The sequence below is a fragment of the Micromys minutus genome (assembly GCF_963924665.1).
Source record: "Micromys minutus genome assembly, chromosome: 10".
In the NCBI taxonomy this organism is placed as follows: Eukaryota; Metazoa; Chordata; class Mammalia; order Rodentia; family Muridae; genus Micromys; species Micromys minutus.
This window is the reverse complement of record NC_137979.1, coordinates 13298464-13415875: the sequence shown is the minus strand read 5'-3', so window position 1 is coordinate 13415875 and position 117412 is coordinate 13298464. Positions and strand designations below refer to the sequence as shown.

Below are 117412 nucleotides of genomic sequence, written 5' to 3'. Positions count from 1 at the left end.
GGTAAGGGACACTTGTTCTGGTGTCAAGGAAAGGCATCAGCAGGGCACCATATGCATGCTTGGTGGCAGGTGTGGGCAGGCCACACACTACAGAGGAAAAGCGGCTGAGCAGCTGTAGGAATGTCACAAGGTGCACACACCCCACTGGCCTCCCCTGGTCCTCTACAGGAACGCTGATGTGTGGCGGAGAGAAAGGTGTCATCGAAGAGACTGAGGGAGACAGACCAGAGTCTGTCTGCGTGCACTGGTGATATTCCTCGGCCCACAACCAGCGCATGTCGGTAGCAGGACCAGGGTCTTTCTGTCAACCCTGTGATAGAAAGTTGATCATGGAGACGATGGAGGCTGGCCCAGCGCATCCTGGACAAGAAAGTGTTAGGTGCCAATTTTTCAACAAAGATAAAACAGTGATGGTCTCACAAGGCCTCTGTTGTGAGTTGAATTTGTCCCCAAAAACTTATACTGAAATTCCCAACCCTTAGTGTTTCAAATGTGGCCTTATTCAGAGATGGACTCTTTATGGGGAAATCAAAATGAAGCTGTCAGATTATAACATGAACTATAGGAGGGCGAATGGTCTCAGAGACAGAAGAGCAGAAGGGGACAGGGACAAGGACTACCAGTGTAAGGAGAAGCCAAGGACAGATCTTGCATGTGTGGCCTCAGGAAGAGCCAATTCTGCAGACACCTGAGCTGCAGGCTTCCAAACTGCGCACAGCCACTTTTGTGCTATCAAAGCTGCTGCCAGTTATTCTGTGCAGACAGTCTTCTCCCTGTGTAGCCTTCCAGCTGTGAATGGTGGGAACGGGGGCAACTGTTGCGTGGTTTTGGGGTCCGTAAGCCTGCCTGGGTAGTAAGGATGGTTTAAATGTGACTAAAAAGATAATCATAGGTGTTCATAAAAAGTGAATGCAAATTGAACATACTCTTGCTGAGGTCCAGGTAACCGCCATTTTTTTTTTTTTTTTTTTTTTACATGTTTGGCCTTCACCTAGAGGGGACCTCGCCTTCCTGGCTACATCACAGCAACCAGACACATATGCACATACATCTGCACACATGTATGTGCACATATACACACAACTCAAACACACAACTCATGTACACACGCACACATGACACAACCCAGCATTTGAACATACACATTACTTAAATCACAAATACATCCACACTGCACTCAGCTATCTGCCTAAGACCCTATGAAAGACCACTTGTTTGTAAGAATCTAAGGGTAATAATGCTCTAGGTGCCGGCCATTCTCCATCTTTCTTGACCAAAGAGAAAAAGCACACACAGGTCGACTGCTCTTGAAATATAGGACATAGCAGCACAGGTGGCGCTGTGGACGTGGGCGCTGCGGGTGGTTGCTTTATTGCTCTGCGTGGGTGCACCAGGGCTGCCTCTTTCGTGTCTTCTTCATCTGTCTCTTCTCCATCTCTTTCCCCCTCTGTCACTCCATCCTCTAAACTGTCTTTATTTTTCTGACTGTCAAGTTCCCAGACGCACGTCCCCGGTGGGCGCGCGCATGACACCCAGGCCGCCGACAGATGCACGCACACAGGGCTGCGGGGCGGCGGTGCCCGCGAAGTCGTGAATCCTGTGAATCCCAAGCGAGCGCGGTGCGCTCTCCTGAGTGGGCGAACTGCGCTCCGGGAAGCAAAAGCTACACGTTTCAACAGGCTGGGGTGTCACCACCACCTCGTTGCAAGCCTCGGTCACGGTCACGGGGCCTGCAGGGACAAAGGAGGGCGCTGTGAGCACCGAGGACTGTACCACGATGCCTGGTCAGGAGCCCAGCACATCTACAGCCACCCCAGGACTCGCTCTTCTGAGCACCCCTGAACAGGTTTTCAAGGCCGGGCTCACTTCTCCCTGCGCCCCCAAACCATCCAACCCCCACCCATGGGATCTCTTCCCAAAGCCGAAGCAAGAAGCTGGCCCTACTGCTTAAACCTGATTTCACAACAGTGCTTCAGGATATGTCTCTGGCCACAAGGGTGGGCTCAGAGAGTGCCCAGCCTGGATGCAGGGGTAGTGGTGGGAAAAGGACTGCTGGTAATTATCAGGGAAGAAAGCCTGGCTTTCAGTACTTACGGTGGGTAGAGTTTGCTTGTGACCCATGTTGCCCGGCAGGCTGGCTGGGAAGTGGCCCTCCTCTTCGCCTGAGGAAGGAGGCCAAGGCCACCAAGAAACAACAGAAGATGGCGCAGAGGCAGACCCCCAGTGTGCAGTAGAGAGTCAGCTGGTCGCTGTTTAGCCTCAATCCTGTGAGTGTTTCAGGACAGACAAGAACACGGAGTTCAAGGAGGGTACCTACTCCCCAGAGTCCCCTTCTCCAAAGGTGCCTTATTTAGGCCTGTTGGCTACATATCCCTGCCCCACTTCAGGACTAAGTGCCCATGGGCTTTCTTTTTACCCCATTAGGCCCAAGCAATTCACACAGCCATCCCCAGGCCTGCCTCCCTGGTCAGGACATGGGATTCCTTGTCTGGCCCCTAGACACTGCTATGCTGAGTCCTGAGGAAACCCCAAAGGTTAAAGCTTTGGGGTAATTGGCTCATTCTGTTTTCTCCACATGCTTTGGGGGCAGACAAACCCAGGGATGGATGCATGCACACTTGTTTGCAAGGATGGTGGTCCCAGGAAGATGACTCCACCAAGCATCAGGTCTCCTGGGTGAGCTTAGACTTTGAAACCAGGACCAGGGAGATGATGGATGTCTGGACCCAGGCATGAACCGGAATGGCCCGGTAGGTGGGGCCATAGTTCACTTGACAGTTTGAGACTTGAACGGAGCTCGGGTTTTGACGACTAAGACCTTGTCTCTCTCAGTCCAAAGTTCGCTGCTCCTAACAGCTCTCCTCCCGAACTATCTGATGGGTCTTGCAATGCAGACAGTAAGGCAGACTTTGTGCTAGTGAAGTGGGGGGAGTGGAAGTAATAAACTTTAAATGAATATAAGTTCTCATAAAACACTGTTACACAGAAGTGAAGTAGCTAGAGAGGACAACCCTGGCTGGCAGTGTTAATTCATCCCTCTTCTCGGGGAGAGCCGAGATCTGCCGGCATCCACTACTGGAGTCTGAGGTAACAGACAGCTCATGCAGAGACGCCTTATCCCTCTCAGGGCTCTGGGACATGCCCCAGCTGTATGATTACTGAGCAAAATGTATGTTAATCATGAGGCTGGGACATTCTCCTCCTTAACCTTGCCTCTCAACATTCCCCCATGAAGTTGTAATACAAGAGAGCCGATGGCCAGCCTCAAACATGGTCTCCTGCTCATGCTGACACACACCTTCAATCCCAGTACTTGAAAAGCAGAAGCAGGTGCCCGTCTACACAGCAAGTTCTAGGACAACCAGGTCTACACACAAGAACCCTGTCTCAAAACAAAACTAACCAACTCACCCTAAATTAGGAGGGAAAGACTCTTCAAAGACTTGAAAACCTAAAGCCAAGCCTTGAGGAGAGACTGGGTTTTCTGAGACTCCCAAGACCCCACTCTACTTGGTGGAGGGTTTTTCTTTCCATTCCTCTTCTGGGCGTGTCTTCTAATCAAGCATTCCCTGCCGCACTTCCAGTCTGGGGGGGGGGCCGCCTTGAAACAGCCAGGAGGGAATTCCTAAATGGGTTGTACCCCTAATTTTTTAGCAAGACATTTAAAACTGGCTCCTCAACACCTGCCCAGGACGCCTTATCAGTCAGAAGTGGCCAACTTCGAAAGGCCCCCGTATGCATGCTTAGATTCCATTCCTGTCACCCTCCAACCTCACCATCTTTGCCCCACAGGACTCTGAACCACTTCCTTACAGACAGCCCTCCTGATACTTAACCACCTCACTGGCCTCTCCGCTATCATTTCATCTGAATCTTCTTCTGGTCCCCAATATTGCTGGGGACAAGAAGAAGGACCTATCTTCCCTAGTCTAGGGAAATCCTTTCAAATCTTTATCACCCCTCCCAATCAAACCTAACCCTGCTGCAGCCTGTGGGCTCCTAGAACCCACTCCCCACACATACACCTTACCTGTGTTCCCTCAACATCAATACCTTTTAAGTAGCTCAAAATGAACTAATTGATTAAAATAAGCCCATATCTCCTAGACAACCTAAAGCCTTTCACTGCCATGTCCTTGGGACGTTCTTCCATGTGGCAATGTTTGTTAAACCTCAAAGTACCCAACTACACCAGATAAGCATTTTCAACATCACTTCCTGTCTTCAGAGTTTTCGGGGGTTGTGGGACGAACATCTCTGTATGCTTGTCCAACAGCTGGACTGGACCTATATTTTACTTTTCTGTCTCCACCATTCTCCTTGTCCCCCGAAAAGCCCCAATCCCTGACTACACCTACACCAGTAAGAGCAAAATGGGGTATCAGACCCTCCCCTCTTCCTGCCACTCTGGGCATTCTTTCAGGACTACAAAGGAGAACGGCAGGAATGGGTCCTTTACATCAGTCTCTGTCTCAGCAGCTCTCAGAGATCCTCAATTCAGAACAGCTGTACACCTTCAGGCCCACCTCCGGGAACTTCCATACCAACAGACCCAAACTGGTTCGAGACCAGCCACAGAGAATTCAGCAACAAGCCTCTTCTGGGTGGGCTCCCAGTTGCCGCCTATCCTGGCTTTTCCCCTTACCCACCCCCTTCCTCCGTATCATTCTCATGGACAGTTTACCCATAACTCTTTACAGAGGTTCCTCCTGGACCGTGTCATGGCCTTACCCCGGTCCACCAACCAAGATAAAGTAAAGACAATGCTTCTTCTAGAATCACTACAGACTTGAGAACCCCAAAGCAAAGTCTCCCTCACTCCCAGCAGAAAGTAGCCAGATAGGAAATGGCATCCTCTTGCCTCATATATAAAGGGTCTTGGATTAAAGGAAATCTACCTCCAACACAAAACCAACAACAAAAACAAGCTCAAGGTCTCAAGAAATCTTCCACCCATGGAATTCCCAGAAACGGCTCATCTCCTGGAAGGCCAGAGTAAAGCAACTGACCTATCTTCCATCCTGCCGTCCTGAGAATCGGGTCGCAGAGAAAAGCAGCTCACTTCCTCACCCCTGCCCCTGACAAGACCCTCCCCTCTTCCTTCTCTATTCTTAGCTGTACCAGTCCCCAGAACATCTGATTTGCATTGCTCTGTGAATTCAAATGCTGTGCCCCTGGGTCTTGGGGCCCTTTCTCTCAGACCAATAGATGTGAGCTTTTACCATGGAGGTTGGTCTGAGTTTTCTCTTCTCTTGTTTTCTCTTGTCTTCTCTTTCCTTCTCTTCTCCTTCCCTCCCTCGTCCTCTCTCTCTCTCTTTCATTTCCCTCTTATTGTTTGATTTTTACATGTACCACAAAGTTTACCACCTACACCAAGCCTTGTGAAATCACTCTCTCCAACTCTGTTCTGGGCTGGGCTCTGTTTTATCCCATAGAGTGAGACGCTCAGAGAGGTTACGTAAAAAGGGACAGCCCTGAGAGGCTGGCTAGGCCATGACCCTGCATTGCGTATCTCAGAAGCTAAAGGAGTGTGTGTGTGGCTCATCAGTCAACCCCTTAACTAACACCAGGAGGATCCGGGTCCAGTCCCAGCACTGCAGAATATCACAGGGAATTTTAAACAGATTTTTGAATATTTTCACTACAAAGAAATGGTTAAGCGTTGGAGGTAACAAATTTGGGCAGTGTACACCACATGGATGTGACAAACTGTCCCATAGACTTCTGAAATTTTCATCTGAACAATTTTTTCAACCCTGGAGTGACCTCCCTGGCTTCTAGACATTTGCCTAGAGTCTGGGTCTCTTGAACTAAAGACACATGTTACTGCAGCCCGATGCTTGGTTTCCTACCCATCCTGACCTTCAGATGCCTTAGGCTGGCCTGGGGTCACTCACCTGGATCATACTCTGATCCCTGCTGCCTTCCTGAGTTATCTGGCCTGGCTTCCACCTCCCCGGCCTGTGGTCGCCTGAGCTCGGGCTGCAGGTTCACCTGGCTTCTGGGTCTTTTCTCACAGAAGTGTGCACACTGCTGAGGATGCTGTGTGCAGGTAGAGTGACAGCTGACACAGGCCCCCAGGAGATGGTCGTAGTACTTGTCTTGCTCTTTTCCGCAGCTGATGAATTCTGTGGGACAGAGAGATAAGTGCTGCCGGGTGTTCTGGGCTCACAGGGGCTTGGGGTCTGACCCCAAACTACGTCAAAGCAAAGAAACAAAAACAAGCCAACCCTGTCGTTCAGCGTGAAGATGGCAATCCCAGAGTGGTCGTGCCCTCTGCGTACCCTCTGGCATATCACATTCTGATATCTATATCTATCTATATCTGATCTACACCTATCTATAGATAGATATGTATCTTCCTGTACCTAGTTTAAGATGTTTCTGGGAGTGTTGTTGTTTTATTTCCTCTTTGACTCATAAACTCTCCACACTTCTTACTTTCCAAATGGGGTCATTTTCTACATCTATTTAAATTTGTAAGGGTTTATTTCTTGTATTTTATGTGCACGAGTGCTTTGCCTGCATATATGCATGTGCACCACATCCGTGCCTGGCATCTGTGGGGTTCAGTTGACGGCATAAAGTTGTCATATAAAAATCTTTGTCTGCCTTTTCAAATCTCCTGAAGGAGAAACATACAAGTTAGTTGAAGGAGTAGAAGAGGAAATGCCAGAGCCTTCCTTGGAGAGTTGGGGAGATCTGGGAAAGGCCGTGGTGATGTGGGAGAACCACAGCACCTACACAGGCAGTGATGCTGAGCAGAAGCTGTGCCCGCCAGGGTCCCAGCTGGTGACTAGTGGTGACAAGGGAAGCTAATCTCCTGGCTGAGTTAATCCATCTACAGCTTCACAGCCAGAAAGGCAACAAGGACATAGTCTGACCCGGAGGAAGTCCACTGGGGAAGGGAGGCACTACCCACTCAGCCTCCAATAAGCTACCATCACCACATGCCAAGATAGAGAGCCATGTGATTGATGCCCATGCCCCCAAACCATGAGCTTTCCTGCTTTAAGACCAATGGATTTTTTTTCATGCAGTATATATATATATATATTACATTCTCATCCACAAACCCTCTATACAATAAGATTACATCCACTGGACAAAGTACAAACTGGCCTTCTATATGAGATAAAATGGCCTACAGAAACCCTTAAAATATTCATATCTACCTATAACCAATTAAGTCCACCTGGATCTAAGTCTGCTTTCTCCAGCTCCATCTTGCTCTCTCCTTCAATCTCTGCTCCTCTTCTGTTTTCCTTTTCTCTGCCCACCTGTCCACTGTCCAATCATGTGTCTCCTTAACATAATCTACATATCACCCTTTTTGTTTATTTAAAAAAAAAACTTTACCTCTAAATGTAAGTTGTGCACAACTATTACCACTTGAAAATATTTTAAATGACTATGTTTTTTCAAAGTTAATTATCTTGAGTAGGCTATAAAACCGAATTAGTCTTCAACTCCATCAGAAATCTGAGAATGGCCAAATATCTAAAAACCTAGGAAGCCTAACTCGGTTTCCAGAGCTAAGAGAGGTTGTAGAGACAAATCTCCACTAGCAGTGTGCTGTTAGAAGACTAATAGAATCTTAAATGTATCTAAAATGTACAAGGGCAGAAGCGATGGCTTCGTGGGTAAAAATATTTATTTGCTACCAAGACTGATAATCCCCCAAGTTTGGTTCCCAGGACCACAAGCTGGAAGGAGTATCTTCTGACTTACATAGGTACACACACACACACACACACACACACACACACACACACACACGTGCATAAGCATACATAAAAATACATTTTAAAACTGAGAGATAATAGATGTTTGAAAAATAGATAAGTGAAAAATTGGAGTGGAAATGAAAAGGCAGAGTTTTTAACAACTTCTAAAGACATGCGTGAAGACATGCGTGGGCGTGTGCTGCGCTCTCCTGTGGCCGTGGGAGTGCAACGAGAGAGCTGAGGAGCTGGCACATGCCTGTAACCCCAGTCCTCGGGATGCGGATGCTGGAGAAACTCAAGTTCAAAGCTAACCTGAGTTACACTGTAAGCCCTGTTTGGGGGGGGGAGGGTAAAAATATCGTATTTATGTATCGAATTAACAAGGAATAAATTTAAAACAAAATTTTCAGGATGAGATAGTGTTGAAGGTCACATGGTGAGGCCTAACTCCCGCTTTGCAGTCAGAGAAGCCCTTCAGGACAGTGATGAGAGGCACCGGAGGCTGAAAAGGAGCTGAGAGAAGATTAGGGAGAGGCACCTCAGGCAGGAAAGATCCGTCAACGTCAACGTACAGACAGCTGAAAGGCCGAGGGAAAGAGACCACTTGCATATGTCATTGCTTCCCCTGGCTTCAGGAAGGCTGGGGGGGGGGTACTTCTGGGGAATGTGAGGGACCAGCTCAGCTGTCCCCTGGCCTTAGACAACAGAACTCACTGCAGAAGTCTGTACAAGTGTGCTGACTCCTCTGGCTGCAAGTCAATGCACAAGAGACACAGGCTTTCCTTGCGGAGTCCCAATACTGTTCTTTGGGGCAGAATGCCATACCCACGCCTGGCCACCAATCCTGTGGAAGGAGGGACGGAGAATTAGGACAGCAGATGGGCAAACACTATCCCGCCCCATTCTGAGATGTTCTCTGTCTCGGCGGGCAGAGCTGGTGTCCAACCACCGCTGAGGTTAGCAGTGGCTTCTTCACACTTTAAGCCTCAGTTTCCCATTTGTAAAATAGTTTCTTTTGCGGCCCCTCCCTAATATTGTTGCACCTTGTCTGTCCCCACATTGTCCTCCATGTGGGCCAGGTCTCCCCAGGGTCTCTGCTTATTCCTCCCTCATCCTTGGCGCCTGTCTAAACCTCATTACCCAGGGAGGATTGTGGGAAACAGAGGGCTGTCAAGCAGGATTTGTGTTTAGACAACCTGGCATGGATATAGATGGCCAGCATAAACCGAGGTGGCTGATGTTAGACAGCAGAGGGTTATAAGTCAGCACACAATGGCTAACACTAGATGTCCGAGGAACCCAAAAGCAGACAGTGACATCATCCTTAACAGAGTGACATTTTTGTGTGACGTTGTATCAATAGGGCCTGGAGGTTGGAGGGAAGGGCTTTAGCCTTCACCTTCGTCAGCTTGGCCGGTTATGTCTGCCTATAGACCTAGATTCCTTTGAGGTCTGTGTGCTGTCTGCATGTGTGTAGGCATGTGCCTTGGTACCTACGATGTGTACCTGACAGTCTGTGTGGAGGCCTTCATTCAGAGTGAATAAAGTATCTTTTTAAAAAAAGCTTTTATTTGTTTTAATTGTATGTGTATTTGTGTATGCATATGTATATATACCACACGTATGCCTGGTGTCTGTGTTGGGTCTGCTAGAACTGGAGTTATAGGTAATTGTATGCTGCCTGATGCTTGAAAGTTGAGTCCTCTGTAAAAGCAGCAAGTGCGCTTAGCCACGGGGGCATTCCTCTAGCCCCAGTCTAGTATTATGCCTCATCTGTCCAAGGCTCCTTCACCTCTTCAATCTCCTTGCCCCATGTGACCCTCCTCTTTTCATCATATCAGAACAGGGAGCTCAAATGAACCCTACTGTCCCCCAAGCCCAGGCACGTCTTCTGCACACAGAGCCCTTGCTCCTCGCTGTGGCCTTGGCATTCATGAGTATAGCTGCCTCCCATAATTGTTTAAATTCACCATGTGAAAGTTTGTATATGTGTGGCCCAGGGAGTGGCACTTGTAGGAGGTGTGGCCGTGTTGAAGTAGATGTGTCACTGTGGGCATGGGCTTTAATATCCTCATCTTAGCTGACTGGAAGCTTGTTTTCCACTAGCAGCCTTCAGATGAAGATGTAGAACTCTCAGCTCCTCCTGCACCATGCCTGCCTGGATGCTGTCATGTTCCCACTTTGATGATAATGGACTGAACCTCTGAACCTGTAAGCCAGCCCCAACTAAATGTTGTCCTTTGTAAGACTTGCCTTGGTCATGGTGTCTGTTCACAGCAGTAAAAGTCTAACTAAGATATACCATATCATTTGGCAAGGCCTGGTCATAACTTTCTGTCCAGTGCTGGGTCCTCAGGACTTAGCAGGCGCCCACTAAAAAGTCAACATTTCAAAAGCAGACCTGGCCATTGCCAAGCCTACAGCAGGCAGGTGCTCAGTGTAAAATTCTTCCCTTTCTTGTTCACTGATACATAAAACATTACAACAGTGTTTTGGATAAAGCCCACACCAAGACTGAGCTTACTTCCTGTACCAAGTGACTTCCTGGGGCTCCCTCCCATCAGGAACATGAATATTCTGACTGGTCACTATGGGTTGGAAGACCATGTCTGGCATGTTACAGGTAGGATCCAAATCTCCTCAGAGCTACCATGCGGCAGTCCATTTTGCTGCTAGGATGCTGTCACTCTGACCCTGTGTTGTTTGTTATGGCCATGGCTTCTCCTGAGGTACTTTACAAGGTGTTTGTTTACTCTTCAGTGAGAGCAAACTGAGCTGAACCTGTGCTTTCTATCTGACCCCAGCGGAAGTCGTCAGAAGCAGAGGGCAGTGACAGCAGCGGCAGCATTCTGGAAGTTGGCAGAGCTCCCGGGGCAGCACTAGGTATTTCCTGGCATTGGGAGTGAGGAGAATCTATCTGCCCTGACTCCCTTTAGCCTGCATCTAAGCAGAACATGTCAGGTCTGTAAAATTTATTCCCTCCACCCTGTGTGGGGAGGTGGACTGTGGGGGGGGATGCTGAGGGCACCCTCTGTGGAAAATGCTCCCCAACAGTAGCCAGGATCATGACCAATCACACAGGAACAAAGCAACCCTGGGGTCACAGTGAGCCAGAGGGATGCCCGGCCAGAATGGAGCAGAACAATGCCAGCTCACAGTGTCCCACTGGAGCAAAGTGACCTCCAGTCACAGCGCTGGTATCACAGAGGCAGGCAAGCACAGAGACAGTTTAGCAGCATAGACTATACTTTTAGTTATGCAAGCCCAGCTCCTGGCTGCTCAGCTCCCTTCCCTGTACATGCCACACACCCACCCCTCTTCCAACAATGCGCCTGCCAACCTCAGATTCCCATCTTTGTGGAGCTACACCTCTTTCTGAAGGAGGTAAGTTGTTCTGCCCCCAACAACCATCAAAGTTGTTTTAATTTGAACATATTCCTTTCTTTTCTTTTTTTAGATTTATTTATTGTGTGTATGTGAATACATTGTCAGTCTTCAGACACACCAGATCCCATTACAGATGGTTGTGAGCCACTATGTGCTTGCTGGGAATTGAACTCAGAACCTCTGGAAGTGCAGTCAGTGTTCTTAGTCAATTAGCCATCTCTCCTGCCCTCGAACATATTCCTAATTTACCAATGGGAAGACTAGAAAGGCCAATTCAACTTGAACTGGTTTGGGGTGCCTACGTGGTAGGACAAAATTGTGTCCCCAGGCAAGGAACTTTTAGGGAGGATTCACTATTTACCAGTATATGCGTCATCAGGCATGCATATGACTAAAATCAGATGCACTGTGGGAAAAGGCATGTGCAATAGAAAAAAATGGCTTTATGACATGGTCTATCAATCAAAACAGGGACCCACTCCCTAAGATACCAAAGTCTCCTTCTCTTGAATCCCATACAGCAAACACCAAAATGGTAGCAGACCTTAGTACCTTCTTTACTTTGGTGGCCACTGCTCCTTTGCAGTATCCTCTGATCATCTCTGTTGCATTTTGTAACCCTGTCTTGCTACTTTGTCGCCTGTATGAGCTTTTGTTTCATTGTTGAATAAAATACCAAGAGTCTGCACACAATCAGTGCAGTCAACCCAATCCCCGGCTAGAAAACCAGAGCAACAGGGGCCAGTAAGAGCTAATATCCAGACTGCTATGAACTGAAATGTCTCACTATTAAAACAAAGCAAAACAATGAACAAAAAGCAAAAGAACATAACAATAAAACCCCTCATTCTTATTAAAAGTATGCAAACGGTTCTAGCCCACAATTCTCAAAAGAAGACACAGAAATTGCTCACAGGCATTGAAGAAGATATCATGTTTCGATAGCCATGGCTCATCAGAAAGCCACAACTGGAGCAAGGAAGCTACAGTTAACAGTACTCTATCTTAAAATCGCTGGAAGAGGTGTTGTTAGGTCTCAACACACATACACACACACACACACACACACACACACACACACACACATACACACACACACACACACACACACACACACACACACACACACACACACCAAGGAGCAGATAGTGGATAAGCTGATTGCTCTGGTTTCATTATCACCTGATGTAGACCCATGTTGAAAAGTCACCACACCCATAAATATGTACAACTGTCAGGCATTGATTTAAAATTTTTAAAAAGAAACAAAGACCCAAAGCTTTCTAGAGCTGAAGAAAGATAGGAATACACACATGAGAAACTCAACAAGTCCCAAGCAGGAAAATCTCAAATATGCCAGGCCTGGTACCTCATGCCTGTGATTCCAGCTATTTGGGAGCCTGGGGCAGGTGATCCAAATTAGCAAGACTACCTCAAAACTGAAAGTAGTAAATAAAATAAAATAAAATAAGAAACATTTAAAAGGCAGAAATACAGCTCAGTGCTAGAGTGTTTGCTTACTATCTCTGAGATCCCAGGATCGATCTCTAGTGTAAAGAGAGAGAAAGCAGGGAAAGGCAGGAAGGGGGCGGGGAGAGGAGGGAAGAGAAAGGAGATGACATAGTGAAGGAGGGAGAAAGGAAGAAAAACATCCTCAAACTTGTGCCATAATACATTACAGTCAAATTATAGAACCTGAGGGTAAAGAAAATTGTTAAAGTAGCAAGACAAAAGCAGTTCGTGGGCGGGGTAGGTGGACCAGTAGGCAAGGCCCTGGTGGGTCCCCACAGAGGTTAAAGAAGAGATCTGAACCCGCCAAATTGTCCTCTGACCTCCACATGTCTGCTATGACACATGGTTCCCTCAACACACACACACACACACACACACACACACACACAGCACGCACGCACGCACGCACGCACGCACGCACGCACGCACGCACGCACACAGTCATTATAAAGAGGAGGAGGAGAAAACTTGTTATGTACAAGGAGAACCTTCTGGAAAGTTAATGAAGAGAGATAAAATGAGAAGACAGATCTAAAGGTTTGGGAGAAACCCGTCAGCCACAAGTTATGTCCTGGGCAAAGCTGCCTGTCAATAATGAAGGAGAAATGAAGACATTTCCGAAAGAAAAGAATGAAGGAGCACAATGCTGGTACCAAAGGCTACCAAGAGTCCTTTGTGTGGAAATGGAAGTCACTAGACAGAGCCCAGAAAGGAAAACAAACACTAATAAAGGTCCCTTCACAGGAAAACGTTAGGTTTTATTTTGTTTTCTTTTTATGTATATAGCATTTTGCCTACATGTATGTCTATATACCATGACATGCTTGGTGTCTGCGGAGCCCCTGGAACTGTAGTTACCAAAGGCTGTTGAGTTCTGGAAATCCAACCCAGGTCTTCTGGAAGGGCAGCTAGTGTTCTTAACTGCAAAGCTGTAGGCCTCTGTTTTATTTTACTTTTTGAGACAAGTTATCTTTATGTAGGTCTAGCTGGCCTGGAACTCTCTATGTAGGCAAGATTGACCTCAAACTCAAGGTCTCTACCTCAGGAGTACTGGGATTAAAGACATGCATCACCCACCATATGTGGGTAGTTAATCAATCAGTCAATTAATGTGTGCATATGTGTGTATGTGTATGTATATATGTATATATGTGTGTGTGTATAAGTGTTATATATATATGTGTGTACATCTGTGTGTATGTGTGTGTGTGTGTGTATATATATGTATATGTGGGTATGTGCCTGTGTATATGTGTGTATATATGTATGTGTATATGTATGTATGTGTGTGTACATATCTGTATGTGTGTGTGTGTGTATATGCCCTTGTGCATGCACTTGGGTGCATGTGATACTGGGTACTGAACAAGTCAGCTAAGCACTCTTCCAGTGAGTGCTGTTTGCTTTGTTATATTTTGAGACAAGTACTTGTTAAATTGGCCAAGGTTGTCCTTGAACCCCCTTTCCAGCATCTTGCACTTGTGATCTTCCTGCCTCAGCCTCTTGGGTCCCTGAGATCATGAGCTTCCACCACCAGGCCAGCCAAGATAGACTTGAACTATTGTATACTTGTTATGAGTAGAAACTCCTATTTCACCACATAATTTAATAAACACTATATGAAACAATTATCAAAAATCCTACATTAATCATCATTCATGGTTAAAGAGAAAACATGGAAGGGTGTTTTCATAAACAACATAAAAGTAAAGGGGCAAAGATTTTTACAAACTGTGTGTTTGCAAATTAATGAAACTAAGTAGATATTCAAATTAAGATATTATAAGATCAAGTTGTTAATTGCAAGTTTTAAGATAATCACTAAGAATCTGCAGAAAAGAGGGAGGAGGCAGTGACCTGCCTCATTCTGTTCAGGTGCCCACTGCCCATCCTGCCAACCTGACTTCAGTAGCCTGAACCAATTCAGTAAAAGGAGAAAATCGAGTTGTCTTCTGATCTCCACTCGCTCACTGTGGCCCCCAAGCCCAACACATACACGCATTAGTGCACAAAATATATAAAATGGAAGCACGATATAAACAGCAGAAATAAATCTTTATCACAAAATATTAAATATAAGTGATCTGAAGTCTCTGTTTAAAGGAAGAAGTGGGCAGATAGATATACAAAACCACAAGATTCATCTCTATGCTATTTATAGAAGATTTGTTTTTGTTTGTGGTGTTACAGGTGGAGCCCAGGCCTGCTAGACAGTTTCCACCTCTTAGCCATGCCTCAACCCCAACACAGATCAAAGGACACGGAAGATTTAAAAATAAGATTAAGGAGCAAGATATTTCATGCATTGCTAGGCCATGGTGGACCACGCCTTTAATCCCAGGAGGCAGACACAGCAGATCTTTGTGAGTTCAAGGACAGCCTGGGCTACAGAGTGAGTTCCAGGACATCCAGGGTTATGCAGAGAAACCCTGTCTTGAAAAGCAAAAACAAAGAGAAAAATGCAAATCGGGTGCAGAGAGCAGATGCAAATTTCCAGCTACTGTCAGACAAAATACATCTTATGTCAAAGCCCCAAAGAGACATTAAGAGAAATAAAATCACAGACCAACATGATTTATGAATGCAGGGACAAGCTCCTCAACAAAATGTCAGCATATGAACTTTGCATAATGTTATCCGCCATGACCAAAGGAGGATGGTTCCTAGGCTGCTTCAGTTCTACAGAGAGCCATTGCTCCTGTGTACAACATTAAAAGAATTAAGAAGGAAACCACATAGTTATGCCAACGGATACGGAAGCCATTTGACAAAATTTAACACCTTTTCATGGTAAAATAAACCAACACAAAACTTCTGGATGATTCTTGACTCCCAGTCCCAGGTCCTATGGCATTTCCTTTTGGGGCAAATGGCCTCTCGTCAATGCCTCATCCAATCCTCTGACAAACTGTGTTTTTGCATCCTTGTGAACAAGTATCTGTGAAATGGTTGCTTCATACACATGAAATCAGAGTAAAGGTCTGGCCCAACCCTGTCACTAGTCGGTAAAATGATAATGATAGTGATCATAGTGATAGATACATAGATACATAGATAGATGATAAATAGATACACATGTAGGTAGGTAGGTAGATAGATAGATAGATAGATAGATAGGTAGAGATACATAGATACATAGGTAGATACATAGATAGATGATAAATAGATACACGGGTAGCTAGCTAGGTAGGTAGATATATATAGATGGATGGATATATAGATAGATATAGATATAGATAGATAGATAGATAGATAGATAGATAGATCGATAGATAGATGGATGGATGGATCTAAACTGGAATGAAGAATGCTAAGTCCACATCTGTCCGCAGATGACATGAGCTTATACTAAAAAGGACCACAAAACTATTAGAGATCATAAAAACATAGTTACAGGGTAAAAATATTAGCAATCAAAAGTCATTGAAACAAAGAAAAATCCTTAAGAAAATTAAGGAACAATTCAACTTATAGTGACATAAAAAGAAATAAAATAGTAAAGTTAGCCAATGAGGTAAAAGAAGTGCATGCCAAAACAAAACAAAAACAAACAAAAAATGTATAGAATATTGTGGAAAGAAATCACCTAAATAAATGAAAAGATACACTGTGTCCGTGTTTATAGGATAGACAACTTAACAAGTCAATATGACCCAAAGCAATCTGCCAATCATACAACTTATAACAGAATCTTAATGACTTTTTAAAAACATAAATAGAGGGTCTGAAGAGATGGCTCAGCAGTTAAGAGCATTGACTGCTCTTCCAGAGGTCCTCAGTTCAAATCCCAGCCACTACATGGTGGCTCACAACCATCTACGATGTGATCTGATGTCTTCTTCTGGTGTGTCTGAAGACAGCTACAGTGTACTCGTGTAAAATAAATCTTAAAATAGAAAAGAAAAAAAAGCATAAATAGGAAAGGCTATTCTAAAAGTTCAAATTGAACTAATTGCAGGGAACACTTCCTAGTTCTGAGACAGGCAGAGCCACTGCAGTGTGGAGCCAGCACAGACCTGGGTCCTACCAGGGATAAGGAATGCAAGCCTTTGCCTGTATGAGCAGATGGTGTCGTCACAGGCGTACCGTGAGCATTCAGTGGGGGCAAAACCCAGACTTTTTAATGGATAGCCGATACCGCTTAAATCAGGATGCTATACATTTAAGATGTGATATCAGTGTTAAAGGGAATGCTGGATAGACATGTGCAAAAGAATTGGGTTAAGTCCCTACAGGCTACCATTAAAAACAATAACTCACCTATCCCTCTAATCCCAGTGCTCAGACGCAGAGGCAGGTGAAACTCTGTGAGTTCGAGGTCAGCCTGGTCTACAAAGGGAGTTCCAAAACAGGCAGAACTGTTACACAGAGAAACTCTGTTTCAAAAACACAATAAGCACACAAACAAACAAAATCAAATGATCAAGGATTTAAAAGCCTTTAAAACTAAAAATGGGGCTAAAGAGTTGAATAGACATTTCCCCCTAAATATGCACGAATGAACAACAGGCAGAAGGACTGGTGCCCAGCTCAGCACTGGGCAAAGGCAAACACAAACCAGCAAGAGGCCACATTGCCTGCTAGGACTGCTACAGTGCTTAGATAGGGGACAGGGACAGACAGTGAGAACCCTGTGCGTCAGATGGGATTTGGCAATGCCATGACCACTTTGTCAAGTGGCTTGGCAATTATTTAAAAATTCAACCAAGTCACCATGGGAGCCAGCAATTTCATGCCTAGGTGGCTGTCTAGACCAAAGGATGAAAACATACTCCCCAAAATATAAACCCACTCTCACAAAAGCACTGTTCTCAGTCCTCAGAGAGTGGCAAACCACCCAAATGTCGGTCATGGGACGAATGGATAAAAAATACAGTCTACCCCTAACATGTGATATTACTTAGCTATGAACATACAGTACTGGTCCTGCCACAACATGGGTGACCTGTGGAAACATGTGAAGCAATGGGGAACACGGAATCACAGCGCACACCGAGAGCGATGCTGCTGATACAAAAATATTTTGTTTTTAAAAAGCCTCTAGAGATGGGAGATCCATACGCTGTAGTCTGAGGCTAGAGGTGGGAGAAAGAAAGATTAATAAGGTTTCTTAGGGGATATTGGAAACTCCTAAAGTCGGGTTGTGGTGATCGCTACACAATTGCGATTACACTGAAAACGGAAACTCCTTTATGAGATGAGATACTGCCATCCCTGCGGAGCGAGTGAGGTGGGCGGACCAGTTGGCCAGAGCCACAGACTGGAAGAAGCTGTGTCCACTCTTCTTCCTCACCTGGCAGATAGATCCACGTAACGTCCAGAATCACTGCCCAGCCCCTAGGATGGGCAGGAGACCCTGGAGGTTGACAGCAACTGAGGAGACAGCTCCCGTTGGTGATCAGACAGCAGGGAAGGAGAAATTCCTCTTGTAACCTAGGCCTGGGCCCTGGGTTCAGATCAACAGAGACTCCCTCGAACCCTGACACCCAAGAGTCAGAGGGACCTCCAGTTTCTAGAGGTGCTATGGAAGACTGACGAGGCCGATTAATTTGAACCCCCATTTAAAAAGTCAAGACAGCAGCTTGCACGACACAGAAAGACCTGGCGTATCTGAAGGTGGTTCTGCAGGCACCTTAACAGAACCGGAAGGTCACTCTTTACCGCGCGCAAAGCAGGGGCGCATCAGCCAGTCTTTCTCTTCCACGCCCCAAACTGATGGGTTCCCCACCCTTTAGCCCCAAACTGATGGAGTTCCTCACCCTTTAGTCGAGGTGTTGAGGACAGCAACTTTGAATTCTTGTACCTTTAAAAAACTAGACACAGGTTGGGGGGTCGGGGGGTGGTAGCCCACGGGGGGTGGTCATCCCAACACTTGGAAGGCTGAAGCAAGAGGATCTCAAGTTCAAGGCCAGCCTGGTCTACAGAGAGTTACAGAACAGCCAAGGCTACACAGAGATACCTTGTCTTTTTGAAAAACCAAAACAAACAAACAAAAAATAAAAGCTGAACCCAGGACATGTTTGGCTGCTATTGTGAGTACTTTGAAAGAGGAAGGAAAGACCCGGCTTTCAATACCAGTCAGGTGCCCGTGCGAGCAGGCGGTCCTGCACTGCCATAGAACGAAACACTCAGTTCGGAGAACACAAGGCCCAAGCTACAAGTTTTTCCTACTAGTCCAAATACTTGTGGCTTTTTTTTCTTTTTTATATAAGGCATTTTTCTATTTGAGTAAAACAAAATTGTTGTGTGAAGTATATTAAGGTGGTTACTTTCATTTTAATGGCTTGTCCTCATCATCATGATGTTTTTTTTTTTTTTTTTTGAGGCAGGGTCTCACTATGTAGTCCTGGCTATACTAAAACTCGCTATATAGACCAAGCTGGCCTCAGCTCACAGAGATCTGCTTGCCTCTGCCTCCCTAAGTGCTAGAATTAAAGGTATGTACCACTACATCTGGCCAGTGGCTTTCCATTTTTAATTTCACATGTAACTGCTTTATCTTTCACTGTTAACGAGAAACTATGAACAGAAAGAATATACACCTATCTCATGATAGTACGAGTATAATAAATATTAAAATAATTATTTTAAATTATCTGAAGTATTAAAAATAAGTTGGAGGATTCTTTTGTTGTTTTTGTTTGTTTGTTTAACTCCTCAGAACCTTTTGCCTGTGACTCTTCAAGAGGGTCTGAAGGGTTGAAAGCAGGTTTGTGGTTTTGAGGTTCGTTTTGTAGAAGAGATTTATCCGAGGCCAAGGGCCAGTGTACAAACTAGGAGCAAACAGTACCTTGAACTCAGCACCAGGAAGCTGCTATGGATTCCAGCACATTCTGCCTGAATCCTAATTCTTGGTCCCAGAGCCTTTGACGTTTCCTTTTGGGTCATGGTGGCTCCTGATCACAGCCTCACACGCTTTTCTGTGAAACGTATTTGCATCCTTGGTGGACAGAGATGAAAATCCTCACTAAGGCCTGCCTGAGCCCAACTGGGTATGGGACTAGGTGGAGCCGCTGTGCGCAGTGGGTCCTGATGAGGAATCTCTTGGAGGAAACTCTTTAAACTACCCCAGTAACTCTATAGGATAAACGGCCCCGATTTATAAACAAGGATCAGCAAGAAAAATAAGAAGGCAGATGGGGACAGGTAGAGATTGAAACACAGGACCCATTGTCTCCTGTGGGCCATGAAGGACTGATCTGAATCTGTCCACTGAGGACACACACCATCTGCGCTTCTTGCTCAACACCTGTGCTCGCAGGCGCTTTGCAATGGTACTGCGTGTTCTTAGAAACCCACGCAGGTAAGTGAGGGCAGAGCTCTGAATGCTGAATCCTGGGGCATCTAAAATCTACCTGAGTCCCTTCAAAATAATCCAGAGGCACAAGGGAGAAAATCTGGATCACACGGATAGAAAAAGAAGGTTTCTGCCTATTTGGCTGACTCCGCTGACCCCGGCAGGCAAGGCCTGACCCCCCGGAGGCCTCTCATGTGTGCAGGACTGAGGCTGTCCCAAACCTGAGTGCCCTTAGCTTGTGTCTGTTGTGGCACTGCCAGATCCCCAGCCCCCAGAGCACCTTCTTGGCCCTCACCCACCACGGCTGGCTACTCACCACGCTCCTGCGCCAACGGCTCCAGCCTTTCGCCGGCTCTGGCCCACGCCACTCATTACTCAGGGCGTTTATTATTAGCCTGAGATTTTGTTAGGCCTAGGCCACACTTCCTGGGTTTTCCCCTTCGACCTGGGGATGTAAATAAGCCACCCTGCTGGCCTGCGCCTGCGCCTTAGTCCAGGGAGTACAGGTGAGCGACCTGTCCCTGTTGGGCTAGCAGTGGGGGCTTAGGCTGGCTGTGTTATGACAGGGCATGGACACTTCTAGATCTTTCCTCATCCAGCTCCTGGGTCTGGTTCCTGTCCACTGCACACTCTCCAGGCTAGGATGCCCAAACAACTCTTGTCCTCCTTCCATAGTCTTCCCTCCTCTTGGACCATCACCTCCTGTGTTGCTGCCTGGTCAGTCCTTGCTGTCCCATTGAAATGTCACCTCTCCCAGGAAGCCATCTGTGACTGCCCCCCAGGACATTGGGTACCGGCTTTCTGTGCAGTCCCTGAAGATCTGGATTTTACTTCAGGGTCCGATGCCTTGGTAAGGACTTATGTATAACGTGACTTGTATACCTTCATGCCCTCATCTGGAAAGTGGGTCTGTGAATCATTGTGAGGATGACATGAGTTCACACAGTCACTCGATTGTCCTTCATCTGGCTTTTAGTTCTTTCAATACAGGTGTCACTAAGTTGTCCAAGGCTGGCTTGAACTCAAGACCCTCCTGTCTCAGACTCCAGAGTGTTGGGCGTTCAGGTGTGCTCCACACCACCTGACCACCACAGGCCCATTCTTACAGCAAGTTCTCAGCACACAGTGACTCCTCCAGTAAGCAGACACGACTCTGTGCTTCATTTCTATATACTCCCAGGTCTTCAGAATCCTGCAGGGATAAGAAAGTCCCACAACTGCCCTCCCAAGTTCATTGTAGTTCTGTTCACAGTAACCCAGATACGGACTCAGTCTGCATGTCTTCAGTGGCTGTGGAAGGGAGGGGGGAACAAATTGGTCAGCAGGTCCCGGCTTCAGCTGGGTAGTTCTGTGGGTCTGTTGTACATCACGGTGACTATAGTTCACGGTCATATACCATGAAGCTCAGAACAGCTCCATAACCACAGAGCAGCTCGGCCGTCAAGCATGGGTAGGGTCCTGGTTCAAACCCTTAATCCCAGTGCTCAGGAGCCTAAAGAAGAGGGATCATGAGCTCCAGGCCAGCCTGGGCTACAGAGTGGAGAGTATGGGTTGGGGGAGAGAGAGCTGGGGATAGGAGATATGGCGTATCAGTATCCAACACAGAAGAAAGGAGGAAGAGAGGGAAAGAGTAAAGAAGGGAGAAAAGAGAGGGGGGAACAAAGGGAGAGAAAGTGTGGGAAAGATAGAGAGGGTGGGAGGAAGGAAGGGAGGGAGGGAGGGAAGGTTGGGGAAAGAAAGGAAGGAAGAAAAAAGAAAGGAAGGAAGAGATGGTGGGAGGAAAGAAGGAAGGAAGGGAAGGTGGGAAGAAATGTGGGGGAAAGAAAGAGAGGGAGGGTGGGAGGAAGGGAGGAAGGAAGGGAGGGAAGGTGGGGGAAAGAAAGGAAGGAAGGGAAAAAAGAAAGGAAGGAAGAGATGGTGGGAGGAAAGAAGGAAGGAAGGGAAGGTGGGAAGAAATGTGGGGGAAAGAAAGAGAGGGAGGGTGGGAGGAAGGGAGGAAGGAAGGGAGGGAAGGTGGGGGAAAGAAAGGGAGGAAGGGTGGGAGGAAGGGAGGAAGGAAAAAAGAAAGAAAGGAAGAACGAAAAGAAGAAAAGGAAAAAGAAAGAAAGGGAGAAAATAAGAGATGAAACGAAGGAAAAATAAAGGAAAGAAGGAGGGAGAGGAAGGAATAAAGGAAGAAATAAAGGAAGGGAGGGAGGAAGAGAGGGACAAAGGGAAGGAGGAAGGAAAGAAACTAAACTGTGACAACCCAGTGTCATTCACCAGGTTCTAATTCTCTGAAGGATGGTCCTGAGACTGGCTGCAGGTGAGCTAAGGAACCTCTGGCTCTACAGAACCATTTTAGGGGACTCTACCCTGTGCTGACCCCTGAAACCTAGAAAGTCCATCACTGGAAGCTCATTAGTGACAACAGGAGGCTGACAGCAGTGTGGCTGTCATCCACTGGATGGTGGCTGCCTAGCCAGGGTGAAGAGGTCAAAGGCAGCGCCAGCATTGTGGAGGTGTGCAATAGGCTGGGCTCAGTGGGACAGGCCACTGAGAGGAAAAACACTACAGCAGGATGCTGACAGTAGGAAGCACACACACACATGCAAATATATGCATACATACATACACATGTATACATACATAAGCATATACACATACATACACACGCACACATATACATAGATATACATGTACACATACATACTCATATACACATACTCACATACAGACACATTTGCACATACATACATAGACATAGACATATGTGTACACATACAAACACATACACAGCATGTGCACATACATACATGCACACATATGCACACATACATATACATGTACACATACATGCACATATACACATAGAGACACATTTACACATACATATATACATGTACACAAACACATACACATGCATATACACATATATGCATATATTTACACAGATAAACACACACATATACACATGTACACACATGTACACATACATATGCATACATATAAGCATATACACATGTACACATGTGCACGTACACACACATACACACACACTGGTGTTATTTTTCCCAAAACTGTGTGCCTGGGAATGTGACATATGACAAGATGGGACAAAAGGGTGATATTTGAAGGAACCTCAGTCCTACATGGGAGGTTTTCATAACTAGTGCTAATGAACTACAACCAGTAAAACCACAACTGGGCCAAGGGAGTGACAGGTAGAGCCCATCGCCAGGAACGGTCTGCCTATGGGAGCAGGAAAAGCTCAGAGCTGGAGGAGGCCTGGTTGTGTCCCCTCCTTGCCCGTCTGGCCTTACTGGAGTTAGTCTCTGCTGTTTCACTGAGTGCTGCATGGGCCTCAGGCCAGAGTGAGAAAGCTTCTGGAGCTGCTAAGGACCCTTGACCTCCCACAACTGGAGCTGGGATGTGTTAGACTGGAGAACACATGCTATCTTCGCCAGTACTTAATGTTCTGTGCATAAACGTGACACCAACAGCACCCTGGCTGCTCTGGGGAGGCAGCCAGGAATAAGAGGGGAGGGTCCCTTTAGTCATGTCCAGTCAGCACAGGCTGATGCTCCAGTGCACGTGTGCTCTCTCAGAATAGTGCTGGCAGTTTCCAAACCTCATTCTGAAACCAGACCTTTCTGTGCTGTCTCCAGGAGCACTACCGGCTTCTCACTGCGAGTCACATGGCCGGCGTTTTAGAACCCGGAGTGGAGACACATTGTACTGCCCTCCGTGGCTTGAGAGCTGGTTCGTTTACACTAGTGGGGTCCAACAACTAGAATGCACAGGGGATTAGGGCAACTCCAGAGAGCGAACCCCAGGCCCTCTGGGGTATGTGACCACTCTTGTGGCCCCCATTGCTTACATCATGCTGGCTGGGACAGCTCAGACTTGGTGTTTCCCATGTGACTCAGTCATCCTCCAGCTGCTCTCATGGGGACCACGGGGCTCGCTGTGGCCCCAGCTCTGCTTCAGTGCCCCAGTCTGTGGTTTTGTACTGTGTCACTGAAGGCCTTGGGTTGCCTCCGTGGAATTATCTCATCGAGGGGATGACGCTGGTCATTGCTGTCCGGCATCGCTTGTGCACATGTGGTGTTTCCACCCACAGACCCTTGGCAGCAGCCAGCTCTGACTTGCCTCCCCTCTAGTGCCCGTATTGAGGCACACTACTTGACAATATCCTCTGGGTAGGTTCTGGGATAAAGAAATGTCCAGAAAGGGACATTTTTGGAATTGTAGCTGATCCCTTGTCACAACAGCAATTTATACCCGAGGTATCGACGACTGTTTCTTAAAGGCGCTAGACACTACCAAACTCCGTTTGATGAAGCAGACAGTAGCATCTTTATAATAGGTGTCCCCGGCTTCTTATGGAAGGGGCTGGGTGCTTTTTTTTTTAACTTAATAGTATTGTGAAAATTTTAAAACGAAGAGCAAAGTGGAGAGGAGAGGACAGTCGGTCACAACTGATCTGCGCCGGCTCAGAATCCTCTCTGCTGTGCACATCTCTGTCTGCCTTCCTGCTGAATGCCACTACCATCCCCCAAGCCTGCCATTTCTCCATTTTTGTCTGTCTAGAGCACTGGTTCGCAACCTGTGGATTGCAATCCCCGCCTTTTCCGGCAGGGGACAAATGACCCTTTCATGGGAGTCACATAATCAGATATCCCGCATGTCAGATATTTACATTATGATTCATAAAAGTATTCAAAGCCACAGTTATGAAGTAGTAACAAAAATAATTTTATGGTTCAGGGTCACCACATGAGGAACCGTATTAAAGGGTGGCAGCCTTGGGAATATTGAGAACCAGTAGGGTTTTTTTTATTGTTTTTAATCTTCCATTTCTTCTTTGATCTATACTGTAGTTTATCGCAATGTCCCCTAAAGTTCCAAATGCAGAAAGCTTGGTCTATGGCCTGAGGAGCTGTTGGGAGGTGGTGGAGTCTGTAGGAGACGGGGCCTGTGGCAGGAAGATGGGCCTGTGGGAGCATGGCCTTCTCTGTCTCTGCGCCTCACTCTGCCTACCCCACCCCAGGTTCTGAAACAGCAGAGCCAGGACCAGGAGCTCTGGGAAAACACCAGTTAAATAAATCCCACCATCTCCTCCAAGTTGCTTCTGCCTGGTACTTCCACAATGATGAGAAAAGAAACCAACCAACCAGGCATCTTCATGGGAGGTAACAGCCCCTTTGTAAGCACTCCCCTCCATGGGCTATGCTTTGGACGTTCCTCCCATCCCCGCCCTTGTTTGCACGACACTGGCTTGTCAACCTCAGACACAGCACAGCAAGGACGACCTTTCTGTTGACAACTAAGTTGGTGATCCTTGGCCAAAAACGAATGTCACCCCCGTAGGCTGGTGGCTTTCGAAACCTGCCACTGTTTCTACATCTGTAGCGTGTGTCTGTGAGGAAGACCTCTCGTCTCTGCTGCCCTGTAGATAAGTGTCCTGCAAAGGGTCAGTTTTAAAAGCCTGTGCTTGGCCTGTGGTGCTAAAGGAAGCTGCTGGATCATGGAAGACTCAGAGCATGCATTGGAGGAATCGGTTCTCCCCTTCCACTACACATGAGTTCTGGGGCATCATTTAGGTTGAAGTCAGCCCCCTCATTGAGACTCTAGAAACTCTGAGACCATAAGATGGGAGAGAATCCATTTCTCTGCCCATTGGTCCCTTGTCTTACCAGTTGAAGTCCTCTGTTGTGCATACAAGCTTGAGAAAGCTGCATCTTCCATTGTCACCAGGGCTCTAGAAGAGAAGGGACTTCCAAGTGATGGCTCTTCAGGAAACCACCTATTTTACAGACAGAAAAGTTGAGGCCATGAAACTTCTATCCTCTGGGCTACTTGACTATACCAGAATGTCTGACTTGACCTCAGACTCCAGGAAAAGACCCAGCACACTCCAGACACCCATCCAGTAGTTTTTGAATCACTAAGTGAATGGAAATTAAAAGCAAGTGAACAAAACCCCATGTTCTGGTTCCTAGTAGAGGTGACCAATTCACGGAAGGAGAAGCAATGACCCAGATCCTTCGTGAAGAGAAAGGACCAGGTCCAAAGGGAAGGCGGGGTGGGGGTGGGGAGTGGCTCACAGAGCCCTCTCTGCATAGCCTGTGACTCATAGATGAGCTAGGCAAAAACACACAAACCAAGAGTGCCCTGGATCCATAGCCAGTTCTCCTCTCCTACCTTACCATGTCTGCTCCACCACACATCCCTGGGATGGGCCAGGGGCATCCCTGGGAACTCCCAGAGCCTTTACCCCACTTCCCTGCCTAAGCAACACAGGCTTCCTGTGCTCGGTACCACAAAGCCTTGGCTCCAGCATCTCCCTCTCTGATGGTCAGATCAGAGCCCCCATCTGCAGTAGCTAGGGTTACTACTGCTGTGATGAAACACCATGACCAAAAGCAAGTTGGGGAGAAAGGGGTCTATTTCTTTCACAGTTTCGTATGACAGGTCATCATTAAAAGCACCAAGGTCAGGAACTCAAGCAGGGCAGGGACCTGTGAGGTAGGAGCTGCTGCAGAGACCATGGAAGGGTGCTGCTTACTGGCTTGCTCCTTGTAGCTTGCTCAGTCTGCTTTCTTATAGAACCCAGGACCATGAGGCCAGGAGTGGCCCCACTCACATTTTCCTGACATCAATTACTAATTAAGAGAACGCCCTAGGGGCTGCCAATAGTCAGATCTTATGAAGGCATTTTCTCAACTGAGGCTCCCTCCTCTTCAGTGACTCTAGCTTGTGTCAAGCTATTGTAACAACTCACCCCCTGCCAACTTGGCACAAACACATCACTGTTAAGCCGCAGATTTTCCTTTTCATCTCTAAAATCTCATGAATTATTCCAAATTTTCAAAGTCCCGTGGTCTTTAAAAATTCAAACACTTAAAAGTTCAAAGTCTCTTTAAAAAAAAAAAATCCAAACTTTCTCTTAAAATCCAAAGTCTTTGTAAAACTCCAAAACATCTTTCAAAGTTTAGTCTTTCAACTGTGGGTTCCTATAAAAAATTTTTAAAAAATTAAATACTTCCTTACTTCAAGAAGGAAGAATCAGGGCACAGTCACAACGTGACAAAGCAAAACCAAATTCCAGTAACTCAGTGTCCAATATCTGGGATTTACTCAGGAACTTCTGGGTTACTCCAAGGGATTTGGGTCAGTCTGAAGCTCTGCCCTCGGCAGCCCACACAGCTTGTCTTCCAGGCTCTGGCTGCCTCCTCTCCACTGCCGCTGCTGTGCTAGGTGGTCATCCTACGGCACTAGCATCTCCTAAATGCAGGACTCTCTTGCTGCTACGGCACTAACATCTCCTAAATGCCGGGCTCTCTTGCTGCAGCTGGAATGTGTTTTCTCAGTAGCTTCCTCTGGGTTCCCTTCAGGGACCCCAACTCTTTCACACAGTCTCAGCTGTTCTCTGTGACCCTTCTTGCCTTCAAAACCAGCACCAACACCGGCGACTCATAGACTAGTTCAGGCACCAGCACAAGGTACGCTTCTGGAACATGTCTTCTGTGGGCTGACCCTGAGGAAACACTTCTCAGAAGATTTCATCTCAGTGATACTGGTTTCTTCTCAATCACCACTAATTTCTCTGCTCCAGCTGAGCCGCATCCATTGTCCCAGAAAAGCAACAGTTTCACTTTAGTGTTCCCGGTTTCTTGTCAATCACAGCGGATTCCTCAGCCCCAGCTGACCAGATACCACAGATCCTTCACACAGACGGCACAGTAGAATCTTTGCTTCCCTCTGAAACTTCACAAGCCAGGCCCCAACCTTCTAATTTTCCAAACTCATCAAGCTTTGAACACTCAATCGATCTTCTAGCCTAAAGTTCCAAAATCCTTCCACAATCTTCCCCAAAATAACATGGTCAGGTCAGTAACAGCAATGCCCTATTCTGGGTACCAACTTGTCTCAGTTAGGGTTAGTATTGCTGTGATTAAATACCATGAGAAAAGGCAAACTGAGGAGCAAAAGGTTTATTTTACTCACAGTTCCATAGAACAGATCATCATCAAAGGCCGTGAGGGCAGGAACTCAGGCAGGGCAGGAACCTGGAGACAGGACCTAATGTAGAGGTACTGCTTACTGACTTGCTTCCCAGGTCCTGTTCAGTTGCTTTCTTATAGAACCCAGGACCACCAGCCCAGGGATGGCACCACCCACAATGGATAGAGTCCCTCCACCCCCCCATCAATCATCAATTAATACCCTATAGGCTTGCCTATTACCAGAACTTATGGAGGCATTTTGTCAGTTGAGTCTCCCTCCCCTCCAGTGACTCCTGCTTGAATCGATGTGACATAAAACTAGCCGGCACACCTGAGACATCTGTTCATTTTTCTTGCTAGTGTTCCATTCTGTGAACATCCACGGTCCTTTTGATCATCATTCTTTTCATGGATTTTTGGAGTATTTGCTGTTTGGGACTTACAAGTAGGGTTGGCATGAGCAGTTTTTTTTTCTCTAAAATATGAATTATAGTGAAAATGTTAGCAGATCTGAGTTTAGCGCAGAGCTGAGATTAAGGTGCCTCCTGAGAGGAGGTGTATATTTGGCTCGAGGGATGACAGCCACATCATTTGACTACTTTCTACAGCCCTTGCACCTTCTACCCTGTCACATCCTGAGGCCCTTCACAAAGACCAGTCTTCATGTCTCTTTCTGCTACTTGTGATTTCAGATAATTGGGCAAACCACATGACTTACCTAAGCTTTGGTGTCCCCCTGTGAGTGTGTGAGCCACGGTGTCCCCATGTGAGTGGGTGAGCCACGGTGTGCCCCTGTGAGTAGGTGAGCCACGGTGTCCCCATGTGAGTGGGTGAGCCACGGTGTCCCCCTGTGAGTGGGTGAGCCACGGTGTCCCCCTGTGAGTGGGTGAGTCACGGTGTCCCCCTGTGAGTGGGTGAACCACGGTGTGCCCCTGTGAGTGGGTGAGCCACGGTGTCCCCCTGTGAGTGGGTGAGTCACGGTGTCCCCCTGTGAGTGGGTGAGCCACGGTGTCCCCATGTGAGTGGGTGAGCCACGGTGTCCCCCTGTGAGTGGGTGAATCACGGTGTCCCCCTGTGAGTGGGTGAACCACGGTGTCCCCCTGTGAGTGTGTGAGCCATGGTGTCCCCCTGTGAGTGGGTGAACCACGGTGTCCCCCTGTGAGTAGGTGAACCACGGTGTGCCCCTGTGAGTAGGTGAGCCATGGTGTCCCCCTATGAGTGGGGTGAGTCACAGCATCTCCTTGTGAGGGTGACCATCCTGCCTCTTAGGACTGAAGTAAGGAGGACGAGGGGTGAGGATTGCCTGGATGACTTCTCTGCCATTTCTTAGTGGAAGAAACCTCCACTGACCCACATGGAAGCCTGGGAAAGTCACTAGACTCGGGCTTTTACCTAATGGAGAAGGAAAGGCTGTGCTGTGCTTTGTTGTGCTGTGAGTGCTGCCCCACCCTCAAAGGTCCGTGTGCTTGAAGCATTACTCTCAAACTATATAGTAAGTATGAATGATGACAACATTTGAAAATTGGGTCCTTGGGGTTGATTAAGATTGGTGTTGGTTTTTGGTTTGTTTGTTTTGTTTCGACAACCCTGGCTGTCATGGAACTCTCAATAGACCAGGCTGGCCTCAGACTCACAGAGATCTACCTGCCTCTGCCCCAAGCCCTAGGATTAAAGGCATGTGCCACCACTGCCCAGATTTGGGGTTTTTTTTGTTTGTTTGTTTGTTTTGTTTGGTTTGATTTGGTTGGAATGGGGGGTGATTAAGATTTGGTGAGGTCCTGAGGGTGGGGCTCTGCTATGGCACTGGTTTATTTAATTTATGTTTATTTACTTACTGGTTTATGCTTATTTATTTGCTTGTCTGTTTGTTGACAGAGTCTTGCTGTGTAGCCCACCTGGCCTGCAATTCGTGATTCCCAAGTCACCTTCCCGCGTGTCGGGGTGACAGGCCTGTGTCACCACCCTCTTTCTGTGAAGAGCCAGAATGCCCGCCACGCCACGCCTGGTCTGATGCCTGTTGCCTCGATGCAGTAGAAGCCGCGAACCAGCTGCTTGCATGACTTTGATGGCATTCACTCGGACTTCTCCATTCTTCATAAGTTCCTCGGTCTTGGGTTATACTGGCAGCAGACAGAGCAGCACATCCTCCACGCAGCCTAAGCCATCATTTTCAGGAGCATTCGCCCGAGATCAAGATGGCTCTTAACGCTCCAAATTTTGTGTGCTACCACCCAGGGGACTTTTCCAACGGTGGGGGAGGTCCTCATCTGCTCACCTGGATGACAGCCTCGCTGGCCCCCCACCCCGTGCGGGGCACTGGCCTTGGCCCTACGACCTGTACCCATCCCCTGGTCACTTACCACATCCATCTCAATAGACACCAGTAGCTCAGAGCTAAGGGGCTGAGGACAGCATGCGGCTCCCCCCTCTTCCCAGGAACTGGCACCCCATTGTAAATCACTGTAGACACAAGGTATGCACATTGTTCACCGTGTTTGGTGCCACACACCCTCTTCTGCAGCTGCCAGTCACTATTTCTATACACCAGGAAGTGGCCAGTCGGTCAGAACCACCCCATATCTTCTACTTCTCTACCTGCCATCCCCTCCAAGGCTTCTTCTGATACCCACAGGGCCCTTCCATCATCCCTCACGGGCCCAGCACCTATCACAGGAGCCCTCTTGTCAGAAGCTCCCCCCCTTTTATCTTCCTCCCTCCCATCTGGGACATGACACTTCTGGAGCACTCTTTCCTCTGCATTAACGAGAACCCCCAGTCTGACTCCATCCCTTAGACCCCGTCTGTCTCCTTTGCAGCTTACACTGACTTATTTTAGCCACTGGCTTGTGGCTCATCTGTCTCCAGGGAGAAGAGAGTTGAAGCTGTGCTTGTGTCCCTGGCATGACAGATCCAGGGGCCACGTGCACTTTTCAAGACAAGAAGACAAGTTTGGAGGTGATAGATGACCTGCTGAGGTCACACAAGTGATGACTATTGTCCTCACAGGAACCTGTACCAGAATTCCTCAAACCCTCACAGAGTGTCAGTGCTGAGCTGACCCGGGACACAGGATTTGATATGGTGAGCCATCAGTCCTCCAAAGAGGGGAACCAGAGTCTCAGCCATGGCCAGGCACACATAAATATTGATCCCCCCTGACAAGTCTCCACAGCCCACTCCCACCCAGCCCATGTGCAAATCATGTAGGAGTGATTCTGGGACAGTTGCTTCTCCCTGCCTGCCTGCCTTAATAGCTCCATTCCCACCCAAATCAGTCTCAAGGCTGCTTTTCCCTGTAGCCCTCACTGGGATTCCTATGCAGATACACGCGACCTTTTAACATGAAACAGCTCAGCCCTCCTTTGCAGGATTCTCTATTGGCTCTCCAGCTGCTCTGAAAGCCCAGTTCCAAGCTGATGTCTGCTATCTCCTCCCTCCTACACACACACACACACACACACACACACACATACGAGCACACACACCCCTGCAGATGCAGGACTTCCCTCCTGTACCTCAAGCATGTCTACCACACTTCTGCCTCGGGTCTTTACACTTGCTGTTCCCTAGGCCTGGACTGCTCTGCCTAGATATCTACTGGGGTAACCTATCATTTTCTACAGATATTCAAATCTCACCTAACTGTGCACTGTATGGTGCAACAACTACATAGAAAAGGAAGGGTAGAAGAAGGAAAAGAGTGTATGCCACATTTTATTCCAGGGAAATCAGTCTCTGTGAGTACCTAGAAGCAAGTCAAATGGAAGTGGAGTTCAGGGGAGGGTTCTGTTCACCCACGGTCCCCGAGGCAGGTGCTCCTGATGTATAAACATCATTTCTGGGAAACCTTTTGCCAGCCCCTCTCTAACAGACTCTTTCCACCCCTAAGCCCTGCCTTCCTACCTTGCCTCTGGGACAAGGACCTGGGAGTAACCAGGGTAAGGTAAGGCAGTCCTCCAAATGCCCCACAGTGATTACCTCTGCTCCACACAGGGCCCTGAGGAGAGGAGAGGCCCAGGCAGTGTGTCCTCAGGCTCTCTGAGCCTCTCGGCCTTGCTTCCCATCAGAATCAGGGGCATTGCATGTTGTCACCTGATGGGATGCCCTGTGTCTCCTGCCTCCTGGGTGTTTCACTGAGATGCTGCTACTCTGCACCTGGGGTGACCACCAACCTAGGGCAGTGTCACCTGGTGTCCCGTCTCTCCCACCCTTCTTTTCGAATGGGGTCTGGGTTTTACACACAGCAGCTAGGGCCCCAAAATAGCATGTGGTCATTTTCTGGTATCAAAAAAGGAAGTGAGAGAGGTGCACTTCTTCCCCTCTGGTGGAAAGAGCCTCTTTTGTATTCCGGTCGCTCCCCAGGGCCTTGCTGAACTTGTTCCTGCTTCATCCTCCTGTGGGAGACAAAGGTTTCGCTGAACAGGGAGTTTCTTTCAATACTACATGATTCCTGTGGACCACACAGGGGACATGCTATGTAAAGAAAGTCCCTGCAACCTGAGTGACCTGTACCAGTCTAGTATATCTGGCCAGCTTGAAACACCATATTGCTAAGGGACAGAGTGGTTCACATCTGAGGATTGAAAATAGGTAGAAATATTTCTTTATCATACATTATGAGTTGTTTTAAGTCCCCTGTAACCCCTAATGTGGAGGATGAGATTCTCAGAAACTGGTATTATTTAGTTGATTTCATGGGTCCTTTAAAAATCTCATGTGGTTCAATTAAAATTGCAGACCATCCAGTTCTCCTATGGAAAACTGAGGTCCGGCCGCTCATCCCCTGAGGCTACTGTAGAATTAGCTGCTACTTTTAGCAGGATGTTCAGCTTGAAGGAAAAGTTACAAGGATCTGTTCTGTCTTCACATATATCTGGAACATAACAGGATAAAGCTGGAAAAGTAAGAGTGGCAAGCCGCTGAAAGGAAGCAATTTATGCCTGATTACATCTTACGGAATCCCATCCAGGGAGGCAGTCTTGAGTTGATGATCTGCTCTTCACTGAGTCCAGCCCCCCTTAGGAACACTGTCCTCCCCATAGGCTTTCTGCTTAGACTGACATATCTGGGAAGAAGGAACAAGTTTTTAATTGTTCTTGAGTTCTCACCTCTGCTTCTTGAATGAGCCCAAGACCGCAGGCCTTCTCAAAAGATGTTGTAGTTTAACTCCGGGTCAAGGCCCAATTGTATCTTCCATTCTTGCTCTGATACAGCACAAAGCAACCAAAAGCAGGAAGAAAGCCTGACATCACTGCCTTCATTTTGAGTTCTTTTCTTTCATCTCCCATCAGATTTCTGCTTGACTCTACACCGGCATTACAAAATTACAAAGGTTACAAAAAAGTTACAAAGTTACAAAGGTGTGTCTGCCCATCTACCAGTCTTAGCTGCCTTCCAGGCGAAAGGTACAAAGAGAACTTTGTTCTAAACCAGTGTCTCCTTAGATCCCAGGAACCACAAAGCCTACAGAGGCAGACACCCACCTCCAAGATGAAGGGAATTATCCACTGTGGTGAAGCTGCAGCCTGGAGCAATATCTCAAAGGAACAGGCTTGCTTTCCTCAAGTGACAGGGGTTAAAACTCCTTCAGAACTACCTTTTAGGACCAAGACTAAGATAAATAATCAACCAAACCACATCCGACCAAGACTATTGAATTATGCATAACTTTTTAATGTATACTATCATTTCCTGTATGTATGTATGTATGGGTGTACACCTATGTATTTGGTGCCCATAGAGGCCAGAAGATGGCATTGCCATCAGATTCCTTGGAACTAGAGTAGAGAGTTATGAACCACCATGTGGATGCTGGAACTGAATTCAAGTCCTCAGGAGAGCAGAAAGTGCTCTTAACCACTGAGCCGTCTCTCCACCCCTGATTATTTGTAACTTTTAACCCTATTTCAATTTCTCCTCTGATTAAGCCCAAATCTCATGTCAGTACTTGGGAGACAACTGTGGGGTGATCGACCCATTTATCTGCTCCTTTCCCAGCGTATGAATTGAGTTTTTCTCTGCTTTACACTCTTGCTCATCTCTTTGGTGTTTTGAGATGGATGACTAAGCTGAGCCAAAATGTGCTTTTGCCCCCAAACTCCAGGTGCATCAGAAACACTTCTGGTAGCAATGCCAGCCACAGGCAGCATTATAAATGGTGCAACTAGTTTTAGACACTATCAAAATGTATTCTTCCCAAAGCCTGCAGGGAGCACTTAGTGAACACAGAAACTCAAAATCACTGTATTCTATAGGCTTCGACCTTGTGCTATTATGAAGAGTATCTTCTGTCTGTGGAAAAAGATTATCTCCATGCACGTGGAGGCAGAATCACCAGTAAGAATGTACCACACGTAAGAATGCCGGGTACTGAGACCCCATGGGACCCAGCAACTGCACCTTCCATGTTATAAGGCATTTCCGTGAACCAGGTCTACCAGTGAGTCATGAAAAGCACACGTGACTCATAAATACTGAGTACTGGGTTAACTCCAAAGTAGACCATTTTCATAGGTGACAGGACCTCTCAGTGCCATTTACAGCCACTGTTCTGTCAGCTCTCTGAGGACTGGATTCCATTTCATGGAATCTGAGACAAGCACTCAGCCATTTGATTTTTTTTCTTCATTCTCTTTTCTAGAGATCAAGCCCACACCTGCAGTCTACATTTTGTAAATGCCATCCTTTCACCCGAACTACCACGGCTACTCTTTGGCTAAGATTTCTGTAGGAACCGAAAGGTCAAAAATTAAAGTAGAAATTAACCCACTGTAACAATCAGACTGTGGCTGCCCAGATTCTGACCTCCCTAGCTTATATTTTTATTGTTGTTTTAAATTTTCTTCATTGTCTGAGGGTTTTATATAGGCATACAATATGTTTTAATCAAACCCATGCCTGCCCCTCTAATTCTCTCCACGACTTTCCCCTTCTATCTCATGTTTTCCTTTGTCTGTTAAGTCAGTGGGTCAACATCAGTGATTCCTGTGTGTGTCTGAGTGCAGTAGCATCTGCTGGACCATGGTAAGCCTCTCAGGAGCCCCCTCCTAGAAGAAAAATCACCCTCCCTTCCCAGAAGCTATTAGGTCAGTAGATCCTGAGATAGGAGTGGGGTGGGTTGGCTTCATCTTGTGCAGGTCTTCTACAAGGAGTCCTGGCCTCTGGGTGTTCATGTGTGTACTGTTATGTCCAGAAAATAATACAAACACCCACTCCATCTGGCTCTTCTAGTATTTATACATTGCACTCGAGATGATCCCTAGGCTTTTCAGAGCTGTGTGTGTGTGTGTGTGTGTGTGTGTGTGTGTGTGTGTGATGTATGTTTCAGAACAGTCATGTAATCATCCTGTGATTAAACCCTTTTGTGGATAACGTAGGAAGGACTCTGAGATGTCTTGGGGGTCTATATGCTTCATGGCTTTTCCATAAAGTTTTCAGCTGTGACTGGAAAGTCATATGTGGCTCAGATGACACCCTTGGTGACCTTTCCTCTGTGTGCACCCAGCCTTTACTCTGGGTAAACTTTAACACTGGCTTCTCTGGCATCAGTGATGCCTCCTCCTGACAGTTCTGCTCTTGGCTTTTCCCGCCCCCTCTTTACTGCTCCACCTGCGAGGCTCTCTCCCACCGCCCTCCCTCCCTCTCTCAGAGCTGCATTATCTCAGACACTCACTCAGGAACCTCACATAGGGAACCTGGAATAATGCATACACCGTTGCCCGCAGAGAACAACCTTTGCCTTCATGGGTGGCTAATGGAGACCTTGGCACCACCAAGTGCATGTCCCTTCCCGTGTCTGACCTGTCTCAAATACAACCCACAGTAGGTTGTTTGCTCAGTATTTTCCACCTTTATGAAGGATGTGAAAAGACCCATTGTGGCTTTTGACCTGACATGGAAAATATCTATATAACCATAACCATCTGCCACACACATGAGAAGTTTCAATCTGGTCTTTAGCACACGGCTTGGCTGATAAAAATAAATACTCCTAAGTTTATTAACAGCCTGTTGGGCTCCATTGGGATACCAGTACAGAGCCTGGATCATGGCAGGGGACTGATATAGGAACAAGGGGACGTTCCACCAAGACCGTATGATTGTTCAAGGGGACGAAAGAAGGTTGCAGCCAAACCCATTAACTGGTGATAGGAGATAGCGTGGAGCATCTGAGAACCCTACCGACTTGGGTAGCTAAAAGCTCGAGCAAGGTCTAATGGAAACCTGGGAGTCAGGAATGCCAAGCCATTCTGACTGTATTACAGACTGCCCTTCCCAGCACTGACAGGAAGCAAAAGCTTTGAAACTAGACAGAGGTTCCCAGAATCCTTTGCCAACTTTATTATAGAGAGGCTTCACGGTCTTCAGAACATGAGAGGCAGAGGTGTCAGTTGGAACAAAGTTGATAACCGGGTAAGCTCAATGCACCCTTGTAACAATTGCCCAGTCCCTGCCTAGCCCCAGGCAATCCTCTAGTGCCATCTAGTGGCACTCTGGTTCAGTCTTTATGTAGGAAAGAGCTCCACGGAGGCTGTCCACTGAATGTGGCCCAGGAATGTGGCCCAGTTCAAAATCTCAAATTTACTTGACAGATTATGAGATTGGCTTTGTGTTTGCTTGGGTAGGTTTGAAAGGAAATATCATGGCACAACTGCATGGTTCTCATGTGCAAATATTGTAGATGGCAATTTCCTGTTGTAATGTCAAAGGTTAGACAGGATTAGAGGAAACAAACCCAGCCTCCGGATGAAGGGCTTTGCCATTGTTGCACAAGACAACAGCCAGGTGTGGCCCAAACGACCCTGGAGCAAATTTCCAATCATCAAAATGGTTCCCAGTAGAGGGGAAATGCCCTTCTCTTGTTCCTATGTGAAGGCCAACGTTTTACCCAACAGCACATTGTTAGAATAAACTTTGAACAAACTCTGCCAGACCCTGACCAAGTCCTTATGTTGAAACTGCAGCCATTTCTGCCTGCAAAAGTCTGGAGCCCCCAGGATGTTGGAGGTGCCAAAGCTGTCAAGGAAAACTGCCTACAGGAAGTAGAAGTGTGTTTTGGGCAGTAAAGTTGGATGGGCAGAGCCATCTAAGCCTTTTTACATTGAACATGGGGCTATAGGATCTGGTGTTTGCTGTGCCGGCTTCAGTCTGGCTCTAGTCTAGGATTCCCTCACTGTGGCCCCACCTCTCCCTCTTAGAATGGCGATGTACATTCAGTGCAATTTTAAGTTGGAAGTGTGAGATTTGATTTGGGAGTTTACAGAGGGTTACAAATAAAAGAGATTGCCTGACATCTCAGAAATACGCTTTGGACGTTTAAACAGTGTTCAGACTGTGAGAGACTGTAAAGTTTAGATAAATAAATTTTGCATTACACAAAGGAACATTCTTATGCATCTGAATACTTCATCCTTCGTTGGTGACACAGATGGGCAATGTGGCCTCACAGGAGGAAGTATGCCACTGGAGTTACAGTTTGCTAGTTGCTCTCTGCTTCATGTTTTGGTTCAAGCAGTGAGGTCTCAGCTTTGCTGTTCCAGCCACTGAGTCTGCCTGCTGACCTGCCTCCCCACAGTGATAAAGATGGACAGATGCTGATCCCTCCGGAAGTGTAAGCCCACATTAACCCTTTCTTCTCAAAGTCACTTTGGCCACCGTGTTTTACCACAGTCACAGGAGAGTAACTAATACAGGACATGGAGGTACCTGCATTCACTCTTAACCTCAGCCCTTGGGAGGCAGAGACAGGCAGATCTCTGAGAGTTCAAGGCCAGCCTGGATTACTTAGTAAGTTCCAGTCCAAGCAGAACTACACAGTGAGACCCTGTCTCAGGAAGAGAGAGACTGAGAGACGGGGAGGGGAGGGGAGGAAGAGGAGAGGAGAGGTGATGGGGGAGGAAAAGGGAGAAGGAAAAGGAAAGGAAAGGGAAGGGAAGCGAAGGACGTATTTGGCTAACAGGTACAGTATAAAGAAAAGTCAAGGCAGAAGCCAATGGAGAAATGCTGCTCACTGGCTTATTTCCAGACACACAATCCACTCTCTTTCTTGTATAGTCCAGGCCCACTGCCCAAGTATGGCACCACCAGTGTGCTGGAGCTTGCTAGTCAATTAGCAATATTAAAGAATCCCTCACAGATATTGCCATGGGCCAATGTGACCTAGTAATTGTCTAAGTTGAGGCTCCTATTTCCCAGGTGTCTCCTATGTTTGTATCTTGTTGACAGCTGAAGTCATGACGTTGGGTTACCCAAAACTAAGGATGTATGAAAATGTCTTATAGAAATCCTCTGGTTAGCAAGCTCATTTTGAAATAACTTTGAAAAAGTTTGAAGGAAATTACCCTCCCAGGCAGACAGTGCTGCTCCCAGAAGATGTGGTTTATTAACAAAAAGCACAGTGCCAGGCATGGGGTACTTCCTTAGAAGTCACTGGCCATGAAGAACCCCAGGGGTCTCTACAACCACATTGGCTGTTGGCATTTTCCTTAGTTTCCCACCACAACTGTAGGGCAGAGCCTTTTTGCCGAAGATGCCACGCAGTCTTTGGCTGTGGGACATGAAGAAATTAATCTCAAACTAACCAGGAAAGTTTTTTGACACAAGCTAGAGATGTTAGTGAAGAGAAGAAACCTCAACTGAGAAAATGTCTTCCTACTGCACTGTTCTTTTTTAATTTTTTTAAAAACAAGACGGTGTAGCATTTCCTTGACAATGATTGATGGGTGAAGGACCAGCCCACTGTGAGCTGTATCACCCCGGGGCTCGTGGTCCAGGGCGTGTAGGAAATCAGGCTGAGCAAGACAGTAAGCAGAGCTCTCCCTGTGGCCTCTGCTTTGGTTTCTGCCTCCAGGTCCCCACCTTGAGTTCCTGCCTGGCTTCTTTGGATGATGTAAGATGTGGAAGCCAAATAAACCCTTTCCTCCCAAAGTTGCCTTTGGTCATGGCATTTCGACACATCAGTAGAGAACCAAACTAACATACACACACACACACACACACACACACACACACACACACACACACACACACACCCGCGTGACTCACACAGCAGCGGCCAGCCTGTGCTTGTGGGTGCACACTGCTAACAAGCCACTGTCAGACACATTCTGTCGGCTTTCGGTCTAAAAGAAGTGCCTTGGAGTATGACATCAAGGTGGGTTTTGTGCATGCTCTAACAGGTATGAAGCCATGACCTCTTCTTCCATCTCTTATGGTCCCTTTCTAGTTCCTAATCTCTACAGACACTCTGAATTAAAGCTAATGTCTTCAGCTCCCTGTAGCCTCTTCCTGTTTCCTTCTTTCATCTCTAGCTTCTCAATTAATGAGAAGAAGAAAAAAAAAACAATCACCAGAAAAGGTTAGCCACCAGGCAGGTGTGTCTAAGAACAAGTTTCTGTATGCGTGGAGATGAGGTGCCTGCTCTTTCTATTTGGAATATCTTTTATTTATTCTTTAATAATTGATGACCATAAACAATATATCTGAAGTGCATTCACCTCAAATCCTCCCTCAGACACCTCCCAACAGGTCTTCTTTCCATCTTTGTGACTGCCCCTCCCCTTTTGTTGAAACCCACAGTGTTCAGTTGATGCTGCCTGCTGGAATATTGGCTGATCATGTTGGCTTGATCTTGACCAGGTCTTAAGTAGATACAAGTTCATGAGCACAAAGGCCATGTCATGTCCAGAAGACAGTGCTTCACAGCTCTTGTCTTCTATCTGCTCCCTTTTCTGCAATATTTCTTTAGTCACGTGGGTGATGATGTAGGTGTCCCATTTAAAGCATAGCACCCACAGTCACTTATCCGCAGGACCTTGACAGTCACAGGTCTCTGCATCAACGGCTGCCCGCTACAGAAGAAGGCTTCTCTGATCACAGAGCAGCCCCAACCCATGAGTGCAAACCTAAATATTTAGAAGGCAGTTTGACGTGTCCAGTTAGCAGAATCACAGTAATAGTTTCTCCCCTGTGGCCTATGAGCCCCCAAAGTGTGGGGTTTCATCACATTTACAATACTAGGCAGGAATTCCTTTCTGCGAAACAGGTCTCAAGGCCAATGAGCAGTGGTTGGTGGCCCCTGTAACTTTCATGCTGTCAGCGCAGCACTGGGCAGTTTGCCTGGCAGGACAGTACTGTGACATTCAAGGTTCACAGTCAGTCAGCACTTCTGACTTTTTTCCACCAGAACCCTACATAACTCCCTCTAGCCGTATGAAAACCATCCGGGAAGGAGAAAGCTTGACTTCTCTATGTTCTGCAACTGAAGTCTGTTGTGTCTTCAGCTATAGTTCTACCATCCCCCTATTTTGGGAAGCCAAGAGCATTGGTGGCAGCTTGTATTGTTTTTTTTGGGGGGGGGTGTCCCTAAAGTGTTTCCATACCTGATATGAGATTTTACTTAATAATCTCCACCCACTCGGGTTGCCTTTGTTCAAGCTCCCACTAAAAAGTATCTATTAAAATGAGATTATAAAGTAGTGAGTTCCCATAAAGGTTTACACTCTCCCAGTTTGAGTTAGCCCACTGTTCTGCTGCATCATGTCCACTGACTGTCTACCCAAATCCCCACTTAAAATTTAACCCCCTAGAATCCCACACCTCCAATTTCCTAGCATATGTGGTCTACTGCCCCCTCGCTCCATAAGACCTCTTCTTCCATCTCTCTTATGGCCCCTTTCTAGTTTCTAATCTCTACAGACACTCTAAAGTAAAGGCAATGCCAACATATGAGAAGGAACACAGGGAATTTGCCTTTCTGTGCCTGGCTTTCCCCACCTTCTTTGCAGTTTCGTTCATTTGCCTGCAAATTACTCAGATTTCATGTTTCTTCACAGCTGAACAAAATTCTGTTGTATGTATTCATGTATCACATTTTCATAATCGTTCATCTGTCGGTAGGTTTCTAGGCTGAATGTATTCCCTTGCTTCTCTGAAGAAAGCACTGACAAGCTTGGATGCTTGTGTGTCTCTGTGGGAAGATATGAAGTCTGAGCCCAGGAAGGGTGTAACTAAGGTATATAATAGTCCCACTTTTAACTTTTGGAGGAGCTTTCACACTGACTTCCATAGCTGTACCAGTCTACACTGACACCAGGAGTGGATGCGCACCCACCCTCTCCGCACATCCTCACCAGCATCTGTGTTCTTTGTTCTGGGGTGGGACGGAATTTCAAAGTAGTTTTAATTTGCATTTCTCTAATGGCTAATGACGTTGAACACATTAAAAAAATATTAGCCACTCGAATTTCTTCTTGTGAGAACTCTCTATTCTGTTTCATGGTCTATATTTTTAATTGGATCGTTTTCTTTTATTGAATTGTTTATATATTCTAGATATCCGTCTGCTGTGAGGTGTATAGCTAGCAGAGTGTTAACCCACTTTGTTGGCTGCCTCTTTATTCAGCAGAGTTTTCTTGTTGTGAGGTCCCGTTGGTTGATTACTTACTGGCTGGTTTTCTGAAGGGTCAGAGTCTATTTGCAAAGACCCTTCCTGAGCCTGTATCTTGAAGCGCTCTCTCCACGCTACCTCTAGCATTTTCAGAGGTCCAGGTTTTATGTTGAGATTTTGTATTTGGTCCGTTTATAGTTTATTTTTAGGTTGGGTGGAAGATATAGAAAGATTTAGGTTCTGTTGCTCTGATTGTATTTATCTAGTTCTCCCAGCATCCTTCATTGAAGATGCTAGCTTCACTCTACACGGTGTTTCAGCATCTTTATCCAAAGCAATGTGGCTACACTTGTGTGGGTTTGTATTTGAGTCCTCTATTCTATTCCACTGACCTGTGAGTTTGTTTTTGTACCAATACCGTGCTGTGTGTTTCATGATGGCTCTGTAGTATAATGTGAAATCAGATATGTTGACATCTCCAGCAGTGTTTCTTTTGCTCGGGATCCTCATTATCTTGCGCTTCCATATGAATTAAATTTTTTTTTCTCTGAAGTGGAAATTTCTGGGGTTTTTTGGAAACTCAGTTATGTCATAGGATGTTTCACCAAAGCAGACACATGAGAGAATTGTGATGTTTAGAAAGAATATAAGTATCACCACAGACGGTGGGGAGACTCAAGTGTGGGCTCACCTTGCTCTATCTCGCTGGTTTTTGCTGACAACCCACCTGTGCTGGTTCACCTTACATCATGTTGCTGATCTTCCCTTGTGGTGACTTTGAAGAGAGTAACTCATCAAAGAACTTCCTGTGATATTCCGGCAGCTTTTTGCCACTTCCACAGTCTAGCACCAATCCTGCAGAGCCTCGTGTTTCATCCTGGATCAGCTTGGAGCTGCTGGTTCATATTTGGTGTCTGCTGAGTGGACTGGACTGAGAACAATAAAGACTGGTATTCCCCCAAAGATCTATTTCTAAACAGATCCATATACTCTGTATCGTAATAACCTTTCTTCTCACTACCTCTGGGGGTGGGTTAAAAGGGAGGTTGAAGCATTTAAGAACCCTTATTAAAGTAGGTTGTGAAAAATGTAAGCCTACATTTTTCTATTTCTGTGAGGAATGTTACTGGCATTTTTATTGAAATTGCATTTAATGAAGCATATACTTTCAAACTGTTGGTTTCTTTAATTCATGTCCACAGAAGAGCTTTCATCTTTTGATGTACTGCTCTATTTCATTCTTCAGTGTTTCACAGCTTTCATTTTTCATTTCATGTAATTTTCATTACAGAGGTCTTTCACATCCTTGGTTATGTTGTTCCAAAGTGTTGTTGAAGTTATTGTGAATACGATTATTTCTCTGGTTCTTTTTTTCAGTACATTTATTATTAATATGTTTACATTTTCTGTTAACTTTATATCCTGGCACTTTGATGAAAATGTTTATCAGCTCTATAGAGAAATTTTGATCCAGCAACATGGCTGCTCTGGCAAGGGATTATACCCAAAGACCTTCTAGGTCTGTGTGATCCTGCTGGAATGATACTTTAGTCTCTCTGGCTGGAATATAGACATGCCCTTAGTACATGCCTTAAATTCCATACAATAAAGGTAAAGTTAGTTTGTAGAAGGAGGCAGTCATGCTTTAAAATGACATCTAATTGAGGGGCAGACAAAGTTGTGGATCAGAGAAAGATTTGACAGAATGAGTCAGAGATAGGATAGGCCCAACTCTCAGAGGACAGAAAAGAGAAATGACTTAAGAGATTAGGAGAGCAGGAAAAGAGAGGAGAGATGAGAGAGAGGGGGAAGAGGAGAGAGAGAGGGGGGAGAGGGGAAAGGGGAGAGGAGAGAGACAGCGAGAGACAGAGAGGCAGTTTTACTGGGACAGTTTTATAGAGACAGGTTGCTGGTGAAGCTTGCCAAAAGATTAGAACAGATTAACAGAGTTAGTTTGAGGCCAAGATCTAAATCCAGTGAGAAGCTAAGAGAAGCCAGTTTGAATCAGTCAACTTGGAGAGGAGTTTGGGCTAGAGCAGCTGAGTTGAACCAGACAGACAAACTTCAGAAAGAACAAGAAAGGGTGAGCTTATTTAGCCGTAAGTCTCTGAGCTGACAATCCTCACTTCTGGCAAATTAAAAGTTGCTTTTACACAGCTCTAAGAGTTTTTTCTTCCAGTCTTCAGGGTCTCTGTTATCACCTGCAAATAGAGTTAGTTTGACTCCTTTTCCAGTTTTTCTTGTTTCGTTTACTCTGTTTGTCTTACTGCTCTAGCTAAGACTAGAACTTTAAGTTCTGTATTGATTAAGAATAGAGATAATAGACACCCATGTTTTGCTCCTGATTTTAGTGGAAGTGTTTTGTGGGGTTTTTTCCCCATTTAGTATAATGTAGACTGTGGGTTTGTCACATATAGCTTTATTATGTTAAAATATATTACTCCTATTCTGTATTTTGTCAAGCCCTTCACCATGAAGGGATGTTGGATTTTGTGAGAAAGCCTTTTTGAATCTGTTGGCATGGCCATGTGATATGATTTATGTCCTTGAAATCATCTGTGTATAACATCTACTCAGTTACACATATTAGACCATTCCTGAACCTCTCATACAAAGCCAACTTTATCCTGGGAATCCCTTTTATGTATTATTGGATTCAGTTTGCAAACATTTTGCTTAGACTTTTTTTTTAGTGAAACTGATCTGGAACTTTTTTTTGTTTTATTTTTATCTGCTTTTGGTATTAGGGTATACTAGCTTCGTGAGGAATTTGTCAATATTTCATTTTTTTATTTTATGGACTAGTTTGAGAAGCACTGGTTTAGTTCTTTGAATTACTAGTAAAAATTACCACTGAGTCTCTTAGAGCCTGCACTTTTTTAGTTAGATTTTTTTAATTGCTGCATCAATCACACTGTTTGTTATAGTTCTGTATAAATTGTTTATGCCCTCTTAATTTAATGTGTAGCATTCATGTCTAGAAATTTATCAATTTCTTTTCGATTTTTTTTTTCAATCTAGTGGCATGTGGTTTTCCAGGTAATACCCAATGGTTTTCTAAATTCCATTGGTATCTGTTGTAATGGCTCCTTCCCATCTCTTATTTTCTTAATTTGGGTCTTCTCTCTCTTTATTTTGGTTAGTTTTGTTAATGTTGTTCATCTTTCTGAAGAGCCAGCTTTTTATTTCCTTGATTTTCTTTGTATTGTTTTGGTTCCACTTCATTAATTTATTTCCTCTCTTAAGGATTTTTTTCCCATTTACTGATTTGGTTTTTCTTGTTGTTTTTCTACAGGGCCTTTAGGTATATTAATAAGTTATTTATTTAAGATCTCTCTGTTTTCCTTCCTTTCTTCTTTTGTTTCTTTATGTTTGTTTCTCTGTTTATCCCTGTCTGTCCTGGAACTCACTCTGTAGACCAGACTGGCCTTGAACTTAGAGCTCCACCTGCTTATGTCTCCCCAGTGTGTGCCACCACCACCTGGCTTTCATTAGCATGGTTTTAAGTATTGTAGATATGTGCTTGACTGTGTGTGCAGCATGCGTGTGCAGGCACTCTTAGAAGTCACGTCATCAGATCTCCTGGAGCTGGAGTTACAGGCAGTTGTGAGCCACCATGTGGGTGCTGGGAACAGAGCCTGGGTCCTCTACAAAAGCAGCTACTACTGATTCATTTTTCCAGCTCCATTAGCATGACATTTAGATAAAATAGTTTATTATATGCTAGCATGTCAGTAATAATATTCTTCTATTGAAATTTAAATCTCCGCTTAACGTTTATAACATTTATCCTAGCAAGATAAAACTTGTATATTATAACAATTATTTCATAGCTTAGTATTAATGAAGTAACCAGAAATGATGCAACTAAGTCTGTGAGATTTTAATTTCATGTACACACACCAGTGGCCCCTTAATTACCATTATAATTCTGTGTTATCATTTAGCGTTATAGTTTCTTAAATTATTTTATTATTATTTTATTTTGCATGTGTGTCTATGCACCACATTCGTGCCTGGTACCCACGGAGGTCAGAAGAGGGCGTTGAATGTCCTAGAACTGGAGTATCCGGTGGCTGTGGGCTGCCATGTGACTGCCGAGTATTAAAGCCATGTCCCCTACAAGAGCAACACAGGCTCTAAGCGCTAAACCAAAGTTCAAAATCACACTTGTGTTTTAATATTACATGATTTTAGCACCTGTCAGTTTTGCCAAAATCACCTCCATGCTGTTCTGAATTTTAGGCATAATCAGTCTCTCACTGAGTCTAAGCCCTGAGTATTCTTCTAAACTGCCACGAGAAGACACATAATGTGATTTTTTTTTTTTTTTACCTTTGGTTATATTTTATTTAAAATGCTTTAGTTAAAAGATTCTTTTAAAAAAGTTTTGTTATTGTTGTTTTGTTTTTGATGCTGGATATGGTGGTGCCCACCTTTAATCCTAGCACTCAAGAGGTAGAGACAAGCAGATCTCTGAGTTTGAGGCTGGCCTGGTCTACGGAGCAGTTCTAGACCAGCCAGAGACCCTAACCCAAAACGAAACAACAATAGAGCCTCACTATGTTACCCAGGCTGATCTCAAACTCTTGGGTTCAATTCACCCTATTTCGTTCTTTGGGAAAATGAGACATTTTTAAGATATAAAATCTCTAACCTACTAATTCCTTTAAACACAGTGGAACAGATGCGGCTTCAGAACAGTCTCCTCTTCCAACTCAAGAGTTTCTCAGAGCTGGTCTGGAAACTTCACCCCAGTCATGGTGCCACACTAGGCGTGGGCTATGGCACCATGGAAGAACTTCATGAATGGGTCTGAGATCGGGACCTGGACAGCTAAACCTCCACAGCAGGATCCCAGCAGCCTTCAGTCTGCCCATCCTTCCCGGCCTGGCCTGGCAGACACCTTATCCACATTTCACACTGTTCCCACAGACTTCTATAGCTCTCGCCTGCTCCTGGGGAGAGAAAGAGAGTCAATCACACGAAATAACTTACTAACGAATAAAATCTCTGGAGGAAGAAAAATGAGGATTTAACATTATTTTCTAATCCCTCTTCCAAACCAGGTCTTTGAAGGGAATGAATGCCGCCAGCAGGTGGCAAGATACACAAAGCAGTCTGGATTTCCTGCAGCCAGAAGGCAAGAGTCTGAACTGTGTTTCAGCTGCAAGAGCAAATGCTAATTTTAATGAATTATCAAACTTCAAAACATTTTTATAGAATAGCAAAATCCCTTGTTTATCAGTAGTATTGGCTGTGTTCATCTCACCAGAACACTGCCTCACTTCCAGAAATCTTACATTTTCCAACTTGAACATAAGACAGATAGTCTGTCCGATTTATTAAACTGCATAAAACAAAGTATCTCCTTTTGTCTTGCTGTGCCTCTTCCCCCATCATCTACTCTAAGTGTGTTGATGCCCTGCAGTGGGGCATGCTGAGACAGAGTGCTAGCATCTGTGATTGGTGCCCTGCAGTGGGGCATGCTGGGACAGAGTGCTAGCATCTGTGATTGGTGCCCTGCAGTGGGGCATACTGGGAAAGAGTGCTAGCATCTGTGATTGGTGCCCTTCAGTGGGGCATGCTGGGACAGAGTGCTAGTCTCTGTGATTGTGATGCCCTGCAGTGAGGCATGCTGGGACAGATTGCTAGCATCTGTGAGACTCACATTCCAAGTTTTATATTGAGATGATGCAGGTTTATTTTGTGTTACAAATAGTGTCACTGAGTCGTGCAGAGCATTTGTCAGATTGTCACAAATGAGCATTCAGGAGGTTGTCTGCCAAGGTGCAGTTTTCCCCATGTCCTGAGACATACCCAGTTTGAACTTACACAGTATGAAAAGTCCATAAATAAAAACTCAGTGCTGTTGCACTGGGGACCAAGTTCCCAGTCCACCCAAACTCAGCTAAGGGCACCAAATACAAAAGAGACTGAAGCTGCCCAAGAGTTGCAGCCACAGCAGGGGAACCTGGAGCAGCACCTCCACTTGAGCCAAAATCTGTATCCCTCCTTAGGACACCCTAAAGTGTCCCTTAAGTTGAAAGTGGGCATCTCACGTTTGCCCTCCCTTGTTAGTAAAAGGAGCAGAGGCACAGTAGGTGCTGGATGTCCGACCCCAGAGCTGCAGTACTGCAGCTGCAGGTCCAGCCAGGTCTAGTCGTATAGATCTAGTCATGCAAGAAATCACAGTTTCCCCCCATGGCCTAAGAGTCTCCAGGAGGAAAAAAAGTGACAAATGGAACAATATCAGGAGAGGTGATATGACACACATTTCATTGCTCCAAAATACATTTGGATCATACATGGGACAGAGGACTGGAACACAAAAAGATCAAACCATCTCTAAGTCTGTGGTAATTTGCTTCTGATTTTTGCTGATGATGACTTTGATAACAGGAATAAAGGAGCTGTCATCTCAGCTGGGTTCTGGGGAGAAGTGTGCTGTGCTGAGCAGTTGGCTCTATGATGCTCAGCAGGCTAGGAGACGTGTGCTGTGTTGAGCAGTTGACTTTCCAATTAGCAAATGGCCATGTCTGCCAACTCAGTGGCTTTCTGAGCCCTCACTTTTGTGAGTCATTCGTGAGTTGCATCTCATATGTGGCTGGAATGAATTCTAAAGCCACTAGTGATCAGTAGGATTAACTGACTCATCTTCCTTAGGATTGTCCCTTGTCGCATCCTAATAAATTGAGATATTTACCCATGAATCGTCACATGTCATCTGCATCCTATGTGACTGGCACATTTGAGCGTGAGATTCATACAGGAAGCACAAACAAAAGTACCAAGCCACCATGAGCCTGATGATCAGGACTGGTCAGGACATCGGGACATCTACTCACAAGGTGCCGTGCCATCCAATAGAGGCAGGCAAGAGAGCTGATGGGATTGCGTGAAATTACCAATCTACAAAAGAAGCAGTCACAGAGTGAAGAGACCCCATGGGCCAACAGAGATCTTTCTCTGCCTTCAGCACATGTGACAGGAGTTTAATAGCTAGAATCTATAAAGAACTAAAAAAAAAAATTAAAGCTGAAAATGCCGTAAATCGCCCAATGAATAGATGGCCAAGTTAATTGGACAGTTCTAAGAAGAAACAAAAATGGCTAATAGATAAAAGATGTTCATTTAATCCCTGAATCCATCAAGACTACACTGAGATGTCACTATCCCAATCAGAACGGCTAACACTGGAAAACAAACAGCAGACCTTAGGAAGGACGGAAGGGGGAGGAGTGCCTACACACTGTTGGGAGGATGGGAGCACAGTGCTCAGTCACTGTGGAAGAAACTAAGGCTAGAACTTCCAGAGCAGCACTGCCCCTGGGTGTACAGCTGGAGGTTAATGCCTATGCGTCTCTCTGTAGACCTGAGGGGCTTGCTCTCTATAGACCATGGGTACTCTGGGAATCCCAAGTTCCTCTTGCCCTACAAGGGACTCAAAGTGGCCTCTGGGGTTTGGCTGGTTTCACAGGACCCAGGTGGCTTGGGAAGGCTGTGATCAGAATCCATGTTACCTGGCAGCCTCAGGGTGGTCAGACTTCTCACAGACATGTACATGCCTTTTCTAAGAGAATTTATTATGTGGCCTTCATGGTAGGGGCTGGGTACCCCAGCCATGGCTATCTGCATGCAGGAGAGCCTGAGAACCCATAGATGATCAGTCATGATGCTCGCAAAGAAGGCCTAGAGAATCCCAAATGTCCATCAGTCCACATAGGAAGGTCAAAGAAGCAGAGCTCTTTGCTGGTGGTATCAATAATGAGATAGATTACTACCATAGGTACACCAGCCCCTGCCTCTCAAGTGCTGGGACTAAAAGAGTGCCCCACCATATCCAGTGTGGCACAGATTTTTAACCCCTGCTACTTAAGAAGCTGAGGCAAGAGTCTATGGATCTGAGGCCAACCTGAGCCATGGAAAGCTCAAGGCTAGCCTGGGCTACTTACTGAGACCCTATCTCAAAATAAAAGGTGGAATGCTCGGAATCGGTTCTAATGCTTTGTCTTACTTAATTCAGCTCTCAAAATCACATGGGAATCTATGTGTCTAGACGCTGAGGGATCCTGTCCTCAATTGGTTTTTGACTGATCAATAAAAAGCCAGTAGCTAATGGATAGACAGAGTGAAAGAGGCAGGACTTTTATGATTCCCTGGCAAGAAATGCAGTGGGGAAGAAGGGAGTCAGCCATGAGAGGGCATAGGATGGACCACACCATGTCAGGGAAGCAGAGATCAGAGTTAGGAGCATGCAGACATGTGAGGGTCAGGGAAGAGGCCCAGGGACAACTCCCCAGCACGGGTCTAAGACAGCAAAGATAAAATATAGATTTAGAAAGTGTGCTAGCCTCGGGAAAGATTGGAAGTGCTCAGCCATTGAGCTAGTCACGGCATATCAAAATTAAGATGATGTGTGCATACGTGTGTGTGTGTGCATGTTGGGAACCACAGAGCAGATTAACTATTCACCACTACAGTGGAAAGAAACTGACAGACAATATTTGTAATACAGAAGTAGAGGGTAACCCATTTTTAAAGTTTCTATAGCAGACAGTAAAGTACATACACTGGTCATCAGGATATCCTTGAATAGGAACAGCCTAGGTGCAGGGTGGTTAGGGTAAAGGTGGCTCTGAGATTCAGGGAGAAGTCTAAGGCAGCATGCTTCAGGGGAAGTGATGTGTTTATTGCCAGTCTTCCCGACAGCAAGTTATAAAATCAGGCAAGTGGCCATGAGAGAATACAGTGTGCATTTTGATAGGGGTTGTATCCATGGAGGGTTGGGGGACATTCAGGAAAAGAGGACTGAACTGGACAGCATCATAGTGAGTAAAACAGAAAAACAAATATGGTGTATCTTCTCTCCCACATGGGCAGAGCAGTAAGACAGGATAAGATAATGTACCTGAGTGAAAGTACCGTCAGAAAATTCATCATGTTGCATGAGGAAAGGATGCTAATTTAAAAAAAAAAAAAAGTGAGACTGAGTCTTGCTCTGAAGCCCAGGCTGGCTTGAAACTAGGTAGCCCAAGCTAGTCTTGAACTCATGACAATCCTCTTGTCCCAATCTCAGCCTCCCAAGTGCTAATATTATAGGCAAGACTCATCTAGCTTACCATCATTTTTTAAAACACACACACACACACACACACACACACACACACACACACACACACACACTGTGATAGGCATGGTACAGGCAGAGCTGAGAGTTCTACATCTTCATCTGAAGGCTGCTAGAAGACTGGCTTCCAGGCAGCTAGGAAGAGGATCTTAAAGCCCACACCCACAGTGACACACCTATTCCCATAAGGCCACACCTACTCCAGCAAGGCCACACCTCCTAATACTGCCACTCCCAGGGTCAAGTATATGCAAACTATCACAGTGTGTGTGTGTGTGTGTGTGTGTGTGTGTGTGTGCCATGTTCCATTCTTGATGATAATGAACTTGAACCTCTAAACCTGTAAGCCAGCCTAATTAAATGTTGTCCTTATAAGAGTTGTCTTGGTCATGATGTCTGTTCACAGCAGTAAAATCCTAACTAAGACATACACACACACACACACACACACACACATACACACATGTGTTGTCTTGAAGTACCAGAGGCTAACCACCCAAAGTCTGCTGGTTAAAACCAGCCTGTTAGAACCATGTCTTTCAGGAGGGTCTGCAGAGTATAGGCCTTGTTTTCTGTGTTGTTGTTTGCTTTCTTTCCTTGGCTTGAGGCTGTAGAACTTTTCTCGCCTCCTTCTCTGTTCATAGTAAACCTTCCTCTGCTTCCATCTTAGAAAAACACCTCTGATTATGATTAGCTGACCCAAGAACTCACTTAGTCACCCCATCTGAAGACCAGTAGCATTTGGTCACAGCTGCAAAGTCCTTAGTCCATGACGGGACACCCACAGGGAGGAGGGCCTGTACACTTTGGTGGTGGTTTTGCAGCTGACCCAATGTCTCTTTGCTGATCTTATTTGATTCTGATGATGAGGACTGTTTGCTTATCACACAGGTGTTAATGCTCAAGTGCCAATGTGGTGTTCCTGAGAAAGTCACAATCAAGAAAGGGTGCATGGTTTCTGGTCTGTTTGTTTGCTTGTTTTTGTAAATAAACTCTCCACCCCCTTCTCCCAGGCCAGCTTCTCTAAGAACATGGGACTTAGCACATCTCTGTTGGTCCTTCCCACCCTCGTGCCCTAGAAAATGGCTCAAGGTCAGCTTCGTGGAGAGGGATATTCTGAGGTTCCTCTGTGGGTCACAGCTGGTAGCTCACAGACACATTATGAGCAGGGAATTTTGATATAAAGTGGTGTTTCTCCCAGTGGGAACATTTTCCCCCTCTAACCGGGAAGTGGTAAGAACATGATTAACATCCCCCCAGCAACCATGGCTGAGCCTCTAGGAAATGACATTTCCTTAGCATCTGCGGTATCCTCCATCTGACCTCGGTCATCCCTCCATTCCTGTATCCTAATTTCCTCAGCTGATCTCACTCCACCTTGACCACCTCTTTAGATACTCCAAACAGTGAGTTAACATTCCGAGATAACAGGAGGCTGTGAACTTGGAAGACAGCCTATATATATCCTGTATCTCTGAAGAGCCAGCCCAGGAGAAGCCGGCTGGAAGAGTCCTTTGTTACATAGGTGGTAATTTGGATGAGGAGAACGGAAAATAGTTCCAGGGGTCAGGTTCAGGCACAGCCCTGAGAAACCACAGCCTGACAGCCAGCTCTGTGACTTCAACCTCTGTCCTTTTTCCTCCAGTCCTCCGAGCGGCAATCTCTGGTCGCCAACTCCTGCTCCTCACACTCCCTCTTTGTCAGCACCTCTGGTCTCTGTATCTTCTGCTCCTGGGTAGACTCTCAGCCCTGTTATTCACCACCATCATTCGAACCTGGAGCCATTCTTCCTCCACTGGCCTCTCCTGATGAAATCTCCAGTTTCTGTCTGATGAACCTGCCTCTTAGTAGGAGGATGGGACTTTTTGGGTAAACTCCCCAAGAATGGAAGCTGCTGTCCGTCCCCATCCCACACATCAATCATTCATTCATGCACTCATCTGGCCATCTGTCCACCCACCCACTCTCACCCCATCCATCCATTTAGCCATTTAGCCATAGATGGCCACTCATTAATTACATATAAGCTTAGTAAGTGCCTTCCACATTAGTCAGAACCCACCAGCATACAAAATAGACGAAGCCGGCTGCTTCTCGGAGCTCACATCAAAGGCTATGTAAATGTTTTCTGTAAACAGTGAGATATTAAATATTTCAGGGCTTGCAGCCCATATGGTCTCCCACAAATACTAAACTCTGCCATTGCTGTACGGAGGCAGCCATCTATCCATGGACGAGTAAAGGGGACACGAGCACTGAGACTTAGCATCACGTTGTACAGCATGGCCATGTTTTATTAAAACAGCAGGGGAAAAGACTGTTCACCCCCAGAACCATGTTATCCGCACACCACAAATGCTTTGATCCATTTGTTTGTGCCTGAGCTCCCTGCCTTCAGCACACCGAATAAGGGACTGATTGCCTCCTCTCCCACCACAGTGTAAACCCGCTTAGTGTTTCCCCTCGTTTAGAAAAAAATATACGGTGGCTCTGATTCCTCAGCTATCAGTCTATTCCAGCTGAATTTGGATTCTTTTTTGTCTTTTGCTGTTTGAAACAGGGGTTCTCTGTGTAGCCCTGACTGTCCAAGAACTTGATCTATAGACCAGGCTGGCCTTGAACTCAGAGATCTGCTTGCCTCTGACTCCCGAGTGCTGGGATTTATACAACTAAGATGGTATATTAGACATACATATAATTGTATATGTCTATCTATATGTATGTGTACAGTCTGAGGTAGCAATTGCAATTTTCCACATTGGATGCTAATTGGCTGACACCAGCAGTTGAAGAACCCTGTCGGTGGTGGCATTGCCAATGGTCATAACCAGTTGAGACATCTTTATTTCTTACATTCCAGCATGCCCTTCTCTTTGGTCAGCAAGTATTTTCTTGTGAACTCTACACTAGTAGATAATGCAGATAAAGGAGGAAAAAGCAAACTTAACACTGACAATCCTGATAGAATATTCCATTTCTATTGGGTTCTTCTCCAGAAATAATTTAAAGTTAGGTGGGGTTTGTTTTGTTTTGTTTTGTTTTTGGTATTTTTTTTTTCCTCTGTACTTTGAGTGATGTTCTGTTTCCTTTGTCACCTCATTGCAGAGAAGCTGTTTGGACATCTGCTTGCTGATTAAGTCAGGAGATTTAGCTGTTCTCTTTCAGGGTGTCTATTGGTCCAGATGCTGAGAACCAAAAACACCAGAATATGACTTGTCAGTAGTCTGAGCAACACATTCCAATGACAAGAGCTTTCTGCCCTCCACTGGTTCCAAATAAAATATTTGTTTATTTATTTATTTATTTATTTACTTATTTATTTATTTGGTGTGTGTGTCTGTCTGTCTGTCTGTCTGTCTGTTCTTGTGGAAGGGGTGTTGAATACACACATACACTAGGCCAGAGGTCACTACTGGAAGTTTTCCTCAATTGATCTTCACCTCTTTAGACACAGGGTCTGTCAGTGAACCTGAAACTCACTAAGTCAGCTAAGCTGCTTGCAAGCCCCAGGGGTCTTCAACTCTGGGATCTCAAGGTTTTATGTGGGTTTTGGGGATCCAAACTCAGGTCTTCATGCTTGCGTGGCAACACTTCCTTGACTGGGCCATCTCTTCTGCCCATCAACTGTATCTCTGGTGGGTAGAATTCTCACAGGTTTACTCTTTTGCAAAAATAAAACAAGTACTATATGAGAAGCTGATGTGGGTGCTTAGCCAATAATCCAAAAAATCCTCTTACCATGGAAGACACCATCGAAGGTCATCAAAACCTGTAACAGTGCCCACAATTTTAGATTCACCGTAGGGGTCAATACTGATGACACTTGGGGAACAGTATCCCCACCAGGTCATTTTTTCTTTCCCAACAGAAGGCTTTGTTTGAGGACCCGCACAGAAAATGTTCTGTGAAGGCTGAGAACACTGCGCACCGCCATCCAAACCTAAGTCAACTCCACAACTTTAGACTCCTGGTGCCTTTTATTTGCTGTGTGATCCTAGCAGGTTCCAGGATTTTCCCTGCTGAGGATAGGAAGCTTTCAAACTGGAAAACACAGACAAATAAACATCCAAAGAAATAAACACACAGTGAGAAAGAGAGAGACAGAGAGAGACAGAGACAGAGAGAATAACACCACCCAGCTTTAGCTTCTGATGTCAACTGTTAACCTTGAGTGATAAAGTGCAGTTAGCCTCCAGCCCTGACTTCTCCATCCACTTCTGCTGAAATGATGCTACCCTTTCGGGTGAGCATGCCACAGTCAGATGTGCAGCTAGTGCCTTCTCCAGCCAGGCTCACACATGCCACCTGGGTGATATGACCTGCCCAGGACAGTGATTAAAGTAGGGGGAGGCTCAGGATCTAAGTGTTTCTATTCTAAAGGCTTCTTGTACGTGCCTGATACCCAGCCCCTCACTGGTTAATCTCCCTACACAGCAACACAATGTAGAGCCTTCCATCCATCTGTGCCAGCCAAGGGCATTTCCACAGATGCTGAGGTGTCAGTTTCTACCCCCATGGCAAAGTTCAACACTTAGAAATCAACTGTCTTTAAGAGAAATGACTGTAAAGGGGGAGGAGGGAATCGCTTTGCTCTTCATCTTCACGGGAACACACAAAGCATCACTGGTGAGTTCAGAGCCCTTGTGAGTCCTCACACCATGTGGCGCTGCCACACTTATTTCTCACTCCAGACAAGTGCACGAATACTTCAGATGCTCTGCTGACTGGGCTTGCACGCAGACCACCTGACAGGGTGTTGTGTCTAGCCTTGGAGGAACCAGAGGATACTTGCCCACTGCTCTCCAGGGTCCACTCTGGGACAGGTACCAGTGAAGGGAATGGTAAAGATGGGAGTTTGATCCAGGAAGCACTGCAGCTCTGGAGAGGAAATTCAGGCAACATAAATCCAAGGACACTGATCAAACCATCAGGACATGGGTTTTACTTTCTCAAAGATGCCCGTCTACCTGTCCTGTCTGGCGATCTCTATCTCTCTCCGTCTAATTAATAACCATCCCCACAACCATGACACCATCCTACCCAGCTTCCAGACACTGTAAGGTTTTCACACTTCTGGTAAATGTATCTGAAAGGTGGGGATGGGGTGAAGGCTCCAGACAGGTAGCCGCTATGAGCTCAGACCATCCCCCCGAAATGCTTCAGTGCCCCCCCCCGCTACTGAGCAGCAGAGCCTCACACACTCTGCTTTCTGCTCCCTCATCAGCCTCTTTATTGAACCCCACTGTACTTTCTTTTATTTCTTTTTTTTTATATACAGGACTTTACTATTTGGCCCAGGTCGTCTAAAACTCACAGCAAAATCTCCCTGCCTCAGCCTTCTAAGTGCTGATACCACAGTTTTTTTAACACCCCTCATTCAGTCCACATCTTTGTCTCAGACTCTGCCTTCACACCTGCTCCTCCTTCACACCTGCTCCTCCTTCACACCTGCTCCTCCTTCACACCTGTTCCTCCTTCACACCTGCTCCTCCTTCACACCTGCTCCTCCTTCACACCTGCTCCTCCTTCACACCTGTTCCTCCTTCACACCTGTTCCTCCTTCACACCTGCTCCTCCTTCACACCTGCTCCTCCTTCACACCTGCTCCACTGTCTTAAATCCACAGGTGTCTCTATGCACAAATTCTGTTGGTTACTTTTTTCTTTCCCCATTTAAAAAAAAAATCAGACGTCATGTGCAAATACTCCGTGTTGTGAGCTTTGAAGCATACAGACACAGCACTTTCTGCCCACCTCCATGCCCCCTCCTGCACACAAACCCAGTCCTACATCCTCCAGCCCAATCCCTGAGCATGTGCTCTGGGCCTACGGCTGTGTATTCTTCAGAATGTCACCTGATGGGCATATAATGGAATATGGCAGGACACACACTAGGTCTGGCTTTTTTCATTTCACTCCATTATTTCAATAGCATCCTATCCTACCTTTGTGTGTGTGTGTGTGTGTGTGTGTGTGTGTGTGTGTGTGTGTGTTACTCATAAGATTCCATCATGGAGTGGGCTAAGGGCTGGTTAGCCAGGAAGAAATTAATGATGTGTCAATGTAAAAATACATACATCAACCCGACACACTGATACTCCAAGCTGCAAACACTGAGAAGCTGTAATCATGGAGGACAATACTGTGCCTTGCCTGTCCCTATACTCACAGGCCACAGACTCCTTTAACATGAAGCAAGATGGTCTTTCCTCATACCAGGAGAGAGAAGCATCCCTAGCCCCAAAGTCTGAGCCCCAGGACTCTGATGGACCTATAGAAATACCCTCTGCATCCACTGCCTTCACAGACCCACACAACTCCAGGGAATACCTGTCCTGGAATTCACGTACCCACACCTGCAGTACAAGTTCTGTCGTTTTAGATAATTTGTCATTGTTTGTCTAAAAAGCAAGTATCAGTCGGGTTTCATCCCTGGCTCTACCCAAATAGATTTTCCCTTGGATACCTGTTGTTTGTGCGTTTGGGTTCTGGATCCAGAGATGCCGTCTTGGGTCAAGGATGGGTAAGGGTCATTATTTATATGTTCAGTGCTTACTCATTAGGCGAGGGGCTCACCTCCAGAATTAGTCACAACAAAGCAGCCCTAAACACGCACTCAAGCTTTCTCGTGTGCACCCGACCGCCACTCTCAAAAGTCCATGGCTGAGTTGATCTGAGAAGACAGCCTACGTCTGAGTTTATTAAGAAACTGCCAGATCTCGGGCATCTTTGCCACATTCGCTCTCTGCTGAGCCGGCAGAGGTTCTGTTGTGGCTACTGCCATCCTGTGTTGCTGAGAGAGCCACAGGGAGGATGCTGAGTGCCCCTGAAGCTGGAAATGGGGTCAGTATCATTTGAGGACACAGCTGTGGGCCTCACCTGTCAAGACTGGCAGGACCTGGATGTTGCGCAGAGGAGCCTCTGCAGGAATGTGATGCTGGATGCAGAACTAGGGCAGCCTGCTGCTCTCCGCGTGCTGTGGTCTTCAGGTGGAAGCATGGCTTTGATCCACAGAGTGTAACAGAAGGCTAAGTGTGAAGCCTCTGACGTCAGTGAGACTTCAGAGATTGAAAGCCAGCCTGAGAAACTCAGCACGGTATCATATATATAATCTACATATCAGATATATTTTATATAGATGAGCAAGCATTTTGCTTGAAGTGTGCCCTACGTGACATCTGAATCTATATCAGCATAAAACCTTTGGAACCTGAAGACAGCCACCTCCTAGCTGAGCTCGAAATGGCATAAAAAACCCGATAAAGGTCATCAGGCTGAGGCGTGCTCTGTAGTAAAACACACTGCCACAGTTCCCCTGACTCTGGGCCAAGATGCGCTAAGAAATCCCACAGACCCACATTAGCAGGCATCAAATAACCTACACCAGTGAGAGCTCGGTTGAAATTTAAAAATAAATCGGACTCAGGATGTGGCTCAGTGTGCTTTCAATACTGGTGTCGTATGTCTCCATTTATAAATTCTTCGTGTTATCTTTATCTTGAGGGTATATGCTCATGGATGGTTGTTTGTAAATATAATCAGTCGGTGGGGGAAATTGCAGCCAATTTAGAGTTGTCCTTGGACAAGGGCATTTGTTTGATCAAGATGAATTTAAAACAAACAAACAAACCCTCTTTCCTGAGAGACAAGGTATTGTGACACACAGTCTTTGAACTCACTCTGTTGCCCGACTGTGGGCCATTCCTTACTTCATACTCCTGACGGATATCACCACATCCAGCTTCACAACGCCTCTTGGCTCTCCAAGGGTTTCACCCTCCCTGTCCCCATCTGGGATGCTCACCTCCCATCCGGCTAGGAACAGCTCTTGTCTCCTGTGCTTCTTTTGTATCTCTTACTGGGCTCCTTCGAGGAAAAGGGAGCTTGTTCTTCAGAGTGCCGAGGCCCAGCAAAAATTGGGAGAGCATAAAATCCTGCTCAAGGGCAATGACATGCTAGAGTGGACAAAACAACTGTGGTATACAGAGGGCTGAGACTGGTGGTGATGAAGGCTGGGCCAGGCATGGTCCTCACGGCATCTCTTGTCCCACATCGTATTGATGGAGGCTCATACCATGCCCTCGGGAACCTGAGCTGTATATTTGGAGTCTTGTGTAGTATCCTCAGGGTCCTTTGGAGACCCTCTGGGCTCTGTGACCTGCCCAAACCCAGCCCAAACAATCTCTCTTCCCTTTACTCTCTCCTATAGGTTTTGTTTGTGCAGTGTTTGTCTGAGAAACCCCCTTCCCATGCATCTTGCAAACGTCAGCTTAGCCCTCAGACCTCAGAGGAACTGTCACTTTCCTGAAGAGGCTTACCTTGGTTCCTCTAGCTAGCTGGGCCTCCCATTTTGTGTCCCACTACTCTAACCTTGGACCACAGTACTGTACTGCTCTGGGCTGTGCTCTGACCCATGGCTCCTTCTCAAAGCACCTGCCCCCAGTTACTCTTCTCTGGAGACTTGCCTTAAGTGGAACCACCATGCTCAGAAACAGTACTCGTGGGGTAGCTTTAGCCAAAGGCTGTCCCTGAAAATTATAAACCCCAGTGCCCTTGTAGGTGGGACTGCTCCTTTATACTCTAGGGAGGAGCCGTCTGGTCTGCTGCTGGCTGCTGCTGACACACACTTCTCTCCTAGTACCTAGTACCTATGCTATGTTGCACTTGCCCTTCCTTGGACAGTACTCCATTAATTAGAATCCTCACTTCTAGGGGACTTGGACCAGGACCCTAACTCAGCATCTCTCTCCTCAATCTCATGAGTGGAAATCTCTGGCCAGACAGAAAGGACTGAGCCTGGTTGGTATCCCGAGAGTGGCATCTTACAAACACTTGGAGAAAGGATGGTCAGGGGAAGGATGCTCAGGGCTCTTCTCTCCTTATATGAAGAGAATGACACCTGGAGTGACAGGTAGACCATGGGACAGAGACACAACCTGGGCTTCTGAGTTCTGGACAGCCTAGTACGAGCCCCTTCTGCATTTCCTAAGGAGGAGAGTAGGTCAAGAAAGAGCACAGGGGCCTCCTAAGCCCGAATTCCACCTAGCACAAAAGCCTGCCCACCCCATGCCAGCTCTGCCCTCTTTTCCTGCCTCCAGATTTAGTCACCCTGACCTGAAGCAAGGCCTTTTCCTTCTCTAGGTGGCTGGTGGCTAGGCTCTGTCTAGGTTGGGTCACAAGAGGGACTGCAGAGCCCTCTCTGTAGATAGGAAACCAGCCTATGCTCCTCCTATCCACTGCACATAGAGGTACACTGTACCCATTTCTGATCCTAGGGACTCAAGGAGACCAAGAATCCCCGTCCTGATCAGCTTAATAGCCCTAGGGCAGACAGCGAACAAGCCCAGGTATTATAGGGCTTAACAGCCTGGAAGCCATTGAGGATGAACCCCACTTCCTGGTCTCTACTTTAGGATCTATGTTTCCAGTAGCTCTAGAAAGAGAAACATCAGCTTTGCCACCTTTTAGGAAATCTGATTCACCTGAAGACACCTAAGGGAACAACTAATTATCCCTTTAATGAGATCATGTACTTGTCCCTCCCCTAAGTTCCTCCCTTAGAGCAAACTCTCGGAGCTCTTCCACCCTGAAGTTCTGTGGGGACTGCTAACCTTTTAGAGCTATTCAAAAAGGTGTAACTTTTATTCTTCCTTTGGTGTGTTTTTTCTGACACTCTGAGCTTTCTCTGGGAAGCTCTTCCCCAGCCTCTTTCCCAGCATGCATCTGCTTACGCACTGTGCCACTGCTGATTCTGTCCACTTGTTGGACGTGCTACCTTCAAGCTAACTCACACAGCATGGTTTTTGGTCTCACCCTCCTCCATCTCCCTTCTCCTGGAAACTTCTGGAATTTACAGCTTTCCAGCTCTGCTGGTATTCTCTCTGAGTCACTCTCTAGATGAAGAAAACCCTAAGGAGGGGAGTCCCAGTCTCCCCCAGTAACACAGGTAAAGATGACGTGGCTAGAGAGGAGAGACCCAGATGCCCATCGTATCTGCTCAGGAACAGAAGGAGGAACTTCATCCATTTGCCAAGATGAGAGAAGGGGGCCAGCCAAGGCACTGACCGCCAACCCTGACAACCTGAACTGTCTTGACGAAAGGAGAGAATGGACTCTCAAGTTGTTCTTTGACCTACACACACACACACACACACACACACACACACTAAATTAATTATGTAATTTTAAAATACTTTAAAAAGAAATCATAAAGGGGAGCTGTTCATGCAAAGGTCTATCTAAAATTCTAAAGCGTCATGGGAAGTCTGGGGCACATGGGGGTGGGGGGTTCTGAACAGGGGGCCCGCACAGAACAGGGTGGCAAGTGCCAATCTGAGATTTAAATTCAGTTGGGCAGGAAGCTGGGAGGAGGCCATATTGGGACTGGATGGAGGGTGTGTTACAGTGGAATGGGGTGTGTCCTTGGAGTTCTCCTTGTTGCTAAGATCTTCTGGTCAGTACTGTAGGGGAGGCTTATGTACAAAGAATAAGGTCACAACATTCTGGCTCGGACTGACTGAGATCATGGTGGAAGAATCCCAGTAGAACTCCAAGACTCTGGGCCTTACCAGACCAAGTCAGCAGCTCCAGAGCCCTGTCCAACCTCACCCCAAGCCTGCTCCTGTGGATCTGCTATAGGGAATCACAGCTGGAATTCCCCTAGACCACTATCCCGGGGGCTAAAGAACACATCTGGAATCATGTACGTCTGCAGGACACAGGGCCCCCGGGTCCTGTGCTGAAGCAGAGGATTAGAGATCTACCCACTCATTGAAGCAGTCTGGACAAAGGAAGGAGTTCCCTCTGTATGGCCTTGGTCACGGAGATCCCAGAGTCTGAGCCTTTGGCATAATAAAAGCAATTTCCAGAAAACAAACAGATATGGGTCCTACCAACAGCCTTTGTCTGCGTTCTGTTCTCAGCTCCAACCCCACCCTGCCTCATGTGTCCTCAGTTAGACCTGTGCTGGGAAAGGGCTTCTTCTAGTCCCCAGCCCTCCTTTCCCTTCTTGTAGAAGAAACAAGGTTGCCCATCTCAGGACCAGGCTTCCTGTATCTGAAGGTGAAAGAGCCAAAGAATGAGGCGGAGGCAGTGTGTGGAGCGGTGGGGAGTATCTGTTGAAAAGACTGAAAGCCTTGGGGGGGGGTAAGGGGGATGCGGGAGAGGGGGAGGAGGGTGGCAATGGCCCCAGGGAGCCCTATGTGTGGTCCAGCTGCTGGGGGCCCCGTGGGAATGCTCGGCACGTGGGAGAGGCGGGCAGAGGGCAGTGAGACACACATCTCAACACAGTAGCATTCAAAGAGATCAAAATGCATTTAATGTGGTCTAGTCTCATTGCCTACATCTTTAGATACCACTATGTATTGAAAATAACATGAAAATTCTCCAGTTTCACCGTTTAAAATAGATTTAACATTCTATGACCTCGCACAGGGCAGACACCCAGACAAGGGCCTCCCTATGGTGTGTCCTTCTGCCCCCAGGCCCTCGGCTGGACAAGGACCAGGTGCACAGCACCAGATGGGCTCAGGCAGCTGCTCCATCCTGTGCAGCTCTCCTCCCCCTTCCCGTCACATGCTGCACACAACAACCACGCCATTGACATTCACATACACACACCCTGGGACCTCCACACACTCACACACGTTCATACACACACACAGATGCATCCGTGGCCTCCGACAGGATCTGCTGCAGAGGCTTACTTACCATCAGTCTGAGACACACTGTGTACAGCCTGCATAACCAGGGCAGGGCAGGGGCTCAAGTTGGACCGTGATCATGTCTGCAGCCAGCATCCAGCCTGAACAGTTCAGGTTGGTGGGCACTAAACCCACCTTACCTGAATTAAAAAAAAAAAAAAAACAAGCACACACATACCTGTGGGCGAACATAGACTACCTGTACACAAACACCTGTGTATGCCATATACCTGTATCACGCACAGGAAGACGATCATGTGAACACGGCTGTACATGTGTACGTACACACACACCCTGGTTTTCCTTTTCACACACTCCCCAGGGCCAAGCCTTCCTGCTTGGCACAGGCACATGGCTCCCCTCTCAGTAGCCTTCCCCATTAGGTGCACTAAAGGGGGGAGGGGCTAGTTTGGTCTTTAGCACAAGCAATAAATAAATACAGGGGAAGAGGAAAAAAGAGGGCAGAAGAATTTGAAAATACAGCATCTGCCTGCCTTTGGCAGAGATGAAAGGCAGCTTTAGCTGCTCCCCAGCAGGGCCCAGGGACTGGACCATTCTGGCAGGCCCCGGCCTGGAGGAGGATGGGCTGGCTAGAGTTCTGGATGCTTCAAGCCACTGAGATGAGCCAGGAACAGGTCTTGGGGGACCAGGAGCCCCTAGACCCCGTTCTGGATACAGGCCCACCTACTCAGAAAAAGCAACAGGTGCCCAGGCTCCTACAGTAGCACCCAGTGGTCAGACCCACCCTCCGCCCTCTCCCCACCCCCAGCCCTGACAACTGGATAGAGAGGTGATAGGCAAGTACTCCCAGGCTAAATGCACCCTTAGGCCCCAGGGCCAAGACTAGAAAAGTCAGTAAGATTTGGGGGCAAAGATCTGGTCAAGAACAAAGAAGCTCATGCCTCTGCAGCAGGTCCTAGGGAAATCTCCTAGGTTAGAAATTAGCATGGAATCTTAAACTAGATGCCTGGGAGCAAGCCCACCTCAGGTCTCCCTGATTGGGCACTATGGGAAGACTCCATGGCTTGGGCCTCAGGAAGGAAAGGTTCCACCACAGCTTCTTAAAAGCTGAACAGAAATTCTTGGTTTGATGGCATTTCTCTGGTCATCTCTATGGTGGCAGGGAGCTGGTGCGAGAAGGGGTAGGGGTTGTCTCTCTCCTCTCCTAGACTCTGCCTTCCAGTAGGAGATGACAGGCTAGGGCCAGCAGGGCTTCCTCTTCCTGCCCCAGGAGTGTGGGACAAAGGCAGGCAGAGACCGTGGTTGTGAGAGAGCAACTCCTGCAGCCTCGGAGGGGCCTGTGGGAGCTTCATGAATGGAGTCAGGGGCAGTAGGGAAAGATCAAACGAGTCTAAGAAAACCAGAAATGACGGAAGCCAGAGTCTCTAAGGCACAACTCAAGCTGAGTGTCCAGCGACGGGCTGGGGCTGACCCACTTCCTGGGAATGTGGGACCCGCGCCCCATGCTAATTTCCTGAGTGTTCTTTTCTAAGAAGCACCCACTCTGGTGTTTCCTATGCCCCTCACTGCAAGGGGTGGAGCCCTGGGGCAGACAAGGGAGTGAAGCACAGGGGAGCACAGAATTGGGGGAGGGGTCTAAACCCAGCCCTGAGGCAGCTGAGGTACAACATCAAACAGAAGAGCCAGCCAGATTCACCCTAGTGGGCCCCACCCCCAGAGACATTCAAACACTTTATTAGGATCGTTAACATGGTCACAGCAGCCCGATTCGTCCTTAAGAATGACAACTTGCAGGGCCCTGGCCCACGTGAATGAGAAACCTGACCTCTGAGAACTTTCAGGGGTCTCCAACCAGCCACTTGCCTGGCAGCGCGCTGAGTAGAACGTCAACTGTCCCCACACCGTGAATTTTAAAAATTGAACCACCTGTGAGTGTTTTCTTGTGTTTTGTTTTGTTTTTGTTTTTTGTTTTTGTTTGTAAACAGTCTTACTTAAATTAAAAACCAATGAAGTGTACATACACAGCCTTCTACCACCAGGGCTGGGACCTGCTCCTGAGGCCTCCAGCAGAGTCCCCAACCCCTGTGCAACCCTGCCCCAAGAAGTCACCTCCTTGCCCATGCGTCTACATCAGCCTCTGAGGCCATGAGCTGGTCATTCTGGCCATCCACTCTCCCGACAACTTTCCCAAGCTATTGTGAAAAAACATGAAAGAGACTAAGATGCTACTGAGTCTGTGACCCAAGGCATTTAGCCTGCTCTGCTCAAACACAGGTCCCCAAGGGACATGGGACCTGTTGTGGTCAGCGTGGTGCTGCATCTAAGCCAAGGGCACTCAAATCTCTGACTCCCGTCTGTAGGGCCGCTCAAGGGCACTGCTGCTGGCCTGTAGTCTGTCAAAGTCATGCTCAGGCTGAGGGCTGCGGCCATCCCGGTCCGGAACCACCTCATCCTCCTCATCTCTGCTCAGGAAGGCCAGTTCATTCTCATAGCAAAAAGAGTTGGCACTGGGCAGGAGGAACTTGTTCTCCACCAGGTCCTTGGCGCTGCAGCGGGGTGTAGATGGCACCTCGTAGGTCTTGTGGAAGTGGGAGTAGTCGATCTTGTACTGGTTCTTCTCTTCGAAGAGCACTGGCTCAAAGCGGTGGCCCCATAGGATCTCATTAGCCAGGTAGGAGCTGCGAGCCTGTGTGGTCATGGCTGTGGCCTCTACCATGCCTTCTAGGATGACCACAATCTCAAAGTCGTCTGTCTCGAGGTCCTGACGGCTAATGCCAAACAGCGGGCTGGCCTCATCGATCTCGTGTAAGATGGTGATGGGTGATACCAGGAAGATACGGTCCAGGCCCTTGTCAAAGCCAACATCAATGTCAATCTGGTCCAGTGGGATGTACTCACCCTCCTCTGTGACCCTGGGCTTGATGAGCTGGGCTCGCACATGGGCCTCTACGATGTGGCTCTTGCGCAGGTTGCCCACGCGCCACATGAGGCAGAGCTTGCCGTCACGCAAAGCCACCACGGCATTATGGCTGAAAAGCAGAGTCTGTGCCCGCTTCTTGGGCCGTGCCATCTTGGCCATGATGGCACCGATCATGAAGGAGTCGATGATGCAGCCCACAATGGACTGAGCCACCACCATGAAGACAGCCACCGGGCACTCTTCAGTCACGCAGCGTAGCCCGTAGCCAATGGTGGTCTGTGTCTCAATAGAGAAGAGAAAAGCTGCCATAAAGCCATGGACCTGCAGCACACAGGGCGTACGGCCACGGCCCTCGGCTGGCTCCAGGTCTCCATGGGCGACAGCAATGACCCAGAAGATGATGCCAAACAGCAACCAGGAGGCAAGAAAGGCCAGAGAGAAGATGAGCAGCATGTAGCGCCAGCGGATATCCACACACGTGGTGAACATGTCAGCCAGGTAGCGCTGTGACTTCTCATCCATGTTGGCGAATTCGATGTTACACTGACCGTTCTTCTTGACAAAGCGGTTGCGGCACCGGCGCCGTGTATGCACCTTGCCATTGCCAAAACCGTTGGCCCCTGACATGGTAACCAGGTGCAGCCCGTCCTCCTCCGATGACACGATGCTGTAGGGGTTGGCCCGACTGGCTGCGGTCATCCCGGGGTCTGGTGGACCCTGGCCTGCCCCCAGGCTGACTCCAGGCAGGGGCACTTCTGCAAAAGAGAGGACAGTAGGTCTGTCTGGGCAGATATCCAGGGCGGTGACAGTAACTGACAGACACGGCCTCCGTTTTAGTCACCACAGATTCCCCCGTCTTCCCTCCCACTTGAAGCCTGCCCCTCAGTCCACCTTCACAGCTTGGAAAACAGTCTCTCTTGGCTCCCAGAAGCTCCAGCCAGTAACCTTGGCTTCCTCTCATCTCTTCTTGCTCCTATACCAAGGGCCTTGCTTTCACTATGTATTCATATTTCTCTTACCCTCATAGACCAAATCCTGGTCACCTCTACGCTGGACCAAGGCAAGGGCTGTCTCACCAGCCTCGCTTCATCTGTCTTCCTCCCAGTCCCCAATGGCACCAGAAGTTGAATGCCATCCTTCCTCTACCGACAGCCAGCTGACCCCGGGAGCCACAGGGTCCACACAGGCAGCCCCACGACCCTGTTGCCCAGCCGAACACACTCCCTGAACACACACATGCTCTCCCCTCTATACCCCCTCATATTCCTCTACCCCACACCTGCCATCTACATATATACCCTCACACTTCCTCACCCCCATACCTGCTCCCCTACACACACACACACTCCACCTCCCATTCTCCCACACATATGCTCCTCATGCTCCCCCCACAGCCCCTCCCGAAGCCACGCTGCTGTACATCAGACCCTGTTCTCATGATGTCATGACAGGCCTCTTCATGTCCTAGAAGTAATGCACACATGATCCTGACCCCCACACTGCACACTCCAGCAGATCCTCATGTAGAATATCAGTAACAACCATCATAACAACTGTGACACTGGCCAGCTCCCTCACATTAGGCCATTTATGTCACCCAGGTCTTAACAAGTCTGCCAAGCCCCTGGCCTCATTATGTCTGATATTTCATGCTCACTCTGTTTGTCCCCCCAGAAGCCCAGAGCAACCACTAAGCACCTGCTCGCTACACCCATATCTTTTCTCTCATGGGTTCATATGATACAAAGGGTAACCCAAGAGTAGACACCCATATTGAATCTCTTACGGTTGCCCTAACTTCAGAACAGACATCTTTCCCCATCTCTGCTGTGGACCACAACACCACAGCTCTCACCAGTGTCACTTGCTTCCATGACCACCTTTGGCCTCCTACAGGGAATTCCATAACTCCAGACCAGCCTAGCACACAGTCCTCCCAGAGAAGACCCAAAGAATGGTAAGATGGCTGGAACAAACCCATTTCTCAGGCCCAGGCTTTACATACTCCCCATTGCTCCACAAGGACCGGTGCTAGGCTAAGCCAGGGATCACAGCATGCCTAGTCCTGTAGACTCTAGCCTGTCTCAGCTGAGCTGAGCTGAAAGTGAGTGTCCACTGATGTAGCAGAGTACTGGTGAGCTGAACATGCTGTATCTCCCCATCAAAGGGATGCCATACACCACAAGACCTAACCAATTACATGTCAATTTAGAGCCCAATAAAACCTAGAAACTCTCAATCACCTGACATCAAGAGGAAGACAGAGATCCCAGAAGAAGATCCCAGGGTAGTAGAGCACCTGGGGAAGGCTGAATGCTATCAAAACTTCCTGCCCTTGGACCCTGGAGGGTGGCTTTGCCCTATTTTTCAGAGCTCAGAATAGGAAGACACTTGCTCAACATCTGTAAGCAGAGATAGCAATGCTGGAATTCAAGCACATCTGGACAGTACGATCCCTGGCCACATCTCTACCAGAGGCTCAGAGGGACATGGCCTGCAGACTCTGCCACCAACACAGAGGAGTGGGTGGAGACCAGTAGATCAGACAGCTCAGGAAGGACTCTCGGGGTCTATGTCATGAGCCACAGTGCTACTGAATCCTGCAGCCTGGCAGACACAGACGCAGCCATGAAGCTTGAGAGCCACAGGAAGAGCTTGTCAGGCACAGGGAAAAACACAGCCAAGAGCCTCAGGTCATCCTCTAATGGCATGGAGGGTTTCTAAAGGGTAAAGGTACTCCCAACCAAGACATATAAGTTCCACCAGGAGAACTGATCTCCGAGCCTCATGTCTGTCTAATGCAAGGTGTCCTACCATGTGACCTCAAGCCCTACAGGGCCACCTGTGCTCACTCTGACATCCTCCCGTACAGCTGTTTCAGTTGACCACCTCACCATGGGCCTGTGCAGCTGAGGCTCGGGGCCGTAATGGTGGATGCTGTTTCTGTCTAGGCCAGGAGGCAGAGGGTTGGTGGGGCTGAGGAACCCGGGGACCATTTTGGGGAGACATCTCAGCCCCGGGTTCCTGAGCCTTCCAGGGGAAGGTGGCCAAGGTTGGGGTACTCAGACGCCGGGAGGAGGCTGCCAGATCCCAGGAGCCAGGTTTGTGTGGCCTAGAGGCCTTGAGGGACGTCCAGCGGGTCATGGTGGCTCTGGCTTGAGCTATGAGCAGCAGCTGGCCTGCAGGGAACAGAATCACAAGAATCAAAGAATGGGGATCCAAGTCTAGAACCCTGCTCCAGGAAAGCAGCCTCGCTTCTGGCCAACCCCCATGCTGCAGCCATTCCTAGAACCACCTAGGCATTGTCCCAGACCTGAGAACGCCCACTTTTGTGGCTATTCCACCCACACCAAAGAGAAAACCAACTTAAAGTTTATGCCTGTTCCACACCTTGAGCCAGAAACTGATCCTGAGTGAATTCATTTGTCCCCAAACACCAAGAGAGTATACGTGAGCATCAGAAGCAGACAGGGCCCTAGGGTGTGGAAGCCCCTCACTTGGGGCTTGATGAAGACAGAACCCAAAGGATGACCCAGAAGCAGAAACCAGCATCACAGACAGACCAAGTGTCAGAAGGAGACCTCCACAAGAAGGTTTGTGCAAGAAGGTGCTAAGGATCTCTTAAGAACCAGAGGGCAGAGTCTCAGCCAGGGACACACGGGGTGTCAGGCTGTTGCTCAATGGGCTGTGCGGAGACTAGGGAAGAAGAGGAATGAGAATTTGTTTCCCTTGAAGAGGTCTAAGTAAGAAAAGAGCCCAGCACCCCTTTTCATAGGTGGGGAAATTGAGGCTAAAGGAGAAAAAAACAGTGCTCAAGCCAACAGTGAGAACCATATTAGCAAGGCTGAGGCTGGCCGGTGGGGGATGAGGAAGACCCAATGGCGTACAGTACCTGAACTAGACAGGGAGAGCCGACACTGGATGGCACACAAGACAAAAAGCAGGCAGAGTGGGCACAGACTCCACAGGAGGAAATGGCCTGTTCTGGACCTACAGGCTTAAGACCAGCTTCTTGTCCTGGCATCTGCAGGCACAGCCTCTCAGCATCCCAGTAAGAGCACTAGCTGGGGCCAGGACTGGAGCTTTGAGCAAAAAGAGCTACCACCTAACCCAGGGTGGAGCCTGGGAGTCATTGGGAGGTACCTCCGGATGGAGCAGGACATCCCATGCCAGTCTCCAAGGCTCTGGGCACCTCAGGTTTCGTTAGTATCCGGGAGGAACTGGGACAAGGCTTGGGCCCATATTTCTAAATGTCAGTAAGATGCTGACTGCAAAGACGTGGGCCCTGAAAGACGAACGCCAGGTGAGCTCTCTTCCTTAGGCTCCTCCAGAACAAGGAGCAAAGGGTCAAATTTTATCAAGTGCAGCTTCCTGACCATCATTTAATCCCTGTAATGACCATGACGGTTAACCCCTTTTCCAGGGAGGAAACTGAAGCTCAGGGAGATTGAGTCACTTGTCAAGGGCCACACAACCACAAGGGAGTGGAGTTTCTGCTCTGGAGAGCCAAGATGAAAGCAACACCAATTCCCTCAGATCCTGAGGGCAGAGTCGGTAACAACATATTTCAGGACCAGCTCTCCAGACCCTCACAATCCCATTTGGTAATGACATATACAATACAAACTGCCCCCACCCCCAAGTTGGCAGGCAGCAGCAGAATTTTAAGGGACAGGGTAGGTCTAATTAAGCTCCTACATCAAAAGACTCCTTGGAGGTCACATGTGCAGGGAAGGCAAGCATGTGACATGCTGGGGTCTTTTCCTTCCACCTGTGCCCGTGGCCATTTTCAGTCATCAACCACAGAGCTTTGGCCCACTGCACCCAGGATTGGCTAAGGCAGTCACTACCTATCTTAGCATGAGAAGCTCCCTGTCTCCTCCATCACAAAGGAAATGCGAGACCAGGCAAGCAAGAGCCCCAGAGTTCTCCCTTGTGCCAGGTCCTGCCCAAAAGGTAAACCTGTGGTAGCAGGCAACAGAGAACGGCACTTGCAGAGATGGCCTGGCCAGAGCTGGGGGCACATAGACCAGTAAGGAATAATGATCTGGTCTGGTTGGTAAGAGCTCAGTAGGGGGTGTTCCAGGGATAAGAAGTTGTTGAGGCAGCTGACATCTCCTTCTTTAGATCTAAGAAGGTGATTCCTTGGCTATTTTTCCAAGTCAGATGTCCTGGTCAAATCCTCAGACAACCTTTCAAGATCAGTGCATACTTGGGACTCCTGCATCAAGCCTATGCTAGGTTCAAGGGAGATAACTCAAGGGGTGGGTACATGAGTGCCACTCTCCTTCCCCCAGCTTCACAGCTCCAGAGTCCCTGCCCTGATTCTAGCAGCCACATCAATGTCTCTTGACCTTAAAAGCTCTCTGGTCATTAGACTGCACTCTGCCCAGGCACGGGGCAGGCTGGGACCCAAAACCACCAAGAGTACATGGGTAAATGGCTCCTCTTCCCCGCCCCAGACACGATAAGTGCCTGTTCTATGTGTCACCTTGGCTGGACCCTCAGCTGGGAGTCCTCAACCATTTAGACCCCCAGCTTGTTCTAGCTCCAGTCACTTACCCACCCCAGCAGAAACCCTAACAATAACATGTCCTCTCCCACCCTCTCTATCTGTTTCTTCTCTGCCTCGCCTTAGTGCCCACTCCTCTCTGGGGTTTCCTCAGCCTGCCTCTCATTAAGATGCCTGCGCTGATAACCTGTCTCTTGGACTCTCCTCACGGATTCTCTAGCGTCTTTCTTCCGCAAAGACTCTGTGAGCAACAATTTCCCATCTCCTCCGGGATGATCACACCAGCAAGAAGACAGTACAGGACCTCTTCCTCAGGGTCCTCTCTCCTCTCCTCTCTATGAAGACCTGGATTCTCTGGTCCTGGTTTCTACCCATTAGGTCCAGAAGCTGCCTGGCCATTCCTAAAGATGCTCTCATTTTAACGCCACCCCCAGTCAGCCTCCGAGGCCAGAGAGGCTAGTGTGGGTCCTGATACAGAGAACCTGAGAAATAGTCCTGCTCTCATTGGAAGGCAAAGGTGAGCGCTCAGACTGGAGGGATGGGGATGGATAGAGCCATGAATGAGGAGACAGATATATGCACAGGTGGGTGGTCCAGCAGATGGATGGATAAACTGGGCTGACAAATGTGTGGGTGTCTGGAGGGGAGTGACCAGATACTGGGTGGTTTGGTGGGTGGATGGCTGAGCAGATGAATGGGTAAAGGGAATGAGTAATGAAAGGAAGGGATGGGCAGCTAACAAATTAGAGCAGATGACTAGATAGATGAGTGGTCAGATGATTGGACCGATGGGTGCGTGGGTGGGGGTGAGGTGGGGAGGGTCGATGGGGTGAGGGGTAGAAATCAGGTGAGCATGGGAGGTGGGGGTGAGAGGGTGCATGTCTGGGGCTACTAGATGGATAACAACAGCTGACTAAGTAGGGAGAAGAGACCTGCAAGGCGTAGGAGGAGGCACCGTCAAGCATCCATCGGTGGACGGTGAGCTATACAAGTGCACATCGGGACCTGGACCACACCTGGAGCTGTCTCTAATGCCAAGCTGCAGCTGCCATCTTTACGAATAACCAAGCAGTCCATACCACTTAGATGGCTCAGAAGTCATAACTCTCACCCCCATATACCTCCACAGCATGGCAGCTCAAACCAGGACACCACCACTGGACCAGGGCAGAACAAGAAACCCTCTCCTGGTGATGGAGAGAGCCATGGTGCACACCAGGCACGCGGTAGGCACCTCACACACATCTTGCAGAACCCTCATGGAGGCACAGGGCTGGTATGGCTACCCTTCTCTTTTCAGAGAAGCAGCAGTGTCTCCAGGGTCATGAGGAGGCTTGGGGTGCTATGACTGTGTTCAAGTGGCTTCTGCCAGGCTTCCCCAGTACCACTCCCAGACAGCTGTGGCTAGCGTGATGGATGGTATTTCCACGGTTGGCGTGTGGGTGAGGGAATGAATGAGGGGGTGGGGGTGGGGTGGGTGAGTGGTATACAGTGAACAGATAGGAAAGTGAATCCCACCACAGGAACCATTTCAAAGGGGGCAGACAGGACCTTGACTGAGCACACGCGCACCCTACAGTGTCCAGAGTCAGCTTCCCGTCTGTCAGAGGGGCCCCTGCCTGCCAATCTGTCTGCCGAGTGGACTTAGGGAGAAGACAATGAGAAGGTCTCTGAGAGTTTCTGAGGCCAGGACCTTGGGATGTTGTCATCTTCTCCACCTCCCAGGCAGAGTTCACAGGGACGCCCAAGTCTGCTTTGTCACACTGGCTTTTCTGGCTGGGACTGAAGACATGGTTAGTGAGTCACCCCCACATTCTAAGCCTCTGGGGCAAGCGACAGTGGTAGGTTTGGAGACGTGGGGTTATGTTCTAATCGGGGATCTTCTACTCACAGGCTGCGTGGCCCTGGGGGAGTCACTTCCCCTGTCTATAAGCCTCTTTATCACCATCCCTGTTCCCATCCCTCAGTACCATCTTCACTAATGCCTTACACACACTGTTTGCCTCTTGGCCCTTCCACCCTTTGAACCCAAGACTCAGGAGACTGGGACGAATGTCACACTTCTGAGAACGTCCGTGGCAGGGGCATCGTGCCTGTGAACTGTGAATGAGTCTGAACTGTGCTTGGACCTATGGGCTCTACTCATTATAGCCCAGGCGTGAAGGATGGTCCCACCCCCGACCATACCAGGAAATTAAGACTATGGGTTAAGCCATACCCCAGTTGGATGACTACCACAGGACAACTAGAAGCTACAGAAAGTTCAGGAGAAGAGTCAGGGGTGAGAGAGCTGCGAACAGTTCATTCTCACTTCCTGTTGGTCACCTGGCTGGTTCCAGACTCTCTCAAGCTTACTCCCTACTGGGGCTCACCCCAGACTTACAACTCCAGCTCTCATGATTGTTCCTTTTTATATAAGGAAACTGGGGCTTGTTACAAAAAAGAGACTTGCCCAAGGTCGCTGAACCAGAGGGTGGTGGCCTCAGATTTATAGATACATCGTCCAGGGCCCCTACCTAACCCTACCCTGCAGCAGCTAAAGCAACTTACCAATAAACTGACCCCTCGGTTTGCCAGGAATGCGTTCCCAAGAGTAGTCACCATCCCAGATTAGAAGCCTGGGAGCTCTCTAGATTTGAGGGTTGGGCCCAAAACAGCTGCCAGCCAGTGAGGGTAAGGGTTCAGCTGGCCCAGGCCTCTTGTCATGCTAAGCCTGGGAGGCAGGCAGGCACTTCCTGCCAGGAGCCAGCCAATATTCCCACAAAACTGAGCATGCCACCAGGAAGTGAGAGCCAGCCACAGGGTGGAGAACAGGGCCAGGCCCAGCAAGGAGTAAAAAGGCAGCACGGTCAGCAAATAATGATCTAGAGGGGCCCTTCCCTGGCTTCAGACTCCACACACCTCAGCAAGTGTCACAGGATAAGCAAAACCCTAGCTCTCACTAGCAGCCACACAGCAAGTAAGGGTCCTTGCCAGTGTTGAAGAGGGTTGGTTCAGATGTGACACGCAGAGGGGTCCCCACCTGAGAACAGAAAGGGGGTTCCAGGTGCCTGTCTGGATATCCCGTGGAAGATGCCCAGCATTTCCCCAGGGCAGACTTAGCTTTCTTGCTCCCCATTGCTGGGGCATCTGAGCCCCAGAGAGTGTGTCCCCCAAGCTCTGACTGAGGGAGCCTGAAGATGAGTGGGACTCATTAACCTCAGCATCTGGCTGTGCTGGATAGCCAGGAGTGAGGCTGAGACTGAAGCCAGGGCTGGAGCTCTGTTGTGGCCCCACCAGGGTAGACAACGGGCACCAGATGCCAGGGAATCTTTCTAGGGTATTTTTATCTTGAGAACATCCTTTGGGGGTGAGGGGACAGACTGTCCTTGGCTCCAGGCCCCTGGGAGCATCAAAGGACAGGGACTTCTGAGTACCCTCTGTCAGAATAGTGACAATTACAAGGCTTCACTTTAGGGTAAGGGGCACCTGGCCAGTATTTGAGTTTTGTAGGTCTCTGGGTTCTAGTCCAGCTTGCTGTGCATCCAGGGAGGCAGGTCTCCACTCCTCTCTCAGGCTCCTGCTACGAGTTCTCCTTTTCTGGGCCGGATCAATGCCAGCTCAGAACTAGGCACTTAAGGAAGACGGGATGAATGGCTTATCAGCAAGAGAGAAGGCCAGGCAGCTAGATTAGAGCCACACCAGAGTCCTGGGGGTTGAGGGGATGAGGTCTGGCCTACTTTGTCGAACTCAGGAGCATCCCAGATGGATGTCATTAAGCCCAGGAGAAGTGCACAGGCGCAGGGACCATAGGGTGGACGTGCCAGGGATGCCTGTGAGCTTCAGAGTTCCCAGATCTGGGAGCAGAGTGCAGCTCTGCTACTCACTCTGGGCCTTGGCAAGCTTATCCACCTCTGAACTTCCCTGTGCCTGCCAGCAAACCCCGGGGGCTTTCTGACCCAACATCCCAGCACAGTACAGAACCTGAGGCTGAGAAAGTCTGAAGGAGCACACTGTTGCCATCCTAATTGCAGGGACTGTGAATATGTATTGAGAGTTCCAAAGAAAACAGGCTCTGTTCCAAGGTTATACTAATAGATGAAAGAGATGGAGGCCAGAGAAGCCTGCATACCATACTGACAAGCATGGGCTCCATCCCAAGAGATATGCAGATCTCAGAAGCCATGGTAGAACCTGAACATTTTAACAGTTTCAGCCATATTAACTGAATTTCTGCCCCTTCCTGTGTAGCCTTGGGCAAGGCACATCACTTCTCTGAACTCAGTTTTCATACCTCCGGAACAAGACTATTAATAGCATCTGTCTCATGGGGCTGGGGCGGGCTCTCAGTGAGTCAGCCCATGGGGATTGCCTACAGGAAAACCTCCCGCCCAGTCGCTCTACCCATCACAGCCCAGAAAGCTCACGGGCCCCTGTAGGGCACAGGCCAACCCCTACCACAGGAAGGAGGATCAGATAGCCGGATGGGTATGAACCCCAAGAGAGGGGCCCTGGGGACAAAGGCCTGCCAAAGTCTAACTTACTTGGTGTCTCTTTTCAAACTTCAACTAATCTAAGTCTCAGACATTTCCTGAGAACCTAGTATGGGAACAGAGGAGCAAGGACTTTAGAGAGAGAAGAAGAAGCCAGCCAGACCAAGAAGAAGCCTGAAGAATTTGCCAACATAAAAATGTTTATTGGCTGGGCAGTGGTAGTACATGCCTTTAATCCCAGCCACTGGAGGGGCTGAGGGGCAGGCAGAGGCAGGCAGATGTCTGAGTTCAAGAGTGAATTCTAGGATAGCCGGGGCTACACAGAGAAACCCTGTCTCCAAATGCCCCACCACCACCTCCAAAAAAAAAAAAAAAAAAAGTTCATTACAGCTGAAGAGATGGTTCAGCAATTAAGAATTCTGACTGTTTTTGCAGAGGATCCAAGTTCAATTCCAGCACCCAAGTTGGGTGGTTCGAAGCTGCCTGTATCTCCAGCTCCAGGGGATTCAACACACACACACACACACACACACACACACACACACACAATTATAAATAAATCTTCAGAGACTTTTATTGTGCTGCTCATCAACCCTATCATGTGAGACAGAAAGCAAATGATAACTGTCCATTAACTGGTGAATAGAAAAAGAACACAATGGAATATTACTCAGCTATAAACAAGGGACTTACAGGAAGTTCATGTAGTTCTCTTCACGAGATGGTGCGGGCCCAGGAGGGGACCAGATATGACTGAGGATAAGGTCACAGATACATAGGGAGTTCTGCATCTCGGTGAAAGCTGCAGACCCAAGCAGGAGGCCTGAGCTGACACAGGACAAGATGTGACCCACAGTGGAGGACCGGTGACAGAATCTCTGTCCCTAAACACCAGACCTGTAGAAGGAAATGGCACCTCAACCCTACTATGACTTCAGCCCTCTCCTGAACGTTGAAAATGCCATCACAGAAAGAAAAAGGGAGACTTGAATTCATACAAAATACAAGAGGAAAAAAAAAAAAAGAACTCAACCCACAAACAGAATGCAAGTAAACAGAGACAAGACACCTTCCTCAAAGATCACTAAACCCATAGTAAGAACTCCAAATTAAAAAAAAGAAAAACTGGAAGAGCTTCCAGACAAAGAATTTTTAAAAAGAATTATAATTATATTCAAACAACTCAAAGATGGCATGAATGTATTCCAAGAGGATAAATGCAGAGGGCTGAATGAAATAAGGAAGTCAATCCGAGATATGAAAATCGAATTCAATAGAGAGATAGAATTGCTGAAGAAAAAAAAAAACCAAACTGAAATTATGTCGGAAATGAAAACTCAATAAGCCAAATTAAAAGCTCAGGAGAAAGCCTCAGCAGCAGAATGGATCATGAGAAACGGAACACCGAGGCTGCAAGAGAAGAGGGAGAACTGGACCATCCCATAAAGGTTGGTGATAAAAAATAAATAAATAAATAAATAAAAGTACAAACAGAACCTGAGAGGCCTCTGGGACACCCTGGAAAGATCAAATCTTCCAGTTATGGGCATAGGAGAAGAATACAGCACTAAAGGCATGAAAAATATGTTCCATAAAGTCGAAGAAGAAAATTTCCCAAGTAGAGCGAAAGAGGTGCCAGCCAGGTTCCAAGAATCCTTCTGAACAATAAAGGACCGGATGGGAAAAGAAACTTCCCACATGTATGATGGCTAGCATGCTAAAAAGGAAGACAACTGAAAGGCATTGAGAGACGGTCACTCGTGAACACAGGTCCATCGGGATAATACCTGATTATTTTTGGAAACAATAAGACCAGAGAAACCTTGAGGGGTATAGATGCTTTGAAAGACTGCAACTGCCAATCTGTACTGTAAATGATAACCAGAAAATGTACCTGTTAAAATTAAGAAATTAAGATGTTCCATGATAAAACCAGATTTAAGGGATTAATTTTTTTCTAAGTCAGTACCACTAAGGCCACTGGGAGGAAACCTTTAGTCCGAAGAGAAGGATAAACATGTCCAAGAGGCCACAGAGAATAAATAAACAGAGCCAGGACATCTGATCAAAGATTTAAGAAAACACCACAAAAGGACAGGAATTAATCCTCTCAAAAATAACTCTCAGTAGTAATGGACTCAATTCCCCAATAAAACGACACAGGCAGTGGTGGAGGACACCTTTAATCTCATTACTCAGGAGGCAAAGGCCAGAAGATCTCTGAGTTTGAAGCCAACCTGGTCCACAGAGTGAGCTCCAGGATAGCCAACGCTGTGTACAAAGAAACCCTTTCTCAAAACGCCATTGCTTGGAGCTGGCTCAACACTGTCTTCCAGAGGTACAGTTCAGTTCCCGGCAATCACATGGTGGCTCACAACCATCTGTAATGGGACCTGATGTCCTCCTCTGGGGTGTCTGAAGACAACTACAGTGTACTCATAAACATAAAATAAATAAAATATTTTTTAAAAAAGACACAGACTAGCAGATTAGATTAGAAAATTCATCTCTTCTCTGCTTTCGAGAAACATACCTCACCACCAAAGATAGAACTTCAGGATAAAAGGGCAGGAAAAGGAATTCCAAACAAATGGAACTAGAAACAAGAAAGCATGGCCATCCTAATATCTGCTAATATCTGACCAACAGACTTCAAACCAACATAGTCAGAGGAGATAAAAAGGAATACTTCACACTCACCAGGGAACTACCCATCAAGAAGATATTTCAGTTTCACCACACACACACACTCATGCACACACAAACACACAAATACAGGTGTATTCAGTTTCATAAAACAAATATAAAGCCATAAACTAAGCCAAACACCATGGCAGTGGGTGACTTTAATAACCCACTTTCATTAACTGGTAGGCCATCCAGACAATAACTAAAAGGAAGAATACTGACATTAAATGACATCATCAATCAAAAGGATCTAAGAGATATAGATGTAACATCCCACTGAAGCAATTATTCTTCTCCATAGCCCATGGGATCCTCTCTAAAACTGACCAGCTATTAGTACACAAAACAAGTTCTCAATCTAGGAAAATGGCATCTGTATCCTAAACCTGACCACAATGGGTTAAAGCTGGGTATCAGCAACAATGGTAACCACAGAAAGCACAGGAACTTGTGGAAGCTGAGTAAGACACCAGTGAGTGATGTCCCTGGAGAAATGGAGAAGGAAATTATGGATTCCTAGAATGGAATGAAAATGAAATCACAGTGTATCAAAATCTCCAGGGTGGTCTTAGGAGGAGGGTTCTTTAGTTCACAATGTGCATCTACATCAAAAATTGGAAAGATCTCAAATACATTATTAATGTTTTATCTTAAAACCTTGGAAAAGCAGGAGTAAAACAAACCCCAGACACTAGATGAGAAGAAATGAACAAAGTCAGACCAGAAATTCATAAATTAGAAACAAAAACAAAACAAAGAATTAGCAAGTTGAAGACTAAAGAAACAGCTGTGGTTTAGGACATTCAGAAGACTGAAGTTCAAATCCCAGCACCCACATGGGACAGCTGACTGCTTGTACCTCCACCTCAAGAAGAGCTGAGCCCCTTTATTGGCATCCATGAGTACCCACACAGATGTGCACAGACATGCACACAGACACATACATGTAGATAAATAATAAGGATACAATTTTTAAATGAGCTAATGAAACAACAGCTGGTTCTTGGAGGAAATAAACAAACTGACACATCCTTAGCCAAGTTAACCAACAGGAGTAAAAACCCCAAATTAATAACATGAAAGACTACAATAAACATCAATGAAATTAAGAGAATCAAGAAGATGTACTTGGAAATATATATTCTGCCGAACTGGAAAAATTTTTTAAATGCGTTAGTTTCTAGATGCATCTGACACACCAAAATTAAACCAAGATGAAGTAAATAGTCCAAATGGATCTATAACCAGCAACGCAATGAAGGCAGAATAAAAAGTCTTCCAACTAAAAGAAGCCCAGAGACAGATGGAGTCACTGCAGAACCCTACCAGAACTCCAAATAAGACTTAATAGCAATACTGCTCAAATGATTTCATAAAATAAAAAAGAAAAGAATGCTTCCAAACTCTTTTTATGAAGCCAGTATTACTCTGATGCCAAAACCAGAAAAAGACAAAAATGAAAATTACAAAAAAAAAAAAAATCTCCCTGGTGAACATAGATGCAAAAATCCTGAATGCAATACTCATAAACCAAATTCAAAATCACATTTTAAAAAAATCGTTCTTGGGGCTGGAGAGATGGCTCTCCAGCTAAGAACACTGGCTGCTCTTCCAGAGAACTAGGGTTTAACTCCCAGCACCCACACGGAGATCCCACAGGATCTACCCACAGGAATACCCACAGGAGATCCAATTCCCTCTTTAGGACTCTGTGGGTGGGCAGTGGGTACAAATGTGATGAACAAACATACATCCATGCAAAACATCCACACACATAAAATAATTGTTTTTTTTTATAGAATAGAGTTTGTTCAGGGCATGGGGAGGGGAGTCAAGAGGGCAGTAGAGGTGGAGAAAGGCAGAGTAGGGGAATGAGGGAGAGAGAGAAAGAAGTAGAGAAGCAGAGGCCAGCCATGAGGACATGGAGGTGAGTTTCTAGGAGCACAGAGTGGGGGCAGGAAGGAAAGAGCAAGAGCAAAATCATTGTTTTTAATCTTTAAAACAGTACCATGACAAAGTTGGGTTTATCCCAGAAATGCAGGAATAGTTCAATGTACAAATAATAAATAAATACATAAATAGGATCCATCACATAAATGGATCAAATGACAGAAATCACAGGATCATCTCAATAGACATAAAAATCCAAACAAAACAACTTTAGAAAAAGCCGACATCCCTTGATTATAAAAAGCCATGGAGGGGCTGGAGGAAGAAGAGGCACACCTCAATAAAATGAAGGTCACGTGATAAACATGTACCAACATCACACTAAATGGAGGAAAACGTGAAGCATCCCAACTAAGATCAGGAGCAAGACAAGATGTCCACTGTTGTTCAGCAGCGCTTGAAGTCTCAGCTACAGCAACAAGAGAAGGACATAAAATATATAAACAGAATAGAAGAAAAGTACCCCCATTCGCTGATGTGTTATATACATAAGAGACCTTATAGGTTCCATAAAACAAACAAATAAACAAACAAAAAACTCCTAGAGCTAATAAGTGTTCAATAAAGGAGCAGGATACAAAATCAGCAAGCAAAGATCCTACACGCCAATGGATAGGAAAGAACTCTACAATGAAGGTATTGAGGGAACAAATTCAGAAAGACACGAGGAAAGAGCCCTTTCATGCTGGAAGAAAACACAGTGAAAATGACCACCCCGTCAAAAGCAACCTACAGGTTCCATGTGATCCAAATAGAAGTCTTCATGCCGTTCTTCGCAGACATAAAAGACACAATCCAGAAGTTTGCACGGCGGCTCAAAACCCAAGGCTGGTCAGAGTGATACAAAGAGTATCGTGGGAGCTGTCACAGAGTCTGGTCAAATTACACTCCAGAGCCATAGTGATGAGAACGTTGTGGTGTTGGTACAAACACAGAGACCGACAGATGTGAATTAAGGACCCAGACATGAGTGCATAAGTGCACACAGCTACAGCCACATCGTTTTTTTGACAAAGATACAAAAAGAATGCACATCGGAGGGAAGACATTATCAATAAATTGTTCTGGGACCGCTGGATTTCAATTCGTCAAGCAAGAGCTTGATTGATCCTCATCTTCCACCCTGAACAAAACTCAGCTTCAAAGAGATTGAAGCCCTCATCTGAGCCTGACAGCAGGGAAATCAGGAAATGCTCTTTACCTACATTGAGACCAGCAAACATTCTCTCTCTCTCTCTCTCTCTCTCTCTCAGCTAAAAAGCTTCTGTAGCAAGAAAGAAACTGCCAGCTGAACAAAGGAGGAACCCAAAGAATGGAAGAAAATGTTTTCCAGCTATACATTCGATTTTGTTTTGTTTTTGAGACACAATCTGGCTATGTCTCCCTGGCCAGCCTAGAACTCCCTATGTAGAACAGGCAAGCCTCAAACTCATAGAGACTTGGCCTGCCTCTCTAGGGGCAGAGAATTTGTGTCTAGGATAGACAAAGAACTCAAAAAGAATTAAACATTAAGGAAAGAAACAATCCAATGGGAAAAAAAAAATAGGCTAGCCAGGTGTGCGGTCTGTGTTTTCAATCCCAGCACTGGAAGATAGAGGAAGGAGGAGCTCCGTGAATTTGATGTCAGCCTAGTCTACTAAGTACATCCAGGACATTATAGAGAGTCTCTTTCTTAAAACAACAACCCACCCGCACCCCAAAAGGGCCAAGGAACTGAACAAAAAAATTTTTTCAAAAGAATAAGAAATGCACTCAACTTAGCTAGCCAGTGGGAAAATGCAAATTAAAAGCACTTTAAGATTCCACCTCATAGCAACCAGAATGTCCACCATCAGGTATATAAATGATGATAAAGACTGGTGTGGGTGTGGTAAAGGGAGAACCTTTTCCACTGTTGGTGTTCACTACCCAACTAGAGAAAGCTAGTGCAAACACTTAAGGAATCATTCTGGAGGTGTCCCAGAAAATAGAAAATAAAACTGTCATATGACCCAGCTCTGCCTTCCTAGGCGCACACCCAAAGGCCTCTCTCCCCTACCACAGAGATGCTCACAGGACCATGTTCAATACGGCTCTGTTCACAACAGCTAGGAAACAGAATCCTGTCCATCGACAGGTGGATGAATAAGAAAAACGTGTTACATGTGCACAACAGAATATGACTTAGTTGTCAGGTAAGATAAAACTCTGGTATTTTCAGGTAGGTGGATGAAACCTTGAGAAGTTATACTGGATGAGGTAACTTCGCTCATATGCAGATCTCAAGTCTTTCTGCTCTGTGTTTAACTTGAAACACAAGTGGAACCCTGGAAACTGGGAAGGAGTCCTTGGAGGCATACACTAAGGAAGGGGTGGGAGATTACACGAGGGGAAAGCAAAGAGGTAGAGGCTGGAGGCCGAAAGGCTTAAGTGGGGAGGTGCGTGGGGGGGGAACCAGGGGTGGAGACGAAGATACATGGAGAACCACATGAAAGCCTACCATCTCACAACTCGACTAAAAATCAATATAATCAGAGGGGCAGTAGAACACATGTGGAAGAGAGGGTATTGCTGGGGATTGAAGGGTTAAGTCAGGATGGGGGTGAAAGAGAGAAATCAGCAAGGGTTAACCCTAACTAATGATGTATGATGTAGCCTCATGAAAACCTACTAGTTAGTAAGCTAACTTCAAGACAACTTGAGAGGGGGGGGGAGGGAGGGAGATCAAATGGAATTACCTTGCATGGGTGGAAATGTTCGAAGCACAGGATGCCTCCTTAAGAGACACTGGTCAGGGTGGCCCCACGGTCCTTCAAAACAACACAAGCTAGCTAGGGACCATGGTGCACACCTTTAATCTCAGCAAAGGCAAGTGGATCTCTGTGAATTTGAGGCTAGCCCAGTTTACGCAGTGACTTCCAGGCTAGCCAAGGAAGACCCCATCTCAAAGTAGACAAACCCACATGGTATTACCATCGCTCTTGGTTACCTCCATAACTGTTGTAAGATCCTATAGCTGAAGAAGCCACACCCTTTGGCTGCAGGACATAGAGTTTTGATTTCTTTAAAAACCCAGTTATGTTATGTGAATGTGATTTTGTTTTAGCCCCAGTTGTGGGATATGAAGCTGCTTCAGATTGTCCACAGCCGATAGCCATGATTGTCTCGTGCTCTAAGAGGGGCATGATTTTTGCCAGCGGCTGATTGTTTATCTTTGAAATTCTGGGGACTCTTGAGAGGGTATAAATGTAAGAACCCCAGGGAGCCTGTGGAGGCGGGGGCTGCTCCCCCTGCTGCTGGTCTCTGCTGCTGCTTTTGCTAAGGCTGGTTTGTTGTTTTGCAGTAGTGTTGGTTGGGGATATCCTGATGACAGAGACTGGACTTGCCCCAAGTAACCCGATGCCTCAAATCAGCAGGAAGTAGTCTAAAGATGTATGTGTCCGGCTTTTCTCTCTAACCTTCTTTCTCTCCTACCTAGAAGGATGGGGTTGGAAGGGTGGTAGATAACAGAACCCAATAAAATAGCCCCAAAAAGTCACCAACAGAAACCAACTTTAAACTTAAACTAACCAGAAAAGCTTCTCCCTGCTGACCAGCTTTCACAGGGCTACAAGGTGTTACGCAGGTATGGGAGGGCAAAAGATATCAGTGGTCTTCCCCGGCACTGAACCCTGTTTGATTCAACACCAATCTTCTCAGCAAAATGTGTCCACTGGAGCATGAATGGCACAGCTGTCATGGAGTAACTAACCGCTTTCTGATGGGATCTGTGACCTGCTCCACAGGAGGGGATTTCATGCCTGGAACTGAAATCCTGATCAAAAGTCCACAGCTCAGGACGTCACACACCCTAGGGGAGAACCTGATATTGTTATTCTGCTAAATGGCCATGCTGTCAGATTTCTATTTATGATTCTACCCATAGACCAGGCCTGCTCTCTCAGTCTTGGTCAGAGAAGTTTCACTGTGGAATGGGATGAGTGACTGACCGCAGTGGCAAGAATAAAAGACAGCGTGTTCAGCCCTAATCCGGACGTCTATCTCATCCCCATACCCCAAGCTTCAGGGAACATGCCATGTGAATTCACCAAGACTGTGGTTACCTACATGCCGTCAAGCCAAAACTCGGGCACAGATGGAAGAGATGACCTCCAGGCCCCACCCTAGACTGAGAAGCTCTTGGCAGTGGATAAAAACTGAAGGAGAGAGAATCACTCCTGTCTGAGGATGTGGCTACTGGAGTACCATACCCCCTACACCAGTGCACATATGAGCAGCCCTAGACAGACTTCGTAAATTATATATCAAAGAAAGACATGAAGTTGAGAGGGCGGTTGCTGAGAGATAAAGGGGGAGTTGGGAAGGAATAGAGCTGGGTATGATCATATTTCATTGTATACATGTATGAGATTCCCAAGAATTAAGACAAGCAATGACATTTGCAGGCAAATGAATGGCACTTGAAATTTTGTACTAGGGAGTTCATCAGGCCCAGAAAGACAAATGTCACATGCTCTCCCTCACATGTTGACTCTGGTTTTAAGTCTTTCTGTTCCATATGTTTCACTTGAAGTTAATGTAAAGAAAAAAACAAAAAACAAAACCAAAAACAAAAACAAAAAACAAACAAAACAAAATGAAAAACCAGAAACAAGCCTGGGGATGAGGAGCAACACAGTAAGGGAGCGGAAATAGTAAAACACAAGCAAAGGGAAAGTCCAGAGAAAGGTTCAGATATGAGGGTGGGGGATAAGGGACTGAAGAAAGGAAACAGCCAGCTATCTGGAATCATGATCTCACAACTCAAGTGAAAAACCCTAACAGCGCCTGTCTGGTGAGCTTTCAATGGGCTCTTAGTGAGTCAGCACACAAGGACTGCGCAGAGAAAAACCCGCTGCCCATCCAACACACCTGAAGGGAATAAACATAAGTGACAACAAATCACAGAGGGGACAATCCTCCAGGCTAAAGGTTAAGTGGGGTTGGCAGACAGGAGGAATAGGGCGTGGGTTACTCAAAACTAAAGATACAGCCTTACAGAAACCCATGGGTTTGTAAGCTAATTAAAATAAATAATGATTAAGTTTGAGCAGAGGAACCCTATATAAGTAGACAATTCTGTTCCCAGAGGTCCAGTATTTCCTCACTGTGCCCTCCTACTCTTCTTCAGAATGGCAGTGTATATTCTGTGCTATTGTATGATGCAAGTACGTGACTTGCTTTTTTACTTTACAGGGGTTACAATTAGGAGATTGCCTTGTCTCTGAAGAGACTTCAGACTCTGTGCTTTTACACCGTTAAGACTGTGATAGACTATGAAGGCTTTTGAAGTTGGACCACATGCATGTTGCATTATGATATGGTCAAAAGCCTACAGAGGGCCAAGTAGGAGAATGGTATTGAATTAGAAAGGCCTTTATAGGGCTGGAGAGATGGCTCAGTGGTTAAGAGCACCGACTGCTCTTCCAGAGGTCCTGAGTTCAAACCCCAGCAACCACATGGTGGCTCACAACCGTCTGTAATGAGATCTGATGCCCTCCTCTGGTGTGTCTGAAGACAGTGACAGTGTGCTTATATATAATAAATAAACAATTTTTTTTAAAAAAAGAAAGGCCTTTATAGGCTTATGAATACTTGGTCTCAGTTGATAGAACTCTTTGGGAAGGATTAGGAGGTTGGAAGACATGTGTCACTGGATACAGGCTCTGAGATTTCAAATGATTCCTGTTGGCTGATGCTCTCTCCCTCCACCTTCCCGTAACTCTCCTTCTCCCTCTACCCTCTCCCTCTTACCTCCCTCTCCTCTCTCTCACTCCCTCCCCCTCCCTCTGCCTCCTCATTTTATCTCAAGATAAAAGCTTTTATCTACTGCTCCAGTGTCATACCTGCCTGTCCGATATCATACTCCCTGCCTTGATGGCTCTAGATTCACCCCCTGAAACTGTCAGCCTAATAAAGTCTTTCTTCTCTAACTTGCCTTGGTCACAGTATCTCTTCCCAGCAACAGAAAAGTGCCTAGGACAATAAGTAGCTGGTGAGTGCTCAGCTACAGATGAGAAGTCTGTATGAACTTCCCCATCCAAGGTCAGGAAACCTTGTCCAAGAGGAGACAGAAAACATGTAAGAGCCAAAGAGTGGAGAGGAGAGCTGTAAAATGTCTTCGAGACCCAGCATGGCTTTCTCATACTGCTGCTGAGGGAGGGAAGGTCACTTTTTAAAGACATGTCTTCTAGTAGGTTATTCATCTCCAATGAGCCTGTGAGCAGCACTAACTAGACTAGAGGGTGATTAATAAATAATAATAATAATAAATAATTAGAAGACAAGAAGTTGGAAGGGAGGTGGTGGTGAGTGAATAAAATCAGAATACGTCCTAAACGTGTAAATTTTTTATACATAAATATATATATATATATATATATAATTTATAAATAAAACTTCTAAAAGAATGAATATTAAATATTATTTGTAAAGAAAGGGTTCATGTGTTCAGCAGAGTGCACAGAGTTAGAACCCAGATACCAGTGAGGCTCACAGGACAGTGTCTCATGAGTCACATGACACAGTCTCCAAGAGGCCCTTCCCAGCACAATGCCCTTTCCTGCAAGTCAGAGCTCAGTAAATCCTTCAAGCTCAGAGATGCCTCCTCCTTTCAGTCTGCCAAAGTTTTCGTTCCAAAACACCGTGCACGTCTCTCAGGCCTTGTGCCCTGGGCCTCGCTTCTGCTCAGTACATCAGAAAGTTCCTGGTGGGTGGCCAAGCAGCATTGACAGAAAAAACAAGGCGCAGAGACACCCAGAACTGGACACGCCGGCAGAGGCCCCGAGGCTGGGCAGTGGTGTGGTGTGTCCTAGGAATCTGAAGGGTAGTGTGCTAAAGCTGAGTGCGCTGGAGAGGTAGGAGAGAAGCTAAGATCACAGTGGTTAACAGGATGAGAAGACAGAGGCTCAGGAAGGGGTGGTGTTGCTCAGAGGCACAAGCCATGGCTGCAGGAGGAGCTATATAGCCATGTATGGTTCAGAGAGCCAAACTTGAGACAAGAACTGAGGCCCCAGGTAGATGCTAAAGCAAACAAAGGCCCTGAGACCAGGGTGGGCTGTGCGGTGCACAGTAGGAGGAGTGAGGGCGGGACAGGAAGTAAGAAGCCCACTGGGAGAGTGACTTGGTGCCCTGCCTTTGGACACATGAACCAGATCAAATCCACAACTGGAGTTTAGCTTGCTCACCTCCACCCCTCAAAGTCCTTCTCAGGCTTGGAGCCCAGGAAAGAACATGAAAGTGAGGAGGTTCGCAGAAGCCAAGGAAGGGGAGTCAAGAGCCCCGGCCCACACTACTTTGTCTAGTGCCTCAGTGGTACTGCTGTAGATGATTCCAGCTGAAGATGAGACTTGGGAACCCCACCCTTCAAAGGTGAAAAGTGGATCCCCTCACACTTACTTGTCACCAACCTCGTGACACTAAGCTTCCTGCAGCCCTTGTGGCAGCCTACAGCACTTGCTCTTAGGCCAGATCACAGCCCTTGACACCTATGGCACCCTGGAGGTCCTCCTAGGGTCTCCCTGGGCCTAGTGTCTGGTGCCCCCTTGGGGCCACTGACCATGTTGCCATTCTTTCAGAGTGTATCAGAGTGTGACACATGCCACCACCCTTTTACAGAACCTAAGGCTTACGCGGGCAAGCACCATGCTCACAGCCAGCCTTGGCATAGCAGGGGTAGGAATTCAGAGCCCAAGAGCTGCAAGTACAGAGACCCAGAGTCACTGGCAGAAACCCCTGCCACAGGCTTGGCTTAGTACCACTTCCTACAGGAAGACTTCTCGGACTGTGTTCTCCTCAGCAAGGGCTTAGAATGCCACTTGGAGGCAGGAGCTGCCAAGTGCCTGAGTTGGCGCCTCCAGACCTGGTGTTCCCCCTCCTGCTGCCCCGAAGCCTGTTAGCCTAGAGTCCAAGAAAGTGGTCAATCTGCAGGGAGCAAGGGCTTCACCAGTAGGTCTCTGTCCTGAAAGCCCCAGGGAAACTCTCATACTTGGCTCAGGAAGAACAAGAGCTTTGCCCTGTACCTATTGCCTGGGCCTCTCAGCAGCTCTGAGAGCCACTTCCGGGAAAGGAAACTCTCCATACAGAGAGAGGCACCTGGCTCTAAGCGGGCTGGTCAGTTCATACCTGGGCTGTGCGTCTGTGTGGAGCCACCGGGACACCCTCTGGAGCAGCTGGCAAGGCCCTCAAGTGAGTAAGGCTGCTCTTGCCTGCTCTCCTGCCAGCTGCACCTTTCAGGGGGGATGCTCCGCTGGGGAAGTGGTGGCAGCGGGGTCTTTCTACATCCGCTTCTGGTTCTAGCCTGCTCTAGGCCGCTTACTTTCACTTCAAAGGCACAGTACATGCGATTAACCTTTGCCTTGGTGTTCAGATCTTTTCTTTTTTAATTTATGTCTGTGTCTTCTACATGCATACGTGATGCACACCAGAAGGCATCAGACCCCATTACAGATGGTTGTGAGGCACCATGCGGTTGCTGGGAATTGAACTCAGAACCTCTGGAAGAGCAGCCAGTACTCTTTAACAGCCGAACCATCTCTCCAGCCAATGTTTGCTTCTTTAAAATGGACCTAAGTGTATTTATTGCCTCTCCAACAGCAGTTAGGGGATTAGTGACATTTCTCTGTGCTCAGTGCCTAGGGCAGCTTTGAATGCACAGCAGACAGCAAACCCGGCCACTGATATATGTGGCGTCTTCACTGCTACATGGCTTGAGGCATGGTGCATAATCTTCTAGAACATTCCCCAAGACCAGGCCAAGGGCTTGGAAGCAAGATGGTTGGAAAACATATGCAGGGAATTTGAGTCACGGTGACAGCATAGTCAGTGGCCCCAAGACCTCCAGGGTACCATAGGTGTCAAGGGCTGTGTAGCTAGTACTGTGGGCTGCCACACGCTGGTGCACTCACCCCACAGTTGTGCATACAGGCAGCTATGGTGCTAGAGAGGCTGTAGAATGGAGCCTGGGAAACATTTGGCCAACAGCTCTGGCCTCATACAGAGGTCAACATATCTGTGTGCAGCTGTCACTATGTGGGCCATCTGTGTGCTTCTGTGTGTGCGAGTACCTTCCCAGAGAGCAGGTCTCTTCACGCCGGTGGTGCCGTGTACACCGGGACTCTGTTTGCTCTTGTGTGTACACGGGTGTGAACACATACACCTTGTTCAGGGCTAGGCAGTAGGGCTGATACACTCACCCAACCCATGCAATGCTGCAGGGTGGGAGAGATGGTCTGGTCACCTTGGCAACAAGCAGTATCTAGCTAGTCTGGGGCAGCTTTGGTTCAAAAGAAAAAAAAAAAGAGAGAGAAAAAAAATCCAAGCACCAAGCACAAAAAGAGGCTGCATGGGAAAAAAGGCGGGGGGGGGGGGGGCGGGATTTAGGGTGAGTGTTCATCCCAGCAGCCTCAAGCCAAGTGGACCTAGCTGAGTCCCTAGGTATAAAGTCCCTTCAGATGCTTGGAAAGCTCACTCAGGGACAGCCAACAGGAGATGAGTGCCCTAGGGTAATGCTACTGGAGGTGAGGGGGGCATGCTCTCAGGGTTACTGAGCACCAGAAAACACTAGGCACTCCGTAAACACAGGCATGCTGGGCCATGCCTGAACAAAAGTCACCAGTTCTGACAATTAACACACTAATTGCACATGCTGTCCACAGCCAGTGCATTAGCCCGGATCATGTGGTGATTTATTCACAAGAGCTTCCATCTCCTGTCTGCCCCCAAGCTTCTAGCCTCAGCTGCCTCTCTGCTGGGCAAGGAGGCCCGGGAGGGGGGCCGACACTGCCCCAGCCTTGCTTTGAAAACCTTGCTTGCTGTTTATGTTCCATCACATAAGAGTGCTCAGGATGAGACCTCCGGCCGAGCCACTCCCAGCAGACAGTGGCAGCTGTAACTTCCAGTCTGGCAGCGACAGCCGCAGGGAAATGCCTCCTCTCGAGTCTGAGGAAGTGGGGTTTCTGAGGTGGCCACGGCTCAAGAGCTCGTGGTTGCAATCTCCAGCACAGTAAAAGAAATTGCCCCAGACTGCTACCCGGCGTGCAGAGCATGGCCTGCAGGGGAGATTCTGAAGCTACCCTCCCTTAATAGAGGAGGGAACCGTTATTCAGAGATGCCAGAGGACTCAGTCAGAGCTAGACGACCTGTAGGAAAGAGGCAGAGCATGTGGCTTTAGAGCCAGTGTCATTAAGGTCCTGTCATTTAGCCTCTCTAGCCCAGTCCAGAGAGGTTGGTACCGTTAGAACACTTTGAAGACTGGGAAAGTGAGACTCTGAGAACTAGAGCCACGCCCAATGCCTCCTTATAGCCTATCCACCAACTCTGGAGGCCAGCTTGCCGAGCTGTGACTACCAGGCCCAGCTGATAAGACGGGACAAAAGTATGAAGGACCCACAAATCAGGGCAGCAACTCCAGACGGTAATCGCAGTTAGCATTCTCACCCTCACCCAGGTTCATACAAACAAGCTCTGCAGATCAGGGTTAGCTTAGGGGGTGGTCTGAGGCCCCCATATACTCTCTAGAGCACCCCGATGGCCTCTCTGGAGATGCATGAGAATGCCAGGCCACTCTCCCAGGGCCACAGTCACCTCGTCTATGAGGCACTAACTCTGTCTTTGAGGGCTGACTAAGGTAGCCATGAGGACTGACCATCATGCATACTGTTGTTCACAGAACAGGAGGCAGAGCAGACAGCACATTTTGGAGATCAACCCCAAAATTCCTTGGCTGTGTTATCTTAGGTCCCCAGATACCCCTCTCTGAGCTTGTCTTCCTGTCTGCTGAAGATTTCTCTCAGGGTTCTGACAGACAAGGAGTCTGAGTTTTGCAGTCCCCATCCCTGCACTGGGCACCTCTGGATGGCCTCAGCTCCTGTCTGCCTCCCACGGTTCTAGAGTAGCTAAAAGCCAGACTTAGCAGAGACCCAGGTACATGTGGACATGTGGGACTGGTTACTTAGGCCCACAACCTAGCTGTCCCTGTTCCACACAGCAAGAGAAGGAAGCACACTGACCTATCTTGCGGAGAGGTTCCAACCACTCTTCAACCCACACCAAACCCCAAATGCTCTCTTCCTCTCTGGCTAGGTCACAACTTTTACTCCAAGCTCTGTTGCTTGACCGTAGCAAGATCTCAGGCAGGTTGCCACACCTCTCCAGCCTGTTTCCCTACGTGTAACAAGCCATGTAGTATGATTGTAGTGAGGACCACCAGGTTCATAAGGAGGTTAGTGTTGAGCCTGGCATAAAGAAATATCACCACCTTTATGCCAGTACCATCGTTTCTGCCTACATACTTTGCTGTAGGCCTAACAGGGTGTAAAAAGTTCCTGGAGAAACAGATGAACATTTTCTAAGAGTTCCTCCTTGACAACACAAGCTCCTGTATCACACACCTCCTGCCCTTGCAGGGCCATCCCTCCTAGAGTGCCCATAGCCTACCTACTGTCTTCACTTTCCCCACCCTTAGCCTCCAGACAAGCTTCTGGTGTGACCCCTCTGTGGACTTCTTAGTCACCTACCAAGTGAAGGCACACCAGGGCCTCCCTGAAGGTTTGCAAAGCAATAATCCAGAGCCTCGTCCCCCGATACCAAACCCACCAGGCTTTAAAATGGAGGCTTTAAAAGAACAGTATGAGCTAGGCACATGCCTTTCCTAGCACTCACGAGGCAGAGGTGGGGATCTCTGTGAGATCAAGGTCAGCCTGGTCTACAGGGTGAGTTCCAGGACAGCCAGGGCTGTTACACTGAGAAATCCGGTCTCCAAAAACCAGAAAGGAAGGAAGGAGGGAAGGAAGGAAGGAAGGAAGGAAGGAAGGAAGGAAGGAAGAAAGAAAGGAAGGAAAGAGCGAGCAATGTGAGGCAAATATTGAACTTTTACAGACATTTACAGACAAGGAAACCAGGACATGGGAACTGACCTACAGATACTGGAGATCTAAAGTGGACTAATGGCCCAGATCTCAGCTCAGCCCCTTCTCTACCCCAACACAGTAAGCAGGACAGCAAAGTCTGTCACTAGTCACTAGCAGTACCCACACCGAGGATGGCTCTGAGCTTAGAAAAACCACATTGCAGAGATCATAGGCTTAAGTGAAGCCATAGGAGAACCATCTCTGACTAAGGCCTGGTCGCTCAAAGAGAATAGAGACAGACCCGGAACGTAAACTGTACATCCTGGCTACTGTGGCATCTTCTGTGAAGTAAGAACTGAGAAACTCAAGAGATTCGGGCCCAGTGCCCTGAACTGAACAATACCCAGCAGTCAGTTGTGAAATGACAAGGTAGAGCCCTTCCCAGCCTGTGCCCACCAGATCCCATCACACCTCACAGGGCACTATAGTACTTGGGCTAGATTAATTATGACCATAATTATGACCATAATTATGGACAGTGTAGGGTTCATAACAAGAACATGAGAGCAAAGGGAAGAACAAGAAGCTGCTGGGGCTATGGCAGTGGGAAGGGGCCCTTAGAAAACAAGGTGCCATTCAGAAAGAGCCTGAGTCCCAGGAGAGGGTGTGTGAGACAGACCACATTCAGGGAGATGCCAAGGATCAACAGAGTTAATCAAGGCTGGTCCTGGGGTGTAGCCAACCATGGGAACAATTTGTGAGCCCCAAATCTGGGCTCTAAGGGCTGTGTCCTTCAATCCTGGATCAAGAGAGCACCAGAAGCCTCAGAAATCCTCTTAGCCTCTGTGAGCCTGCAGCCTCGTAGGCTTAAAGCCCTAGCATCTTTGGGTTGGGATGTGCAATATGTCAGCACACATGAACTTCTAGAGCCATGGTTCTCAACCTTCCTAATGCCGCGACCCTTTAATACAGTTCCTCATGTTGAGCTGACCCCCCAACCATAACTTCATAACTATAATTTGACTGTTTTTTTAAATCATAATGTAAATCTGTGTTTCCCGGCAACCCTTTTTATTTGTTTGTTTTCTTTTTTGTTTTGTTTTGTTTTGTTTTGTTTTTTTCAAGACAGGGTTGTCTGTGTAGCTTTGGCTGTCCCGGAACTTGCTCTGTAAACCAGTCTAGCCTGGAACTCACAGAGGTCTGCCTGCCTCTGCCTCCCAAGTGCTGGGATTGAAGATGTGCACCACCACCCAGCTCAGTCTTTCTAGGATCTTAGGCCCTTGTGAAACGGTCTTTGATCCGCCCCGACAAATAGGTCACAGTCCACAGGTTGAGAACTGATGTTCTAATCAGCTCAAGCTTCTACTCTGTAGGCTTCGGAGACCAGAAGACCAGGATATAGCTGGGGTAGAGGTAAGCTGAAAAGTCTGGACATGGGGACAAGAGGTAGGACTTGCAAAGAAGATCCAAGAGGCACCAGAGACATGTGGACTTGGGGTTATAGGCCTGGTTCCAGAGGAACGGCTCTGTCCAAGTGTGCTACCCTGGTGGGGCAGAAGTTACATAGGGTCAAACAGCCAAGGGGTAGTGTTCTACTAGGACCCTTGTGCCTTGGAGTCATACGCACTGTCTACACTGCCTTCTCCTACTGTAACTGTCTGTGCATACAGGACCCCACCCTCCAAACCTACTGAGTTCAGATACACTGATGTATAGTCACAGCGCAGACCCTACCAAAGCCCACCCCACCATCAGGCCCTCCACCTGGGTTCATCTACATCTATGTGCATTGCATAATGTCTGCCCTGTGGAGAGCCTGCCCCCTATCTGCACCGCCTAGCTAAGACCCCACCTTCTGAGATCGCTGATCTAGGGTCCCATTTGAGGATAATGGGTTGTGAAGACAGCACAGCTCTGTGACCATCCTTCCACCTTACACATCAGCACCCCAAGGCTGATGAGACACAGGTGGCTTGGAGTCCCTCCAGATCCAGGCTATTGCAGTGTCTTGGGGGAGGAGGATCCTGTCAGTCCTCTGGCCTAAAAAGCTAAAAGAGCGTAGGGACTGGCTAAGCTGTGCTCCCCCAAAACAGCTGCAGCTGAAGGTGGAGCCCAGAGAGAAAAGCCCTGTGGGGCATCAGTCTATCTGTCATTTCCTTGGCATCCCATTACAGCATCCAGACCAGCCTCCCCTGCAGAGCCCAGGCCAGAGGAGCTGGCACTAGCCCATGCACACATGCTGGTGCACATGCAGAGATGATGACCCAGTCTGTAACCCAACAGAGAATGGCCCTCCTGCTCTGTCCCTACTTTGCCCTTACTGAGTAAACATCAATCACTCTTCTGCGCCCTCTTCTCTCTGACACCCTTCAGTTCATTCCCTGATTTAATGGTCTCTGCTCACGCGGAGGCCAAGGCCATTTTCCCCTAGACACACAAGTTTTGTGGAGCAGGACTAGTTGTCACCCAGTGTCCTAGGTGACAGGCTCTCAATGGTCACCCCTGGAAAGAGTCATTCCTAAGAAGTCTAGAGAGAATCCAGTGGCAAAAGAGAACTCTGAATATAGCAATAGATTCAGAAAGTCAGAGGGGATGAGGTCCTGTGAAGTAGAGAGTGAGAATCCATCTATAGGAAAGGGCCGAGGAGATCAAATGAGCAGCTGTGGTGTAGACCAGTGAGTTCTCTTTTAATATTCTCAGAAAATCAAACCATCCACGAAGTCTAAGGCTTTACTGGAAAGACTTGGGCCTAGGATCTGGAAGGTGGGGACAGGTACCAGGGGCTAGATTAAAAGTGATGGCAGATTCAGTAATGGGTTGGGGAGATGAGGGCTCAGGATGGGCCCTGGCAGGTTTGTGTGGCTAGCCAACAGCCCTACAGCAGACTACAATTATACATAGGGGCTTTGTATCCTTTGGCTCTTGTTCTCCTGAAGTCCCAGGGGCCTTGGGTAACAGTCAAGTAATAATTTCTTTGGCTTTCAACAGTGCTCTAAGAGCCTCTAGGGTTAGACCCTCACCTGGGAACACAGGTATGACCACAGCCCTTGTGAAGCCAGGACCCAAGATACTCACCTTCAAGCCTTTTGTGTTCAGTACCACACTCTCAGAGGCTTTCACTGGGTCACAGGAATCTGTGGAAATGGCTGCTTCTCCATAGGACCTGGGATCCTTAACACCAAATGGAGGGATGAATGGATCTGTGGATGGATGGATGGATGTCAGGTGTGTATGTTTGTATGTATGTATATGGCTAAGGAGTAGGAGTAGAAGGAGTAGATATATGGATGGGTGGATGGATGCGGTCAGGTTTGTATATGTACGTGTGTATGTATGTAAATATGTGCATGTATGCATGTATATATGTAAGGAGTGGGGGTGAGTAGATGAATGGGTGGATGGGAGTCAGATGTGTAAGTTCGTATATATGTATGTGTGTGGAAGGGAATAGGTATAGATAAATATATGGAAGAATGGATGGATGGGGGCCAGGTGTGTATATGTATGTATGTGCATATATGCGTGCATGTATGTGAGTAGGGAGTGGGGTGGGTAGATAGGTGGATGGATGAAAGAATAGATGGGTGCGTGAGTGGATGTATGTATGGATGTATGAATGTATGTATGTATGTATGTATGTATGTATGTATGTATGATGGATGGATGGATGGATGGATGGATGGATGGATAGATGTATGGATGTATGGATGGATAGATAGATGGATGGATGGATGGATGAATGTATGTATATATGTATGTATGTATGTATGTATGACCAAAAACCCACTGTCTTCTAAGTACCAAATTCTTAAACTATACATTGTGATCCCATATGGTAACTCAAAGTAGGGTCCCAAAAATGACAATAGTAAGTATTCTGAACATGCAATGATCAAAACTCAATTCAAAGTCAGTGTGTCGTGAATCCCAGGTATTCACGCAATGCTCTCCCATGCTCCGTGGCACAACTTCACTGGTTCTGAACATCTCATGCCGAGCCACACAACCCCAACAAAACACCTTGGCTCAGATGTATGTTATGAACTTCAGTGTCTCTGATGAACACAGTGTTCTGCTCTTACAGAAGCATAGTAGAAAACAAAGACTTTAAATATTTCCTTACTATATTTTCCAGCATATAATTATTGTATCTGTGGATCGTATGGTGGTTTGGGTGAGAAATGCCTCCTTCGGTTCACGTTTGACCATGAGGCTCTCAGTTGGTGGCACTATTTGGAGAGGTTCTGAAACTTTTAGTAGGTGGAGCCTTGCTGAAGAACATACCCTATTGGGGATGGGCTTGTGGGGTTTACAGTTTCACCCTACATCTTGTTCTCTCTCACACAGCTCCCTGCTATATGGCCATGATGTGCCTTTCCCACCACTGTGGACTCTAGCCTCTACTAATGGAAGCTAAAACAAACGCTTCCTTAAGCTGCTTCCAGTCATGGTATTCTACCTCAGCAACAGAGAGGTAGCGAGTACAGATTGTACTGTGTTTGATTTTGAATGTTTGATTTTGAAAGTTGTCACCAGGCAGGGCTGTAGAGATGGCTCCGTAGTTAAAGAGAACTTGCTATTTTCATACAGAGCATGGGTTCAGTTCCAGGCCCTCCAAATAGTGGCTTACAACTGTCTGCAACTTGGGTTCTGAGGGATCTAATGTCCTGTTCTGACGTCCAAAGGTTATCAGCTATGCATGTGATGCACAGAGATACATGCAGGCAAAACACTCATACATGTGAACTAAAAATAAGTAAACCCTTGTCTTTGAAGACTTGCTGCCAGACATGGTAGTGGACACCTTTGATCCCTGTACTCAGGAGGTAGAAGCAGATGGCTTTCTGTGATTTGAAGACTAACCTGGTCTACTGCACAGTGAGACCATGTTTCAAATTAAAACATTGAATTTTGTTTTTTTTTTTTTAAAAAAAAAAAGCTAAAATAAATTTTGGCTTGAGATCAGAGCAGAATCTTCAACCATTCCTGAAATGACCCTGAACATGCTTATACCATTTTGTAGCCTATATTTATGCAAGAAGGTGTTCTCACCACTGACATTTATAAAATCAAAATATCTATCAACTCAGAAAAAATGTTGTAGATACTCTATGACCTAGAGTCTCCCACATTCAGCTAGGATTTAATTATTTATGTAAAATTAGATATCTTTATCTCATTAGTATGCAAATTTGTTTTAATCTTTATTAAATGATGAAATTTTTTCATGATTTACACTAATAAATACTTAGCCCATCTGATATAGCTCTATACCCAGGGTCATGTGAAAATGTCTTGGGTAAAAGTGACCCCAGGTGGGAAGGATTGAAGAAACCCTGTCCATAAGCTGCGAATCTCACCCCATGGCATTCCAGGGCGTCATAGATCTGTAAACAAATTCTTGAAAAGCCTGCCGTGCCCGCCCTCCATAGTCACCGAGTCTCCGAGCACAGCTGTTAAGGCCAAATGGCTCCCAGGAAGTGGAGCTTTTGGAAAAGTCAGTGTCAGCCTCGTGAAAGTAGCTATAGGAGGTTCTCTGAGAAACCTGCATAAGGCCTTGACCTCAACCACGGCCCTGCCCAAAGGGGCCTGAGAAATGGTCTGTCTGTCCCCCAACCTGGTCCAGAGCAAGGATGAAGCTGACAGAACCAGCCCACATTCAGAAGTTGAAACCACAGAGAGATGAAAAGCCTCAGATCACACAGGCTGAGGATGATCCCTGACAGGGTCTCCTCTTCTTTGAAGCCTTAGTTTCTCTACCTATGAAATGGTCCTCTACCATCTAGATTCTTATTAAAACCGCTATGGAGTGTGGCCGAGCACTCCTCTGGAACTATCAGTGTGAAAGGGAGATTTTTGCCCTATTTTTTTTTTTAAGAGTACAGCATTGAAGCTTAGAGAAATGACACTGCTAGCTTCAAGTCACACAAAAAGGGGACAGCCCCCACTTAAATCTGGGCTAATACGGCTTATGGTGCTTATGGCCAGCCACTACTCCCACCCAAACAGGATGTCTAACATCCTGGGAGAAGATCTTAGGCTAGGCACCTCCCACAGGCTTCATTTCAGTCACTGAGACTTCTCTTCATGGCTTTTGGATGCTGACTGACATCTGGATGGACCATCTGCTTCCCCAGCCTCATCCCTGGCTTGTCCAGTATCGTGAGCATTAAATGAGATAACATCTGGAAGCATTGAGCACAGTGCCCGGCACCAGCAGATCAGGCAGCAGTCATTTCTTGGTTATCTTCAGATGCCAAATCTCAGGGAGACGTCATACCATTTCTCAAGAAACACTGGCACCATGTGCATGATAAAGCCCCTCAAATATCCTGATAACAGCCTGGGGTGTGGAGAAGGACCAGGGAGACTGGCATCATCAATTCAGCACATCTCCACAGGGACATGCCTGGTGGCAGGCAAGGAAATCGTTTGGGCCACAAGTCCAATACCAATGAGCTCTGGGGAAAATCAGGTGCTACAGATGTCAGTCTTAAGCACTGGGCACACAGAACAGTGGAGGCAGGCTGGCCACCACACAGCCTCACTGCACCTTGGGCTTGGAATCTGCAAAGGAGTAGTGGGTCCCTGTCCTTTGAGGCAGCTGGGAAGACCCAGAAGGATACGAAAAGAGACACAGTGGCAGGAACTAACCACCTGACTTATTGACCAGCCAGAAGGGTAGGATGAAGATCTGAGAGCACCCTCCCCAAAGGAGATAACTCTGAGCATGAGCCACAGAAAGGTATCAGCCTGGATGATGTCTAAACTGAGGGAAATGAAAGAAAGCCCTTGCTGTCAAAAGCTGTGTTGTCAAGTAAGGCGTCCGGTGGCTATGGTATGTATAAGCATGTGGGCTCTCAGAAATCACAAAGAAATATTCCCTTCAACCTAGCTGAGTCATTCCCAGAACCTGCTATTTAAAAGGCCCAGGCTCAGTGACAGCGAGGGTTGGATGGAGATCTAGGAAGTTAATCCATCAGAACAAGGAAGCTGGCTAAGCATAAATCCAGTCTCTTGCCTGAAATGCCAGGCAAGTCTCAAAACCATCTTGCCACAGAAAGTAATATTTCAGGGCTGGAGAGAAGATGGCTCAGCAGTTAAGAGCACTGGCTGCTATTCCAAAGGACCCAGGTTCAATTCCCAGCAACCGCATGACAGCTCACAACTGCTGTGGCTCCAGTTCCAGAGGATCGGGGACACTCACACAGACATACATGCAGGCAAAACACCAATGCACATAAAATTAAAAAAGAAAGAAAGTCACATCTCCCACACCTTTCCATGTGCCCAAGCTACGTCGGAATTCAGATTGCTCCAAACCACTCCAAAAATAGAGAACCACTCCTGTTTCCGTGCTCCCAAAGGGAGACTGGAAAGATCGGCATAGACATCTGCCAAAGGCTCACACATGAGAAATAGCAAAAACCCAAACAGAACCCTCATGCCATGTGTTTCCAAAGGACACTGCCCAAAAGTACATCTTTTTTTTCTTTTTTAATGGCGGTGGCGGCGGCTGTGGTGTGTGCGTGCATGTGTGTACCATGGCACACATGTAGAGGTCAAAGGACAAATTTCAGTCACCACTTTTGTTTTTCTATCTTTAAATGGGTTCTTGGGGTTGAGGCTTACATGGTAAGTGCCTTATGAACCAGTCCATCTTGTTGACCTTTTTGTGTGTGTGTGTGTGTGTGTGTGTGTGTGTGTGATCCAAAATTTTATTTTTCTGATGCTGGAGGTATAAATCAATGGCAAGAAGACTTGTCTACCATGCATGAGGCCCTAGGTTCCATCCCTAGTTAAGGGGTGGGGGGAAGAGAGGGAGGGAGGGAGGGAGGGAGAGAGAATATGTTCTAATAACAAAGTTCCATATCACAAGAACTTAGCTTGCACAAGAACTTAGCTTGCACAGAATTATTAAAAATAATCTATTCATATTCAGACTGTATATAAGTTATAATTGGAAAAGAAAAGCACACGTAGATTTCATGTGCAGTCTTGGGTCCCCTCCCCAAGACATCTTATCACACGTCTTTCTGAAATACAGTGCAGGCTGAAGCCCAGCATTCTAGATAAGAGGCCAGGGTCACACTATTTCAACCCCCAACGCAGCAGCACCTGAACCAATTCGGGCTTTGTGTTCCCTACGGTTGTTAACTCTGCCTTCTCTGGGGCCTCACCCCTGAGTCGGAGAAGAGCAGGTATGTGGACACGGCTGCCTTCGCTGCTCTAGGGTTCCCATTTTAGAGAGGCAGCCTCTGGGTCATAGGTTCATGAAAAGGCCCCCAGAACTCCCCGATCGCCATCACTCCTCTGTCCCCAAATCTATTCCATGTCAACCTCTACCTATTTAGGGTGTTTTGGCCCAGCTGCAGCTGGGCTGAAGGCCAGCAGGAGGCATCTGGGTCAGAAGAGGACAGAGCCTTGTAGTGTGGGTCTGAGCATTTGCTACAAGGTTAATCTCAGGACCCCAACTGATTACGGCTGGCCAGGCCCGGCCCGGTTCAGCTCACATTCAGCAAAACAAAGAGAGGGGGTGATGGGAATGCTCTGTCACAAGGGCTGGGCAGCCTGGGCCACTGTGGTACTACCACAGGGGCTCCTGGGGACACACCCAGTGCTCCTCAGGTTTCCTAGGGTCCAGAGAAAGTCCTGGCTGCTTTGACCAAACAGGTGTTGCTGACAGCTTGAGACGCAGCAGGTGAGGTGTTGGCTAGGCCAAACCTCCGGCTGCACAACGGAGGGGTGACAGAGGGGAGGAAGCCGCCCTGCCCTGCCCGGACCACAGAGCCAAGTACAAAGGGCAGGAAATGGTGATGTCTTGGGAGAAGGGAAGTGTTGGTGCCCATTTCACAAGAGGGAAGACTGAGGCTTGGCGCATAAGAACATTTTCGATCATTGTTGCCGCTCCTGGAATCAGGGCATCATACAATTTCTAAACAGGGTCTTCCTTCACATCAAAAGAGGATTCAGGAATGGCAGAGGGCCAAGCAAGTGGCAGTGACGGAAACCCAGAGGCAAAGTCCACAGTAGCAGTGGCCCTTCCCTAGGCAGAGGACTAACCCAGTCTGAAGACCATAAAGGACCCAGTGGCCCTTCCTCTAGAAGGTCAGGAAAAGGCAGACAGCAAAACAGGAACCTCCCCACTTTAGGAAAAAGGGGTGGGCACGTCCCCTTTCAGATCCAAGCAAGCCTTGCTCTGTGCTGAGGGAGTTAGTTGGCCTGCCCTAAATCCCACAGCACCAACAGATTAGACCACATGGAAGCTAAGGGGTTAAATAGCTGGAAGGGAGCTGAGCTATTAGGGGAAATTAAAACACACAGTGCCCAGACACCCTCTTCGAACCTGAATTCTGGGAATCTGGAGGGTCTAAAGTCCCTGGGATCTCAGGAAGGATCTAGAACCTCTCTTGGGGTTAAGCTGCTCCAATTCTTCAATTCCAGGTTCCCTGCCTCAGACGGGTAAAACTTCACAAAGAACCCATGATGTGTGAACTCAATGGCTCTGCAAGTTCAAAGGCTCCACAACCGGGATCCACAGACTCGGTGACTCAGCCCTCATCTTGGAGACAAGAATGGAACCCTGGGCTCAGTGGGCACTGGGCACCACATGGCCAGGATTCTGAAGCAGGGAACCAAGGGATGCAAGGGTGGGGGGAGGGGAGAGGAACGGAGAGAAAGGCTACACTTACACAAGCACCGAGAAAGACAGTCAGCCAGGGAACACGGAGCACTTTGGGGTGGGAGAGAACTGAGAAGGGACTCATTTTCTACTCTTACTATTTAATTGTACCATGTAACACTCCCATAATTAAAGACTGTAATAATTAACAAAGGAATATGACCAAGTCCATGACTCCTCTGCTTGCCTATTTCATCTTCCCCAACTCTGAGAGATATCAGCCCCATGGGGGCCCCCCACAAGGGAGGGCTGGTGTGTGCATCCACGGTCCCAGCCTCTCGGCACAGGGCATAGCACGTGCATGCGCCCAAAGCTATTTGTTGAAAGCATAAACCGATGCTAAAATTTGACATCCTCGGGGCCTGCGTCATAGCTCTTGACAAGTCAAGACCTCTAGGAGTCTCTGAGAAGGGAAAGGATGGAAGAGAAGGAAACGAAATGCCCAGAGCTGGCCCAAACAATGAGAAGGAGTCATCTCCAGTTGACCAGGTCACCCTGAGTTTGCCCCAGCCCTCTCAGGTCAATGTCTACCCCCTCCTGCTGGAGACTCTAGAGCCTAAGGGGCCAACAATGCCTCTGCCTTCCATGTGACCTCACCAGGCCATGCCAAGCCCCCACAGGCTTCCACATCCTCTTACAGGCCGGAGTGGAAGGCTGGCCTTGGCCTGGAACCAGAAGCCCAGAGGCAGAGGTCGGGGCAGGGGGGTGGTGCGGCTGCTACCACCCAGAACGCCAGCTGCTGGCAGTGATTTATTTTTGCTTTAAGTGCTGAAGAATTGCAGGGCTGGAGCAGCCAGCTTAGGGGGGCCTGAGCTGCAGCTGGAAGAAGGAGGAGGTAGGCAGGGGTGAGGGTATGCCTCTGGCCTGGGTCCCATTAGCTTCTCTAGACCTCTCCACTGCCCTCCCAGACTCACTGGTCCACATAGCTCAGCACCCCAGCTCCCAGTCACCCCACCCCCACCCTACTGCTAAGTCTTCACACAGCTAAAAACAGGCCAGAGGGCAGAGATACCAAACTCACTTCTGTTGGGCCATGAGACCCTTCTCTGGCCTCAGGGGGACCCACTCCCACAACAAGGATGCCGTGTTACCCGAAAAGGAGAATTGCCCAAGGCTCCAGTTCAACCTTGACTTGGTCCCTCCTTTGTCTCCAGGTGAGCCTCAGAAGACAAGACCCTAAGCCCCTTCTCCCCAGTCACCAGACACCATGGAGATATCCAGGAGAGAAGAGGAAGGCCACACAATGACCAAAAGGAAAGGTCATGTTTTCTTCACAACAGGACAAGCCTAAGTTGTTGACAGCAAATTTGAAGAACTAACACATGTATAATACATATATAAAACATGTATTAAAACATGGAGGTCATGTTCAAGGGGCTGGAATGGGAAAGTAAGAAGCACAGCCCAAAGTCCAGTGGCCAGTGGGAGTCGGTGTGCCCCACGCCACCTCTCAAGGCCAGGTTGGATGTGAAGGCAAGTAGCAAGACCCACCACCTAAGAGAATGGCGAGGAGCCAAAAGTCACCTAGGCTGGCCTCCGTGTGCTCACACTTAGGGTAAGACTCACTACTCCCGTTCAGCTGGGGTGGGTCTATCCGGAGCTGGGAGCAGCCAGGCTCGGACAGGAGACAGTGTGAACAGGGTCTAGCCAGACTGGTCCAGACTCTACTCTTTCTGTTCAACCGCTGGATGCCAAGGCAAGGGTTGAGAACACAGCCCTGGCTCCCAGCTCAGGCTCAACACAGATATTATGCTGGCTCCTCCGGAGACTCTGTGGTCTCACCTGCAGATGCTCACAGTTGCCGCTACAAGATAAGCATAGCGTGTCGGACAGCATACGGCTGAGAGCGCGCCCACCCACTGCATGTACCGAGCACCTGCTGTCCCGCTGCTTCTTGACATGGGCCCGAAGGGCACAGCTGTGGGTTTATAGTCCAAGACAATGAAGAAAATCGAAAAATAAAACACCAGGGGCAGACAACACTGGGTTCTATGTCGAGAAAGCCGTGCTGGTACGGAGTTCAAGGGGGCATGGCTTTGCTGCCGTGAGGAGTTGTGGGGAGGGGCTGCAGGGCAAAAGTGGCATCTGGGCACCACAGGGAGGGAGAAAAGAAAGGGTCATGTACAGACCTGGGAAGGAGTGGTCCAGATAAGAGACTGGTACAGGCCCTGAGAGAGCACAGGTCTGCCATGTCGAAAGCATGGTAAAGAGGGCAGGGAGAGACACAGAAACAAGAACACACAGTGACAGAGACCGGACTGGAACCACTGAAGCGCTGCCACCCATAGTAGTTCAAGCACACAGTAGGTACCTGAGCGTCAATGGCCTGCCACTCTATACCTTTTACTGTTTATCCTCTAGCCATGGCCAAGTCTGAGTCCTTCCAAGAGATCAGGCCACAGGTAAGGAATAGAGGGAACCCTTCAGCTGCCCAAAGCTTGGAGGGGATATTAGAGAGCTTCCAAGCCAAACCCGCAAGGCCACACCCACCATCAAGAAGCAGCTGATACCCAGCTAGAACAAAGCTGCTCCTGAGGCAGCTGAGAAAGACGTCCCTGTGCCTGCTGGTGAGGCTCATGGAACCGTGTTTGGTACTATAGGCCCAAAAGTGACGGAGGGTGCGGGGCCAGGATCTCTGAGGTCCCCACAGCCTTACGCTGCCTCTGTAGTTGTCACCTCAGCAGTCAGGCAGGATAACTCGAGCTTTAAGACATCTCTGTGGGTGAGAATGGGCACACGGAACAGTCCAGAGTAGGAGGCCAGCATCTGAGGCCACCTCCACGGAAGCCCGCTTCTCTCTAAACAGTTTGCCTTGCAGCCAAAGAGAGACTGGGCTGCGCTGTGATTCCCAAGGCTTGGGCACACAGTTATCCTTCATGGGGTCCCCTCTGTAGACTCCCAGTTTTGCTGAGCCTACAATACCCTTATAAGGCATGTTTAAAGGCTCTCTTTCCCTTCTCCATCCTGGCTATCCCAGAGCTTCCAGGTTTCAGTCCCAGAAACCGAGGCCAGGAGAAGCACCTGTGTGTTTCTTGCTCTACCAACCTCCCGAACACTATTTACCCTCAGACCAAATCTTCCCTACATAGGGAAACCAACTTCTGGAACAGTCCCTTACTGTTTCCGTATGCTGGACCCCTCTGGTGCTCACACCCACTACAGCTCTGGCCACATCACAAGATGCTGCCAACTGAAGCCTCAGGAAACATTTATGGAACACTAACTTCAAGCCAGGCCTTCGTCAGGTCCCAAAGAAGCAACTTCCTGGGACATAGGGAGCCAGGCAGGCAGGCCCTAGGATTTAGTGGAAATTGCCTGAGGGTAGAGCAATCAGGAAATGTATCTGTGAGCAGCAGAAAGGTGCAGCCTGTCCCTAGGAGGGCCCTAGGCTCTGGGTCAGAAGCACACGGGCTACAGGGAAGCTCTGACACCTCCTGGCCTCCATTCCCATCCGTATAATGGAGACAATACAAGCTTCTACGCTGGCAGGCCATTAACAAATTAAATTAACTGGGCCCTCAACTCCTTCCTGGGGCCAGTTCCTCTGGAAAAGCCCCTTCATCACCGCAGCTCTTCTGAAGTATCAGCAGCCATGCTGGAAGCCCAGCCCCAGAAAGCTCCCCTTCATTCTTGCTTTATCTACTCTTTCTCTGCTGTCTGCCCCCTTACCCTCTGCTCTCCAGCAATCCTCTTGAGACGTAGGCTCAGCCTCCCCGCCCCTCCTGCTGCCCATGAGCTGCCCCTTGTCTGCCTCTCCTCAGTGTCAGTCCCTGGCAGGGCTCCAGTGACAGTCCACAGGGGAGGGGTAACTGTGCCCATGTTTCCCTCACAGCAAAGTCCTGGACTCGGCCCAGTCACAAGGCCCAGCTGCATCTGTTGCTGGAAGGGTCTTGCCCAGAGCTGGAGTTAGGAGCAGGGAGTTGCGTGTGAGCATTGAGCAAACCTCAAGGTATACCAACAGACCCTGCCTGGGGGCTGGCAAGGACCACAGGGACCGGTGAGAGTGATGACGCAGTCACTTCCACAATAGCTTTGTGCCAAGGCCTTTGGGTGCCATGACTAGTCACAGCAACTATGGCCCCGGGCACCGGAGGCCTGGCTGAGCCAGAGGAAACTGTCTGCAGGCTGTACTGGCCCACAATGTCGCAGAGCCTAGAGGTGCCACTGTGGCCAGGGTTGTTCCTGTTATTGCTGCCATGTTAGTTCACAGCTAGAGGACCACTCCGAACTGCCTGGTCCCGCCTAGGGCAGAACAGAGAGAAACATAGGAGTCCTGGTACAAAAGCCTTCTGTTTTGACTTAACATGTTGCATGGCTCTAGAGAGCAGCTGCTACAAATACCTCTCCCAACACAGCACAGCCTCCTAAACCTCCCTCCACTAGACACACATCTACAGGGGACCCTACCTAGAGAGTGACAGAGGACACATCCATCACATCATGGTGCCCACCCAGCCCAAGACAGAGAAAAACAATTAGAGCTTGAAGTACACAAAAGCCAGCCCCATACCTATACTGCATTTACAAGGTACTCTCTGCATGCATATAGCAGCATCTCAGTGGAGATGATTCTGCTCTGTTGTCTAGCACACCAGAACTACCTACCTGGTCCCTAAGGATGTCTGAGCCTCTCCCTGTCCCCACTATGCTGAGGCTGGTCTGGTGGGCCACATGCCCACCACTATGAATTTATTCTCACAAGTGGCTTGGGCTATCCAGGGTCACCTGCTATGATAGTGACCCTTGTGTCTCATGACTAATTGAAGGGACCCCCTTGAACACAGCAGGTGATTTCTCTAAAGTCTCTCTGGGGTTCCCCAACAGGCCCTGAAGGGGCTCTCCTGGGAACAGAAGAAGGAATTTTCAAGGAGGAGCTTGGTACTCAGGGCTGCCTCACTTCCCTGACTCTCCTGTTCATGGGCAGATTTTGGTGAGGGGTCCCAAGTTAGTCACCTGGTGCAGTGCCAGGCTGGAGTCTACTCAGGTGGGACAGCAGCCAGGGCGGGATTTTGCTCCTCTCTTCTCTCTCTCTCTCTCTCTCTCTCTCTCTCTCTCTCTCTCTCTCTCTCTCTCTCTCTCTCTCTGTATGTATGTATGTAAAGTCTGGGAGCCTAAGCCTTGTGGGTTCCCACCTTGGAAGGGGAGGCGGCTGATTTCAGCAGCATGTGGGCACCTAGGCAATCCAGCGAGCCAAAGCCTCTAACTAGAGCCCAGGAAGTGGATGCCAAGGCCAGAGAGTCCCTAGATCTTTACTGCCAGCTTCAGGCTTGGGTGCAGGTAGTGAGGAAAGAACTAGAATGGGCCAAAAACAGTATTGCGCTCTGGGGATGGCCAGAGGGTCTATGCAGTAGGGTGGCAGAACCTCCTAGAACTGGAGGCCTTCATCAAATTGTCACTTTCTTGTGAGCTCTAAGACATTTACAGGACATGTGCACAAATTAAGGCAGGGACCACGTCAAGGGCCTCGGCTCTCCAGCTCTCCCCCAAAGCTCTTTAGAGGCCTCCATCCCAGCTGCCTCTTCCAAAGAGTGCGTTCCCCACAGGACGCCAGAACAGACTTGTGCGCCTAGAAAACACCCTTTGCCTTGAGCCCTTCGGGTCTCTCAAGATCAAATTTAAGAAGCAAAGGGTGCCCTGGACTTGCAGGCTAGATGGATGGTTAAGAACCACCTCCAGAATATTGTTACTCCATTTCAGCACAGACGGTGGGAAAGAAATAACTCCAAAGATCCCAGGTCTTAGCAAGGAGCAATCTCAGCTCGCTAGCTGAACCTGTGCACTCACTCTGTGCCCCATCTTGATCACAGGTCTCTCGGGTAAGGTCACGCCTAGGACCGATGCCGCGCGCAAAAGTGGCTCCGCCCGCTGCCTTACGAGCCCCCTCAATCCAGCCAGCCGAGGGGGAATCAAGAGCTCCTCAAAGTTTCTGAAAGCCGCCCCCCGCCCCTGCAACACACACATACACCCCGGGAAAAAGGTTAGCCCGGAGCAAAGTTCCCTGGTGGCTGTAGTCCGAAACATGGCAGGGGAAGAAAAGCTCTCTGTCAGCATTTCATCTGGTGGTTCACCACGGGAAAGGAGAAAAGGGAACGGAAGGAGTCTTTCTGCCTCACCTTCCCCGTTGCTGCACCACCCCTCGCTCACCCGGGGCGGGAAGCTGTCTGCGGGGAACTGGGGCCGAGCGGGTGGGCCGTGCGCCCGCGGCCGCGCTCTTACCTCGGTCAGTGGCCGGGGCGCGGCGCGTCCCGCGTCCTCCAAGCTCCGCGCGGCCGTTCCCGGTCCCGGCCGCCGCTGCGCTGGCTGCATTGCCACCGTTGCCGCCGCCGCCTCAGCGCAGCCCCTGGGAGCGCTCCACGCCGAGGGGCGCGACGCTCCCGGGCGCTGGGTGCCACCAGCCAGCCATAGGTCGGGGGCGCACGCCCAGACGGCGCCCCCAGCCACTCGGCGCTCGCTCCGGGCTCGCCGCTGGCTTCTGTCACTCAGTCCCGCGACAAGAACTGCCGACCCACCCCCTCCCCCGCCGCAGTTATCTGATCCCGGGCAGGGCCGGGCGCGCTCCCCTGAGCCGGGAGTGGGTGTCCTGCACCTCCCAGCGGGCTTCGATCGTACAGGACACCCTCCCCCAGCGACCGTTCCCAGGGAGGCGGTGGCAGCGCAGTCGCGGCGTGGCCGGGGGAAGACGGGGAACGAGGAATGGAGGGCGAGGAGGCGGCGGGAGGCAGAAGCTCTGCGCGCACCCAGCTCCGCGCCCCGCTGCCACAGTAGCCCAGCTCGGTAACTCCTCCAACTCTCCGCCAAGAGCACGCCCGCCCTGCGCCGCGGCGCCGCTGATCCCGCCCACCACCGCCCCGGCCTGGCCCGGTGGCCCCTCTTGGCCCCAGCTGCCCCCCACACGCACCAGCCACTTGCGCACTGGAGCGCGCGCGCGCGAACATATACGCGCGCACGCGCGTGGCACACACGCACACACACACACACACACCCATACACACACATCTTCCCAGGGACACGCGCACACACAGGTGCATGGCGAGCATATATACTCAGACTACAGGCAGGCAAGGGAATCTGGACGGGCTGCACACAGCAGGATCCCGAGCTCAGGCGACACCTGCACAAAAATGCATGTGATGAGGAGCGCCGTGGCTAAGGTGCACAGGTGCGGTCATAGTCACATATGCACAAACGGGGTGGGATCAGTCAACACACCCACACAGGCTCCCTTCTGAGCTCACGCGTTCATTCCCCTTACACACCAAGCACACGGTCACAGGCACACCCCACCCGCTTTAATATCATATCGCTTCTTCTCATCTTGTGTTCTATTTAGCTTTCATCTCTTGCTTTTTCTGTGTTCCTCTGGCCTCTCTGTTGATTTGACTCCATGTGACTCCCCTCCCCGTGCCCACTCTTGTCTGAAAGGCACCCCGGTACTCTCCTCTCTCAGATTCCTGGAGCCTATTGTCTGGGCCTCACGTCTCTGCCTCCTGCAGAGCCTGGACCTTTCCGCCTGGCAGACAGATCAGCCTCAGGGAAATCCCATTTTATCATAGGGCTGACCCCCAGCTCAACCCTAACACTGAAGAATCAGGCCAAGAAGGCAGGTCTACTGGCAGAACTCAAGCTTCATAAAACTCCCCAGCCCCCTGGTCTCCAGCTCCTCCATAATGTGAAATATAATTATGCATCTGAATAGCAGAGACACTAGATGCGGGATGCTAGCCAAGAAGCACGGCTTTCTGGCCACCCAGATGCCCAGGCTCTGGAAGCTTCCTGAGCCAAACCCACCAGTCCAACTCCAGGGAGCCAACTCCTCACCCAGGCCCCAGAGTCTCCAGAAAACTCTCTCCCCTCAGGTTATGCTTATCTTCCCTGCGTGCAAGGCACATCGGCACTCAGTCTCCGGATTCCCTGTGCTCTCATGGAAATTATGGGGCTCCCTGAGTTATGGGAGTGGGGTGAAGGTTAAATGAGATGAGTATATATACAGTTCTTAGCTGAGGAGGGGGCTGAGTTAAACAGCTGGTGGGTTTTGGGTGCTAGCCTTTGTGCTAAGGACTTAGAGTTACTCTGTTGCCATTACGATCCTCTGGGAGGTCATGTGATCCACAGGCCCACTTAACAGATAAAGATACTGAGATTCATCCAGATAGTTGCTTATCTAGTTGCACAATGGTGGGGGGGGGAGGTGTCTCAGAACCAAATGTGTCTTTCAGATGGTTATGCCTGTCTAGTAACTGTTGATGACCACAATAGAGAGAAAGTAGGCATTCTCGGGGACTTCATTTCCTGATCCCCGAGCTCCCAGGCCTGCCTTGGACAGGCACTCGATATCCTGGTTTCTATCTTTTCCTGAATGACCAAAGAGGAAAATGGCTCAGATGCCCCTGGTTTTCCCTACCCAGCCGTGCTGTCCAAAGAACAGAAATCAAAAGTATAAGTAAGGGAAATTTTCCCCTGCTTACAAGCTTCCTTACCCTCTCAGGGAGAGCAAATCCAAGTCGCACTCAGGGGGCTCCACCAGACACCCCAAAGAGCTCACAGCATGCTGGTAGACAAGAAAATAGACACAACACAGTAGGATCTTAAACATTTCCGGTAATGAGTTCAAGAGGTCTTAGGGTGAAGCATACATGCACATATACAGCACCCCCTCAGCTGCTTATCTGGGCAAGGGCCTCAGATGCCTGTGTGAAGCCAGGGGTGTGGGGGTCTCCTCCCATTCTGTTATTAGCCACATTTCACAGATAGGACAAGTGTCTTGTCCAAGGTCACCTTTAAAAAAAAAAAAAAAAAAACCACCAGAGAAATGGCCCCGTCCCCTCCATAAGCACTGCACTCTGGACTTCCCATCCCGCCCTCCGGCTTACAAGCTGGGACCAACTTCGTTTCTTAATATAAATAAATAAATAAATAAATAAATAAATAAATAAATAAACACACATCTCTTTCTAGGACACTATGAGTCCTCTACCAGGCCCATGGCCATAGCCTCCCCGTGGAGAGCACACCCATGTTCAACATTCAGTGACAGAGAACAGAGGACAGCCACACAGGAGGACACTCTCCAAGCAGGGCCCCAGGCATGGACAGGGTGGGTCATGTCATCCCTATGGCTGGGAAAGACATCCTGCCTCCCTCCAGAGCTGAGGGAGGGGGTGTTCTAGAATGTGCCCAGCCTCAGCACAACTGTTCCCAGCACAGGACCCAAGGGCACATTTCTCACTAAAGTCCCACTTCATTCTCTGCAAAGTATGGGTGGCCACAAGCCCAGAAAAACAATTCCTGCCTTGCATGGTGCAGAGAGGCGTTGTCCCACCGAATGTACATATTCCCATGGAGCCTGTGTGGCTGTCCCTCGATCTGAGAGAATCCCCCTAGACAAGGCTGTAACCGGGGACCTGTCCATTCTCTCATCCAGAAGCCTGTGTGCTCTTAGAGCCTCAGCCTGGGGCAGCCAGAACAAGCCATCGGCTTATTTGGAAATCCTTCCTAGTCATGAGGACAGCAAGGACAGCAAAGCCACCCAGAGAAACTCCCCAAAGGCTTCGGTACCGTCTCTATCGGTAGCAGTCTGAAGCGCCAGCCTCTCTGCCCAGCATCTGACAGTAGTTTTGACAACCAACTCCTGTGGAAACCAAAAGGTCCTTCCTGGGTGTCTTTATTGGACTGGCTGCACCTGGAGCTTCTCAAGAACACCTTCTCCAAAGATAGGATTTCTTCTGCCTCTCCTGGATGTTGGCCTAATCTCTGCCCTCCACCTGCCTCAGTCTCCCTTCCAGGCATGCTGGCCTGCCACCAATCTGATCACATCCTGGCCACGCACTCCCCTGTCAAGTGGGAGTGTTGTTTCTCCTGTTGCTTTTCCTTCAGGGCATCTCAAGACTCCCCTGGGAAAAACCACCCTTAGAACATCCCTACTTTCCCTTTCTTGCTTTGCCTTTCCCCCACGAGTCTAGCTTCTTGTTCACCTCCCTGACTGTCACACCAGCTCCATGAGACCAGAGACAGGTCCTTATGTGCAGACCAGGGCAGGCACCATGGGCATGAGGGTATGTCTTCAGAACAAGCAGGATGAGAACAATGGAGAATTCTACTCAGGAGCATTCCTCCTGCTCAGCCCAATGCTCATGGACACATTTACATCATCTGCATGGTCATAGGACATTGCATGCAAGTGTGTGTGTGTGTATGTGTGTCTGTGTATATCTGTGTGTATATGTGTGTGTGTCTGTCTGTATATGTGTCTGTATGTATGTCTGTGTGTGCCTGTGTCTATGTGTGTGTGTGTATGTATGTGTGTCTGTGTATGTCTGTGTGTGTATGTGTGTGTCTGTGTGTGTCTGTATATGTGTCTGTATGTATGTCTGTGTGTGTCTGTGTGTGTGTCTGTGTGTGTGTCTGTTTGTGTGTAAGTGTGTGTGTAAAACCATCTGAGAAACAAGCCTAGCCTCCTACTCCAATGCTATCCTGACTCTGATCAATATCCCTACTAAGGAGTCAGAAAGAACTACTCATGGGCATCAGGATAAGCATTTATGATAAAAACCATGGGCAGGAAGTCAAGAGACACAAGGGGGCATTCTGCCTGAGCCCTGTCCACAGCTTAGGCAATCAGTCAAGTAGAAAGAGGCCTATCACTCAGGCTATGAGCCATAGAGTGGAGCCCAGGCCCAAGAGCTGTGCCCTTAAACTGGCCTCTCTCTTCAGCACCGTTTGTCCCAAGATATGCACTGCTGACAAGTATAATAGTGATGGTTAGAGTAGTCAGTGCCAGCTGTGTGTCTGCCAGACGTCACACGGTGGAGTTAAATGCCCACCATTCTCCACTGGAGGTCAGAGGCAGGTAGATCCCACCCCTGCTAGACAGGTAGAAAGCCAAGAAAGCATAGGGCCTTGGTCTCCAGGAGAGCTATAGGGGAATCTAACATGCCATCACGTACACACATGCCCTTCCCCTGCCCAGGTAACCGTGGACTTCTGGTTGAGCCAAAAGCATTGATTTGAGGCACAAACTTCAGGAACCATTACCATGTGAGAATAGGACAGCGAGTTCACGATCCCTCCCACCTGTCCGGAAACAAACATCGATCAGCCGGCCAAGGCAGCCACTGACTGCTTCCCTATGCAGAGCTAGGTCCTACTCCTGTTCCTCCAGAGCTGTGGCTGTAAGGAGCAGCTGTTAATGTCCAGGACACCGCAGTTAGGAGCCAGGCTGAAGGCCATGCTCTAGCCAAACTCATAGGCATCAAGAGGCAGGAGTTTCAAGGCTCTTGTCCAGGCTGTGAAACTTCTAAGACGCATTCCCATCTAAGTGCAGCCTTCATTCAGGACCCTGCTCTGAGACCCTTCATATTTTCATCAGGTTTTACCTCATACCCCCCACCATCAGCTTACTGTGGGGCTCAGCCACTCAGGGACAACACATAAGAAGTGATCCAGGCCAGCAGTGAACACTAAAGTGGTTGGCTGAGAGACAGGCTTATGATCAAAGCCCACAAAAGAGAACCTACCCCAGGACTTTTGCTATATAGATAGTGAAGGTTCCTGTGCATGTGTGCATGGGCGTGTGTGTGTGTGTGTGTGTGTGTGTGTGTGTGTGTATGTGTTAGCGTGTCACATGTGCTTCCTGGGGTTGCTCAGTGGTAGCAGAGAGCTATGTGGACCTTGCACCACCTGATGTGCACCTTGAGGAGAGAGGAGTTGAGCTACTGAGAGGAACTGGACTCCAGACAGATCTTTTAAGCCCCACAGATCTACCCTTGGACTTTTGATTGCGAGCCAAAACCCTGCTTTAATTTAGGAAATGTTTCCGTATTCTCGAGAGACTATGGAAGCCATGGATTTGAAAAGAACATAGAAGCTTCCCAAGGGCCCCTCCCGCTCCCTCCTCCCCTCCCTTCCTCTGCCTCCCATGCTGAGGGGTGAGAGGTCGGCCTGCAGACCTAGCGAAGTCACACTGGTACAGTATAGAGACTCCTCTCTCCCTTCCTCTCTTCCTCTAAAGGGACAAGCTTCCAGGCCTTCAGGCCCCAGGAGGACAGAAATAAAGGGCAATAAAGGGAGGGAGGGAGGAACGTGGCTTCAGTCTCTCAGAGTTAAAAATAGCTTCCCAAGGAGGCCTCCTGCGGGTTAATCTGGCCAATTATCCAGCCCCTCTCCACCCTATGGGCACTGCCTCCTTCTTGCTATTCTCCAGGTGGTCCCCACATGGGGCCATCATTCTGACCCAGCGTGCCCGGAGCCCCCCACCCCGCAGCCGGATCCTGTCCGTCCTTCCTCAGTGGGGGCAAAAGGAGGATGGGAATCTATATGGGCCTGACCAACAGAGAGCTCTGTGTTCATCCTAACATGACTCTGCCTCCCTGAGGAAGGAGACCGGAGGCTAATTTGTGGCTGCTGTGGGTGAGTCTTGTTTATGGCTATAGCAAAGCTACAAGCACTTCTGCCTTAGTGAACTGAAAATCGAGGAATTCATGGACACTAGTGTTGGTGATTATGTCATGGGAGGGCACCTTGATTCCTCCATTCACTTCCGTGTCTTGACCTGCTTCCCAAGGGCCTTGGACTTAAGTCTGCCTGACCGGAACCAATTGTACTGGTAGGTCTGTCAGATGAGGTCTCCTCCCATGGACTCTATTCAGTTAGGGACATAAGGCACAACGGCCTACCGTCTAGCTCTGGAGCCATTTGGTTTGAATCTGATATTGCAAGCGTTGAAGTGACTCTTACTAGTGAAATAGAGGCCAACAGTACGGCGATGGGGAGATAGAAATCTTTCCAGTGGGGACAGAAAGACCAAAAGCCAGCCTTGTGTCCTTGCCCTGTGACCTCACTGCCTGCTGCAGGATCAGCGTTATGTTGCTATTTGCTCCACATTGAAACGTTCCCTCTAGGATTGAGGGGACAGGCTCCTAAGACCAGCTAAGATGAAGGAGTTTATGGGGTTCCTAGAAAGCTACAAATTTCATAAGGCCCTTCTCAGGGTCCCTTCCCATGCCGGATAAGTGGGGAGTAACTGCTAGAAAACAGAGATTTCTTTAAGTGAAGCTGCCTGCAGAGGGACATAGCTTTCACGCATTTAGCAACCGTGGAGGGGGTGCTTTTAATGATACAGACATCTTTGAATCGTCTGAGATCCTGAAGGTGACCCCAATAAACGGATTCGCCAACACGAACTTGGTGGGCCGTTCTTTCTTCTGTGTAGGAGTCCTTGCCATTATGAGTAGTCCCCAGGGAACATCACAGGACAGTAGAACTGGACTAGATATTCAGAGTACTGTCTAGCTGGGCATGTTGGGGTGGCTTGCTAGGCTTCTTGTGGCCTTAGCAGTCTTGTGGGCAGGGAAAAGCAGGCTAGTTGGCCAGCAGTTTAACCAGTGCTTTAATTAAAGGCTAGGCCCACTCCTGTAGGGACCCTCTCTGTGCGGGGGACAGATAGGACCTCGGGGACTATAGCTCAAAGCCTCTGTTCTGAACCTCAGTGTGCCAGGGGCTGTCCTTCTGAGGAACTGCTCTGTGGGTCCTTAGGGGGGAATCAACGGAACTGGGGAGCTCAGCAGCCATGGAACTGCAACGCTGCTGGGTCAGTGCTGATTTTACAGGACACTATCCCTTAGGTGTCAGATGCTAGAGACCTGGTCCCAGGAGGCAACTGAGGTTCTTATTTATAGGAGCATCCTTATCCTGGGCTAAGAAGTAGATCTAGGAAGGAAGGTAAATGGTATTCCAGGGCCCACGTCTTTACCTTCCTCTTGAAAATATCAGTTTCATCGCCACAGAATAGATGCGGTGCCCCCTGGGGTCCTTGCTTCACTCAGTAGTGACTGTTAGCACAAAGAGCCCAGGAGAAATCACACAGAAGCCCCACCCCACCCCACCCCCATCCCCGCCACCTGTCACCTGGTGTCCTCTAGTGGTCCCTCATGCCCTCAGACCACATCATATTCACCATCACAGAGCTCCGGGTAACATCCTTCAACGATTCTACTTGTCTCTTCTGTCCTCTCTGCCTCACCAAGTCTCTCCGGCAACACTTTTCCTCACCTAAGCTCCAGCCCTGAAAACTGGTGGCTTCCCACTCCCCAAGTCCTGGAGCAGCCAGCTGTGCGGCCCCATCCTGTCTGTGGTGATTAATAAGTACAACAATGGCCTGGATCTTACAGAAACTCCAGGGAGCCCATGCCTTCTCTCAAGGATGCCCTTGTCACACACCCTTGGACCAGAAGGCTTGCGGACCTCGGAGATACTCAAGGTCCCATCACCCTTTTGCTCAGACTGCAACTGCTCTTTCTGTTGGCATCTTGACCTTTCCTCATGCACTACAGGACCATCGAGGCTCCATGAAATGGAGGAAGCCCTCCCTCCAGCTGGCCCAACCACAGAGTTGGAGAACCTGAAGCCCGTTAACCTGACTAGAGATAAAGATGTAAAAATAGAGCCATGGGACCTAGAGATCAGCTAACCCTCACTGACCATGGCAGATTCAGCAGGGACCCTGTGAATGAATCAAATATGTCTTCTTTTTTCCTTTTTTTTTTTTTTCCTATGCATTTTGAGATGGCCTCATAGAGCCCAGACTAGCCTTAAACTTGGATTTTAGACACATGCATGATACTTGTGCCTCTATCTCCGAAGTGCTAGAATTACACAGGTCTGTGCCATCATAGGTCCATCTACCTCGAGGCTCAGGCTCTGGGATCAGGGAGACTAGGGTTCAAATCCAAGCCTCATCATTCCCAAGCTGTGTAAGACAACACTAAGCCTCCCTCTGTCCCAGTGTCTTCCTCTTCGGGACAGACTCCGCGGCATTAGTGCCTCCCTCACGGTGCTATGGTGAGACAGAGACACATGAAGAGGAAGCAGGTGGTTCGGGAGCTGGCACAGAGCAAGCTCCATAAATTCTAGGAGCTATTATTCTGCCACTGTCATTTGCTACACGTGGGGTGGCTGGTGCTGCTGGCCATTTCCGGCAGAAAGCTCTAGAGAGGGTTGCAGGGCAGAACTCGGGTGTTTGCGTTAGAACCGGACTGCAACAATGTTTCTACTAACCTTTAGTGGAAGTCCAGCCCCAAACCAAAGCAGCAAGCCCCAGGAGTCAGCAGGACCTGGTACGGCCACCTACTGAAGTCATGACCCACTCTTGACTGGCAGATTTCAGGTGTCCTTCACATCCATGTCCAATTGCCAATGGCCAGACTTCAAGCACATCCAGACGAAGGTGCCACGCCATGTCTAAGATATGTTTATCCCTCCCCCCTTTCTTTCCTTCAGACATGTATGAGGGTGTGTGTGTGTGTGTGTGTGTGTGTGTGTGTGTTACTAAAGACAGAGTCCAGAGCCTCCCACATGTTGGGCAAGTGCTCACCACTGAGCTGCTTGTCGTTTTGAGACAGAGACTCATAGAGCTCCCTAAGCTGGCCTGGACCTTCAGATCCTCTGTCTTAGCCTCTGGGACAGCTGGGATCATAGGTCAGTGCCACCATCCTGGCTACAGCCCTGTGACCACCTGGCTTCCTGGAGAGTCTGCAGTATTGTTTGATAAGTTGGGATTCTGAGGAAAGGTCAATGCTACATAGAAAGGCCAGAATGCCTCCAGCAATGTGTGAGGTGCTGCACCCACTCACTGACCACGATGCCCTTAGCCCAGACTACACCACGCTGGTCCTGACCTCACCACTATGTGCTCCAAGGCCAAAGCCAGCCTATCGTCTTGAGCATCTTGAGCACCTCAAATCTCTATAGCCATGGGGGAAACTCAAGTTAGGTGAGGGGTGTATCTAAACCCTGGGACCAGGCAGGCATGCTATGGCCAGGCAGCTTCTGCCTACCTTGTGTCCCAGGAAGCTTCAGATGCTTAATCCCGAAATTTCAGTGTATAGTCTGCCCACAGGCCCATCCACCCCAGCATCCTGGCCAGACTTTTTATGTCTCTGGCCCCTCCAAGCCTCCCTCATGTATTCAAAATGGGTGCTCATAGGAGGACCAGGGAGGAGCAGAGGGAAAACTGCGGTTAATAAGGTCCTTCCCATCAGTTTCCTCAGCAGGGTCACCCACAGGAAAGAGGCTCTGGAATAAGACCCAAAAGCTTGTATGGAGGAGGCAACTGCCACTCACATCAGAACTGGTAGCTGGACCAAACCTAGCCCCTTGTTCTTCCTTTTGTGATCCCAAAACCCAAGGAGTCCTGAATACCCCTGATGCCAACATGCTGATTTTTCCCCAGGAC

The 117412-nt window shown here is 48.1% G+C and overlaps 2 protein-coding genes across 2 annotated transcripts; both read right to left on the bottom strand.

The window, feature by feature from the left end:
* Nucleotides 1-1488: 1488 nt before the first annotated feature.
* On the bottom strand, nucleotides 1489-23993 carry TNFRSF13B (TNF receptor superfamily member 13B; the record flags this gene model as incomplete). The annotated part of the gene is made up of 5 exons (XM_080924069.1): nucleotides 1489-1730; nucleotides 2095-2265; nucleotides 5898-6128; nucleotides 8442-8571; nucleotides 23916-23993. 5 exons carry the CDS (start codon nucleotides 23991-23993, stop codon nucleotides 1489-1491), a joined length of 852 nt encoding a protein of 283 aa, XP_080780195.1.
* A 37731-nt stretch (nucleotides 23994-61724) lies between these two features.
* On the bottom strand, nucleotides 61725-107935 carry KCNJ12 (potassium inwardly rectifying channel subfamily J member 12). Its single transcript, XM_080924564.1, has 2 exons — nucleotides 107401-107935; nucleotides 61725-65768 (listed from the first exon to the last, which is right to left on the bottom strand). The coding sequence occupies exon 2, from the start codon at nucleotides 65710-65712 to the stop codon at nucleotides 64429-64431; it is 1284 nt and encodes a 427-aa protein (XP_080780690.1). The 5' UTR covers nucleotides 65713-65768; nucleotides 107401-107935; the 3' UTR covers nucleotides 61725-64428.
* Nucleotides 107936-117412: the final 9477 nt, after the last annotated feature.

Excerpts from the sequence above, each read along its gene's own strand:
- KCNJ12 (XM_080924564.1), bottom strand. The coding sequence starts at position 65,712 with ATGACCGCAGCCAGTCGGGCCAACCCCTACAGCATCGTGTCATCGGAG.